General features: G+C 39.7%; 1 protein-coding gene and 1 non-coding gene across 4 annotated transcripts; both read right to left on the bottom strand.

Moving 5' to 3' along the window:
* Positions 1 to 16,094: 16,094 nt before the first annotated feature.
* Trnat-ugu lies at positions 16,095 to 16,169 on the bottom strand. The gene has a single exon. It is a non-coding gene; the product is annotated as a tRNA-Thr (tRNA).
* Positions 16,170 to 30,746: 14,577 nt separating this feature from the next.
* LOC124723227 (biogenesis of lysosome-related organelles complex 1 subunit 3) lies at positions 30,747 to 86,452 on the bottom strand. Of its 3 annotated transcripts, none has more exons than XM_047248418.1 (5): positions 86,283 to 86,452; positions 86,113 to 86,209; positions 69,447 to 69,581; positions 33,842 to 34,103; positions 30,747 to 31,121 (listed from the first exon to the last, which is right to left on the bottom strand). In XM_047248418.1, the coding sequence occupies exons 1-4, from the start codon at positions 86,355 to 86,357 to the stop codon at positions 33,859 to 33,861; spliced, it is 552 nt and encodes a 183-aa protein (XP_047104374.1). In that variant the 5' UTR covers positions 86,358 to 86,452; the 3' UTR covers positions 30,747 to 31,121; positions 33,842 to 33,858. The 3 variants fall into 3 exon arrangements, 2 of the variants coding, with proteins under 2 accessions (XP_047104374.1, XP_047104373.1); XR_007006549.1 differs by lacking the exon at positions 30,747 to 31,121 and adding an exon at positions 33,134 to 33,757 and having other exon boundaries at positions 33,802 to 34,103; XM_047248417.1 differs by lacking the exon at positions 30,747 to 31,121 and adding an exon at positions 33,134 to 33,485.
* Between the last annotated feature and the right edge of the window lie 46,941 nt (positions 86,453 to 133,393).

Raw genomic sequence — 133,393 nt, 5'->3', positions numbered from 1 at the left:
ATGGCATAGCCAGGGAAGGGAAGATTTGAGGCTTATATCCCTCTGCATTAAACAAGGGCTTTCCTTCCATAGAGACAGCTGGGGCCATATGGGCACCAGGGGGAGATAACTCCATCCGCTTCATTTGCGGCTCATCTGCCGTGGTGCCACCCACTCTTTAACAGGGGCTTTCACCGTGGGGGCCACCCAGTCTCAGCAATAGCTAACTGGCCAGTAATCTGTTGCTCAGAATCCCTATGCCCCAGTCAAAATGGGCACATACTCTTTGGCATATATTGGGAGATTTCAGCTCAGGCACCAGTTGTGTGATACCTGCACGGTCAGGGAGCTACCATCGTGCAGGTACTTGACAACACTCCCACAACAGGATGGCTACCATGCTGGGTTTTGAGTATGTTACCATATTAAAGAAAAGAGTGAAAAGATGGAAAGGCACAAAGGTGTAGGGTACACTGCATCGCACCACCTTCCATGTACAAACAACGCTTCTGGAGACTTTTGAAAATTGGTGGCAGGTCAAACCCAACAATGGGGATCATATGTTTATTTAATGAAAAGTTCTGGAAAATGCTGGAAGTGGAAACTTGAGTCCTAAATCGTAAAGCAGGTCCAAGCAGGGTCTGCACTAAGAAAACCATGTGATGGAGGGGCACAGGGGGAAACGGATAGTGGAAATATATAAGCTTGCAGCATGGAAAGTACCAGCTCGTAAGAGGGGTGATCGTGCCATGATAAAAAGCTTCAGACCAATCTCAACAATTCCATTCTTTGATAAGTCATTGAGACTGAATGAAAGACCAAATCTTAAATTTGAAATAAATGAACTCTTCTGAGACGCACAACATGGTTTTGCAAAGGTAAATCTACAATAGCAGCACCACTAGGTTCGGTTACTGTGATAAAGTCCAGTTTTGAAGAAAAATAATCTTTAGTACTGACACTTTGTGACCTTCATGAGGCATTTGAATGTATTCCTCACAAGATACTGCTAAATAACCTCAGTCAATATGGAGTTGGAGGCACTGTTCTCTCAACCCTCAAATTTTATCTGGGAAACAGAAGACAGATCATCTCAGTCCAAAGAGTACTATCTTATGAACGGAAGTTGGAATATGGCGTGCCACAGAGTTCAGTAATGGGCCCCTCCTGTTCCTAGACTTTACAACTGACTCAGCTCTCATCAACAGGTCTTGCAGTTTGCAGATGACACAACTTTGTACTCAAAAGTCACCAACGCCAGAAAGGGTCAAGAAGAAGCAGATGCTTTGTTTTATGTGAAAAAAAAATGATTTGTTACGAACAAAATGAAAATCAATGAACCACAAACACAAAAACTGATATGTAGCCTCAGTGACAAAGGCTAGTAAAGATCATAACATTGAACACAAGACAGGAGCACTGCAGGCCATTACTCACAAAATTGGGAATAATGACTGTTTAGAGTTATTATGAATTTTTGTACTTCCTTCATGTTAAAGAAATTTAAATTCCTTCAGCAAGAAGCATGAGATACATGACCACAACACCTGCAACAGAGCATAAGCATACCAGCCTGTTGACTGTCCAAAACAAGAGATAGCTTTCTGAACATTGCCATGAGAATGTATGGATCACTAGCCATGGAAATATAGGTCCTGCGAGTGGAGAGATTCATGAACAAAATTTCAGGAGACTTAAAACTGTGTCTGCAATAGTCCCATCCAGGAATGTTTTGACTGTGAAGAAAGTGAATGGATTTATTGAACTTTCTCCAAAAATAGTAAATGTCAAACCTAAAATGTTAATAGCAGAATAAATGTATCTGTAGTAAAATGCTTAATTATTAAAGAAATTTTTGTAACATTTTAATACATCAGTCTGTAATTTTTGACACTGTCTATCCAGCCACTGCTGATGAACAACATGTAATTGGTAATAAATAGTAATAATAATGGTAATTTTCACCTTCCAACCTAACCTACATCTCAGACTACAAACAAAATTTCAGGTGCAAGATGTTCACTATCAGACTCACTCAAAGCAGGCCATATTCTTAACTGAATAACTGGTAAACAATTAACTACTGTTTATTCTCAGTTTGCCTAAAGAGTTATATTTCATAGAAAGTAAGTAAATTACTATTAGCTAAAAGCACATATTGTGTTTGAACTTAAATTAGCATATTGATTTGTCTTCTGAATACACAATCACAAATCAAGTTCATTAAAACCATGCTCTGTGTGAGTTAGAGTATTTTGTCATAACAGACTTGGTAGTTAAGCACTTTTGAGAATTTCAGAACAAATCGCCCAGGTTTCTTTTTTGTTTTTTTTTTTTGTTTTTTTTCCCCCCAATAGAAACAAAGACATGCTGTAGCATGACATGAAATCCTTCAATTTTTCGTGTTCAGTTTTCATGCACAACAGTAAAAACATGACACAAATTCCATTACTTTCTTGTCAACTTCTGTTCATTCAAATTCTTTACCAAACTCTGACGCAGACCAATGATAAATGTTTCATTGAGCAATGCATTTTCTTGTCAACAATTGGATATCACTCAATTACAGTGTAGGGATTTATTTGAATTTAACAAGATAGGGGGATAACATTATTTTAGTAAATCATAATTAACAAAAATCAAAAAACACTTAGTCAATTTTTATTCACCTAAAACAACGACAACAACAACAACAACATGGAATGCTGCATGCACACACACAGAAATATTGCCATAGTATACAAAAAAACTCCTTTATTTGCATTAACAATATTAGGAAAAGAATAGATTGCTACTTACCATGAAGATGACATGTTGAACTGCACACAGGCACAATGAAAAGACTGTCACACAGTTAGCTTTCGGCAAAAGCCTTCTTCAGGAAAGAAAACACATACAAGCAAGCACACTTCACTCACACATGACCGCTGCTAGAGATAGCGGCCAGGTGTGCACGAGGTATGCTTGCTTGTATGAATCTGTGTGTGTTTTCTTTTCTGAAGAAGGCTTTGACCTAAAGCTAAATGTGTAAGTCTTATTGCTGTGCCTGTCTGCAATTCAAAGTGTCATCTTTACAGGGAGTAGCACTAGACCCTTTTCCTAATATTGTGGATATTCCAACATGGGGTTTCCTTTATTTGGATTAACATTTCATAAGCCCTCATGAAATCCTCCTCCCCATTGTGGAAAAAAACCTAGCTTGAATTTTAGCCTTGGCATTCACGTTTAGTGTATTTTATTGTGAGAAACACAAATCTCCATTCAAATCATGAACAATCTTCTTCAGACATTTCAGACTTTTGGCCTTCATTTGCTGTCCACACTGTTCTTTTGCTGAGTGCAACTATAGTTTTGCAGTGAGATATTGCATCCTGTTCAAACATGTCCGCAGATTTTCCTCAATCACATATTCATGATCTACACTAGAGGGCAAGAAATGTTGCTAACTCTTCTAGACAGAACCAGACATGGATTTGACACATGCACGTATATGTTTACAAATATTAAAATTTAAAATGTTATCTAAACAACTGCATTTATATGAATGCACAATATATTTCAGATATTACACTTAAGTCAACATTTTCTTTCACATGTCAGTTTGAGATTTTGGTATACATCTGAACTAATGGAAGAAAGCACTTCCCACAATCCTTCACCCCTGCAAAAATCATGTAATTTGTTAGCTTGCAGCTATTATTGTGGCTTGCTTTCATTTATGATGCCCTAGAGCATTCTTCATGTTTTGAGAGTTTCACAAAACCCTCAAAAACTTTGTCTATCACTAAACACAACAACACATTTAATGAACTGTCCAGCCTTCTGCATTTTTTCTTATAGGTAATTGTATTTAAGTACCTTCTGTAGCAACTCCAAGTTATTGTTTGTATGATTGCCTAATTGGCGCCTAAACCAATATACCTACTTTTTGGCAGTATGTCCTATGAATTTACTTTCCAAATTCAACAGTGTCCGGATCATGTATGAGGGTCATTCAATAATTAGAGACAAATTGGTCTGGAGAAAAATCGTTTATTTTTACAAAACAATACTTTCTCTACTTTTCAGTATAATCCCATTGAACATTTATGCACTTGGTCCAACAGGCTACAAGCTTTTTTATTCTGGCTGCAACTAACTCTTTATCTTGATGTTTGAACCAATTTCCCACAAACTTTTTCACATTCTCATTGTCCTGGAACCTCTTCCCATGTAATGCCCCCTTCAGGACACCAAACAAATGGAAATCACTAGGTGATAAATCAGGACTGTAAGGGGGATGATGCAGTTCTTCCCAGCCCATTTTATCAATGGTTTCATGGGTTAGTTGAGCAATATGAGGATGTTTGTTGTCTTGCTGGAGAATCACGTCTCCTCTGAGAATCATGTCGTCTCTCTCTCATGGCTGGCTTCACCTTGTTTAAAAGCAAATCCAAGTAGTACTGGTTGTTCATTGTATGCTGCTCTTCAAGGTAATCACAAAAACTGGACATTCAGCATCCCAAAACACCAACAACATGACATTTCCTGCTGATTCTTCGGTTTTGAATTTTTTCTTGACAGGTGAGTTGGTGTGCTTCCACTCCATGCTTTGTCTTTTTGATTCTGGTTCATAATAGTGAACCCAAGTTTCATCACAAGTTAAATTTTGTTGAGGAAGTGCTCACTTTCTCTTTCATAATGTTCCTTTAACTCTGTGCACACTCTCAACCTTGTTTCCTCGTGTAGCCATGTTAACTCCTTTGGGACCCATCTTGCACATGTTTTGCAGTACTTCAGCTTATTACAGATAATGTTATTATATTACCAGTACTAACTTGAACCTTATCAACTATCATTTCTACAGTCACATGGTGGTCAGCATGAATAATGCCATCAGTTCAACTTTCAAACGAGGGAGTTGAAACTGCAACTGGTCGGCGAGAACAGTGTTCGTCAGTCACTGAGTCGCAACTATTTTTGAGCTACTCTACCCACTTGTAAAAATTTGCATGATTCATACAAACTTCACCATAAACTTTAGACATTGTACAGTATACAGTCACAGGTTTCTCACCTTCAGCACGTAAAAAACGAATAACATAATGTTGTTCAACTAATGTGGATGTTTCAAACTGACTCGCCATCTTGAAATCTATTTTTGAGGTTATAAACAAAACAATGTTGAAACATTAGCTGATCAGGGCTCATCCCAGTGATGCCAACTTAAACCCATGAAAGAACCAAACTTGCCCTACAAACAGTGTTTTCCTCAGACCAATTTGTCTCTTTAATTATTGAATGACCCTCATAATAAGTCTTCCATCAGTTTCTCTAGAATACTACTAAAAACATTGTTATCCAGTTCAGTCTGAAACTGATTCAGTGAACTGAACACTGCTGATTTCTTCTCACTACCCCCAGCAATTCTCCTTAAATTCTGAGACCAGTTCTGCCGTATATGCCAAGAACTCAGCAGCTGGTTTGGCACAGGTGCCATTACTGCTGACCATGCTTCATAAAAATCTGGAAGTATCATCAGAGACAAAAACTTTGGTGTTTACACATTGGATATAAAAAGATGGTATGCAGATATCTCCCCTATTCAAAAATCAAAATGCAATGGGCATTCCAGCACCATAGATGTCAACAACCATAACACACACTTCAAAAAAAGTTTTTCATTACTCCGGTTCCCAGAACTCCTGAAGATAGACATTGACAGTGGATATAGTATCACAGACACAGTCCCTTTGACTGTTCAGAGATGTCACTAAACCTGCCCAAAGATGTAAACAACCATGCATGAGCAGCACCTATTAGACGGAGGGGGTCCGACAGCCAATCAGTTCCAGTCATTCCACCAGGAAGGAGGTACACAGCTCGTGTTGTCTGTAGTTCAACCATGCCTAGATGGTCAATACCAAGGTTTGATTGCATCCACATTGTTACTTTGTGCCAGGAAGGGCTCTCAACAAGGGAAGTGTCCAGGCATAACGGAGTGAACCAAAGCAATGTTGTTCGTACATGGAGGAGATACAGAGAGACAGGAACTGTTGATGACATGCCTCGCTCAGGCCACCCAAGGGCTACTACTGCAGTGGATCACCGCTACCTATGGATTATGGCTCAGAGGAACCCTGACAGCAGTGCCACCATGTTGAATAATGCTTTTCGTGCAGACACATTATGTTGTGTTATGACTCAAACTGTGTCCAATAGGCTGCATGATGCACAAATTCACTCCCAATGTCCACTGCAAGGTCCATCTTTGCAACCATGGCATCATGCAGCATGGTACAGATGGGCCCAACAAGATGCCGAATGGACTGCTCAGGATTGGCATCATTTTCTCTTCATTGATGAGTGTCGCATATGCCTTCAACCAGACAATTGTCAGATATGTGTGGAGGCAACCCGGTCAGGCTGTACGCCTTGGACACACTGTCCAGCACGTGCAGCAAGGTGGAGGTTCCCTGATAATTTGGGGTGGCATTATGTGTGGCCGACGTACGCCGATGATGGTCATGAAAGGCACTGTCGGCAGCATATCGGACAATTCATGCTCCCATCATGCACATCTTGTGAATGACTTCCTTTAGGATAACAACATCGCTCGACTAGAGTGGTCAGCATGTTCTCCAGACATGAACCCTATCGAACATGCCTGGGATGGATTGAAAAGGGCTGTTTATGGACGACGTGACCCACCAACCACTCTGAGGGATCTACGCCGAATCACCATTGAGGAGTGGGACAATCTGGACCAACAGTGCCTTGCTGAACTTGTGCATAGTGTGCCATGGCGAATACAGGCATGCATCAACGCAAGAGGATGTGGTACTGGGTATTAGAGGTACTGGTGTGTACAGCAATCTGGACCACAACTTCTAAAGGTCTCACTGTATTGTGGTACAACGTGCAATGTGTGGTTTTCATGAGCAATAAAAAAGGCGGAAATGACGTTTATGCTGATCACTATTCCAATTTTCTGTACAGGTTCCAGAACTCTTGGAACCGAGGTGATGCAAAACTTCTTTTGATGTGTGTAATAGAAAGCTGAAAATCGTATGCAGTCAAGGCATTAGTGCCATCCATACATATTCTATCTTCTCCATACTTTAGAAGTTGTTCTGCCTGAAAGTCTGTCATTATAACAACAATGGAGTTTTCATCCTTAAAAATTAGAATCCACTTTTTTTCTGTTTAAAATACAGTACTCCATTCCTTCAATCAACTATTTCACACTCACTGCTTGATTTTCATGTTTATTCATTGTATAACTAATATCAGAATCCCTATTTACGTTATGCAAATCTTTTTCCTCAAGAACATGAATTCTCTCCACACTTGCAGTGACTGGGGCACTTCATACATCTTGCAGAACTTCTGCAACAGCCATCCTAACAGAAGCAGAAGAAGAAGAAGAAGAAGAAGAAGAAAATGATGCTACTTGTCTATTTAGATAAATAAAATTCATAATTTCATTTACAAAAAGAGTTGCATTTTTCATTTTACCTACCAACTTTGTTCTCTCATTCCTATGCAGACACATTCTTCCAATATCTTGAGTGTCCCCCACATATTTTGGAAACAATTTTAGGAAGCATTTGTTGTCTGTTACAGTCACTTGCATGTTAGGTGGACACTATGATGCAACAGCCTCCCCCAAGATCAGTATGAACTGTCCAAAACCACCTTATTTTATATGCATCCATGTGTTTATCATACAATTCAGTGCTGCCTAGGGCCTTTTATGCGTATTTTTATAGGTATGTTCAGTTCAGTTTTCCCAAAAACCTATTCTTCTTTGTAAGTACATATAGAATATTCTGGAATGACGTACATTCTCGTGATTGTTAATAGATTGTTGCCATTAACAAAAATACGTACATATGCCAAATTAAATATCAGATCGTGAAATTGAAGTAATAAATGTTTAGCAACAAACATTAAGAAGCTATGCAGATGTTAGCATAAATAACTAACACCTCTAATTACCATAATTGCAATTTGTAAATTCGCTAACACGAAAACCTCATTACGATTCAAATTAAAATAACAATCATCATCCAGTGATGTAATTTCATTCATTATTCATTTTTATGTAATTCACTGTAATTAATGATGCTTGTAAATTATGCAGATATTTACCTCTTGTTGGTTACACCACCCAAATTTACGAAACTCCAGTATTTAAGAAAACATGCGTATTTAATTTATGTAATCTGTTGAAGCACGAGGTGTATACTTCGAACAAAATGTTAGCAATAAAATCCATACAGTCACTAATTACGAAATTAAAGTAAAATCAAAATCATTGTTGAAATCAGATTGTGAATTTATTTTCACACATAAAACCAAGATGATGATAAAAATATTATGTTTTTTGTCATTATATTTTTAACCTGTACAAATGTAACAACAATTAGTTTAGATGAAATTTTTTTTAATTGTAAGTTACATTTTGCAATAAAGTAACAATGGTAGCGATTGTTAAAATGGTACTGAAAGCAATGCAGCAATGGTGTGTGGGAGTCAGTCAAGTTCTGTTTAATTCACGAGTCAGTGCAGTTCAGTTTGATTTTGTCAGTTGTTTTGCACTTACGTCAGTTCTGTCAATTAGCTGATGTCAATAAATAATTTGTCAAGCTTGAAATTTTCGTGGTGTTCTCATTATTCGCAGCATCCATACCATCAATGAACCACAGGCCAACGGAAGTTAAGTAGTAATGTTTTAAAAGATTGTTACAACAGGTACTGCCTATTTTGTTTGTGCTCATACTTTTGAGACACATGGCACCTGTTCCTTTAGCATTGAAACTCTTTGAGGTCTGAAAAAATATTATGACAGTATTTGTAAGTCATGTACGTAGGACCAACGAATTCACTAAAATGTGACTAACACAATAAATGTAAAATACAAACCTGCAATACTATCAAATTCTCTCTCTTGGCACTCAAAAGTAACATCATGGCTTTATTCGAGATTTGTTCTCAGTGCGTTGTAGGAGATGGTTTTGTGGGTATCTAATGGAACATTTCCATCCATTTTAGTCTGGCTTCATACGATGCACCAGAATTCGATGCCATTTTAATACACTACTGGCCATTAAAATTGCTACACCAAGAAGACATGCAGATGATAAACGGGCATTCATTGGACAAATATATTATACTAGAACTGACATGTGATTACATTTTCACGCAGTTTGGGTGCATAGATCCTGAGAAATCAGTACCCAGAACAACCACCTCTGGCCGTAATAACGGCCTTGATACGCCTGCGCATTGAGTCAAACAGAGCTTGGAAGGCGTGTACAGCTACAGCTGCCCATGCATCTTCAACACGATACCACAGTTCATCAAGAGTAGTGACTGGCGTATTGTGACGAGCCAGTTGCTCGGCCACCATTGACAAGACGTTTTCAATTGGTGAGAGGTCTGGAGAATGTGCTGGCCAGGGCAGCAGTCGAACATTTTCTGTATCCAGAAAGGCCTGTACAGGACCTGCAACATGCGGTCATGCATTATCCTGTTGAAATGTAGGGTTTTGCAGGGATCAAATGAAGGGTAGAGCCACGGGTCGTAACACATCTGAAATGTAATGTCCACTGTTCAAAGTGCCATCAATGCGAACATGAGGTGACCGAGACGTGTAACCAATGGCACCCCATACCATCACGTAGGGTGATACGCCAGTATGGCGATGATGAATACACGCTTCCAATGTGTGTTCACCACGATGTCGCCAAACACGGATGCGACCATCATGATGCTGTAAACAGAACCTGGATTCATCCGAAAAAAATGACGTTTTGCCATTTGAGCACCCAGGTTCGTCATTGAGTACACCATTGCAGGCACTCCTGTCTGTGATGCAGTGTCAAGGGTAACCGCAGCCATGGTCTCCGAGCTGATAGTCCATGCTGTTGCAAATGTCGTCGAACTGTTCGTGCAGATGGTTTTTGTCTTGCAAACGTCCCCATCTGTTGACTTAGGGATCGAGACGTGGCTGCATGATCCGTTACAGCCATGCAGATAAGATGCCTGTCATCTCGACTGCTAGTGATACGAGGCCATTGGGATCAAGCACGGCGTTCTGTATTACTCTCCTGAACCCACCGATTCCATATTCTGCTAACAGTCATTGGATCTCGACCAATGCAAGCAGCAATGCTGCGATACGATAAACCGCAATCGCGATAGGCTACAATCCGGAAGTCGGAAACATGATGGTACGCATTTCTCCTCCTTACACGAGGCATCACAACAACGTTTCAACAGGTAACGCCGGTCAACTGCTGTTTGCTTATGAGAAATCGGTTGGAAACTTTCCACATGTCAGCACATTGTAGGTGTCACCACCGGCGCCAACCTTGTGTGAATGCTCTGAAAAGCTAATCATTTGCATATCACAGCATCTTCTGCCTGTCTGTTAAATTTTGCGTCTGTAGCACGTCATCTTCGTGGTGTAGCAATTTTAGTGGCCAGTAGTGTAAGCTGCATCTCGTAAATGCCATTCCCCACTGTGGACAGGGTCTTTTCCTTTATTCAACCTCACGTTCGTTAACTTTCCTCATATGAGTGTAGAGGTTCTTTCACATTTTAAACTCTGAACTCCATCCTCGCACTTACAGAGCATTTTGTGTGAATCACTCATGTTCACTGAAACAAACTGTGGATATGGGATACCAACGGCATGACAGCAAAGTAGTGACACAGCATAGAGATATGATTTCCACATTATTTATTGGTAAGCACAATATACATAATTCATGTAATCATTATGAGTGTACATAGTGTACTGACCCTAACTGACCTGTGGAGCAGCAATCCTCCATTTACCATGTCAGAGATGTTACACAGCCACAGAGCAACCCTTTCCCCATAGTGCAGAGTGTCTGAGGTGGGATGTCATTTGTCTGAAGTGATGTAGGCAGCTGTGTGGCAGTTGATGTTATGGAAGACATGTCATAGTCAGCAAGGCACACCAGGGGATGCAGGCACACCCAAACCATGACGTTGGTGGTGCATCTAATGGGTTGCTGCTGGTGGCGTTAGCAGATAAGGTCATGGCCTCAGTGGCATCTTTAATTGTTGCTGGTTCAGTACCAGTGTTTCAAGAGGGAGGCATGTCGATGGCATTGCCTTGCATTGTTGCATCCACAGGAAGTGTTGTGCGGACTGCGTAAGTGTAAGCTGGGACAGTGATAGAGAGTGTAGCATATGCTGAGAAATGAGAGGTGACTCCTGCCATGTCAGTTTCTGGTAGAACAGGAGTGGTGTGCATGAAACTGTGTGTGACAGTGCTCGCACCCAACTGCCTGTCTGTGTAGGTAGCAGTAATCACCAGGTTGGTATTGCATAACGTGACAGATATGTCATCAGCAGAAAATTGTGAAGATTCACATGCACTTGGAAACTCACTAATTGGTGCATATTAGGAACTGGGGCAGGGAGAGTCTGTTGTAAAAGGTCTACTAAAGTCCACACCGATTTAAGCTTGTTCACTGTCACTGTTGTTTGTTTCCCAACAATTTCTACATCAAAAATGTTTGTATTGTATTTTATTCACACACGGTATGGTAGAGTAAATGGCGATTGTAGGGTGGGTTTCACTGCTTCTGTATGTAGCATCACATGAGAAACATGTTGCCAGATCTTTATGAATAAAAATTCGTTGTATCATGTGATGGGGGGGAGGGGGTGGTACATGGGTGTTTTGTATATGTGTGCGCATGCACGACTATGTCTAGTGAGCCCTGGTCTGTGGGGACTGTCTCATGTACTACAAATTCAGTGGGTAGAGTGACGGGTTTGCTGTATAGTATTTTGGCACGTGACATATCAAGGCCATTTTTATTTGCCCAGGAGAACCCATGGAAGGGCCTCACCCAGGATTCTGAGTGGCACATGAGAGCAGCTTTCATCGTCCGATGCCACCATTCCACGAGGCCATTGGATTGGGGGTGGCAGGCGGTTGTGTTGAATTGGTGGCATCCACATAGGTGGCATAAGTCATTGAGCAGTTGGGATATGAACTGCTGACCCTGGTCTGATGTTAACGAAGCCAGACAGATGACTCTGGCAATCCAACAATTGCTACTGTCTCTGCTGGTATGTTGGAAATATGTGTGGCCTCCAACCACTGTGTCACGCAATCTATCATTGGCAGACTGTAACAGTAACTATGCAATTTGGAAAGTGGCCCTATGATGTCATGGTGGACACACTGGCACCACCCTTTTGGAATCAGTGATTTACCGGAGGTGGGGGGGGGGGGGGGGGGGGGCTGTGCGTGGCAGTCAGTTTTTGCCTGCTGGTGCAATCCTTTTTAATGTTGGGCCTGACAAACTATTCTATGACAAGGCATATGGTAGGGCCCACACCCAGATGTGGAAGGTTGTGCAGAAGGTCAAAAGTTGACACACGCGTGCTCACACATATATGCTACAGCTCTAGGATGACTGGCCGGACATGACTGTTCAAAACATCATACCAAACTTGTTTGGTCATTCCGAGTAGCATGCATTTTTGCAACTGGAGTCTGGTGTCTTGTTTGTTAAACAAGCTGTGGAGATAGGCATCTTTTGTTTGTGCATCTGTGATTCTGTTGAAGTCCAGCTGGGTGGAGTTAGCTGAGATACGGGAAAGATAGTCCACCACAATATTATCGGCACCTTTAACATATCACACATCATTAGTGATCTGTGCTATGAAATCTAGGTGGCGGAATCACCCACGAGTAGAATCTACTGACAGGTTGCAGAATGTATCTGCCAATGGGCAATGGTCTGTATATATGGTAAGGTCCCCCTCAACATAATCTTGAAAGTGACAAACTGCTTCATATATGGCTAGTAGTTTGTGATCAAAAGTGGACCATTTTTTCTGCATGTCTGTAAGTTTGCACGACAAAAATGTGAGCGGCCGAGTGATTCCACTGATCTCTTGCTGTAAAGCAGTCCCAATTGTGTGATCACTAGCATCAAATGCAATAATTAGATGTGTATCAGGCAATGGGTGGGTCAGGGTCATGACGTGTAACAGGTGTTCTTTTATTTTGTTGAAGGCCATCTGCATTTGCAGTGTCCAATTGAGGCATAATTTGTCAGAATATCCTCGCTGCACAATGATTGGGTGAGTGGTAGCAAAGTCTCAGTGCCATGTGGCGTGTAGAAATTTATGACCCTCAAAAACCTATGCAGCTGTTGGTAGTTGTTGAGAAGGGGCAGAGGCATATCTGGTCAGTTTTCTCAGGAGTAGGACGTGTCTCAGAAGCATTGTGGTATCCAATAAAGGTCACATGGGGTTGCCGAAGTTGGCACTTGTCACCACTTATTATGACCTCATGAGAGGCCAGTTTATCAAGGACAATACGCAGGTTGTCATCGCGGTCTCACTCATCTTGCGAAAAGATTACATCATCTAGACAGGAGTGACAAAAAGGCAAATTGAACAGTACACTATCAATAAATCTTTGCCCTGTCTGCACCACATTTTTTACTGTGTGTGACATGCAGGGGAACTCAAGGGAAAGAATGGTGTGATTAACACAGTTTTTGGTAAATCTTCATCTGCCATCAGAATTCGCAGGTATGCTGTTTTGCAATCAACAATGCTGAAAATTTTTGCCTCAGCCAAGATGTGGGAAAAATCATGCAAGTTCAGAATGGGGTAGCTGTCAATGATTGTAGGGGTGTTGAGGTAGCGGTAGTTGCTGCATAGGTGCCAAGTACCATTCTTTTTAGGAACCAGTTTAATTGGGGAGGCTCAAGCACTGTCCAATGAACTTACTATGCCAGCTCATAGAAGTTCCTCCAACACAGCTTTAGCTGGTTTAAGTTTGTGGGAAGCTAGACGGTGGGGGTAGTGACAGACAGGAGTACCTGGCGTGGTTGTAATATGGTGGACTGTACCTTCCCACACCATACAGTTTGTATTTGGTCTAATGGGAGGGTATGGAGTGAGTCCAGAAGGTGGGGCACGGAGTGATTCACTGTCACTGTTAATATCACAAGGTATTGTCCCAGGAGAGCACTTGAATGGTGATTGTTATGCTTCACTAACCTGAGAAGTTGGTCATACTAGCAGCACCATCGTAGGGATCGATTTTGAGATGACAAAGGTCACTGACATGATGTTGAGCTGCATGTAGTGATGTGGTGGCATCCTCGATTCATCTCAGTAGTTGTTTGTTGGTGAGGCATAGGACCTCATTGTCATGATGTAATGTTTCGTATTCAGCTGCCTGTAAGGGTAGCTGGTTGAAAAGTGCATCACTCTGTAGCTTAAGGTCGAGTGGTGAGTCAAGTGGCAGCAGCGTGCCGGCAGGTAGTGTATCACTGACCACACCATGGATCCACTGCTGGCTGACCTGTCGTAATAGCAGGGTGTGTTTTAAACCCAGTAGTAGTTGATAGTACCAGAGGAAGTCATGGGCAAAATAGTCAGAGACTGTCTGCCCATTAAAACCCTGTGTCAGTGCTGTTTTGTTGTGGTGTATAGAGGCATCTTGTTAATGGAAAATGGCCTGGTGTACATACGTCATGTTGGTGTTCTAGATTTGGGTATTCACAGTGTTGTCTGTAGTACTGTGCGTGCTGCCCAAATGTGGCGTGAAACCAACAGTAGTGTTGTTGTGTGTTGCGCTTGGAAGCAGGCGATGCACTTGGTCAGCACAGCCTCTGTTTAAACACAGACGCAGGGCAGTGGCCAGCTGTGGGGTTGACAGTCTCGACTGTTGCGGTAGGTGACTGCTGTCTGCCAGAACCATGAAAGGCACTCAAGGTGGTAGAGGCGGAGGGCACGGCCCAGTTCAGGTCAGTCCGGCTGTCATTGAGCATTCCAGGCCAGCATGGAACGTTGGGGCAGCTCGGCTGGGATCATGCAAAAATGGTTTTTGTGCAGGTTTACAGGGCATCAGCTACAGCATAGTGCTGTTCGTTGTTGATTAGAATACAATGCTGTGATGGTGACTGCATTCTGTCAGCAAGCCGAAGTTTAAACCCCAGAGGTGCCACCTCATGTGCTAGCATCATTGTCTGGATGTTCTCTGGCACTTTTAGGAGCTAACACGTCCACAGTGTGTGATTAGGCAAGAGCATTGGATCAATTAGAACTCTCAGTTGGCACCAGAGCAAAGATGGTACGTTCATGACGAGATGTAGTTGCTACTCAGGCGTGCATGTTAGTCATTGTAACAGTAGCGTCTTGGCAGTTTTGTACTTGCGAGAAGCCAGAAAATCCAAAAGCAAGTTACTAATAAGGTCTGCACTGTCGGGGGTGGTTAAGAAGAGTGGCGAACTTCTCATAATCCCCAATGATGCCACTGGCTGATAAGAAACACTCACTGAGGGCAAACCGCATTGCAGGAGAATCTGTGTGGAATGACGCTCGTTTCGAATAGTGATGGATGGTATGATGGCCGTCAGTGGTTTGATTGAAAGGTATATGTGGCATGACATGGGAGATGCAGGAATATCAGTGTGTGAGACAGGCAGGAAATACAACTCTATGTAGGGCAGTATATGATGAGGTGGGTCATGACATGGTGCAGGAGGCACCAGCATCATGCGGAATTGTACACAGAACTTGGGTGGCTGTTAAAAGAGCAGCCACACATGTGAGTGGAGCTCTGGGGATAACACGATAGGTACAACTTTCCCTGTGTCAGATGTCTGAGACAGCAGAAAATGTATTTGAGGGCGCACATGAGGGCCTGGCACCATAAAGAAGAAGGCATCGTCCATTTATTATCCAGTGTCACAGTCCATGCCTCATGGAGTTCATGTGGACATGCAGTCATTCGCAACACGGCTTATGCAGGTGCGACGTCACTGGAATGTGCGGGGGGGAGGGGTGGGAACAGTACCTCACATTGTCAAGCAAGGTCATGAAAAATACGTTCTCGGAGTCCACAGTTGGTTTTGGTGCTGGATGCAAATGCAAAGCATGGTGCTGGACTGGAAGTGAGTCTTATATGGATGTGGTGTCTGTTCTTTCGGACATGTCCAAAAGAACAGACACCATTGATGACCTACAGCCGTCTAGAACGAAATTAGAATTATATATTAATGACTTCAGCAGCCGACAGGCGTTGATAGATATCAACGGGGACAGGTGAAAATGTGTGCCCTGACCAGGACTCGAACCCAGGATCTCCTGCTTACATGGCAGACGCTCTATCCATCTGAGCCACCAAGGGCACAGAGGATAGCGCGACTGCAGGGACTATCTCGCGCACGCCTCCCGCAAGACCCACATTCTCACCTTTTATGTCCACACACTAGATTCGTAGTGTCCCTACCCAACACACTCATTACTCATGGAAGACAATCTTACCAAGTCCTGTAAGAATTCGGGTAATGTGTGTGCATCCACACAGAAGAAGATAATGGCCGGTATTGCCAGGTGAGAATGTGGGTCTCGTGGGAGGCGTGTGCAAAATAGTCCCTGCAGTTGCGCTATCCTCTGTGCCCTCGGTGGCTCAGGCTCAGATGGACAGAGCATCTGCCATGTAAGCAGGAGATCCCGGGTTCGAGTCCTGGTCGGGGCACACATTTTCACCTGTCCCCGTTGATATATTTCAAAGCCCATCAGCAGCTGAAGGTATTAATATATAATTCTAATTTCGTGGAAGTGAGTCGGTTGTGATGATAGGTGTGGTTGGGATATATGAGTGACACCATAGTGTGTCTCATGGAACTTGCATTTAGTCGTAACAGTCACAACTGGTTTGGAAAATTGGAATGCACAGGTACTGAAAGCTGATGTCAAACCTGATCCTGTGGTCTGTTGGCAGATGGATGATAAAAAAGAACAATGGAGGGATATGGAGCAGGCCATTTTTGTTCAAATGTAATGGCGCTGTGTGAGGCTTCCATATGCTTCAGGTCATTAATGTGAGCACTATAATGTTCATAATCACTAGCACTGGAACAAGCAATGTTTTGTCCTGTGCAAAAGTTGAAAGCATTTAGATTAACGTTTGTTATGGAGGAGGTTGGCCATTGTTTATTGTGATACTCTGCAGCACTTTTGTCTGATGCAACAGGGATAGATTTGCTTGGTGTCAAATTTGGAATGTTTATTACGAAGGCACTCAGCAAATTTGACATGCATCGTGGCACAGTTCACTGCTTGGCATCAGTGGAAATGCGAGGTTGGTCTGAAGAAGTGGCAAACAATGAAGGCATTGTCACTATGTTTTTTGACACTTAAGTATCGTCCAAGCATTGACAGTTTTTTAGCGAGTTTACTTACAGAATGATCATGGAATTCATGGGCAACTGTTGAGAAATGTCGTCGACATTGCCAAAGAAACAGTAAAGTTGTAATGTTTGTAAGAGCAGCATTCTCAGTGGCATAGCTGATGCAGCAAATTTTTTACTGAACAGCAAAGTCATGGCATGACATGGAAATTCAGAATCACCACTGTGGGAAATGGTGTAGCAGACTAGCAAAACAGCACAGAGATACTAATTCCACAGTACTTATTGGTTGTTGTTGTTGTGGTCTTCAGTCCTGAGACTGGTTTGATGCAGCTCTCCATGCTACTCTATCCTGTGCAAGCTTTTTCATCTCCCAGTACCTACTGCAACCTACATCCTTCTGAATCTGCTTAGTGTATTCATCTCTTGGTCTCCCTCTACGATTTTTACCCTCCATGCTGCCCTCCAATACTAAATTGGTGATCCCTTGATGCCTCAGAACATGTCCTACCAACCGATCCCTTCTTCTGGTCAAGTTGTGCCACAAACTTCTCTTCTCCCCAATCCTATTCAATACTTCCCCATTAGTTATGTGATCTACCCATCTAATCTTCAGCATTCTTCTGTAGCACCACATTTCGAAAGCTTCTATTCTCTTCTTGTCCAAACTATTTATCATCCATGTTTCACTTCCATACATGGCTACACTCCATACGAATACTTTCAGAAATGACTTCCTGACACTTAAATCAATACTGGATGTTAACAAATTTCTCTTCTTCAGAAACGCTTTCCTTGCCATTGCCAGCCTACATTTTATATCCTCTCTACTTCGACCATCATCAGTTATTTTGCTCCCCAAATAGCAAAACTCCTTTACTACTTTAAGTGCCTCATTTCCTAATCTAATTCCCTCAGCATCACCCGACTTAATTAGACTACATTCCATTATCCTTGTTTTGCTTTTGTTGATGTTCATCTTATATCCTCCTTTCAAGACACTGTCCATTCCATTCAACTGCTCTTCCAAGTCCTTTGCTGTCTCTGACAGAATTACAATGTCATCGGCGAACCTCAAAGTTTTTATTTCTTCTCCATGAATTTTAATGCCTACTCCGAATTTTTCTTTTGTTTCCTTTACTGCTTGCTCAATATACAGATTGAACAACATCGGGGAGAGGCTACAACCCTGTCTTACTCCCTTCCCAACCACTGCTTCCCTTTCATGTCCCTCGACTCTTATAACTGCCATCTGGTTTCTGTACAAATTGTAAATAGCCTTTCGCTCCCTGTATTTTACCCCTGCCACCTTCAGAATTTGAAAGAGAGTATTCCAGTTAACGTTGTCAAAAGCTTTCTCGAAGTCTACAAATGCTAGAAACGTAGGTTTGCCTTTCCTTAATCTTTCTTCTAAGATAAGTCGTAAGGTCAGTATTGCCTCACTTGTTCCAACATTTCTACGGAATCCAAACTGATCTTCCCCAAGGTTGGCTTCTACTAGTTTTTCCAATAGTCTGTAAAGAATTCGTGTTAGTATTTTGCAGCTGTGACTTATTAAACTGATAGTTCGGTAATTTTCACATCTCTCAACACCTGCTTTCTTTGGGATTGGAATTATTATATTCTTCTTGAAGTCTGAGAGTATTTCGCCTGTCTCATACATCTTGCTCACCAGATGGTAGAGTTTTGTCGGGACTGGCTCTCCCAAGGCTGTCAGTAGTTCCAATGGAATGTTGTCTACTCCGGGGGCCTTGTTTCGACTCAGGTCTTTCAGTGTTCTGTCAAACTCTTCACGCAGTATCATATCTCCCATTTCATCTTCATCTAAATCCTCTTCCATTTCCATAATATTGTCCTCAAGTACATCGCCCTTGTATAGACCCTCTATATACTCCTTCCACCTTTCTGCTTTCCCTTCTTTGCTTAGAACTGGGTTGCTATCTGAGCTCTTAATATTCATACAAGTGGTTCTCTTCTCTCCAAAGGTCTCTCTAATTTTCCTGTAGGCAGTATCTATCTTACCCCTAGTGAGATAGGCCACTACATCCTTACATTTGTCCTCTAGCCATCCCTGCTTAGACATTTTGCACTTCCTGTCGATCTCATTTTTGAGACGTTTGTATTCCTTTTTGCCTGCTTCATTTACTGCATTTTTATATTTTCTCCTTTCATCAATTAAATTCAATATTTCTTCTGTTACCCAAGGATTTCTACTAGCCCTTGTCTTTTTACCTACTTGATCCTCTGCTGCCTTCGCTACTTCATCCCTCAAAGCTACCCATTCTTCTTCTACTGTATTTCTTTCCCCCATTCCTGTCAATTGTTCCCTTATGCTCTCCCTGAAACTCTGTACAACCTCTGGTTGTTTCAGTTTATCCAGGTCCCATCTCCTTAAATTCCCACCTTTTTGCAGTTTCTTCAGTTTTAATCTACAGGTCATAACCAATAGATTGTGGTCAGAGTCCACATCTGCCCCTGGAAATGTCTTACAATTTAAAACCTGGTTCCTAAATCTCTGTCTTACCATTATATAATCTATCTGATACCTTTTAGTATCTCCAGGGTTCTTCCATGTATACAACCTTCATTCATGATTCTTAAACCAAGTGTTAGTTATGATTATGTTATGCTCTGTGCCAAATTCTACCAGGCAGCTTCCTCTTTCATTTCTTAGCCCCAATCCGTATTCACCTACTATGTTTCCTTCTCTCCCTTTTCCTACACTCGAATTCCAGTCACCCATGACTATTAAATTTTCATCTCCCTTCACAATCTGAATAATTTCTTTTATTTCATCATACATTTCTTCAATTTCTTCGTCATCAGCAGAGCCAGTTGGCATATAAACTTTTACTACTGTAGTAGGTGTGGGCTTCGTATCTGTCTTGGCCACAATAATGCGTTCACTATGCTGATTGTAGTAGCTTACCCGCATTCCTATTTTCCTATTCATTATTAAACCAACTCCTGCATAACCCCTATTTGATTTTGCGTTTATAACCCTGTAGTCACCTGACCAGAAATCTTGTTCCTCCTGCCACCGAACTTCACTAATTCCCACTATATCTAACTTCAACCTATCCATTTCCCTTTTTAAATTTTCTAACCTACCTGCCCGATTAAGGGATCTGACATTCCACGCTCCGATCCGTAGAACGCCAGTTTTCTTTCTCCTGATAATGACATCCTCTTGAGTAGTCCCCGCCCAGAGATCCGAATGGGGGACTATTTTACCTCCGGAATATTTTACCCAAGAGGACGCCATCATCATTTAATCATACAGTAAAGCTGCATGCCCTCGGGAAAAATTAACGGCTGTAGTTTCCCCTTGCTTTCAGCCGTTCGCAGTACCAGCACAGCAAGGCCGTTTTGGTTATTGTTACAAGGCCAGATCAGTCAATCATCCAGACTGTTGCCCTTGCAACTACTGAAAAGGCTGCTGCCCCTCTTCAGGAACCACACGTTTGTCTGGCCTCTCAACAGATACCCCTCCGTTGTGGTTGCACCTACGGTACGGCTATCTGTATCGCCGAGGCACGCAAGCCTCCCCACCAACGGCAAGGTCCATGGTTCATGGGGGGGGGGGGGGTAAGCAATATAAATCACTCGTGTAATCGTTACAAGTGTACAGAGCATACTGACCCTCACTGCCTCGCGGAGCAGTGATCCTCCATTTACTAAGTCAGAGACATTTCGCTGCCATAAGAAATACCAACAAAATAACAAAAAACAGCAACATGAGGTTACAAAAACAGCAACAACCAAAGAATCTGCTTTGACCCATGACATAATTGCACTGTTCCGTGATGTGTCAAGGCCCACAGCATTGTGTTGTGTGATGTCATTGATTCACAGTGGGTTCATTTTGGAGTGAAAGTGAAATAATGTTGTAGAATGAATGGTGTATGAAGTGGTGGTGTGCACTAGTGGTTTAATTATGTGGTAACGATTTGTTTTGGAGGTATGTTATTGTGTCATTTAGTGTGCAACAGTCACCATGAATTGTGGTTTATTCATCTCATAATGTACATAATATAAATCATTTGATTGAGATACAGGGAACACGTCAAAATTGCGGTAAAATTTCACCATGAACACAGAACACCTGATGTTAACAAACAGCATCACAATAATAATATAATTTCATCATATGTATATACAACTAAATTTAACATTTAATTACCCCTTGCTCAAAATATCATTTCATCCTCTAGGAATTATTCTATTGAATAGTAGCATTTCTCCCACAATATCTGCCGTAGCCTCATTTTTAAAATTTCTGGTTTTGTATTAAATATGTTTTTGCCCATTAGCTGGCCCGTATAGCATGGAGTCCATGCGTATAATTTCAACTGGTGTGGGGGTAGCATAAATTATTTTTATTTCTCATGTTATATGTGTGGTTAAAATGATTCTCCTCAAATAATTTTTGTTTGCTGTGTAGGAAGATTATAATGTCATAAATGTATATGGATGCAACAGTTAGGATTTGTAGTTTCTGAAATAATAGGTGAGAAGACATGTTTGCTTTGCAGTACACGTGTATATGACAAATTTTCTTTTGCAGTTTCAGTATTAAAGATACAATACTTGAGCTTCCCCAGAAGATTACACCATATCTAATAACAGACTCAAAATAATTCTTATAAGCAACTTTTCATGTACCCAAGTCAGTATTTTCACTGCAAATGGAAAACTGCATAATTTATTTTACAGGAAGTCAATATGTGTATTCCAGTTTAAGTTCTTGTACACAATTAGTCCCAGGAATTTTACTGTGTCAGCTTCTTTCATAAGTTGACTGTTATGTTGTATTTTAAGTTCCACACATTTTAAATGTTTGGTTTCGAAATGAACCATACAGAATTTTGCAATGTTTATCTTCAATCCATTTAAATGGAACCAGTTTTCTAAAATATCCAGTGTGCTTATGATGGAACTAAAGAGAAGTATCATTTGCAAACAAAACCGATGGGAAATTTATATTTGTGGGTAAGTCATTTACATGGAACAGCAAAAGGATTGGCCCCAGAATCGATCCTTGAGGCACACCTTTTGATACTATACTCCATTTAGAATAATAATCCACTGCATCTGAAGTGATAGTCACCCTTTGTTTTCTGTTGTGTAAGTATGAAGCGAGCCAATTTAGAGCACTGTACTTAATCCCGTACTTGTTTAGTTTGTAGATAAGCAAGTCATGGTTCACGGAGTCAAGTGCTTTTATGAGATCATGGACTTGCAACTTTACTCCTCTGATCCAATGATTTGCATATCTTTTCAGTAAAGTTATTCACTGTATCCGAAGTGTTTTTTCCTGGTTCAAACCCAAATTGGTTACTTTTAATAATATCTTTTTTACAATGAAATTATTGATCTGGTTTGCAGCTACTTTCTCTAACAATTTTGACATGACTGTAAGAACAGAAATAGACTGATAGTTTTCCATACCTTCCCTTGACCCTTTCTTGAACAGAGGTCTGGCTTCAGCATACTTCAAAACATCGGGAAAGCATCCCTGTTCAAACGATTGGTTGACTATTTTAGTTAGGGGAGTTGCTATTATGTCACACTGTTTTAGTAACTTTAGTGGGTATCCCATCCCACACGGCAGAGTTTTTATTTTTTAATGATAATATAACATCTTGCACAACCTTTATTGTGATTTTTTGAAATCCATAAGATACTCAGCTTCTTGGTGGAGTCCAAAGGGATGTACTTTACTCTGATACTCTGCTACATCAATATCTGACTTTGCCACATTTATGGAGAATTCATTTAAAGACACTGATATTTGAGTGGGGTTTTCAAGAAAGCTACTATCTACTTTAACCCTAGATATTTCATTGCTACTAACTTCAACACCTAACTCTGATTTCACAACAGACCACACTACTTTTGTTTTACTTTTACATTGTACAATGAACTTTTTGTTTGGCTGTCTTCACGACTTCTTAAAAATAGCTTTATAATGACACACATACCCAGCAAAACATCTGTTTTTATTATATTTCAGCTCATTGTGAAGCTTCCTCTTCCTGGAACTAGAAATTTTTATACCCTGAGTTATCCATTTAAGTTTATTAGTCGTTTTGTTACATGTGGTTGTAAGTGGAAAAGTTTCATTAAATATTTCAACACAGGCTACTTAAAAAATTATTTAAGTTACTATTACACAAAGTACAGCTATTGTAAGTCTATTCAGCCTCACTTAACTTATTTCTAAATGTAACTGAATTTGTTTCATTGAAGTTCCTTTTACCCTGCTTCCAGGATAGTGATCAGCAGAATCCTAAATAGGAGGTCGGTGGAGGCAGTTATATCAATCGAATCAATTGCAGAATTAATGAGTGTTGTGACAGACTAGGTGCAATATTTATAAACTCAAATAAGTTTTTGGGCAAGGTATGTCTAGCCAAGAATGGACTGCATCTAAACAGACTAGGATCGATGACCTTCAGCAAAATGTTTATGGATGTTTGTAAAATCATTAAAACTAAGGGAAACTAATATTTACTGGAGGGGATGTAAAATAAAAATACCTGTTAGCTGAAAAGAAACTGCTAAAGAGTGTCTAAAAAAATGTATGCTAAATACCATTAAAACAAGCAAAAGTTCTTATTTGATGCACTGAAATATAAACGGCTCAAGTTCTAAATCTTCCAGCAGCCTAAGCTACAAACTCAACGAGTTACAAATTCTTCTCTCAGAATGTAAAAACATAAAAATTATTTGTTTAAATGAACACTGTCTTAGCTCTAATACAATAAATATTTTATATAAAAAATGAAAACTCCAATGTTGCAACCAGCTATTGCAGGGAGAAAAAATCTCATGGAGGTTGCTGCATACTCTTGGACTCTTCTATAAGCTATGAAGTGAAAACAGATTTTAATTCTTTAAATAACAATTATGTCGTGTGACGAGGGCCTCCCGACGGGTAGACCGCTCGCCTGGTGCAAGTCTTTTGATCTGACGCCACTTCAGCGACTTGCACGCCTATGGGGATGAAATGATGATTATGATTAGGACAACACAACACCCAGTCCCTGAGTGGAGAAAATCTCTGACCCAGCCAGGAATCAAACCTGGGCCATTAGGATTGACAGTCTGTCAGAAATTCCAGTGCTTTGTAGATAAACTAAAGAAAGAAAAGAAGAAAAAAGTTGTAATAGCAGGAGATTTTAATAAACACTGCAAATGACAAAGAATCAACAACATTTATTGATTCAATTAAAAAGCCTGGGTTTAAACTAAATTTTTCGGAGTTCACCAGAGAAAGTATTCACTCAGCAACATACATCGACAACACTGTAAGAAATTACTACTTTGATAATGTAGATAAATTCTGTCTACACTTAGAACTTTCTGATCACTCAGCCTTATTTGTCTCACTGCCAAAATATGATAAACATAATATAAGAAAAACATATCAAAAGAAGTTTCAGTAAAACAAATATTGAAATATTCTATGAGAAACTAATATTCTATGGGAAACTAATCCACCTAAAGGCAGCATGTCACACCAGGGGCACATGTCCATGTTCACAAAGGACATGGTCAGTAATACAGGTGTGTCCAGTGGAGAGAGACTGAAGAAACTGTGGTGGAGCTCACAGGCACTTAGCACCTTCCAGCAAGCTACTCGCTTACCTCCTGTACTAGCTGACAGATTCATCAAACTGCTGTGGTAATAACTTGGTTTCTGTACACTCCTGATATTCTTTGTAATTATGCTAGTGATAAACTCTCGTTATGAACTCATTCTAAGTGAGAAGTGAACTGCTTAACCTACAATTACGTTGCTGATCAAAGGACTGTACTTCTGTGTTTTTGTACAGTTCACTGCTTCAAAAAAGTGTGGCCTTGTGCCAACAAATGAATCAGAGCATAAAGCATTATTATTCATGTCCATTACAAAGTATTTCAAAATTCATAAACTTTCATCCAACAGCACAAAACGGGAATATATTTCAAAATGATGTCAAGTAAGATGAGAATGATACACGACTCGAAAGTGCTCTGAAAGGTTTAGAAAACATTGCAGAAGTAAAAAGGGAGATGAAGGAAGATACAGAACTCGTAAGTGCCATAAGAATCTGTCTTATAGAATTGATAACTGCTCAACACGACATGAAAAATGAAAATGAGAAGGTTAGAGGAAGACAAACAGATAACATAAGGAAAGGGCTTCTCTACAGGACAATTGACGACATCCATTCCTCCATGCACTAACAGGAGACAGGCAATGCTTATTAACAGAACAAATAGTGACACCCTGATACACAGAAACAAACTAGCGACAGCTGGCATCAACATACATCTCCTGCTTATGTGGCTGTGCCAATGCAGGCAATGCCCATACAACACAAAACCACGATCGTTGAAAAAGATGGCATAAGAGACATAAAAAGGGTCATGCTATTTATAAAGGATTTTATATCAAAGAAGTTAAATGTAATAATAGAAGAGAAAGTAAAAGTGTAAACCAAAATATGGTGGCAACACATTTAACAACTCAAAATGAAAACAGACACACAACAAAAACGAGGACAATAATCACTGAACAGCAGAGAGCACGTCAGCAAACAACAGCACAAACACACAAAGTAGCAAAAGAAATACCAATCAAGTAAAATCTATCATTGAGACCAGAGCAGATGAAAACAATGATCTTGAATCTGCAGAAAGAAGGGACTGTATCTAGACAGCCTAAAGAGGAACAACACTTCAGAAAAGGTTAGAAGCTACCTACAGAGAAAAGGAATTGAAGATGATATAAAATGTGAAGAACCACACATGCAAGCAGTCAAAAGGGCATTCAAAATGGGGTTTCCATTCAGATTTCTCAAGGATATAGAACAATTAGAATCTTGGCCACAAGGAGTAAGAATAAGGGGATTTCATTTTCTGACAACACACAACAGTGAAGGAGCAGAACTGCAATACACACACAAATATTCTCTCACGAAACATCAAAAGGTTAAGAAAAGTGATGTTATTTATACCGACAGTCAGTAGCAAACTATGACATCATCGTCCTCACAGAAACTTTTTACCAGAAGATTTTACTATAAAAGGATACTACGGACTTCACTCTTTTGCACCCCAAATCGCAGGCAGACCAGCAGAAGCTTCCTCCCGCTTCCTCAAACCATGCCTAAAATCAATAAATGGAAATGTCGTGTAGCTAGGGCCTCCCGTCGGGTAGACCGTTCGCCTGGTGCAGGTCTTTTGATTTGACGCCACTTCGGCGACCTGCGCGTCGATGGGGATGAAATGATGATGATTAGGACAACACAACACCCAGTCCCTGAGCGGAGAAAATTTCCAACCCAGCCGGGAATCGAACCCGGGCCCTTAGGATTGACAGTCTGTCACGCTGACCACTCAGCTACCGGGGCGGACAAATCAATAAATGAAGCAATATGAGATGAAAACACTATTATTGTTAAAATAAATCATGTTGCACTAATAGGCATGTATCACAATCACAGATGATGGTAGAAGATGAAATTTTAAGAGTAACAAATGTATTAACACAAAGATTGACCAAAGAGTAGTTTTTGCAGGTGATCTCAACCCAAGAACAGACCAACCAAACACTAAAACAGTTACGATCTTGAAAACGCTACGAGGAGGAAGACAAAGCCTCATCAACAAACTTGACCCAAAAACCTAAATAGCACCACATAGAAGAGGTGGTTAGATGACGCGCAGAATACACTCAAAGAGACCCATTTGCACTGCTCAAAAAATCAATACCACCAGAAATAAAAGGAATTTCAATGGACACATGGGAAAACTATTCTCAAGTCATCTTAAACCTCCAACACAAGGAAGCAGCCTATGAATACAGTACAACGGAAACAACAGAAAGTCAAACCCCAATAACAAGACAAGAAATACGCCAAGTGAAAAAGAAAAAAGCCTTCACGACCAGTGTGTGTGTGTGTGTGTGTGTGTGTGTGTGTGTAGAACACACCAAGGAATCCTATCACATGATGGAAGACTACTGGTCAGAACTATTCAACAACTGCTTGAGCACAGAAAAAAAACACCAGAACAATGGAGAACATCAACAATCCAAATTCTTTTCAAAGGTAAAGGAGAAACCTGCAACCCAGACTCTTACAGTGGCATAGGCCTCGAAAATACATTTTACAAAATTTTCATGGAAATATTAATCAGCAGGTTTACTGCTGAAGTAGATGCCCAAATGCCACAAAACCATTTTGGTTTCAGAAAGAAAGGATGCCATCTACATGCAGTGAACTGCTTAAAGGAGCAAGGGCAAGACTCACTAAGGTACCAAAGGAAAAAATATTTTTTAGTCTTTATGGACTATAGCAAAGCCTTTGACAGTTAACAGAGAAAGACTTATCTGAAAACTAAGCCTGTTAACTGGTGACACAAACCAAATAACAAAAGTACTTCCAGACATCCTAATAATATACAACTACATCCAAATGTCTGACAATATCACCATACTCAAGAATCTAGCACAAACACATTGATCAGTCTGACACTGTTCAACATCAGGACAGCAGACATCATAAAGATTATCACAGACAGCCCAGCAACACTCACGCTTTCTGTGGACAACATGGTAATAGGTTCACAAAATGATGAAGAGCCACAAAAGGCGCTAAACAGACCCACATCTGTGGGAAATGACCTACAAATAAACTACACCAAATGCAAACAGATGATTTTTCACAATAGGTAGTAAACTCATACCAAAAGACATGCTGGCCCTTCAAAACAAAACAGTCACTCTGCAAACAACACTGACATCATTCAACATCCATGTGAAAGAAAGAGCCACAGCAGCAACAAAAGCAATTTACAACATCCAACTGCCTCAAAAACTCTCAATAAAAATGGCAATGAAACTTTAAAATGGCCAAAGCAACTTACAGGATCCACATAATCCTTGACAAACTAAGTCATTGACATAGTAATACTAGAGAAAGTCAAAGCCTACTATATGAAATTAATTGTGACAATCAGGAAGACAGCAACTTCAGGACTTGTTTACATCTTAATGAAAGAAGACACCAGAATGCAGATGCTGCTCCTCACCATCAAGGACTATGGGAGCCGACACCAAATACTCATATAAAAACACAACTCTTTCTGGAACCACATCTATTCAATTGACACCATAATGACAACAGAGGAAACGATAAGCAACACATTGATTCCATCACAAATTCTGCCGCAACAAGAGACTCCACCAGCCAAACGAAGCATGTGTGAACTGTGCAATGAACAATTTGAAAGATATCGTGCAAAAAACTACAGAAAAACAACAGTGCAAATAATAAAACTAAGACTAAAGTAATGTAACTCAGCTTTGTATTTGCACACTGAGCACATTTTCATTAATAAAAATTTCAAAATTTTATCTGGAGTAACTGTCACATTGTGAACTTAACTTTAAACGCACATTAAATTACAACATTATTATTTGTTGCAGACATCTGCGTGGCTAAGCCCTATAAGAGTTTCTGCATACATAGTAAATTCTTAATAACTGTACTGATCAAGCCACACTTCATCTCAACGAAAACTCTGGTCAACTGGTACTACTATTTTTTTTTTTTACACAGCACAGTATCAATGATATTTTCTTTAAGGAAAATAAATATCATGCCAACTCTTTCATTACAACACTGTTCTAAATTCCATTTGTGACAACTGCACTAAAAGACTGTTCAAAAATAAAAATTCAGAAGCACCTGTGGATTTCTGCGTTCACTTTCATGCCTGATTATTTTGAAGCAAAGGTGAAACACTACATAAGAGATTAGATGGAGGAGCAACGAAACACAGCCACTGAATTTCTAACTTTACTTTGATCAAGAAATAAAATTAGTTCTTGTGAAAGCCATGTTTGTTACAGAATGTGCCAGTAATTTGATTACTATGATCACTTTCAGAGTGTTCAAAATATGCTACTTTGAACTAACTATATTTCAAGCTAGAACATCTTTAAGATGACTTCACTACTGTGGGAAAGTACGTTTTGCTGACTAAACAAGCAAAATAAATGAAAAAAATACAAATACTTCAGGCAAAGATCAAAGAAATAATCCAAGTAAGTTTTTAACAACCCTAGGTTCCTGATTCAATCACAAGACAATAAGCATGGACTATCATTGACACCATGGTAAAGTGTCTTGTATACACCAGGAATGGCAGGTATCAACAGCCTCAATATCTTGTAGGGATTCAAATTTCTTCACAATTTAGTGGAAAAACAAACTTCTATGACACCAGGAAATGTTGACATTGTAAAATATTTACACGCAACAAAACTATAATGTGACAATTTGCAGTTGTGGCAATCAAGCCGATTTTGTTTTTGTATTCAAATGTACACAGAAAAGACAGTAACCAGCTATTTTTCCACTATAGTGGATTGTTGATAGGTGGGTAATTACGACCACATTCTCATCCGCACAATTGTTCAGTAGTGTTCAGCAGAGAAACTATTTGCCTCTAATTGTTATTTTTCTTTAATTATTTAGGTTTGTCAAGTTAGACAAATATCATGTCGTGTGCATTGTCTAGTAAATACAATGTAAATAATATATCCATTTTTCATGTCAATCTAAAACTAAAAAGAAAACCATCCTTTCCTGTCCATACTTGTTCCTTGCTTGAATATTTTATGCTGTTTGTACAGAATATTCCAGTCCTACATTCATGTTATCTTTCAACTAATGCACATCAGTTTACATTTTTTCCTCTTGCAACCCATTCATGAAGTCCTGCTATAGTGGCACAAATTGTCTGAAAATCTACACATTTTATTTTCTAAAAGTAATAGCTCACCATTCAAAGTAGTGCGTTTCAACAAGGTTGCCAACATCACTGAAGGTGTGTTTATTGTGAAGTTCCACAGGCCTTTCCTGTGGTTCAAGAGATTTAATGTTTTTCACTTTACAGATACCTGTATTCACCCCACTGCCATTGTTTAGCATTTTCAACCTACAATTTCTGTTTCATTAGATAAAGTAATTGCTTCTAAGTTTACAATACTGCTTCTGCTGTAGTATGCCTACTGGATGAATTGTCAACTTTATATTACTGTTTATGAAATTGTCTCTTTATTCTCCTTGTCTCTAGTATGTGGCAGGGTATTTCTATGAATTTACGTGTCCAGCACATATGTCACTAGCGATTTTTTATGGCTCATGAGCGATGGCCACTAAATTTTAAAACAGAGCTAAAATGTTAGATTTGTTTATATGGTTTTGCAATACAACTGTTGTTAATTTCATGTTTATTATTCTACCTCCTAATTCTCATCATAACAACAATTCATTGTATCCAAATCTTACAAAGCAAAAAGTGACCAGCCAAGATTAACCTCCTAAAGTAACTATTACTGACACAAAACTTAACCTACATTTTTCTAGGTAATTTTATGCTTTTTTGAAAATATATTGCTTTGGCAATTCATTCCTGTGTTTATCTTTAAACTCTAAGGAGATACTGTAGGTGAAGTGGATGAAAGGTATCATCCCGAGGTAACTCGGGCTCATCAAAAATCTCTGCAAATAATTGTTACTACACATTTATTAGAAACATGAAAATTTTTGATTTTAATATACAGATAGATGGTAGGTAAGATATACATATGAGAACCACACTCTAGAATGGTATCAGAAATTGTTTTGTGTACAGTACATTCTGAAGCATGGTGTAACACACAAGAGGACCTGGCACTGAGGGCAGTAGTCTCTTGTTTCCCCTCCAGATGCACCTCCTACACGTATCCTGCTTCTTGGAGCGAACTCTTGCCTTGCTTTCTGGGTACTGGATACAATGCCATTCTCTGATTAGCTTGAGCCACTCCTCCCATTGTGTCGCCGTAGTCAAGCACAAGCTTTGGTTTCATTATTTCCTTTGAATTCTTCTCAGTCTCCACCATACCTGTAATGTGGATAGCTGAAAGAAGAACCACATCTTTCTTGTTCTCCTGTTTCAATGCTAGAACTTTTCCTTGCCTTTCAGCTGCAGTTACCCCCTTTTGTAATTTTTTATTTCAGAGAGATCGTGGCATCTCTTTTTGGGTCATTTTTACTGTTCTGTGACTATCAGTGAATTTAAAAATTAGAAAATCCACTAACTGTGGGGATGTGTAAAAGTTATCTGTCATCAGACAGTAGCCTTGCTTTAGGAGTGGTTTTAAAAGTGTCAAAACAACTTGTGATGACACAGGAAAATCTGTGAAGTCTGCATCCAACTCCGTCCCTCTTCCTGTGTAAGTAATCAGGACCACACATATCCACTAACTGATTCACAGAGCACGTACTGTACCCAACCCAGTTCACCCTTGTACAAAAGCAAATTTTTAGCAATCATAATTTCAGGAATATATGAAGTTCTCAATTTATTTTCAAGGTGCTGGTAAACTGACCAAATTTTGTTCAGCTTAGGATTTGGACAATTTGAGGCATTATACACTTTTTCATCATGAAAATGAAGATACTTTTTGATTCAGCAAAACCTCTTCCAACACATTATGTCATTGAAAAATGGAATTGATATGCTAGCCCACTGCAACCAGTACATCTGCAATTCAGGGTTCTGAACACTTTGTAAAAGGGTCAGAGCAAGGAAAATTTAAAGTTCTTCACATGATGGTAGCAAAACATTGGAGCTGCTGGTTGAAACACGTTGGCTGATATATTTAACTGTTTCCACCTGTATCATTTTCATCAAATCCCTATAAAATAAGTGTTCAAATATTCAATTTCGTCATCGGAAAAGGAATCGTACCGCGAGGATTTTCAGCAAACGGAAATCTTGTAAAGCGCAATCAGTATTTGTATCAACAACATGCCACACTCTCAGCTGAGACCAATCTATATCTGTGTGTTCCTCACGTTCTTCCTCACTTGATTAATGTTCAAAGAGCCATCACCAAATTCTGAAACAAGAATGTCTTCCTATTGCTCTTCCTCATTGGAATAATCACTATTCACTTTAGAAGACTGCAGGCAGATGTAACACTGCAAAAACTGCTCCAAAATACTACAAAACAACATGGTAATGTTTCAACAACTTCATGAGGGGGGGAAAAAGTTAAACTACGAAAAAATGCTAACTAGTGACAGCGAAAGGAACTACAAAAGTTATAATCTGGATGCTGGTGCAGAGACATGCAAAATTTGAAGGCCCGAGTTATCTCAGGATTATATTACTCAGCAAAACAGTTTAACCTTAGTCATCACAGGATAATCAGTTAGGAGGTATTTAAACCATTATTCATAGTCTGCTTGATACTTTCCACTTCCTCCATCTGCTTATCCCACAGCTCACTTTAAAATTTAGGTAACATCATTATAATGTATAACAAATTTGACTGCAGAGAAGCAAGCACCTCTCACTTGTTCTGCTATTAGCTCTCTACTGATAATATTTTTAACCATCACATTCCATCCACTTGTAATTTCCCCTTATGTGTGCCTTTCAGAAATATTTCTCCTTTAGCAATATGATACCTAATGTACATACTGTCCCCACTCTTGGTAACATACACATTTTGAATACAAGCAGTCTTCTTTGTAATAATGTGTTAAATGATATACATGCCTTTCCTGTATGTCTCTATGGAAATATGGGTCTTTCTGAGAAAGCCATTGAATAATTTCAATGAAAACTAAATTGTTTCATTTTTCATAAAGCACAGTTCCCACCTTTATTTTTATATCCCTCTGCAGAATAAAAATACTCAATTTCTTGCCATTGCATTTAAGAACATCCACTGTATTTTGTTTGTTAAGAGATGGTTAAAAGATACATGGTCCCCAAATTGTGGAAGTAATTATCCAATATCTGTAAATTCATTTCTCTATTTACGAGGGTTAAACGAAAAGTAATGCCTCCACCTTCGTTAATTGGGTTTGGATGGGAATATTTTAATAAATCAAATGCATAAATAATCTTTAGAATGTGATCTTTAATTACCAATATTCACTTTTCTACATAATCACCTTCAATTGTCCTTGGGTGGCTGAATGGATTTGTTCCACATCACATAACAAATTTGATGGTGGGTACCATATACTAAGTAAACTTTTAGAATTAGAATCTTTTAGGCCCAATGTAAGAATAGTACTAAGTCCAACTCTTTTCAGCAGTCTAGTCCAGACGAGAAAATTGTCATCACCTTCATCATGTCAAGATATTAGCTCCCACCAAAAAGAAATAACATTTGCGTCACACCTGATACCAGGATCTTTGATTGGCAATGCATAACCGAACACCTGTTTTAGGAAAACTCTTGGTAAACTGTAAGTGCAAAATATGTATTATGATTACAGAGTCAGTGTTTTACATATCTGTTAGATCTTTGCAACAGTGAAACCATGTTTATTAATTACAACACGTAGGTGCTATTTCATAAGAACATAAAGAAAAATATATCTTTATCAAGCAGCTGACATGCACTTGTTAGTTAATACAGCTTATTCTTCTAAAATTAATTCTCCCCCCCCCCCCCCCCCACACACACACACACACACACACACACACACACACACACACACACACACACACACAGAGAGAGAGAGAGCGAGAGAGAGAGAGAGAGAGAGAGAGAGAGAGAGAGAGAGAGAGAGAGAGAGAGAGAGAGAGTGTTTTCACACCTGTTATTTCATCATAGTTATTCCTGTTCACACTGCTGCACGTAAATTTGAGGTATAAAGGCAGAAGTGCTTACTGCTGCTATTTTAGTATGCAGCTGAGTGAGATGTGACTGTAATACGTGAAGAGATGTAGCTGCTTCTTGAAGTTGTACCTGCGATCTGAGAAGTTGTTGGTTTGTCAAGTTCAGATCTCTGCCTGCACTTGTGAGAGTGCTGTATGCAAACTCTGATATATTCTTATAGAGTGAAATGTTACGTTCACCTGAAACAGTAAATTTTCAAGCATTGTGCTGTAAATTTTATTACACTCAATTCTACAAAATTAATTTTTTTACTATCAGTCAATACTTGTCCCTTCAGAATTCATCTTTCTGTAATTATGTTATCACTGGCTGCATTTCCTTTAACCCAACATCAAATGTCAACTGAAATATTCTACATTTACAAAACTGTTTTTTGTAATAACTAATATTGTCCACAACCTTGTGAGCCTACAGCCACAGTTATAAAATTTATCAATATAACAATGCAATGACTAACATGAAATTATAGAATATTTTCCCTAAATGCCATTTCACATCTGAACAGAGTTTCTTTATGAATGCAGATGGTACAATTTAAATGTTGTTACATGAACAACAGCCTAACAGGTAATAATGACAAGGGTAACGAAATACACAGTATGGTACTTGGAAGCTGCTCACAATTCACACACAATTTTAAAAATGTTGAAGGATAACCAATATATTTTAAGAGATAAAAACTTTTGTCCATGGGTGAAGCATTTCACAATTAAGAGTTTCCATCTAGACATTTTAAAATTCAGAACAAAGATCAAAAAATATATAAAAATAAGAAACCAGGTTGAGTTCAGGCGACATTTTACTTTTTTCATAGTATGTTGATAGGCAAGGCCTACATTTGCGACTTGACATCTTTATGGGCAGCACTAAAGTGTTGCACGGAAAACACTAAATGGCATGATTCTGTTGCAAAGTGAGCCAATTGAAGCACGTGGGTCTCTTCAGATATTGGGAGAGCTAAGGCTGTGGTGATGCATTTGGTATCTCTCACGCCATGAAAAGTATTCCAGCAACTGATAGTAGATACAATTAAATCTACATTGTCATACGTATTGACACCATGTTACACTTGGGCAAGCTCTTCAGTATGGTAGACAACTCCAGCTGTTGAGCCTTTTTACTTACAAGCGCACTTAACAACCGCAAATAGGAACTCAATAAAATGAGAGTATCTCCATTATATCAAAACCAGATCAGTGATGTTACTTTTTCTACTCGCATTAGAGAACAGGACAGGAAATTCAGGAAAGATAGTCTGCTTGTAAACTGAAAAGCGAGCAGCAATCACGGTAGGGGGAAGTTACCTTTCCTATAAGAATCCTGCAGCTGCTGCCGCCGCCGCTGTACAGGATCACTTAAGAACCAACTTATGTAGATGTTGTCCATGTGTGTTTCTTGCATTAGTATTATTAGTAACTCTTGTCTGTATTCCATGTACTGTTAGCGCACTTTTGTAGAAAATAACTCACCGGACACGTATGTGCACTATGTTGCCAGTGATTCGTAAGGCGCATGGCAGAAGGCTTGGTATAACTTTGTGAAACACCTGGTAGTTGCTTCTTGTGGTTTAGTGGGATAGATATGAATGGGGAGTCGCCTGCTTGCTGTTTTGTTTGCAGGCCTATCCAGGATGGAACTGCACAAAAACAATCTGGCAACCTTCACTCACATTTCTACCCTCCACTCTGTTGCAACCCCAGAACACAATTTATCTCTTAATCTGTGTCCTACTGCACTTAGATGTGGCACACACTGAATATTTGTTTTAACCTATTTTATTTAAAAATAAACAATTTTATACCATCAATAATATTTGTAATAATCTGTTTTTTGCATCCACTGTAATGCAGGAACTGGATTTTTGGTATGTTTTTCATGGCACTCCCTCCTACCACTGCAAAATAAAAAATTAAAAAAAAAAGTAGTTATATGAATTTTTTCTGCTAATTTCCCTCATTGACTGGACTATGTTACCTGCTCTGTTTATAATTATTTAAAATATAACAATGCAATCACAAATCACATGCACTTATATTGTGTATTGCAGACTGTCTAGTAATGATCATTGGATACAGATGTGGCTCTCTGCAGTCCATACATAAATTCCAGGAATGTTCCCACCAACATTTACAAAAGCTGGCATTAATTTTGGGTATTTGTTTACATTTTTCTACCTTAAGGCCTCAAGTGAATGCCTTTTGCAAATGCCAGAAATTATAATACTAAAAGAATTGGAACTAACAACAGTGTCACATAATGAACTTATCATATTACATCTGTTTTATAAATATACACTATGTGATCAAAAGTATCCGGACACCCCCAAAAACATATATTTTTCATATTAGGTGCATTGTGCTGCCACCTACTGCCAGCTACTCCACATCAGCAACCTCAGTAGTCATTAGACATGGTGAGAGCAGAATGGGGCACTCTGCGGAACTCATGGTCTATAAACGTGGTCAGGTGATCGAGTGTCAGTTGTGTCTTATGTCTGTATGCGAGAGTTCCACACACCTAAACATCCCTATGTCCACTGTTTCCGATGTGATAGTGAAGAGGAAACGTGTAGGGACATGTACAGCTCAAAAGCGTACAGGCTGACCTCCTTTGAAGACTAACAGAGACTGCCGACAGTTGAAGAGGGTCGTATTGTGTAATAGGCAGACATCTATCCACACCCTCACACGGGAATTCCAAACTGCATCAGGATCCACTGCAAGTACTATGAAAGTTAGACAGGAGGTGAGAAAGCTTGGATTTCATGGTTGAGTGGCTGCTCATAAGCCACACATCATGCCAGTAAATGCCAAACAATGCCTCACTTAGTGTAAGCAGCGTAAACATTGGATGATTAAATATTGGAAAAACCATGTGTGGAGTGATGAATCACCGTACACAACGTGGTGATCCAATGGCAGGGTGTGGGTATGGCGAATGCCCAGTGAACATTATCTGCCAGCGTGTGTAGTGCCAACAGTAAAATTCGGAGGTGGTGGTGCTATGGTGTGGTGGTGTTTTTCAGGGAGGGGGCTTGCATCTCTTGTTGTTTTGCATGACACAATCACAGCAAAGGCCTACACTAATGTTTTAAGCACCTTGTTTTCCACTGTCGAATAGCAATTCGGGGATGGCGACTGGATCTTTCAACACAATCGAGCACCTATTCATAATGCAAGGCCTGTGGTGGAGTGGTTACACGACACTAACATCCCTGTAATGGACTGGCCTGCACAGAGTCCTGGTCTGAATCCTATAGAACACCCTTGGGATGCTTTGGAATGCCGACTTCATGCCAGGTCTCACCAACTGACATTGATACCTCTCCACAGTGCATCACTCCATGAAGAATGGGCTGCCATTCCCCAAGAAACCATCCAGCACCTGACTGAATATATGCTTGCAAGAGCGGAAGCTGTAATCAAGGTTAAGGGTGGACCAACACCATATTGAATTCCAGCATTACCGATGGAGGGTGCAACAAACATTTAAGTCATTTTCAGCTAAGTGTCTGGATACTTTTGATCAAATAGTGTACAAAACAGTTCACACGTAATGCTTCATTCTCAGTCACAATTGAAGCAATATCGTAGTATTTCAGAACTGCCACTTAAAATTCTTTGAGCAAATATAAACAACGTCCTACCACAATTTTTTTTAATTTTGTGTTGAAATCATTTCCCTTACATGTTCTGTGCGTTTGATAGCCAAATCAATAGCCTATTTGATAACCAAATCAAACCACTGATTTACAAGTTTCAAGATATTATTTTAGTTCTTTGTGGAACACAATCATATACTGTCCTTGGGTTCTGATCATGTGCAGCATTGCATAAATTTCCTCCAACTTGTTGACCCACAAAAATTAAATACAAACAGGAAGAAAGAACATTTTTTGAAGTAATTCTGTTTATGTCACAAATAAAGGACAATTAAATAAAAACAAGACAGACTATACAATCAACATGTGGCTGACATCGGTAACTGAGGTAGCTGCATGTGCCTCTCTCTCTCTCTCTCTCTCTCTCTCTCTCTCTCTCTCTCTCTCTCTCTCTCTCTCTCTCTGTGTGTGTGTGTGTGTGTGTGTGTGTGTGTGTGTGTGTGTGTTTTAGGCACGCTCGACATGAGGTGGAAGTGTCGTGTGTGCATCCTACCTAAGTATGGAGGCCAGGCCGGAAAGAGGAACAGCAAGGTGTAGTACCGTTTCTGACTCCGAAATGAGTGTCAGGAACCGAAATTCATGCCCAAATGTCTGCTGTGTATGACAAACACAGTATGTCACATGCACATGTGTTTGCAAGGAATAAATAATTTCGAGAAGGTTGGGTGTCGTTTAAAGATACCAGACAACCAGGACACACTCATTGTGTCATTACCCCTTCTGTAACTGCTGTAGTTGATGCTGCCATCAGTAACGACAGACAGAGGACAGTGGAAGACATTCAGTTCATTTTGGGCATCAGTCACAGTACTGTTCATGTCATCATGACAGTGTGTCTCAAGTTTCCAAAAATCTGTGCATAGTGGGTTCCCCTCATCCTCATGGAGCATAATTTGAACAAAATGTCGACACCACTGCAGCACCTGGAACACTATCATGATGAAGAGTATTATTTCCTGTCCTGTATAGTCACAGGAGATGAAACACTGTCATCATTTTGAGCTGGAGAGCAAGCGTCAGAGCCAAAAGTGAAAGTACAAGATTCGGCTCCACTGAAAAATCTGAAGCCAGGCAAGCCAGCTCCGCGAAAGTCACAATTACCTTTTTCTTTGACTGCAGAGGCCCACTGCTCATTGACTTTCTGGAACACAGTGCCACAATTAACCCTCTGACAGTGGACAATTTTTAACTTTTCCATACAAAATAACAGGGCATTTTTATTCTATCAGCAGAATAGTTGCAAGGACAAAATTAGAGAAAGTTAACAAGGAAACCAAAAACTTATTTTAGAGCTGACTTTTAATCGACACTTAAAGAAAATAATGCGAGAAATGTGATATCTCACTGAACATTATAAAAGCAGAAGAAACACACACAAATTTTCTGAGTGTTGTATATCTCAAAGCAAGGTTTCATACACAAGCCTAGGAATATGGTTATGAAATTGCTAGCAAGAGAAGATACATGTGAAAGTATGAGAGAGAGACTGGAAAACATAAAATGTGACTCCCATAATTTCAAGTGGAGAAAATAGTGTCCTCTGATGTTCCAGAGCAATAGGAAAGGATTTAATGGCAAAATCGCACCCAACAATGTTCAAAAGCAACAGAAAAGTACTAAAAGTGAAAAATTGTACAACTTCTGATATGCAAGCAGAACAGAAATTAAGTCCAACATGATAATCACAGGCCCCACAAAATTAATGGTAAAAAGCTAAAAGCAATTGTCCATGTTGCCTGTAATTGGAGCGTTAACATACAGTGGTATGTGGATGCTTTGCAGAAACTGAAGCACGCCCCCTAGTCCAAATGCCCAAGAATGTTTATGGATGGCATCATTTGGCGCACAATAATGCCTACATCCATGCTGCCTCGGTTGTTTTGACTATGGTGCAGAAGCTTCACTGGAAAACCCTCCATACAATCCCAATCTCTACCCATGCAGTGTCCGTATTTTTCCAGCCCTCAAGAAAGACATTTGTGGCTGCCGATTTGCTTCAAATGAAGCGAGACCTGCCCGGGTACAACCACGGTTCTGGAGGGAACTGCAAACAGTTATGGTGATTACTTTTGAAATACTACACAGTTTACTTACTTTTTTCTATATGTCTTATTTTCATTTGAGTGCTCCTTATATAAGGTCTTACTGCCCTTTTCTTCAACAGAAATATTCTGTTGAAGTATATGTCCAAAAGTAAATAAAATGGATTGTGAGTTGGTAATATGTGGTGACTTCAATATTGATTCCCTCACAAATAGTGAAAATAGGTAGACCATTTTGAACCTTGCAACATCCTATAATTTAAAGGCTGAAGTAAAAGCTGTTACCCGAACAACAGAAACTTGCCAAACGGCTCTAGATCAGTTTCTAGTGAAGAAGAGTTTACACAGTGCCTCACTAAAAATTTTCAATGCAGGTTTTAGTGACCGTCTTGCTCAAATATTAAGCATAAAAGTACAAGGCAGTATTATTAACAACATGTCTTTCAGAACCACATGTAGAAGTTATAATCAGGATAATGTAAACTAGTTCAACAACTTGTTACAGAAAGCAAAATGGTCAGAACTGTACAAAATGAATGATATAAATGAAAAATTGAACGCTTTCATTGATACATTAGCCCGTTACTTTGAAATTGCATTCCCACTGAAAACATTAACTATACGGGGCAACTGTAGAACAAACAGCTGGATCACAAGGGGAATAAGGGTTTCAAACCAGAAGAAAAAACTACTTCATGAAATATGTAACTCAAACAATTCCTCATCTGAAGTATGCACATACTATAAAAAATACTCCAAAATATTAAGAAAAATAATAAAAGCAGCAAAAATAATGCATAACAATGAATTCATTTATAATTCAGCTAATAAACCAAAGGCTATATTGGGTGTTACAAAAAAAGAATCTGGAGAATACAAACAATTTTGCAAAAATATAACACTATCACATAAAAATAAAGAAGTAGCAAAGCCCTTAAAAGTAGACAACACATTTAACAACTTTTTCACGGATGTTGCTGATAATATGTTACAATCAAACTTCAAGAGCACCCAGGAAAATGAATATAAAATAAGTGCATGTAGAGGATCAATGTATGTCAGTTCTGTTTCAGAAGATGCAGTAGCTAAAGCAATAAAAGGACTAAAAAATTCCAAGTCTACGGGCAGTGACAGTATACCTGCAACAATATTAAAGAAGAGCGCATCAAACCTAATTGAAATACTCGCACACTTATGTGAATGCTCACTTCAGGAAGGCACTTTCCCCAATGTATTGAAAACATCAAAGTTATTCCTGTATATAAAAAAGATGATAAAGACAATGTAAATAACTACAGACCCATCACAATTTCCTCCTGCATCTCTAAAATACTAGAAAAAGTTATGTATGACAATCTAATGAAATTTATAAATAAAAACAGCATCCTATGTAATGAACAACATGGATTCAGAAATAAGATGTCAACTGCTATTTACGAGTGCATCAATTCCATCCACAACCAGGGACAAAAAGCAAGAATTAATAGTAGTATTTGTTTACTTGTCAAAAGCTTTTGACACAGTGGATCATAAAATTCTGCTATCAATACTTGAAAGATACGGTATTCGAGGTCTGTCCAACAAATGGATCAGTTTCTTCCTGACTAATCTAAAGCAGACAGTGTGCATCAAATCACACAAATATTTAACTAAAAACTGTATCTGAACACTTATCATTCTGTAGTGAGAAAACAGTAATGAATGCATATCATGCCTACTTTCATCCTCATCTTAGATATGGGGTCACCTTCTGGCGAAACTAAAACAGCTAATAGCACTTTTAAACTACAAAAAAAGAGTCATTAGAATCTTGTTTGGATGCAAGCCTAAAGACACTTGTAAACCTCTGTTTAAGAAATCTGGTATTCCTCCATTACCATGTTTATACATTATGGAAAGCCTTTTGTTCTGTAAATTAAATGTAATAAGTAAGAACTGCAGACTGGAAAAAAACTGTGATACACATGATGACTTTACCAGACAAAACAGAAACTTACTTATAACTCAAATCAGCACAGCACTGTGCCAAAAAGGTACGTTTCACATGGGAGTTAAGCTTTATAACAAACTTCCTGAAAACATAAAAGCTATTACAGAGGTCAATATCTTTGGAGCATCTCTAAAGTCATATTTACAGCATCACTACTTTTACTCCATTGAAGAATATTTAAACTTACAAAGTGTGTCATATAAAATCTTATGTATAAAGTGTATTATTGTAACCTTAAATACATATGCATAGAAATGACTTTCAGTTGTATATTTATAACTTGACTTGTCCAATGTCTTATGCATAAGCTGCTTTGTAGACAACAGGACCAATAAATACTATAACTCAATCCCTTAGTCAGGGTATAAACAGCCCAATAATATATAATGTATGCCTATAGACATGTTTTGATAGCTCGCTAAAGAGATGTAAGACAACTAATTTTTCCACAAACAAAATTAATATGGTTTATCCACTGAACATTTCCATCCACATAATGCCAAGAAATTAAAATGTACCAGTTTTGGTTGCTAATGTAGTACAAGCACAACTAACAATGGTTTTTTTTTTATATGGTTTTAGGGCGCAAAACTGCTATGGTCATTAGCGCTTGGTCTGTGACAGGAAAAGGTAAAAAAAACGAAACTGGAAGCCAGCAGCAATGGGAGCGAAACTCAAAAAATTGGGGAAACTAAAAACAGAAGGAAAGCTAAAAAAACCACTATAGAAGGGGGGTTGTTTGTCCCCAAAAAGAGCTTCAAATGACTGACGTCATCTCACTGGCACTAATAAACTCGAGAACGCAATCGGCTGAGCACGCGTCATCTGCTAAAATGGAAGATATATCAGGCGACAGCTGTAAACGGGCGCGTAACGGAGTAAAATAGGGGCACTCAAGTAAAAGGTGTGTCACAATCCACAGCTGAGCAGTGGGGACAGAGTGGGGAGGATCGCCACTTAAAAGACGTCGATGGCTAAAAAGGCAGTGCCCTATCTGGAGTCTAGCTCGGGAGGAAGAGGTCCAAGCACAGGTAGGAGCTTTCACGTCCCGCAATTTATTATTGGGAAGTGTCGACCAATGTGCGTGCCATAAAAGAGCAACATGCCGACATAAAACACTCCGCCAATCAGCAAAGGGAATCATGCGAATAGCTGGCTGAAGAAGCGAGATTGCAGCCTTGGCCGCTATATCGGCCGCCTCATTTCCACAGATACCAACATGTCCTGGGATCCAGAGAAACGCCACAGAGACGTCCCCCAAGTGGAGCAAGTGGAGGCAGACCTGAATCCGGTGGACCAAAGGGTGGACAGGGTAGAGAGCTTGGAGACTGAGGAGAGAGCTGAGCGAATCTGAGCAGATAACACACTGTATCCGCTGATGGCGACGGATGTATTGGACAGCTTGGAGAACAGCATAAAGCTCCGCAGTAAAAACCGAACACTGGTCGGGAAGCCAAAATTGATTTGGGGTGTCGCCAACAATATAGGCACTCCCAACTGCAAACGATGTTTTTGAGCCATCAGTGTAAATAAATGTGGCATCCTTCCTTCATTTGTGCGCATAAAGCAGCAAATGCCCGATGATAAACAAGAGAAGGGGTACCATCCTTGGGAAACTGACAAAGGTCACTGAGCAGGCAGGTCCGGGGCCGGAGCCAAGGCGGTGCTGTACCCCAAGTTGTCAAGAAAGTTTTAGGAAAGTGGAAGGAAAGAGAATGGAGCAGTTGACAGAAGCGGACTCCCGGTGGTAGCAGGGAGGAAGGGTGGCCTGCATACCCTAAATCCAAGGTGGTGTCGAAAAAAATGTCATGGGCCGGATTAGCAGACACGGAAGACAAATGGCTAGCATAACGACTCAGAAGGACAGCTCGCCGATTGGACAGCGGAGGTTCAGCAGTCTCAGCATAAAAGCTTTCCACAGGGCTGGTGTAAAAAGCTCCAGACACTAAACGTACTCCACAGTGGTGGACAGAGACGACACGCCGAAGAACAGACGGCCGAGCAGAGGAGTAAACTATGCTTCCGTAGTCCAATTTCGAGCACACTAAGGCGCGATAGAGGCGGAGAAGGACCACTCGGTCCGCTCCCCAGAAGGTGCCACTCAGGACACGGAGAGTGCTGAGGGATCGCAGACAGCGAGCCGAAAGATAGGGAACGTGGGAGGACCAGCACAGTTTTCTGTCAAACATAAGACCAAAGAATTTAGCGACGTCCGCGAACAGAAGGTTGACAGAGCCTAGATGTAAGGAAGGCGGAAGAAACTCCGTACGATGCCAAAAATGAACACAAGCGGTCTTACTGGGAGAAAAGCAGAAGCCAGTTTCGATGCTCCAAGAGTGGAGGTGATCGAGACATCCTTGAAGACGTCGTGCAAGAAGGCTGGTCCGTTGAGAGCCGTAATAGATCGCAAAATCGTCCACAAAGAGGGAGCCCGAGACATCAGGAAGGAGACAATCCATAATTGGATTGATGGCAATGGCAAACAGTACAACACTCAGCACGGAGTAGTGTTCACCCGCACTTTAAAAGTGCGCTCAGTCATAAATTCATGAAGAAAAACGGGCAGCCGACCTCAAAAGCCCCAAGAGAACAGTGTGCAGAGGATGCCTGCCCTCCAACAAGTACCGTATGCTCTCTCCAGATCAAAAAATATTGCTACTGTTTGGCGTTTCCTGAGAAAATTGTTCATGATATAAGTGGAGAGAGCAACAAGATGGTCAACTGCAGAATGATGCTTTCGGAAACCGCATTGGGCAGGTGTTGTTAGACTTCGGGACTCCAGCCACCAGGCTAAACGGCAATTCACCACACGCTCCAAAACCTTACATACACTAGTCGTGAGAGAAATGGGGCGATAGCTAGAGGGGAGATGTTTGTCCTTTCCAGGTTTTGGAACAGGAACTATAATAGCTTTCCGCCATCATCTGGGAAAAGTACTGTCGGTCCAAATTCGATTATAAAGGTGAAGGAGATAACACAGACTATCGTATGATAAATGCAGCAACATTTGGATGTGGATACCATCTGGTCCTGGGGCGGAAGAGCGAGAAGAAGAGAGTGTGTGTTGGAGTTCCCGCATGGAGAAAACAGTATTATAGCTTTCGCGATTTTGAGAGGAGAAAGCAAGAGGTTGCACTTCCGCTGCACGTTTCTTCGGGAGAAACGCTGGCAGGTAATTTGAAGAGCTCGAAATCTCAGCAAAGTGTTGACCCAATGAGTTAGAAATTGCGACGGGGTCCACTAATTTATCATGCGCGACAGTGAGCCCAGAGACCGGGGAGAAACTAGGTGCGCCAGTTAACCGTCGAATCAGACTCCAAACTTCCGAGGGAGTGAAGGTGTTAAATGAGCTAGTAAAGATGTCCCAGCTGGCCTTCTTGCTATCGCGGATGACGCGATAGCATCGCGTACGGAACTGCTTATAGTGGAAACAGTTGGCCAAAGTAGGATGGTGGCAGAAAACACGAAGAGCACGTCGCCGCTCACGTATTGCGTCTCGGCATGCCTCGGTTCCACCAAGGAACTGGGGGGCGCCGGAGCAAGTCGGAGGTGCGAGGTATTGAATGTTCCACAGCTGTAAGAATAACTTCTGTAATATGAGTGACCTCATCGTCGACGCTAGGAAAGTGACAGTCATCGAATGTCGCTAGAGACGAAAAGAGTGTCCAATCGGCTTGGGCAAACTTCCAACGTCTCGGGCGCATATATGGCAGTTGTGGCTGCAATCTAAGGACGCATGGAAAGTGGTCACTGGAGTGTGTATCAGCAAAAGCGAACCATTCGAAGCGCCGAGCTAGCGGAACAGTACCGACTGCAAGGTCCAAATGAGAGAAACAAGGACGCGGAGATCCCCAAAGCGGGTGGTGGGCATTGAAGTCCCCAACCAGCAAATAGGGAGACGGAAGCGGACCAAAAAGATGAAGGAGATCAGCTCTTGCCATTGGTGTGGACGATGGAATGTATACAGTGCAAAGAGAAAAGGTGTATCCAGAAAGGGAAAGACGGACTGAGACAGCTTGGAAGGAGCTGTTTAAGGGGATTGGGTAATAATGGACAGCATCATGGAGAAGAATCATGAGTCCTCCATGTGCTGGAGTGCCTTCAACAGAGGGGAGATCAAATCGGACTGGGGGAAAACAAAGCGATTGTGGGGACACAGCTTTGTTTCCTGAAGACAGAAGATGACCGGCGAGTAGAATCATAAGAAGATCGACAATTCATCCCGATTGGCTCGAATGCCACAGATATTTCAATGGATAATGGACATAGGGTGGACAGAAAAGGGAAGAATGTGACCAGGGTTGCCCTCAACTCAGCAACTGCTCAGACCTTGCGAGCGACAGCGTGGAACGGCATTCAGCCGAAGGCAGAAGATCCTCATCCATAGGTTGTCTGGGAGCAGCTCCTGCCACCAGCGATCGGCCGGTTGATCGGCCACCAGCAGTGCGCCTCGGCGACCAGAAAGATGGCCGAGGGCGGTTACCACCAGGTGGTGCTGTAGAGGAGACACGCCGTGGCGGAGGAGAGGAACTGGGTTTCTTATTAGCCTTCTTGGAAACTGGACGTTGAGATGAAGGAGGAAGCGATGGTTGTAAAGTTGGGGTACGTAAAAAATCTTATCGCGTAGGCTCTTTTTTGGAACTCCGGGTGTCTGATTTTGGGGCTCGAGATTTAGCAGAACCCGATGAAGGGTGAGCCATAGAGTGAGCAGGTGAGTGGGGACGTTGAACGGGCGATCTTTGCGCTGACTGATCTGACGACCGTGGCACTAAAGGTGAGATCATAGTAGAAACCAAACACATCCTTACACGTGAAGAACAACAAAATAATTATGAAATAAACATAGGACTAACAAGAGAACTAGTAAAAGAAGAAATAAAAGGCATAATAAAACAAACACAGCAGACACACAATAAGAACAACCAAACAGAAGCTGCTACTATGAAAAGGTTAAAACAAAAGTTAACAGACAATAACGTATTAATAACAAGAGCAGACAAGGGAAATGTAACAGTACTCATGGATAAAGAGCAATACATGACAAAAACCAAGGAATACATTAACAACAACGCCGTACAAAAACTGAAGTCAGATCCAACTACACGATTCCAGGCAAATGTGAAACGAACACTGAAAAACATTGAACACACACTCACAGACAAACAGAAATACTATTTAACACAGAAAAACGCACAAGCACCAACACCCCGCAGTCAACCAAAAGTACATAAAGACGGAATGCCAATGAGAGCTGTTATCAACTTCAAGAAAGCCCCAACATACCACATAGCCAAACACCTCCAAAAAGTTAGTTACAAAACACTATAAAGTAGAAAACAACAGAACAGTGATAAACACAGGAAACCTAATAGAAAACATACAGAACATACAGGTATCACACACAGCATCACTGATTTCATTCGATATAGAAAATATGTATACCTTCATCCCAATCACAGAAACAATAGAAATCATAGAACAAAATCTCTCATCCCACAGCAACCTCACCACAGATGCAATAAAAGAAATAACAGATATGCTCAGACTGACAACTGAACAAAACTACTTTCAGTTTGAGAAAGAATATTATCCACAAACTGATGGACTGCCCATGGGATCCCCAATATCAGGAACACTAGCAAACATTTTCATCAGTCACCTAGAAAATCAGATATTTGATAAGATAACCACAAATGAAAGTTTCAAAATCATATATTGGTACAGATACGTGGATGACATTATTTGTCTGATAGATGAGCCAAGTGAAAAAATAGATGAACTCCATTCAGAAATAAACAAAGCTCATCAGAACATAAAATTCACACTTGAAAAAGAAAAAGAAAATCAAATAAATTTTCTTGACATTACAATTAAAAAAGAAAATGGTAAACATACATTTAACATCTTTAGAAAACCAACAGCCACAGACACAATAATACATTCCACATCCAACCACCCCCACAGCCAGAAACTTGCAGCACTTAGACACATGTTACATAGATTAAACAGAATCCCACTCAGCAAGAGAAACTATGAACAAGAACTGAGTACAATCATACAAATAGCTAGGAACAATGGGTATGACACACATGTGGTACACAAGCTAAATCAAAAAATAAAAACACAAATAAAAAACAAACACAACAGTTCCACAATACAAAAGAACTCACAAGCTGAAAACTTACAAACACACTCAACAAACACACACAATGACAACACCACACAGAAAAGAACCAGATGGTACACCATGACCTACACACATAAACTAACACACAGAGTTGAAAACATCCTAAAGAGAAAGGGCTTCAAAATAGCATATAAGCCTGGGCAAACCCTTCAATCACACCTAAGCCAGCCAGCTACCAAGAGAGACAAATTCCAACAATCAGGAATATATAAACTTGAATGTCAAATTTGTGATGCAGTATACATAGGCATGACATGCAGGAATTTTCAAACAAGATACAAAGAACATATCAGATGTTGGAAGTATGAAACAAACCATTCCACATTTGCAGAGCATTTAAAACACTACAACCATCATCCTACAAACATTGAACAAGAAATGAAAATAATGAGAATAAGCAACCATGACAAACATCTTATACAAATGCAAGAAAACTTCCACATCCAGAAAGCCATAGCAGAAAACAAACATGTGATAAATGAACAAACACACATCAGCACAGGCACCCTACTACACTTAGTAAAGGAAATGATAACATAAAACAAAAAATAATAAAAAAAAAAAGAAAACTCTTCCCCACATCATCTGGACACACGGACACACACACACACACACACACACACACACGCACACACACACACAGCACAAAAAAATATATATCACACCAAAAAACACACACACACACACACACACACACACACACACACACACACACACACACACACAAATGCATACACGAACAGACCACAGATACTTCAAGAGTTACACTCATAAGTTTGGCAATAACGTTCGATCTTTGGCAAAAACATTTGACAGTCGGCAACAGAAACCATAACATTGCTTCAAAACAAGCGTTCGGTGCATAGTGTTGTGGAATGGGGAAAAAAACCGCAAATTGGCGTTCGTAAGAAGAAGAACAACACCAAAAATGCAACAGGAGCGTAATATGTAGGAAATTGTCCACGCAACCTGTAAGTACAGTTCAAAACATTACTACTTAATAGGAAATACCAACCACCAGAACTGTTTATAACCTATAGGCACAATGACAAAAATGTAAATAAAATAGCTAACATATGTACATATTCCAGGCCACTGATGATGCCTTGCAGAAAATAAAGGCGAAACGCGTATGGCACTAAAATTGTGTTTTAGTCAGTTGCTGTCAGACGGTCCATAAGTAAAAATTATTAATATACCGTAATATTACACGCAACTGAGGAAGACAGGACTATAAAAGTTGAAGATGTTAGATCACAAGTCTGCGTGGCTGCCTCCTTTGTTGGCTGAGGAGAGGCAAGGACAGTGCTGTATTTACCTGCGTGAGGCACAGTGGGCTTTCGACTTGCGAATAACTTTCGAGCAGCAAAGGATGACACCTTTTCCTTCACTCTACTTTCCTGAATGAGCCAGTTGGCTTTAAAAATGGGGCAATCTCGAGAGGAAGCCGCGTGGGCACCCATACAGTTGATGCAACGAGGGGATGGAGGTGGACAAGCACCCTCATGGGCATCCCTGCCACACGTAACGCATTTGGCCGGATTGGAACAGGACTGGCCGGTATGATTGAACCGTTGACACCGATAGCAACGCATAGGGTTTGGGATGTAAGGGCGAACGGAAATTATCTCATAGCCTGCTTTTATGTTTGATGGAAGTTGAACTCTGTCAAATGTCAAGAAGACAGTACGGCTTGGAACAATGTTCTTGTCAACCCTTTTCATGACTCGATGAACAGCCGTTACACCCTGGTCAGACAGGCAGTTTAGAATTTCATCATCGGACAATCCGTCGAGGGAGCGTGTATAAACGACCCCACGTGATGAATTTAAAGTGCGGTCCGCTTCCACCCGGACAGGGAAGGTGTGTAGCAGTGAAGCACACAGCATTTTTTGTGTCTGGAGGGCACTGACTGTTTCTAACAAGATGCTATTTCGTAAATGGGAACAAGACTTTACAGGACCTGCAATTGCATCGACATCTTTCTGAATAATGAAAGGGTTGACTGTGGAGAAGTCTTTACCTTCGTGCGACCGAGAAACAGCAAGGAACTGTGGCAACGATGAAAGAACTGTCCGTGGCTGAGACTCATTGAACTTACGCTTGGGAGCAGACACAGTAGATGATGAGGAAACCATTGCGGAAGTATCCCCCGTGACTACCGGCGTCTCCGATGGCGCACTCCTTCCTTGTGGGGGCCCTCTCTGAGGGCACTCCCGCCTTAGGTGATTGTTCAACACCTCAGGTCACACCTCCCGAGAAACGGACGGAGGGACCAATCGGCACTTTCGGAAGGTATCAGCTCGGGTAATCACCCCTCCCTGGGCCTGGCCATTACCAGGGGGTACATACGTGTCCTACCTGTCTAACCGGGGTGGGGAATTACGCGTTACCCCGTCACCAGCTACACATGGGAATGCGTGGGTCGGCCTTCAGACATGCACAGGGAGGAAAAAAGAGAAAGGGAGGAACAAAGAAAAGGAAAGGAAAGGAAAGGAAAGGAAAGGAAAGGAAAGGAAAGGAAAGGAAAGGAAAGGAAAGGAAAGGAAAGGAAAGAAGAGAGGTCTCAAACGCCGCAGCGGAGAAAAGGGTAAAGAGAAGAGGTAAGGAAAAAAGAAGGACAAAGGAAAGACAAAGACTTGCCAGCAGAGAAAGCATAGAAGAGAGACCGATTTACAGTTTCGAGCGTCCGTCTCCGGACGTAGGCACTAAACATACTCCCAGAGGGGGGGAAAGGGAAGGGAAGAGGCGGAGGTGAGGGGGAGAGGAAGATGGGGGATGGGGAAGGATGCTCAAAAGGATGGTATGCAGCCCAGAAAGGAAGGAGGGCCACACTAGCTTGGGGTCCCGTGCTCGCTACGCACGTATCCACAAAAGAGTTGTGGACCCCCTGGGGGGCTAGATCTGGCTGGCGTAACTGTCAACAACATATTTAGTGACATTCTCACTGATGTTCTGACCAGTGACATATTTTATTATTTCAGTTACATCCTTAGTCTCAAAACATAGCAGCTCCTCACACACACTACCACAGAATAAGACTGAGGTGGAGTTGTGCCATGTCATTAACATCTATCTGGAAGAGAGGAAGACCAAGGATTTAGCCAGGAGGTAACCCCAGATGTTACTATATTAACTGATGAATTGAAAATTTATGATCTTATCTATTGTGTACATTATCTTTGTACTTTGGCTATAATTCATTAGGTATGTGCTAAAAGATATATATATTAACCCCCCAATGTCACGGGATTTTGTGTTTCCTAGAAGTAATCTATGGTTTATCAAGTCTGAAGCTTTTGTTAGAACTAAACATATACTGCATTATGTATCTCTTAGATCACCATAAAACATATTTCATGGAAGAACTGTGTAATTTATATAGTCATTCTAAGCTCTTTTCTAAAAATCATGCAGTTACTATAGAAGTAGTTTGTATCTCATGAAGAAGCCACTATGCTAAGACTGGATAATACTTTGAAATGTTTTACTAAATGTGGGGAATAATTGATATTGGTGAATAATTTGGGACTTTTTCCTTACTTCCCTTTTTATGTAACACTTTTAGGGCAGCTGGATACATGTTCTCTCCCATCCAGCAATTAAAAAGGAAGTAATATCCCTTTTAAGCACATCTTAGTAATTACAATGGACACATGATCCCATTCAAATGACTATTTATTCAGTAATAAGTGTACTACTTGGCACATATCCCACCCACTCAACTCTACAATTTTTCATAACATTTTTTTACTGCATTACTGGTCTACTGTTTAATTTATTAGTTTTCACCGACTTAGTGGTTTCATAATTGTCAATTATTTCACTAGATATTTTTCTTGTATTGCTAAAAGCCCTAATGCTATGCTGATCACATGTTTCCTAAGAACTGTAATTTCTATTTCAAAGGTTTTTAAAACTTGAGTGTATTTAATAAAGAAGGTTCAGATTATGTATACTTTACCTACAAAAGGGCAAAGTTTCAGCCTAACATTACTTTTACTTCTACTAGATTTAAAACTTTCTACATTTCTCTGCACATAGCAGCAATCTTCATTTGTCAACACAGTCATCCACAACTCTTTCTTGTCCTGCCCTTTCACCTGCTGAACATAATCCCATTCATTATCTGCTAGAGTATTTTTAAAGGTGTTGATGTCCCTAGCAAAAGTTATATGTAACCTGTGCAGAAACCATATTGTAGTTATAAGGATCTGAGAATGTGAAAGGGAATCTAACTGAGAATGGACTGAGACAGGGTTGTAGCCTAGCCTTGACGTTATACAATCTGTCCACTGAACAAGCTGCAAAGAAAAATCTGGAAAAGGATTTAAAGTTCAGGGAGGCAGAATAAAGACTGAGGCTTGCCACTTACATTGTAATTCTGTCAGAAAAAGCAAAGACTTGGAAGAGCAGTTGACTGGAATAGACAGTGTCTCAAAAGGAGGATGTAAGATGAACATCAACAAAAGCTAAACAATGGTAATGGGATGTAGTTGATTTAACTCAGGCAATGCTAAAGGAATCAGACTAGGAAACTATACACTAAAAATAGTAGATGAGTTTTGTTACTTGCACAGCAGAATGACTGACTTTAGTCAAAGTAGAGAGGATATAAAATGCAGACTACCAAGTGTTTTTGGAAGAGAAGAATCTGTTAACATGTAATACAAATTTAAGGGTTGGGAAGTCTTTTCTGAAGGTAGTAGTGTGGCATGTAGCCTTGTACAGAAATGAAATGTAGATGCAAACAGTTCATACAAGAGGAGAATAGAAGCATTTGGAATGTGGTGCTAAATTTTATTTAATTTAATTTATTGTATGGCATACATTGCTATTCTTACACACTTTATATACAATTTAATTATAAATTGACATCCAAACATTGAATAGAATCGATAGCCTCCTCTGTTGCAGCTTGGAAGCCGTTGAAGGTTCCCTTATAAGCCTGAACTGGGCATTCTTCCACAGTGTGCTGGATTGTTTGCGTTTTTAGCACTGCAGTTGCAATTGCAATTAGGAGTTGGAATCTTTCCCCATTTGTAGAGGGTGTCAGTACTACTTCTGTGACCAATGTACAGGGTGTTTCAAAAATGACCGGTATATTTGAAACGGCAATAAAAACTAAATGAGCAGCGATAGAAATACACCGTTTGTTGCATTATGCTTGGGACAACAGTACATTTTCAGGCAGACAAACTTTCGAAATTACAGTAGTTACAATTTTCAACAACAGATGGCGCTGCGGTCTGGGAAACTCTATAGTACGATATTTTCCACATATCCACCATGCGTAGCAATAATATGGCGTAGTCTCTGAATGAAATTACCCGAAACCTTTGACAACGTGTCTGGCGGAATGGCTTCACATGCAGATGAGATGTACTGCTTCAGCTGTTCAATTGTTTCTGGATTCTGGCGGTACACCTGGTCTTTCAAGTGTCCCCACAGAAAGAAGTCACAGGGGTTCATGTCTGGCGAATAGGGAGGCCAATCCACGCCGCCTCCTGTATGTTTCGGATAGCCCAAAGCAATCACACGATCATCGAAATATTCATTCAGGAAATTAAAGACGTCGGCCGTGCGATGTGGCCGGGCACCATGTTGCATAAACCACGAGGTGTTCGCAGTGTCGTCTAAGGCAGTTTGTACCGCCACAAATTCATGAAGAATGTCCAGATAGCGTGATGCAGTAATCGTTTCGGATCTGAAACATGGGCCAACGATTCCTTTGGAAGAAATGGCGGCCCAGACCAGTACTTTTTGAGGATGCAGGGACGATGGGACTGCAACATGGGACTTTTCGGTTCCCCATATGCGCCAGTTCTGTTTATTGACGAAGCCGTCCAGGTAAAAATAAGCTTCGTCAGTAAACCAAATGCTGCCCACATGCATATCGCCGTCATCAATCCTGTGCACTATATCGTTAAGCGAATGTCTCTCGTGCAGCAATGGTAGCGGCACTGAGGGGTTGCCACATTTGAATTTTGCATGGATAGAGGTGTAAACTCTGGCGCATGAGACGATACGTGGACGTTGGCGTCATTTGGACCGCAGCTGCAACACGGCGAACGGAAACCCGAGGCCGCTGTTGGATCACCTGCTGCACTAGCTGCGCGTTGCCCTCTGTGGTTGCCGTACGCGGTCGCCCTACCTTTCCAGCACATTCATCCATCACGTTCCCAGTCCGTTGAAATTTTTCAAACAGATCCTTTATTGTATCGCTTTTCGGTCCTTTGGTTACATTAAACCTCCGTTGAAAACTTCGTCTTGTTGCAACAACACTGTGTTCTAGGCGGTGGAATTCCAACACCAGAAAAATCCTCTGTTCTAAGGAATAAACCATGTTGTCTACAGCACACTTGCACGTTGTGAACAGCACACGCTTACAGCAGAAAGACGACGTACAGAATGGCGCACCCACAGACTGCGTTGTCTTCTATATCTTTCACATCACTTGCAGCGCCATCTGTTGTTAAAAATTGTACTACTGTAATTTCGAAAGTTTGTCCGCCTGAAAATGTACTGTTGTCCCAAGCATATTGCAACAAACGGTGTATTTCTATCGCTGCTCGTTTAGTTTTTATTGCCGTTTCAAATATACCGGTCATTTTTGAAACACCCTGTATATGCGGTTTAAAGCTGTCCAAAACTTGCATGACTGATTAAAGCTGGGCAGTCTCTCATTTATCATAAAGCTTTGTCATTTTGGTGGGTGTTGTTTCCAGAGATTGTGGATGTCAAAGCTGGAGGTTGTCTCTTTTGCAGGGAGTAGTGGCTGTCTTCTGCACTCCAGGTCAGCTATATCATTATGTATGGGCAGCTGAGGGTTATTAATTACCTTGTTGTGTTGTCTGATGACAGCATTTTTTCGCCATATCACTCTTGGCGGTATATGGCTCAGGGTTGGCAGCCACACAGTAGGGGCAGATTTCATTGTGCCGCTGATGAGATGCATGGTGGTGTTTAATAGCACATCAATCCTGTTTGTGTACGGGCTATTAATCCATATTGAAGCACAGTACTTTGCCACTGAATAGGCAAGCCCAATTGCCAATGTGCAGAGCCTGTTTACTGTGGAGACCCAAGCTGTGCCACACAGGTTATGGATGATGTTTCCTGTCCTCATTTTGCCAGCAGCCTTACTCAGGTGCTCCTTGTAAGAGAGCATTCTGTCCAGTGCAAATCCTAGATATTTTGGGTGAGGTGGTAGTTATTGTTAAGGTGTTTCCCTTCAAAGGTAACATGGAGCTCTCTTCTTGCTGAGTCACTGTAAAGGTGGGAGCATGATACTTCAAGTCTGGTTTGGGTCCGGCTGCAGTCTCCATTTGCAAAAAAAAATGGTTCAAATGGCTCTGAGCACTGTGGGACTGAACTGCTGTGGTCATCAGTGCCCTAGAACTTAGAACTACTTAAACCTAACTAACCTAAGGACATCACACACATCCGTGCCCGAGGCAGGATTCGAACCTGCGACCGTAGCGGTGACGCGGTTCCCGACTGTAGCGCCTAGAACCGCACGGCCACTCCTGCCAGCTCTCCATTTGCAAAAGTAGCCACTTAGTAACTTCAGATCGGAGCAGAGGATGTCTTCAGTGGCCTCAATTGATCTGTCTTGTGCAGCTAGGGCACAGTCACCCAAACTTCCTAGATTGTGTGTTTGGAATGTCTGAAATGTGAAGACTGAAGATCAGCGGGGCAAATTTGTGGTAGCTCGTTGTTGAGTACCTTGGTGGAGATATTTTTTTTCTTCAGTATAAACTTGAAAAGCTCTCCCAGCAAGCAGGTTATCTACCAGTCTGGCAGTATTGCAACATGAAATTATTTGAATTAGTTTGTACAACAGCTCTTGTCTCCAGACAGTGTCACAGGCTGTGCTCAGATCTGTGAATACAGTTGATATTTTTTGCATCAGGAAAAGCACTTGGTCAGTGCAGCTTCTCCTAGGTCGGAATCCTGCTTGTTCATCTCAGACTGATTCCAGTATTTTTGGGCTCAAGACTATTATATAGGGGTCTCTCGAGCAGCTTACATATGACACTTAGCCGTGTGGTCTATAGCTCCCTGGCTGGTTGTTTGGTTTTCCTGGCCTAAGCAGCACGATGATCTTTAAGTCTGTAATTTTCTGTGATATGTTCCTTGTTGTCATTACGTTTGTATAAAACACTGCAAGCCATTTTTTGGCATACCTCCACAGTGAAGAAGGAATCCTGGGTGTATTCCATCCAGTCCAGGTGCCATTCCTGCCTTGACGGTCTTCAGTGCGTCTCTGATTTCAGGAGTGGTAAATTTGGAAGAATATTGATCCACAGATGTGCTGTTGGTCTTAAGGGCACTCTTAGGGAAACTAAGTTCACGGCCCATTGTACTTTTATTGTCTTTGACCCTTGGAACTCTGGATGTAGCCTGTATGTGAGCTACAATCCTATTTGCAGAAATGTCTGCAGAGCTATGACGTAATTTGTTAGCTCCACCTAGTTTTTGGAGGAGGGACTAGGCCTTCTACTAGATGTTTTGAAATCAGCGACTATGGTTTCAACCCATTTCTCTCGACAAGCATCGTCTAGACCGTGTAGCAGGTCATCTGCAATCTTAGGCTCTCCACTCTCCAGAAATCTTTGATACTTGCTTACACACTTTTTATCCCAGCCTGATATATAATGTTTGCAAAACCCCCTTGGGACAGTGGCTTGGTTTGTTTGGCTGCCTCAAAGTGACTGTTCTTTAGCACCACACAGGGACATGTGTAGCTTAGGTATGCTACAGACATGGTGCTAAAGAAGAAAACTAAAGGCTATATGGCTCAATCAGATAATGTACTCAATCAAACTGGGGGAAAAAGATATGTATGGCACAATTTGACTAAAAGAGCGCATCGTGAGGCATCAAGAAATCATCAGTTTGGTAATGGAAGGGAATGTGTGTATGTATGGGGAGGGGGTACAAAATGTAAGAGGACACCAAGGCATGAGTACAGTAAGCAGGTTCAAATGTATGTAGGTTGCAACAGTTAGACAGAAATGAAGAGACTTACACAGAACAGACAACTGTAGAGAGCTGCATCAAACAAGTCTGAAGATAAAAACAATATTTGTTATCCAGTGTTTTTACTGAGCAATTTTTTCCATTTCTGACAGCTGCATTTACTTACTCTTGCTCTTACTAACTGACAAAATTTGTTGCAACAATGAACATTAAATTACTGTAATTAACATTACATTCTGTTGCAGTTTGTAACAGTTACTCTGATGTCAGAGTTTACCACATTCATAAAATTATATTACTTTCATGTATCAAAGAGTTTCATGTAGCCTCAATCATTAACATTTGCATCTACATGGGGTCAAATGTAAAAACCGACAATCGTCTTTCACTGTAAGTAAAGTAATTAAGCCCTCAGGCAATAATTCTATCACTACTCTATATGAATATAATACGAGGGTTGGAACTTAAATAGTGGCAACTATTTATTCACAACCGATACAAAAGTTATATGTCCTTCAAAGTAGTCACCAGCATTGTTTAGAACCTGTTGCCAGTGATGTGGAAGGCGTAGTATACCATTAGCAGAGCCTGTTCTGTTGATGGTGCGAATGGAGTGGACTACTGTCTGTTGAATCTCTGGAACAGTTCTGAAGCAAATGCCATGAAGTGGTTCCTCCACCTTCGGAATCAAATCAAAGTCATGAGGACTTAAGTGCGGGGAGTGTGGTGGGGAGTATGGTGGATGGTACAGTATTTCCCAGTCCCATCGACTGAACAGAGCGGCCACAGCTTGCACTGTATGCGCCCGCGAACTGTCGTGCAAAATGATGGGTGGGTTGTGCAGAAAGTGTTGCTGCTTCTTTTGCAAAGCTGGTCACAAGTAATGCTCCAAAAAAACACAGTAATACTGTGCATTAACAGTCTGTCATGGAGGATAACACTATCACAGTTGTACACAAGAATCACCATAACTTTCACCATTCTGGGGCTCTGATGCACTTTTGACTTTCGCAGCGACCCATAATGACACCATTTGTTGGATTTGCATTTCTGTTTTGGTTCGTACGATGTGGCCCATATCTCATCCAGTGTTACGATACGGCATAAGAAAGCCTCTCCTTCGCGACCATAGCGCTCCAAGTCCTTCCGAGCAGCGTTGCAATGCATCCAATTCCGCATTTCCGTCAAGTCATGCAGAACCCATAGTCATGCAATTTTTCACATGCCCAGGTGTTCCTTCAGGATGCAAATCACAGTCATATGCGCTAATCTAGTTTTGTGGACAAGCTCACAAATCGTATGGCATCTAGCACTGTCCACTATGCGGCAACAGCATGCACTACTACTTCAGAGAAGATAGGACGACCGGCCCAATGCATGTCTGCCACAGTTTGCTGACCTTCATTGAAGACTTTTACCCAACATGCCACTGTTCTGTACGGCAATGCCGGTTCCCGGCATGCCTCTTTAAGACCCAGACGACATTGTGGTGCTGTACGACCTCTGGCACATTCAATCTTGATCCAACTCCGTTGTTCCTGTTACGAAAACATAGTGACACTATTACGTCATACCACTTGATCACAAGTGACTGTTTCCCTCGATTGTGCGCATGCCGGTGACGTGGAATGGGTGAGTCCTTTTGCTCGGAGGTAAGGTAGGTATGTCAGCAACGTGTGCTATCAGCGACAATAGTAGATGCCATTGCATAGTGTCTCCACAGCAGTGTTGCCACTATTTCAGTTCCAACCAATGTATATGGACAAGGATATGAAGAAAGTCAGTCATGTCTCTTTCTAAGGAATCATCCTGGCATTTCCCGTGAGCAATGTAAGGAAACTACAGAAAAAACTACGTTGGCTCTATGGGGACTTGAAGCAAAATTACTCTGAAATGGGAGTCCAGTGTATTAAGGACTGTAATCTTATTTGGTAAAAACAAAATCTTAATAAACATCAAATGGAGTATGAAAATTAATCAAGAAAAAATGAAATTATCACTAATAGTCACAATCCTCAAATGAACTGTTAATACCCAAGTGAAATTCTAATCAAGCTTTACTGTTTGGTGAAAAGTCCATAAGGTCTGGTAAAAGAAATCTTAAGAATAATTCTCAAAACAACAACAGTCATCTCAGACAACAATGGAATGATTCTGGATTAACCCCCTGTGACTTTTCACAAAAGTTTCAGTTTTGAATAATCTGGTGTAAGAAGAATGTCGTGCAATGTTTCAAAAAGTGCTTAGAAATGTTGATGTATGGAAAAGTACACAATAATTTGTATAATTTGATTCTGATTTTAATAATTCTTCAAAATCGACTGCTTGTTTAAATAAGTTTACATGGGCTATATGCTGCTGACAATATATACCAACAACATGTCGATCACATGAATTGCAGTCACATGTACCACAACATTACTGGCTTTGCCACTACTGTCCAGAATTTCATATATCTCATAGAAGCACTTTGAAAATTGCCAAAACCCATGCAAATATAAAAGTGTGTGTATCAATTACAATCTTATTGCTGATAGCCCATTGGTTTTTTGCTATGACGATTTGTACCTGTTTAAAGTTCACTATTATCAATAAGATTCACAGTACCGTAAGTATGCAATGCTTTGGCAGAAGGTCAGAAAGATTTCATGAAGGTAAGTTTGAAACATAAAGATAGTTTTTATTTAGTTTTGTTAACAAGCAAACACCACTGTTTCACAATAGATTCCTGCTTCAGGTATGCTTCGAGATGGTATTAAACTCACGACATCAAATGCAAACCATATTGCTGACAAGGAACCTGCACTTCCACTCTCCTATACAACTATTCTGTCATGCATTTGGCATAGGTTCAAGGACTTCAGAATTTTATGTATGCTTCCTCAAGCGTGACTCCTAGCTCACTGGCAATAGCTTGCCAACTATTTTTTCAGATCTTGATTTTTCTATTCTACATTAATTTTTATGTCCCCAAAACTGGTCCATTTCTCCATTGTCATACACAACAAACAGCTACAACACATTCGGGTACATGTATGTTTATAAACTTCCGAACAAAAGCAAAATAACATGTGACTGAAGTGCTTTGGGAGAGAAGTAGGAAACAAAGGTGAGAGCAAGAGGGAAGTATTTACAGACAAGGACAGAGATATTGTTCTGCAACATGTAATAGTCTCCACCCTTTGTGGACAACACCAGCAACACTGCACAGCCATACTGTAAAGCTGTGGTCTATTGCAGCCACATGGCAGCGATGTTGATGGAAATTTTATTGCCCTCAAATATTGTCGTAAAATATGGGGCATCTAAATGCACTTTTATAACAGGACTGATTGCATGGTCATCAATTTTTCCAGCCAAAGCATACTCCACTCGATGATGCAGGAGGAACAGTGGAAAATCAATACAACAGTTCACAAATGGAACACTGACACTGAATGTGCATGAGGAGGAAGCAGAGGCTTAGCTAATTATTAGTATCAATGTACATAAATTATTTATTACGTTTTTTCCTAGAGGATTAGATTGAGGGCCCCGGCAGGAATTTGTTGCAAGCAATGATAAATCGGTCATTAGTGGTGGTACTTTCTGGTAGTTGAACACAATCTGTGGTGCCTAAACAGGTTTTACTGCTATGACAAAGTGAAGCATCCATGAGCCAGCTGTCCAGGACAAATATACAGGGAGAATAGTTACATTCAATAAATTCACTACACAATAGCTGTTTTGCTAGCCTGAAAATTTCCATACTGCTGCCCCAAAAATTCTTTTTGTTAATAATACAAAATTGATTTCAGGTTTATTCCACAGCGCATACACATTATGCATCCAGCAAACACTGGATAGGAAACTAATCTGCACCACCAATATACTCATGCAATGCAATTACTTTAAGGGAAGGTTGCATTAACCACTATGATCAAATTTCAATTGCCTTATATAAATATCTATAAAAATCTCTTAGGCAAAAGTATTAAGAAGAGCAACATACAGTTTAATAAGCACGTATCCAGCATCAAAAGGCCCGCGATGAAAACAGAATGAATAAGATAGAAACAGTAACCCAACTTCAATCACTTTGCCAAATACGGCATTTGAAAAATGAAAGAAACTGCACCCAACCATCAGTCTTTCCTTCTCATTCCATCCCGTAAGTCTCTCCTGAGCAGGGTTCTGGGTGACATTTACAAACTCTACCTCTTTTCCTAAACCTCACCAGTCCTTTGCTTTCACCCCTCTTCCTTCCCCCTTCACCTCTTCCGTCAGAAGGAGCCACTGGCTTGGAAGTGTGCATACTTTAATACCTTTTGTATGTGTGTTCTCCTGCTGCTGCTTGGTGAGTAGATATTTTATCCATCCAATTACATTATGTAATACCAGAAATGTGAGACACATCAAAATCAGATGGCGTGTCCCACAAGACAAAAATAATCTCTTATAACACATCATACAATAATGCTTCCTGATACAGTTGACACCACACTAGTACTAACACAGTATCAACTGAGCAACACTCTGTAACACATTTAACAATTACATAAATGGTTGTGAAAGTCAGCTAAGCTACTGCAAACTGTGTGTACTTCCATGACAGTAGTCAATTATTTTTATTTTATTTACATGTCAAGTTCTGTAGGACCAAATTGAGGAGCAAATCTCCAACGTCATGGAATGTGTCAGTACATGAAATTACAACATCAGAGTAATAACAGGTAAAAAAAAAAATGTTTATGAACCCAAAAAAAGTCAGTCCATAAGTTTAAATAAACACAATCAACAATACAACAAGAATCAGCTTAATTTTTCGAGGAACTCTTCGACAGAATAGGAGTGACCCATGAGAAAACTCTTCAGTTTTGATTTGAAAGTGCATGAATTACTGCTAAGATTTTTGAATTCTAGTGGTAGCTTATTGAAAATGGATGCAGCAGTATACTGCACACCTTTCTGCACAAGGGGTAAGTAAGTCCGATCCAAATGCAGGTTTGATTTCTGCTGAGTATTAACTGAATGAAAGCTGCACATTCTTGGGAATAAGCCAATATTACCCAGACTCGTGAACAGGGGTCGACAAGAGGTTCGTGAACTCGCACCACTTATTGCCCGAACTGCATGTTTCTGAGCCAAAAATATCCTTTTAGAATGAGAAGAGTTACCCCAAAATATAATACCAAATGACATAAGCGAATGAAAATAAGCAAAGTAGACTAATTTTCATGTTGAATGAACACTCACTTCAGATACCGTTCTAATAGTAAAAATGGCAGCATTAGGTCTATGTACAAGATCTTGAACATGGGCTTTCCACGACAGTTTACTACCCATCTGAAACACGTAGAAATTTGAACTGTTCAGTTTCACTAATCATATGCCTATTCTGCGAAATTAAAATGCCGGGTTTTGTTGAATTGTGCACCAGAAACTGTAAAAACTGAGTCTTACTGTGATTTAGCATTAGTTTATTTTCTACAAGCCATGAACTAAGGTCGTGAACTGCACTATTTGAAACCAAGTCCTTTACTACAAAGCTAGTGTCATCAGCAAACAGAAATTTACCCGTAAATACTAGAGGGTATATCATTTGTATAAATAAGGAACAGGAGTGGCCCCAACACTGATCCCTGGAGCACACCCCACTCACACCCCACATCACAGCCATTCTCAACACTGTGAATAATGACCTTTTGCTGTCTGTAACAGGTGAACCTCCTGTGAGCTACACCCCATATTCTATAATGGTCCAACTTCTGGAGCGATATTTTGTGATCAACACAAACAAACACCTTAGTTACATCAAAAAATATGTTAGCACTCTAAACGTTTTGTTTAAATCATCCAGTACCTCAAAGAAAAAAGAGAATATAGCATTTTCAGTTGTTAAACAACTTCCAAAGCCGAACTTGTGGGGCGGCCGGTGGAAAAAAATTTCTAATTATTGCTGTTCTCAACACATACTCTCTAACTACAATGTTGGCAACCAGAAACTGATAAGCAAAAACGTGATGCCTGTAATTAAAGTTCACTGTGTCCAATCTGATGGAGAAATAAAGTTATTGATCATTGAAGTTCATTACGCTGAGGATTTAGGATGACGTCGGGGATTCATAGAAAATGCAGTTTACTATAACAATTTTCACTATATTCTGAAAACGATGAAGCATAAAGTTTCAGACAAATGTTTGCCCAAGCAATGCTACTATCAGCTATTGTACTATCAGAGCTGTTCAGAGTCTATTGCACGGATCCTATTATCCCTAGATAACAAACTGTACAATACTTGTTATCGATGTAAATGTTCAAAGTGAATGCTCACCAAAATTTGATGTTAATACTCATCAAATGCCACACTAGTAATGGTAGAAGGTATGTCCTGCGGCACCACGTGAAAATATGACATATGCAATGGAGAATAAATCACTGAAGTCGTTCCGCAGTTAACACTTTACCACAATTCGAACTCATTGTTATGTGCATACCAGGTTACATAATACAGTATCCAAGGCTGTTCCTTGCAACAGCACAGACGCGACGCGGCTTCTGACACTGAGTGCGTGCTGATATGAATCTAGAAGAGAACTGGGGCCTGACTCTAGCTTCCAGCGCTCTTATTTATGTAGGTGCAGTGTGGACCGCCGAAGGTGCAGCCAACAACATTTGCCTTCCTGACTAGCCGCTGGGGCTAGCAGAACACCACTTCAAGTTACTAAATAATTAATTGCTTCATTCGCTGAAGGCCAATGAAGCTCTCAATTTAATTATGCAATCAGCACACAGGTAAGTATCTATAATAAAATTTTGATGTGGCTAGGTTACATACTTTTCGCGAGAGAATTATTTTAGTTGTACTGCAAGTAATAGCTGAGCTCTGAACTTGCCCTTTGGAGAGATGCTACAGCTATAGTTTTATAGCTAGCTTTTGGAAACTTAATATAGTGTATCTCCATTCTACCTAAACCTAAACATCCTAGCTTTAATAATGAGAAAGTTTCATCCTAGCTTTATCAAATCACTTACTTAATCTGTCTTGCTTCCATACTCTTAGGACACAAAAACAGAAAATCATGAATTTCAACCAAAATATTACTTTGTGAGATCCAGCATGCTGTTTCCATTAAATTACAATGAAAAAGGAATCTAAATATAAATTTTGAAGTTTCTAGCTTCTTCCTGTTGCGCCAATGATTTTTATGTAAAACGTCCAAATTTCAAAAACTGTTCAAGTTACTAAACTGAAACTTATCACATTATTATCTTAGCATCACTCCTGACATGCTATTAACTTTTCAGATCATTTACTTTACTTTTAAGATATTGCACAACATTTGTGATGGCATAGCTAGTTACCGCGAATTAGGCTGGCACACAATGGAAAGCATATGAATTCTATATGGCATGAGTAGGCTGCTTCCCTACAAACTGTACATTTGATAGCAAATCATGTGATATAAAATGATCAATTATCCTTACATACACAGCCTTTCCAGTAACTTAAGCAAACACTGATGGCATAGAAATAGGTCTAAAATTATCTACATGATCCCTTTCTCCCTTTTTATAAAGCAGCTTTACTACTGACTAATTGTTCAGGAAACTGACGATTCCTATAAAGGAAAAATTATGAATATGGCTAAATACAAGGCTAACATGTGCAGCACAGTACTTTAATATTCTGCTAGGCACCCCATCATATCCAGGAGTGTCCTTACTCTCCAGTGATTTAATTATTGACTCAATCTCTCCCTTCTCTGATTCGCAGAGGAGTATTTCAGACATCAATCTTGGGAAAGGCATTTACCAAGAGAATTATACGATTCCCTGTTGAAACTAAATTTTTATTTAATTCGCCAGCAATTCTCAGAAAATGACTGTTAAATACTGTACACACATCTGATTTAACAGTAACAGAACTATTTTTACTATGAACTGACTTTAGATCATCAACCTTGTGCTGCTGACCATAAACTTCCTTCACAACTGACCATATAGTTTTAATTTTATCCTGTGATTTAGCTATTCTATTTGCACACCACATACTCTTTGCCTTCGTAATAATATTTTTAAGCACCTCACAGTACTGTTTGTAATGGGCTACTGTAGCTTGATTGTGACTACTTCTAACATTTTGATATAATTCCCACTTTGTTCTGCATGATATCCTTATCCCACCAGTAGGCCGCCCAGGCTGCCTTTTACTGCTAGTACCCTGTTTAGAACGTTCTAATGGAAAACAACTCTCTAAGAGCATGAGGAATGTTGCGTTAAGAAAAGCATTATATTTATCATCTATGTTATTGGCACTATAAACATCCTGCCACTCTTGTTGTTTGACAAGGTTTAAAAAACTCTCTATTGCTGTTGGATAAACTTTCCTATGTATTTTGTAATTATATTTGACATTTGTTCGAGTACAAAAGCCTTTTCGTATTAAAATTTGCGCATCATGGTCTGAAAAGCCATTCACCCTTTTACTAACAGAATGCCCATCTAGTAATGGAGAATGAATAAAAATATTGTCTATGGCTGTGCTACTGTTCCCCTGCACCCTAGTTGGGGGGGAGGAAAAAAAAAAAAATAATCTGCGTCAGATCATATGAATTTAGGAGATCTACCAACATCCTTTTTTCTTCCACCATCATATACAAAATTTATATTGAAGTCACCACATATAACTAATTTCTGCTACTTCCTATAAAGTGAATCAAGAAACCTCTCTAGCTTGAGCAGAAATGCTCTGAAGTCAGAGTTAGGGGACCTATAAACAACAATAATTAGAAGTTTAGTTTCACAAAATTCAACTGCACCTGCACATCATCCAGATATCTGTTCAGTGCAGTGCCATTATATGTCTATGGGCTCAAACGGAATACTGTGTGTTTTTTTTTTCCCCCTTAGAAAAACAGCCAGCTAATCTGTATTCTGATAAAGGAAGCCTCTGAATTGTCAAATTATTCAGGTGGTGCTCCAATATACCTATAATTTCAGAGTAAACACCTGTAAGCAGTTCACTAACTTTATCTCTAATATCTCTTATATTTTGATGAATTATGCCAATTACTTCTCTATTTGGAAACATGATGTCCTTTGAAGGTTAGCCCTTAGCTAGGGGGACTTCCTTTAAGCAACTACCTATGGACTTCAATCTAAAAACGGTACAGCTCTGAACACCAACTACTACATGAATTTTTCCATGAGTGACCCCACCACCACTACCACCTACAAGCTTTGCCACCCTCCCCTTCTGATACCTATTGAGGTGCAGGCCGTGCCTAGTGAAACCCAATCTACTGATAGACTCAACTGGCACCAACTGCCAATAACAATGCATGTCTCGAGCTGCTACCAAACCCAGAATATTTAGCATGTATTTTTAAATTGCTATCGAGATGACAGCTACAGCAAAAGTTAAGCATGTGCCTTTCCAAAAGAACGTGAATATTGCTGTAAAACAGAAAATGTGTGAAAACTAAGGATGAAACTAGCAAACTGAATGGATGCACAAGAAGTTTAAGGTTTATAAACGGTACATTAAAAACCGGTATTACCGTATTAAAGCACGAAAAAAGTAAACTGAACATGCTAAAATTTGTGTATGATAGTGAGACACTTATAGAAAAGTGGACATCACCGATTGTGGAAGTCCAGTATGCAGTTCCTATGAACGATGTAAAAAGGAAAAAGATAATGTGACTAAGGTAGAAGACAATATACTGACACACATAAATAAGAAATTAAGCACGAATGGAAAAATGCAAATTTGCTGACCCAAAGTTATGTTCAAGTGTTTATTGAAACAAATCAAACAATCTTTGCCAGAAGATTATGGGTATGAAACTCACTGAAACGTTGCGACAAGGCGACGCCACAACTCTGCTGATAACCTGAGAAGAATTCATCAGTGAAATACGCTGAGAAAGACTGCAATCGCATAAATCAAAACGACTTAAAAACTGAACTCCAATAATAGCAAACTGTTTATGCTTTCAGACAGTCATGATCGTGGACTTGCAAATAAACTAAAAGAAAAAACTAATAAATGTTTGTGTGGTACAAGAAAGCTGGGGGAACAAGTCAGTGGCATTAAAAAGATGACGCATCTGCAGAGGTAAAAATACCTACCATGACCTTGAGACAGTCATGTATTTATACAGAAAGACAAAGTGCCAATAATCAGTTTGCTAAAATCTGCACACATTTTAAAAACTTGACATGCTGCTGTGAGTAATACAGGATGCAATATTCCACACACAACACAGACTACGCCTGAACAGCTTGGGAGAATAATATCTGAATTACATAAAAACCAGGGTAGGGGGACACCCCCCCCCCCACACACACACACACACACACACACACACACACACACACACACACACACACACTAATGTAACTCCAAAACTAAAATGATAACTGCAACACCATCACCAGACACAACCGGAACAACAAAAGTACCTCAAAAAGAAATAGAAGTGAGAACCACCATCAGTGTCGGCAAAAAAGGCAAGGAGTCAACAGAAACAACAATGGATAGTGAGATGAATGACAAGACAATTATAGCTCCTCATCATTCAAATGATTTTTTAGTTGAAGACAAGAAAAACAAAACTACTTCAAGGTAAGCAGTGCTCCGTATAAAGGAAGGTATTACATATGAAGCTAGAAGTGACATTAGTTCATTAAGTGAGGAAAAGACATGTAGAGAGATCAACTATAGAGATGAGCAACCCCTGTGTTTCAAAGATTAACTATACTATTTATTTATAATTCTCTTACAGATGAAAGATTAGAGGGTGGTTTGATTAGTCCAGTAAAAAAGAACAAAACTTCTTTTTTCATAAACAACTCACATTATTGCTCAACAGTCTCCTTTGATGGTTATACACACTTGCACAAGTGACGCTCCAGCTTTTGCATCCAATTGGAAAAATACTTTCTGTCAAACTCTGCAAAATACTCTTTATATATACTAAGACGGTATCTGTTCTTTCGGACATGTCCGAAAGAACAGATACCATCTTAATATATACATAGTTAAGGCTCACCGGCCACTTGACTATCTTCTTCTTCTGTGCAAATGCACAAACAGTGCCCGAACTCTTACAGGAATCGGCAACGTGCCGCGAGTAATGAGTATAATGGGTGGGGGCACTACGGATGTAGTGCGGGACAATACGTTGAGCATGTGGGTTTCGTGGGAGGCGTGCCAGAGATAAATCCCTGCAGTCGCACTATCCTCTGTGTCCTCGGTGGCTCAGATGGATAAAGTGTCTGCCCTGTAAGCAAGAGATTCCGGGTTTGAGTCCCGGTCAGGGCACACATTTTCATCTGTCCCCGTTGACGTATGTCAATGCCTGTAAGCAGCTAAATTACTCTTTGACTGCAACTCACTTCCTCATTCAATGAAAATCAACCAATGGAAAATCCAGGATGAAGTGTAACAATATTCTGAGAATGAAAGTTGCTACTCACCACACAGCGGAGATGCTGAGTCACAAAAAGACTGTCACGAATAAAGCTTTTGGCCATAAAGGCCTTCGTCACCCGCCCGGTTAGGCGTGCGGTCTACTGCACTGCTTTCCGGGCAGGAAGGTGTGCCAGGCCCCGGCACGAATCCGCCCGGCGGATTAGTGTTGAGGTCCAGTGTGCCGGCTAGTCTGTGGATGGTTTTTAAGGTGGTTTTCCATCTGCCTCGGAGAATGTGGGCTGGTTCCCCTTATTCCGCCTCAGTTACACTATGTCGGCGATTGCTGTGCAAACACTTTCTCCACATACACCGTAATTACTCTACCATGCAAACATTGGGGTTACACTCGTCTGGTGTGAGACGTTCCCAGGGGGGCGTCCACTGTGGGCCGAACTGCACAATAACCCTAGGTTTCGTGTGGGATGGCGGTAGGGTGAGTGGACTGCTGTGGCCTGTTGTGGGGTTGTGAACCACTGAGGGCTACGGCAGGGACGAAGCCTCTTTGTCTTTTCTAGGCTCACAGTTCAATACGGCCATACAAGGCCTTCAGGCAACTGAAACCCCACTTAATGGCCAAAAGCTTTATTTGTGACAGCCTTTTTGTGGTGCCTATCTGCAACTCAGCATCTCCACTATATGGTGAGTAGCAACTTTCCTTTTCATAATCTCGTTACATTCAAAGAAAACTGCTTCCCCGCATTACAAAGTTTCTAGTAAGGGAACAGGAAGTAGTCAGTTGAGTTTAAATCTGGTGAATAGGGTGGATGAGGAACCAATGCAAAACCCAACTGATGCACTTATGCCATTATCGTCACTGATGTGTGTGATGATGCATTATCTTGGTGAAACAACACTTTTTCATGCCAACCTCAGTTTCAGATAATACAGCATAATAGCATCTGGTTATGTTTCTGCCTTTTTAATAATAATCTACGAGGATTATTCCCAGGGAATCCATCCTGGATTTTCCACTGTTTGTACTTTGAATAACAAGTTTATAATGACAATATTCCCCTCAATGTAAATGTGTGTCAAGATAGGTTCAATGAATTCACTCCTTTACACAAAGCAGACTTACCAAAGCAACACAAAACCAATAATTTTACACACACACACACACACACACACACACACACACACACACACTTATGCACATAGAATAAATAATGCATGAAGTAATACTATGATAAACTCACGCAATTTTTTATGCAGCAATGAGCTGTATTTGCTTTCCGATTTCTTTCCCTTATAGCCTTTTTTCACATTTGTTGTCAGCGAAGTTTCTGAAGAAACACTTGCAGCACTACTGATGCTGCTCACACTACCAGGTTCTGAAATATGAGAAATGTACACTAGTGTTGAGACTTTTTTTAAACACAATTTACTAAAAATAATGGGGGGGGGGGGGGAGGGAGGGAGGGGGGGGGGGGGGTAAGGGCACGGGCAGTGGGAATAGGTTCAAGTATAGGAAAGACTAGTGCCAGTTGCTGAATGTTGTTAAGAATTAAAGACATAAATGTCATCTACCTCTATTTCTAAAAACATTTGTTCTCTGCAATAACTTAACTAAAAGTATTCTCTGCATAGCTTGGAGGGAATTTAAGGAAACAGAATGTTGCAAGTTCAGTCTGTTGCACAAGCTAAATCACGAATGCCTACACAATTTCACTGTGTTAACAACTGAATAATTTTGCACGTAAATTTTAAAATAAGTAAGAAACTGGAACAAAATAAATTCTCCTTCCTAATCTCACAAGTGTGGGCAATAATACATATACAGTTATTGAGTAACTTAGATTTATCAACAAAATGACAGGAGCAACACTGATTCATATGCCAAGAAACCAGAAATAGATACGATCCAAATAAGTGTACAAAGTAGTAGTTTATTCCAACTTTTTTAATTCACTGAAGGCAGTTTCTTGGATTAATTAGGAATGAGCCAATTATTTTCAGATTATTAAATAGCCACTCAACAAGTGATTAGATAAACAGTGTGGGAGGCAGACAAGTGAGAATAGTTTGATACTGTCCAACATTAAATGAGAGCTTACCAGCCTGAACTCAAGGTGGTGCTGCTATCAATATGACATGTGTAAGTACAAATTTCTTTCACATCCATAATATCACAACAAAAATTAAAACAGACACTTTAAATTTCTATTTATCTGTTTTGTTAACTGGAGCACTCAAATGGCTTGCTCTGCAAATTCTGTGGCTTTATGTATACTCCAAAACCATTGATTACTTGAAACTCTGAAGTATCCTCCCTCCCCAACTACAAGTACAGGTAAACTAAAAATGAGATATAAATACCTGAAAATCATGACTTTTAGCTAGAAGGCTGGAAAAATAGCAGATATACCTCTGAGAAGAACTGGAACAAAACCTTTAATTTACACACTATACAACAGCAACAATATTCCACCAGAACACACTAAATTGAGGATGGCAAGAAATCATTGCTATTATTCACGGGAGGAAGAATCAGGCAAGGATTGGGAGATGTCTTCAAAAGCTCGTACCTCGTATATGTTCAGTGTAATTTTGAAAGCTTTCTCAATAAAAGCTAGATAAGACAGGTTCACCTGCCCACTGCAATGTCAAGTTATCAATGGTATGCGGTAAACAATTTATGAAATTAATTACTAATAATGTGAGTAACCAACAGCACATACACAGCTTTGGGAAGGATCTCTATCACAAATTCAGCATTACTAAAGACGACATTACTTATAACTGAATGTAATGTAGAGTGCATAAATGAGAGAAATTCTCTAAATGACTTGATTGTATTAACAGTCACAAGTGAATTTTCTATGCATCAATTAAAATAATTCTGGTGAGCATTTCTGAGATTCCCATGTTAGGAGAATTGCTGTCATCCACTCAAGTCTTCCTCAGACTCATGCTCACTGTATTGGCTTTTCAGCTGGGGAATTTGTAGGGATGGCACGCAAAGTGACCAGGCCAACAGTTTTACTGCTTTGTACTTAACAGGGTTGTCAACTGTAAGATACCGACTGGCAACAAATGATTCCAGGATATAGCTGATGGTAAACAAATGGTTTCCATAATAAGCAAAATGCACAAGAAACACAGGCTGCTGCTGCTGCTGCTTCTCCCTTAAGCATCACACCTTCATGACTACCTCCACTGAAAAGCAACTTCCTACTCCACTTATCAGTGCTGCATTTTATCAAGTGTAAGATCAGTAATACGTATGCCAAATTTGCCGATAACTCAATACCCGTCTTTTTTAAGTTTGGGGGAAGACCACTGAGTGACCACTGACCACTGGGAACAGGGCTGGATCTAGGGAGTGGGGAGGGGGAATGGGGCACTTGCCCCAGGCAGCAAATTTTAGGCACAGTTTCATTTTTTGGTTAAGTATAAAATATTTGTTTCTGCTAAATTTTAATAAAAATAATTATTACAGAACTAAAAAAAAAGTGCAATCAAAAAGTAATACCAGTCCATAACACTGAAGTTTCTCCAAGTTGACAGGGAAATTGCCTCAGACATGACACGAGTGCTGCCTATTTCCTGCCACATCACATGACATTCCATTGTTTGCTAATTGCTACTGGTGTTTTATTGATCTCCATTGTTTTGACAATTTTTATGTATTTAAATTTGTTTAATAACTTCCATAATCACAGATACTTGAAAACGAAGTAGTGGAGTGACATGTAGAAAAAGATGGAAGAAAGTAAGTGAGGCATTTTCCCAAACACGACAATTGGATTCATCTTTCACGAAGTCCGCTGCCAGTAATGAGAACCAGCTATCATGTAAGATTATATTCCATAATCGCAGCTCGTAATGGACACCTCAAAGCTGACAACTAGTACTGAACACTCCTCTTGAGCCGTCCACTGTAGTATAAATACCAACTCAAACTTGCACAGACTTTGTAACAGATGTTTTGTCACCAGTAAAAGCCTCTGCTATCCATGCAGCACTTTTACTACTATCCTGTGCAATGACTTTAATCTTTTAAGATTTCTGTGCTTAATCCTTTCAAGACATTATCTTACCTGGAGGGAAGGAAGGAATGAATGAACAACCCACAAGCACGAGAGGCGCCGATCATAATATCTTACTTGATAGCCAAACTCTTGAGACATTCTAACCACCTCAAGAGATGTGAGTCGTAGTAGTACTACTACTACTACTACTACTACTATACACCCTTAAGCATGTTTGCAAATTGTAACTTACAGCTGACATTAGAAATGTTTAATTTCCAAAGTACAGCACACTGACTGTTTAAAATGATATTTTCCATTCGTGTGCTGTGACATTCGAAACATTAACTTCGACCCTACATTTACACTGAGTAGCAGGCTTTGTGACTCAGTCTATTACTTTATTGTGCAAGAAGTCAAACCATCTTATCATTCCCATTTTACTCTGCAACCATGGAATAACTTCTATATCTTCTTGACAGTCATGGTGCATGACATAAAACTGCCTTGCAATAATACAATGAAGCTCCAAAGAAACTGGTAAAGGCATGCGTATTCAAATATGGAGATATTTCAACTGGCAGAATATGGTACTGCAATCAGCAGTGCCTATATAAGACTACAAGTCTCTGGCACAGTTGTTAGATTGGATACTGCTGCTACAATGGCAGGTTATCAAGATTTAAGTGTCTCAGAACATGGTGTTATAGTCGGCGCATGAGCAATGGGACACAGCATCTCCAAGACAGCGATGAAGAGAGGATTTTCCTGTACAACCATTTCACGAGCATACCACGAATATGCGAATGCAGTCTTTCTCAGCATATTCTGCTGATAAATTCTTCTAGGGTCATCAGCCGAGTGGTGGCGTCGTCTTGTCACAACGTTTCAATGAGTTTCGTCCCCATCATCTTCTGGCGAAGTGTCAGAAGATGATGGGTACAAAACTCATTGAAACGTTGCGACACGATGACGCCACCACTTGGCTGATAACCCGAGAAGAATTCATCATACCACGAATATCAGGAATCTGGTAAAACATCACACCTCCAACATCACCAGGAGAAGATCCTGCAAGAACAGAACCAACAACGAATGAAGAAAATCATTCAACATGACGGAAGTGCAACTCTTCCGCAAATTGCCGTAGATTTCAATACTGTGCCATCAAAAAGCGCCAGTGTGCGAACCATTCAATGAAACATCATCGATGTGGGCATTTGGAGCTGAAGGCCCACTCACGTACCCTTGATGAGTCGTTTCAAATTGAATCCAAGGACCCTGCACGTCAGCAGGGGACAGTTCAAGTTGGCGGAGGCTCTGTAATGGTATCGGGTGTATGCAGTTGGAGTGATATGGGACTCCTGATACATCTAGATATCACTATGACAGGTGATATCCTGTTTTTATCACCTGCATCGATTCATGTTAATTTTGCATTCCGACAGACTTGGGCAATTTCTGTACGACAATGCAACACCCCACACATCTAGAATTGCTACAGAGTGACTCCAGAAACATTCTTCTGAGTTGAAACACTTCCACTGGCCACCAAACTCCCCACACACAAACATTACTGAGCATATCTGGGATGCCTTGCAATGCGCTGTTCAGAAGAGATTTCCACCCCTTCGTACTCTTACAGATTTATGGACAGCCCTGCAGGATCCATGGTGTCAGTTCCCTCCAACACTACTTCAGACATTTGTCTAGTCCACGCCACATCATTTTGTGGTACTTCTGCACGCTCGCCGGGGCCCTACATGATATTAGGCAGACACTGAATGAGATTAAATACTATCCGAATCACGAGCAGGCTAAAAATTCATGTAACATTTCTGACGACAAAGAGTGGAAAACATAAGGAAAAAAATGATTCAGAACAGTCAAAAATAAGCAAGTACAAGTAACAAATATTGATACCTTTTTTTGGGGAGTGTAACAGTGCAACGTTCATGCTTATTGAAGTCAAAGAAAGTGATCTCAAAAATTTCAGCATTGGCTTGAGGATTCCCTACTGGAAAATTTTATGTTATCAATGATACATTATAACAGTCAACAGTTTGCAACAAAAGTTTCTCTAGGAAACATGACATTACTGACTGGCTAAAATGGAAGAATATTTGGATTCTAGACAACATGGGTAAATTGGTGGGATTTGTGAATATGGAAATGGAGTTCTAAGGCTGCCACTACATCTACATCTATACTCTGCAAACCACTGAAGTTTTTGGCAGAGGGTATGTCACATTGTACCATTTATTATGTTTTCTTCCTGTTCCATTCAGTATGGAGTGCAGGAAGAATGATTGATTGAATGCCTCTGTGGATGCTGTAATTATTCTAATCTCGTCCTCATGATCCCTATATGAGTGATATGTAGGATATTGTGGTATATTCCTATGAGTCATCATTTCAAGCTGGTTCTTGAAACTTCATTAGCAGACCTTTCTTGGGATAGTTTACGTCTCTCTTCAAGTCAGGCAGTTCAGTTTCTTCAGCATCTCTGTGACACTATCCACGGATCAAATGAACCTCTGACCATTCTTGCTGCCCTTCTCTGTATAGGTTCATGACGATTGGTTTGTCGGGTGCTCAACTGCACGGTTATCAGCGCCCGTACAAATTCCCAACCTTTCCTCAGTCCAATCTTGCCACTTTCATGAATGATAATGAAATGATGAGGACAACACAAACACCAAATCATCTCGAGGCAAGTGAAAATCCCTGACCCCACGAGCTACGGACAGGCATAGGTTCAATATTCTCTGTTTGTCCTATTTGGTATGGGTCGCACAAATCTTCAGCAATATTCCAGATTGAGTCACAAGTGATTTTTAATCAATTTTCTTTGTAGACAGTGTGTACTTCTAGCAATAAGCACAAGTGTACCATCTGCTTTACCCACGACTGAGTCTATGTGATCATTCCATATCATACCCCTACAAAGTGTTACACCCAGATATTTACACGAGTTGGTCAATTCCAACAGTGAGTCACAGATATTAAAGCCATAACACACCAGTTTTTTTTTTTTTTTTTTTTTTTTTTTTTTTTTTTTTTTTTGTGAAGTGCACAGTTTTATATTCTGGATATTTAAATGATTTGCCAATCTTCACACCACTTTGACATCTTATCAAGATCTGACAATATTTATGCAGCTTGTTTCAGACAGTAATTCGTTGTAGATAACTGCATCATACACAAAAAGTCTGAGGTTACTATTAATATTGTCTGCAAGATCATTAATATACAACATGAACAGAAACAGTTACAACACACTTCCTAAGCGCACACTCAAAGTAACTTCTACTGACTCCCCATCTAGGATAACATACTGCAGGCTTCCTACCAAAAAGTCCTCAATCCAGTCACAAATATAACTTGACACCTCATTTAGCATTGGAGGGCAGCGTGGATGGTAAAAATCGTAGAGGGAGACCAAGAGATGAATACACTAAGCAGATTCAGAAGGATGTAGGTTGCAGTAATACTGGGAGATGAAGAAGCTTGCACAGGATAGAGTAGCATGGAGAGCTGCATGAAACCAGTCTCAGGACTGAAGACCACCACAACAACAACAACCCCATATGAACATACTTTTGACAATACGCATAAGTGTGGCACTGAGTGAAATGCTTTTGCGAAATCAAGAAATACTGCAACCACCTGACTGCCTTGATTCAAACCTTTCAGTATGTTATGCGAGAAAAATATGAGCTGAGTTTCAAATGATTGATGTTTTCAGAATTCACCCTGGTCGGCATGGAGGAGGTCATTCTGTTCAAGATACCTCATTATGTTTCAACTCAGAGTATGTTGTAAGGCTCTACAACAAATTGTTGTCAAGGACATTGCTTGGTAGTTTTGTATATCAGTTCTACCTTTATTGTAGAATTGTGCTTTCTTTCAAGAACTGGGCATGGTTTTTTGTTTACGGAATGTATGACAGATTACAGTTAGCCCCTCTTCTAAGTCAGCCACAAATCCAGTACAGAACCTGAAGGGTTTCCATTGGACCCTGAGGCTTTGTTCAACTTTAACAATTTCAGCTGTTTCTCAACGCCACTGACACTAACACTTATTTCACTTATCTTTGTAGTGGTACGAGGATTAAATTGGGACAATTTTCCCAAGTTTTCCCTTGTGAAGGAACATTTGAAAACAAAGTTAGGGATTTCAGCTTTTGCTCTGCTACCCTCAATTCCAGTTCCTGTCTCATTCACTATGGACTGGACACTAAACCTGGTGCCACTAACAGCCTTTACATATGACCAGGATTTCTTTGGCTGTTGTGAAAGATCATTTGACAATATTCTGCTACAGTAGTCACTGAAGGCTTCAAGCATTGCTCTCTTGAGAGCGAAACTAGTTTCATTACCATCTCTCTGTGTGTGGTCCTACACCAGTATGCAGTAGTTTTTATTTCTTTAGATTTGTTTACAGTGACTGTATACCACGGAGGCTCGACTGGGTACGTATCTATCCAATGTACAGTAAATCATTCTTTTAAACTTGAGATATAGTTCCTCTACATGCTCTTGCCCTGTGCTGAAAGTCTGACATCCCTCACTGTAGCCACAACCGCATCACGGTCACTATTACCAGTTTTGATGCAGATGTCCTCAAAGAGCTCAGGACTATTTGTCGCCATTAGATCCAAAGTATTTCCATCATGAGTGGGTTCCGAACTATCTGTTCTAGGTAGCTTTTAGAGAAGGATTTAGTAATGTTTCACAGGATGTCTTATCACACCCACATCAACAGTGAAAGTGTTTCTTGAACTGGTGATGCAACAGCAGCAGTAGTAGTACTGAACTGTGGCACTTTAACAGAGATATTGGGCACATCATATAGCAGATGACAAAAAAAAATTCATATATAGAGGCATTATATAAGAAGAGGTCTAGTTTGGGAAGGCTAGGACATGTAATTGGACATGACTTTATAGTAGGAACCATTCTGGATATTGCATTCAGTAATTTAAATAGAACATGGAAAACCTGAATCAGGATAACTCAGTGTGGATTAGAGCCCCCATACTTGTTACCAACAGTACAGTCTTATTCAGTTCATGAATATTATAACGAGGGGAGGATGTTTTGTACTATACCAGGAAGCAGTGAAAGTGGCAACTGACGGAATAGGTCAGATCCTCCCATCCCTCATCTTCCCTCCACTTTTAAGTGCCAATGAGATGCTTTTGGCCCAGTTTGGCTTGGTCCATGAGTAAGCTCGCACTGCTGCCACAGTGACATTTTCACCACGGGTGCTGAACAGGTAGCATGTTTAAGAAGCAACAGCTAATAAATGAATACCTATCGTCAACGCAGTTTATGTGACAATGCTGCACTTCATTTATGCTTCTGCTGGTATGGCTTTGCAAATTTGTTGCTACCCACTATCCAGCATTTACTCGTGTGTGCTGCATGGAAGTGTGTGTCTGCAAAGAGATCAGTGATTTTCATCAGATAGTACCACTATTTTTGTTTGAGAGATACGATAACAGTTTCAAGACACACAGAGCCAATAAAGAGTGATGTACACAAGGTATGCAAATTTCTTCTGACCTTAAATACAATGCCAGCAGAAACAAAATCTTACTGGTACCACAGGCTGCAACAACAAGGACATGGGGTGTTTTACTATGAACTTTGTGAAGTACAGGCAATGGAAACCTGTGGTGAAGAAATGAAGTCTCAATCTTCACGATAAGATAAGTGGAAGAACAACTCACCAATCTGTAAGACTTTGCGAAGTTTATTCCAATTTTTGTGCTGCGAAGTTTATTCCAATTTTTGTGCTGTAGAGAGTATCCTACAATGCAAAAGGTAGCATGTTTCACACAACAAGATTGCTTTCACAAGGTGCTTCCATTTGAGTGGAAGAATTCCAAAATCTATCAGATTTAGGTACACAAAATGCAACAATGGACAATACATTCTGATAGAGAGATCCAATATTGTAGTAAAGAAGAAAATCTATCTTGAGACCTAGTTCAATCAAAATTGCACCACAAAGTATCAAAAGGCAATAGCAGGTTTTATGTACCGAATGGCAAACAAAACAGACATTGTCATGCAGGATCATCTGACTATGGCTTTATCAAAAGAGCAAAACTAATATTTGCACCCTGCAAATCCAGCAAGAATATTTCATTAAGACACGAATACCAATTTACGTGAACAATGTTTTTTATTTATTTTATCACATTATTATGTGGTTTAGGAGAAGACAGGCCATCACAATTAATGCCATTCATCATTAATGAAAAATGGAGGCAATTCCTTACTTAAGTGTAAACGAGGAAGAAATTGCAAAGTGGCCAGAAGAGAAACATATTTCAATTTCGGACCATTACACAAAAGTGAAGATATTACAGGAAGTCGGGCACCTCAAGCACCTTTATAATCAATATGAACTTGACAGCTTAGCAACAGAAATTACCCACGAAGTTTAAATGCTGCCCCCTTACCACTGCCAATACAAGCCAATAGGAAATGTGTGAAACCCAGCAAAAGTAAGTCGCATTCACAAACTGCTCATTCAGAATGAAAGATGTGAGGAAATTACTTGAAGCAATTGATGTTACAGCAGAAGACTGGATTAAGTGTACATGCGACACTGAAAACCTGCACGAAAATGAATTTCTGAAGCAAGGAATCCGAGAAAAATGCATTGAAAGCATCGACATTGCTTCAAATTACTCCTCGGAGAGTGAGTCTTCAGAACTGAACAATTAACATACTGACTGCTAAGAGGCCTCTGGCAGTGCAGCAGAGCTGCTTATTGTGGCTGTGCCAGCCACACGGCACGCAACTTGGGTAACAGCAATAAATGTTATATCATTTGTTCTACACCCTCCTGAAAGCTGTAAACACTATTCTCTCTAGAATGACATTTTCACTCTGCAGTGGAGTGTGTGCTGATATGAAATTTCCTGGCAGATTAAAACTGTGTGCCCGACCGAGACTCGAACTCGGGACCTTTACCTTTCGCGGGCAAGTGCTCTACCATCTGAGCTACCGAAGCACGACTCACGCCCGGTCCTCACAGCTTTACTTCTGCCAGTAGAGCACTTGCCCGCAAAAGGCGAAGGTCCCGAGTTCGAGTCTCGGTCGAGCACACAGTTTTAATCTGCCAGGAAGTTTCACTATTCTCTCTTTCACCCCTATATCCTCCTCCTCCTCTGCCCCCCCCCCCCAAAAAAAGTATCAATACAAGGCAGAACAGCTACCAGGCTTATACTGCCTATACTGGTGTGCTTGTCAGAGTTAGCTTTGGAGAGTAGAGTTGGGTCGATTTGGGGGGGAGGAGACCAAACTGAGAGGTCATCAGTCTCATCGGATAGGGAAGGACAGGGAAGGAAGTCGGCCGCACCCTTTGAAAGGAAACGTCCCAGCATTTGCCTGAGGTGATTTAGGGAAAACATGGAAAACCTAAATCAGGATGGCCGGGCGCAGGATTGAACCGTCATCCTCCTGAATGAGAGTCCAGTGTGCTAACCACTGCACCATCTCATTCGGTCGGAGGGTAGAGTGTTTTCTGCTTTTTACCACAGTTAAAACTAATGTGTAAAGTGTAGGAACACAAACATTCACTTAATCTAAAACAAAACAGCTTTAAAATTTAATCTATTAGCAGTAATAACATATTTGGCTTTAATATACCTTCTAAAACATAAGACAATACATTAATATAGAGAGGCTGATGCTTCACTACAATATTTTCATGACATATGGCTTCATAGCAATAATAAATTGTTTAAATGAAGTCAGTCTGCTTCTTACCCTAAATTCAATACTAGTGTGCTACCTGCAGATTTCAGATATTATCATTCTCCAGTGAACACAATGTAACATACTGAGCACACATGTGGCAGACAGCATTGCCTGATGACAGTTTGTTGGGATTGGCTGAACACAGACACAAACTGGGCAAAGACTTCTGATCTGTCGCGGCTGAGGTGTGTGGCGAGATCACAAGTGAGAAAACTGTGCAGAAAGGTGGAGTGGGGTGCCTTCTACACCTGCCCCTCCAGCCACCACTTTCACTGTTCCCCAGCATACTTCATTTTTCACCTTCAAATATGTTATTACCATTTACATATCAATTTCTATCACTTACACTGCAGCAGTCACCAAAACATGGAACTCGTTGTCGGTATCAGTTTCACTTTTTTCTTTTTAACAGCAACTGCATAACTGCCAGCTGCAAGAACATCTAGCATACTGCATGTCAGCCAGCAATAACATTGCCTTGTCCAGAAACATTTTATTTTAAACATTGTTTTGGGTTATGAAGTAAGGATATAAAATTTGGAATGTTGAATCAGGATATACAACTAGATGAGGGAACACTGGTGCCGGTAAGTGTTCTTCAAATTCCTCCAGAGGGATAATCCAATGTAACTGTTCTAGTGATAGGTTTATGATAGTGTGGTCAAATAATATCAGGCTTTTAAAGGTATTTTGGAATGATTTGCATATTTTGGCAGTTAGCTGTCAGTCACAACAGCAAGAGATTATCAGCTACAGGTACCATCTTAACGATTCATAAAGTATGTGATACTTCCGTACATAATTACATTGTCCCCCCCCCCCCCCAACATTGATGAACATTATCTGCAAGGTCATTTACACATACTGATTGAACAGTCCTACTGCTCTTCCTCAAGGTACACGTCTTACTACCTTCATAGCAGCAAAAATATAGCTAGGTGTGTATATCTTAACACAATATAACAGGAAAACAAGTTATTGCAGGAGAGGCATAAGCTAGTTTTGTTCACTGGAGGTTTTTTTTCCAAGGGGGGGGGGGGTGTCTCACTACAGAATGTGACCCACACTTCAGTGTTGCTCACACAGCTACAATGCTTTAGAAGTCATATGTGAGAAATTGGAATTTGCACAAGCGCATTTCACAGGTGTTTAAGGGAAGGCAGGAAGATTAATGTTATAGTATTGTCAATGATTCCACTACAGATGGAACACAAGACTGTAGTGACTACATGGAGATTAGACTTCTCTGAAATGACATTCTAATGTTATCACAATGGCAAGAAGATAAACAACAAACACCAATGGAGGAAGATTACAAGAAAAGAATTACTTTTACAGCTAGACCTGAGAATAAGATATTACACATGGTTCTAAAACTACATAATCCATCCTCCTGTCACACCTAATAAAGCACACAAAAAAACAATATGGAACTGGAAATAGTGCACTTCTTTCAACATTATGGTCTACAGAGTTGTAACGCAATTTGGTAATAAACTGAGTATGTAGTAAATGACAAAGTAGCTGTACACAGAAAAAGCATGGAGAAAAAAAATTGTAAAAAGTGACTTAAGAATCAAAGAAATGTTAAGATAAGTTCTTGGCACAATGTAGAGTTTTTAAAGCTGGCAGTGATTACAGCAAAGTTTTCTTTCTTCTTTACTTAGGTATTCTGTAATATGTAATACTCTAAGTAACATTGTTCACATTATTTTTGTAAACATTTTTTCTTCTTGGTAGTTTTATTTGCTCTAATAAAATCCACCACTCCTGACATTTTCTTCCTGTTATCTATATCTATACTTATTTTCGGTACCTGATTCAACTAACTATGATTTTTCATGGCTTTCCCTAACCGCTGAAGCAAAGGCAGGTGATTTCTTTGAAGAGACTATTTCCACAGACAAGTAAGTTTTTCTTTCAAAAATATACAGATGTGAATGAGTAATTTTTACCCACTCACTTTTACACAAAACAAATTCTTCTACAAACTAGCAGGAGTTGCCATGAAGAAACTTTTTTAGTTTGTTGACGAAATTTACTTTGCTGTCTGTCAAACATTTTATGTTTGAAACCACTTTATGTGCTAAAGACAACCTTAATGTGAAGTGATGAATGTAAATTTTCCTTCTGGTATGGTAATTACGTATATCATTGTTCTTGTGAACTGTAGAGGGTTATTTACAAACAACTTCATGAAGGAATAGCTGTACTGCAAAAAGTAGTCAGAATGACCAACTCCTGAACAAATGTCTACAAGATGAACGTGGGTTAGCACCATATATTATTTCTATAGCACATTTTTGAGCAACAAAGACGTTCGTTCTTAAAGGTGAGTTATCCCAGAACATTATTCCCTATGACATTCATGAATCAAAATATGCGAAATATGCTAACTTACTGATTTCTCTCTCCCCAAGGTTTGCGATGATTCTAAGTCCAAATGTGGTTGAACTACGTTGTTTTAGGGATGTTCTTTTCCCAGTTTAATTTCTCACCATTTTGGAAACAGGATTACAGAAGTGTGATTCCACCCACCTGCTTTCATCCATGACACCATTAACGTGGCGGAAATGGCTATTCTTAGGGTCTCCAATATGGCGCCTATGGTGTCCCTACATACACACGTCAATGAACACAAAATTATGTATAAATAAGACAATAACATTTCCCTTCTTAAATAAAATCAAATTAATGGGACAACCACGTGAAATGGGGGGTTTTAGGGTGGGGATAAGCTAAATATAACAGTAAAAAACACACCATATCCCAAAACAAAAAATGAGGGGAAAAAAATTACAAAATCTGCAGGAATCAGACACTTCCCTCGACCTACATAGGTCAACCACAGCTGATGATACCAAAACACCAATACCCACAACAAAAACTATGAAAATTGGAAACAGTTATTTCCCTTGGCCTATATAGGTCAACCATAACTATTGATACCAAAAGCCAGAAGGGGTCGGCGCCCACTGACACATGCACCCGACACGATGGGACTCGGGGTCAATCCCATGTTCTCATGGGAATTAGTAACCTTCACAATCTCACATCCGCCCCCATCTCCGATCGCAACATAGCCCTGTTATATTTCATCGTCATGTCCATATCTAACAACAGAAGCCACACAATAAATTAAATGTCGTACCGCACCACAAACAGCAGTTTTACCGCACCACAAACAGCAAACTAATAACATGCACAAAAAAAAAAATTATAAAACACACACACACACACACACACACACACACACACACACACTGAACTACAAACAGTGCCAACAACTTCACACATCCAACAACAAGGTTCAAATGAACCTAATACAACACATTACATTCAGCACACACTCAAACACCACCAGAGGACAGCATCGAACACAAGACTACATCTACAAACACAACCAACTCGATGAAATTTTAAACATTTTTATTGGCTGACGTCCAGCAGCAATGTGTTAACTTACTTACTGGATGTATGAATAGCCACCCCAGTTGTATAAAATTACTGTCAATTTCATCATGATTTCGACAGCACTAAGCCGGTCTTCATCAAAATAAAAATTATATAGGATTACATGTAATCACACCATGGGTGAAAAACATCTGAGCAAAAATGCTCTTGTCAAACAGAAATTGTCACAATAAAAAAAAATTAAACTGTAAAAATGTAACATGCTTGTCAACTGAAATAAAATGTTCCAACAAAATACAATGGCAGCTGCAAGGTCGCTTAGGGCCAAGAACTGCATCAAACCTCTGCTACCGAGACACTCAACTCAAACTCTTCCATAATTACGTCACATACCAAAACACCCTTACTTCACGGGTCAAAGCAGATGGGTGGAATCTGACACTTGCATTGACCCATGGAAACTTAAGAACTTCTCCACCCTGTTTATTAATTCCTCACCACGTGTTCCACTGATCATGAGTCGTATCCCTAATACACGGAACTGAATATGTCGTGTCTTCGCAATGATATTTTTAAGAATGTTGCTTACCATTTCTTTTGTTTCTGTATGTATGTTCGGATCCATTACTAAACTAGAGTCATCTGCAAAAAGAACAGAGTCTGCTTGTGAGTTATAAGACTGTTTACATATGAAGGGCTTATTTCAATAGTGGTACAAGTCCATTTTTGTTCATTCTGAGATACAAAATCCTAAAGTTAAACGAGCACTGAAAAATCTGTGCTCATTTAACTTTAGAACCTGTATCTCAGAATGAACAAAAATCGACTTGTACCACTATTGAAATAAGCCCTTCATATGTAAGGAACAATGGTGAACCTACTGTGGAAACCCCATACATGATTTCTCCCCATAGAAATATCAAAAGAGTATGCTGGATGAATAGAACTTTCTACAGTCTTTTGGATGTATATGACATCACCCATTTGTTGACTATAACATCAGTCCAACAATACTTCAATTTATCTAGGAGATTACTGTGATTCATACAGTCAAACACCTTGGATAGGTCGCAGAAAATACCAAGCGGGACTATTTTATTATGTAATTAGCTTAAAACTCTGAGTGAACATGTAAATGGCATTCTCAGTAGGGAAACTCTTCTGAAACACAAACTGATGTGCTGAGGATGTTATTGTTGCTAAGATGAGATACTAGCCTAGAATACATGACCACCTCTAAGATTTGGAAAATTGTCCAGCAGGGAAACAAGTTTGTAGTTATTAACATACCCTACCATCACCTTTCTTAAAGTGTAATTACACAATGCCATATTTCAGTCTGGCAAAATGCCTTGAGTTAGTGATAAGACTATGTTTATTACATGGGGAAAAATTTTTAGTACTCTACTGGAAAAACCATCAAAACCAGATGAGAGGTTATTTTCAAGAGAATGTATAATGTTCTTAATTTCAGAAGGAGAAGTTAGTGATACATTCATAAGACAGTTTTGTGAGTCACTTTTCCCATGTACTGCTCTTGATTTTTCTCTTTAATTGTTTGCACTTGTGCTTTCTACCATATTTAAGAAAACATTATTAAATCTATTCGCTGACAGCCCTGCCATTCAGTTCAATGGTGACATTACCCTGTGTGTGGGTTCCCTATATTATACATAACCTTATGCCTGTTTTTGGAATAACTGATTATTGAATTATGTGCATGTTTCTTGTTGTTTTCCAAAAATCTTTTTTAGTAATTCTAAATACTTTTAGTAGTGTGCAACTACTGCAGGAACTCTTAACTGTCCTTGCCAAAATATTCATCCCCCTTTTCCTTTCACCTAATACTTAAATCCCTCTAGTAAGCCTTTTTTTTTTAACATGACTGTTTAGTGTCCTTTCTGATTAGCTTTTGAAGAAAGCTATTTTCAAATGATAAAATGAATTTAACATGGAATAAATTTTATGTTAACAATTGGTTCAATATTTATTTCATCACCGTGTATCTCTTTTCAGCTATTCTTGGCCTGGAGTCAATTATTCTGACACCCACTGATGAGTGTCCATATTGTAAGGCATTATATTATTTATCCTCAAAGAAATTTTGAGATGGAATTATAGCCGTTCTCCATACAAAAACAATAGCCAGACGACTATCACGCTTATGATATTATTTTGCACTTTAAATAATTTCCTTGCTCGAACTAAACAATGTTGGAAAGTTATGTGAATTTACACCAACCTTTCCACTTATAAAATAGGTATATGCTCTTCAGTACACAAAGCACATAACATGAATTGGGGCTTGTGTACTACTAAATTAACACATAGGGAAGCCCAATTTCCTTTTTATCTCCTCCCTATGTAGTTTTAGGTAGTGTAGAATATAAAGTAACTACGTTTAACACAAGTGGTAGGCATTATTTCTGTGCAAAAACACTTGCCATTGAAATTTGTTCTCTATAACTTAAATTGTCCATTATAAAAACAAATTTATTTAGAAAATAATTTTACCACATTTTTTCAGTATTTATTAATGGACTACTGGTACACTACATCTATTCCAGTCGTAAATATTACACAGAAATACAAATGCCGACGACAAACTTTACAGAAGATACATGCATGGTATTGAAAGTACTGCACATTAAACGAGCTGCATAACATCGCGAATGAGTTTACCAAAAAAATGTTACCCTCGCGTTCCTCGTCCGACTCGGGCGCTTCTCCTGCGACAATTATGCCTTGCAAGTTGCTAGCACTCGAAGTTCCAGCCTGTTGGTATGGAGCATCCTGAAAAACAATGTATCTACAACAGTTGCAATACATTTACCACATACAAACAATTCACGAACATTAGCACTACCGAAACAGCGAATTCCTCGCCACCACTGTCAGATTCCGGAGCTTCACCGGATACAATGTATGGCTTTTTCTCCATACTCCATCAACTTGCAACACACTTGTACTTACTACGGGACACGGGTGGCAAAAAATAACATAGCTGATACAATTAACCGGTTATTGAGAAATAACGGTTACCGCTCATCTGATGCTGCAGTTACTTCAATAACTGCCAACAGTGCCTCGCGTCATCTGTTGACCGAATATCGTACGACGTACTACGCTTTCGCCTCAACTCATCGGAGATCTGCCGACGGAGAGACCATTTGAAAGGCGTTCTATATGTCATGAGGATAACTGAGGCGTCATCTGTTGATACAAACTGTGTACTATTTCGTGCGCCTTCGTTACTTTTAGCACAAACTATTAAATAAAGTTATTATCAGAGTGGTTGCTGATAGGAACTGCAGTACAGACATTAATTAACAAGTACGGTCGTTCCCTTCAGCCACCGCCTTATATGTCCATTTAGCTTGGACGGGTAGTGCAGAGAGAGTTACTATAAGGAATTCGAGCGACTGTGAAAATAACTATCAAAGATCGGTATTTTCCTCCGGTAGTTATCGTTATTAGCTCATAGTTCTCGTTCTCTTGCAGTTGGTAACGGAATAACCCTGTATTCCTGACTCGCTGATGTTTCCAGAGAGTATAGTGCAGTTGGTAACGGAATAACTCTGTATTCCTGACTCGCTGATGTTTCCAGAGAGTATAGTTACTAGAGCGAACAAATGTTTTCGTACTGCTTCGGAAATGCACATGGCCATCGCGAACGACAAATAACATATTTTCTTAGACTTTCCCGGCGATTTGATGACAGCTCGTGGAAATCGGGTTTTCTGCCGGATATCAGCGTCTTCCAAACACCTGATGAAGACGTCAAGTAATGACGTCGAAATATCGTGTTTGGAAGACGCTGATATCCCGCAGAAAACCCGATTTCCACGAGATGTCGACAAATAACATGTCAGAAAGTATAACATAAAACATTTGAATACAATAATTATTATCCTCATCATTTGCCAGGAAATTGTCAAAATATGTGAATGTATAACAGTAACTGCTAATATTTACAGAATTGATACACTGTCAGAATAAAACACAGATACGCACTTTTAATAAATGTATCATACACAGAATACCTGATATTGACTGTTGTGATCAAGTGCTGTCAAAACTGAAATATAGCATAATTTTTACTTAAGCTGCGCCTCTCCTGGACTCTCCATCTCCGGACAATCCAAGCCAAGGCACGCTCCCGACTCCGTATCCTCAAGCTCCTTTCCGGCCGTACGTGGGGTCTGGACCCCTCCACCATCCTCCACACCTATAAATTCCTCATCCGCCCCATCCTTTGTTACGCCCATCCGGCCTGAATCTCCGCAAACCCCTACCTTTTATAAATCCCTGCAAATCCTTGAATGCCGCTCTCCGCCTCGCCTATCGCATCCGTCTCCCATGGTGTTTAGAAAGGATAGATTGTATGCAACCGGTGGTGGAGTGTTCGTCGCTGTTAGTAGTAGTTTATCCTGTAGTGAAGTAGAAGTGGATAGTTCCTATGAATTATTATGGGTGGATGTTATACTCAACAACCTAGCTAGGTTAATAATTGGCTCCTTTTACCGACCTCCCGACTCAGCAGCATTAGTGGCAGAACAACTGAGAGAAAATCTGGAATACATTTCACATAAATTTTCTCAGCATGTTATAGTCTTAGGTGGAGATTTCAATTTACCAGATATAGAGAGGGACACTCAGATGTTTAGGACAGGTGGTAGGGACAGAGCATCGAGTGACATTATACTGAGTGCACTATCCGAAAATTACCTCGAGCAATTAAACAGAGAACCGACTCATGGAGATAACATCTTGGACCTACTGATAACAAACAGACCCGAACTTTTCGACTCTGTATGTGCAGAACAGGGAATCAGTGATCATAAGGCCGTTGCAGCATCCCTGAATATGGAAGTTAATAGGAATATAAAAAAAGGGAGGAATGTTTATCTGTTTAGCAAGAGTAATAGAAGGGAGATTTCAGACTACATAACAGATCAAAACGGAACTTTCTGTTCCGACACTGACAATGTTGAGTGTTTATGGAAAAAGTTCAAGGCAATCGTAAAATGCGTTTTAGACAGGTACGTGCCGAGTAAAACTGTGAGGGACGGGAAAAACCCACCGTGGTACAACAACAAAGTTAGGAAACTACTGCGAAAGCAAAGAGAGCTTCACTCCAAGTTTAAACGCAGCCAAAACCCCTCAGACAAACAGAAGCTAAACGATGTCAAAGTTAGCGTAAGGAGGGCTATGCGTGAAGCGTTCAGTGAATTCGAAAGTAAGATTCTATGTACCGACTTGACAGAAAATCCTAGGAAGTTCTGGTCTTACGTTAAATCAGTAAGTGGCTCGAAACAGCATATCCAGACACTCCGGGATGATGATGGCATTGAAACAGAGGATGACACACGTAAAGTTGAAATACTAAACACCTTTTTCCAAAGCTGTTTCACAGAGGAAGACCACACTGCAGTTCCTTCTCTAAATCCTCGCACAAACGAAAAAATGGCTGACATCGAAATAAGTGTCCAAGGAATAGAAAAGCAACTGGAATCACTCAACAGAGGAAAGTCCACTGGACCTGACGGGATACCAATTCGATTCTACACAGAGTACGCGAAAAAACTTGCCCCCCTTCTAACAGCTGTGTACCGCAAGTCTCTAGAGGAACGGAAGGTTCCAAATGATTGGAAAAGAGCACAGGTAGTCCCAGTCTTCAAGAAGGGTCGTCGAGCAGATGCGCAAAACTATAGACCTATATCTCTGACGTCGATCTGTTGTAGAATTTTAGAACATGTTTTTTGCTCGAGTATCATGTCGTTTTTGGAAACCCAGATTCTACTATGTAGGAATCAACATGGATTCCAGAAACAGCGATCGTGTGAGACCCAACTCGCTTTATTTGTTCATGAGACCCAGAAAATATTAGATACAGGCTCCCAGGTAGATGCTATTTTTATTGACTTCCGGAAGGCGTTCGATACAGTTCCGCACTGTCGCCTGATAAACAAAGTAAGAGCCTACGGAATATCAGACCAGCTGTGTGGCTGGATTGAAGAGTTTTTAGCAAACAGAACACAGCATGTTGTTATCAATGGAGAGACGTCTACAGACGTTAAAGTAACCTGTGGCATGCCACAGGGGAGTGTTATGGGACCATTGGTATTCACAATATATATAAATGACCTAGTAGATAGTGTCGGAAGTTCCATGCGGCTTTTCGCGGATGATGCTGTAGTATACAGAGAAGTTGCAGCATTAGAAAATTGTAGCGAAATGCAGGAAGATCTGCAGTGGATAGGCACTTGGTGCAGGGAGTGGCAATTGACCCTTAACATAGACAAATGTAATGTATTGCGAATACATAGAAAGAAGGATCCTTTATTGTATGATTATATGATAGCGGAACAAACACTAGTAGCAGTTACTTCCGTAAAATATCTTGGAGTGTGCGTGCGGAACGATTTGAAGTGGAATGATCATATAAAATTAATTGTTGGTAAGGCGGGTACCAGGTTGAGATTCATTGGGAGAGTCCTTAGAAAATGTAGTCCATCAACAAAGGAGGTGGCTTACAAAACACTCGTTCGACCTATACTAGAGTATTGCTCATCAGTGTGGGATCCGTACCAGATCGGGTTGACGGAGGAGATAGAGAAGATCCAAAGAAGAGCGGCGCGTTTCGTCACAGGGTGATTTGGTAACCGTGATAGCGTTATGGAGATGTTTAACAAACTCAAGTGGCAGACTCTGCAAGAGAGGCGCTCTGCATCGTGGTGTAGCTTGCTCGCCAGGTTTCGAGAGGGTGCGTTTCTGGATGAGGTATTGAATATGTTGCTTCCCCCTACTTATGCCTCCCAAGGAGATCACAAATGTAAAATCAGAGATATTAGAGCGCGCACGGAGGCTTTCAGACAGTCGTTCTTCCCGCGAACCATACGCGACTGGAACAGGAAAGCGAGGTAATGACTGTGGCACGTAAAGTGCCCTCCGCCACACACCGTTGGGTGGCTTGCGGAGTATAAATGTAGATGTAGATGTAGATGAACCATAAGGTATTCCATTGGATGACAACCATACAATAATGTCTGCCTTTTGGAATTCGTAGTTAAAGGTTTGTTCACTTGCACTGAGTGCATTCTAGCATTATCCATGACAATAACTGGACATTCAGAGATATATGGCAACAATTGTTCTTTAAACAACCATTTTAAGACACTGTATGCCATTTCAGAATGGTAGTTTTCAGAATTCTTAGCTTTTGACACCTTAAAAATCAGTTTACTCTGCGGAATAAAGTCAGTATCTGCTGATCCTACATGAAGCGCTATACTTCCATTACCCACAACAACGGGAACTTTTAATCCACTTTACCCATCGCTCATTTTCCAGCGCATAGCCCTTGCATGGTTTTGATCGACGAAACTTTCGTCTACAAAATACACTCAACATGTGACAACTTCTCAAAAACACAGTCCTTGCAGCTACAACAACACTTCGTTCTATTAGTAATTTCCTCCTGTCATTCGTTTCTAATATCTGAACCCCCATGTCTATCACTATCCCCAACATGGTGCAATTACTTTTATTAAAAATTTTCTGCTGTCGAATATTCGCCTATGCTCCACAAAATGTTTTTTGTAAAATCGTCTAGTTCACACACTTCTTTTTTGCAGTTGTGTTGCTTACGTGGTGACTTGAAATCGACTGAGCTGCAGACTTGCATAGACGTCTTAGCTTCACTGGATATCCTATAAAATGTTCTCAAACCAGAACTATAAAATTGCGCTGCACTAACTGTTTTTCGTTGGCTTCTTGTGTGCTATTGGCAGTTGTCAACAGTATATAGAGGTGATGTGGTGTTCACCTTATTTGAATGGATATAAATATAATCTCACAGTATTGTCGCTGTTTATTCAAATATCCCTTCAGCCGAATGTTTTACCGAGTTTCAGTGTTGGTAATTTAAAACATTTTCGCATCTTAAAATTTAACTGCCATTTTCAACACATACCCGACCAGTACAAGCATAAATGGAGTTTAATTAGTGTTGGTTAGCCACAAAATTGCCAAAATACAGCAAAAACTGATTAAATAACCCATACCTGCCTCTACCTTCAAAATATTTCTTCCAATCCTACACTTTCATGCACTTATTGGGTGTGTATAATTATACCAACAGTAAAGCAAAAACTAATATGTTTACAGCTGTGTATCAATTTCTACCTTTTTCAGTTCACATCACACAGTTCATTGCTATTAATCTCATATAATGTAAGCATACAGTGCTAATGTCGTCAGTGGGAATGCTGGTACATGAAAGTATAATGTATGAGAAAAACTTAACAGGACAGTACATGCCCACTGGCAATAATACACCAGTAGTAGTACAAGATGACAGTTTCCAGTACTGTTTATGAATTTACACATGCTGGTAACTCTCATTCTGTCTAAGAAAATATTTCAAAATTGCCTGTACTGGTATATTCTAAAACATGTTCTTTATTGACTGCCGATGGGAGGGGTAAATCAGATTTTAAAGATGAAACAGTCCAGCATTATCAAAATGGGCATGGAATCCAGAAACTCAATATCTTTCACAACTCCACAATCAATATTTTTTTGTAATTGTAAAAGACTCATAAAGATCTCGAACAGAGAAACATCATGTGCCTGCATTATAGTCTGCAGCAGGCAAAAAGAAATATACTTTTAGCTCTAAATTATAACACTGGTCAAATAAAATTAAGGAAACAGTAGAAGGGATGTATTCAAATAATAAACTGCTAAGGGTTACATTTGTTTTTATTTCAGTACTGTACATCAGAAACAGTGTACACTACATAACAGTGGAAAGTTTCCTCTCATTTCCAAAGTTCCTGTTCCTGCAACTGCCATTCTTTAGCTTAGCGTAATTTGAGATACGAATATTGGCAAAGCGTGGTAGCATTAATGTTGAGAACACAAAAAGATGACGTATGGCAATATAAACAGCATCATTTCGTAGAGCCTCTTCAACCTTTGTAAGTTCACAACTCATGCTCAGATAGAACACTTTCTGATTATTTTGCTGCAGAAATATATGTGGAAAATGTGGACTAATCAATATTTGGAGTATCAGACTCCATCACATTTGATCATATACCACCTCTATTAATATAATTGAAATAGCTGCCAGTAGTAGTACTGGTAGCAATGTATAAGGAACAGCAACTAATATCAACATATCTGAGGACCTTATGTACTACATAACCACTTACATAAATAATAGCAGACATATCAACATCAAAATTTGTTGTAAAATATTCAGTTACAATTGGACCAAAAAGCCTTTCTCTATGTACACAAGTTCAGTAGGTTCCCTTGCATTTACAAATTCTAGAGAGGTGACATCAAACTTCACTTTGCAATACTTTGCAGAATGAATTCCAAACTCCTTTCCACTGAAACATTATAATTCCCAGCTGACAGCTGTCAACATAAAATGAAGCAGTTTTCCATTCTATCAGTTTCAAATGTATGAGGTGGGACATATGGTATCTTCAGTTCAATTAAGATTAATTAGAATAATTATTCATTCCACGGAACCACAAAAGAGGGGATCCCCCTGGGTGTGGAATATGTCAGATAAACACATTACAAAAATGTAATTAGAAAAACTTGAGTTTAATTAATTTTAATGATCATCAGTTAATAAACAGTAAAATTATGTACATGAATTAAAATTAAATTTATAATATTTACAGGTTTAATACTTTCATTAGCTAGTTACTTGACTATTACAACCCGGTATTGTGAAAAATTAAAGTAAATTATTCATTTAAATGATCCTCAGTTCAGAACATTCAAATTATGTACAAGATTTAAAATTAAACTTCCACTATTTACAGACTTAAGACTTACATCTGCTTTCCATACATCCATCATTCACACAGTAGGTAGTTACTTGGCTGTCAAAACCAAGTATTGTCACTAAACGAAGTATTGTCACTAATTATACTATAATAAATATTTATTAAAATGGCCTACTGCACTTGTTGAGAAATTCATGGATGGAATAGAAGGAGTTAGCCACCAAAAATTCTTTTAAATTAAGTATAAATTGTGCCTTGTCTGAAACTAAAATGTTAGTGGTTGCTGGTAACTTACTGAAAATATGTGTTGCTGAATATTGGACTCCTTTCTGGGAAAGAGTAAATGATTTTAAATCTTTATGTATGTTGTTCTTATTCCTAGTATTGATACAGTGTACTAAGCAGTAAGTTGGAAAAAGAGATATATTCTTTACATTAAATGTCATTAAGGAATAAATATACTGAAAAGCTGTGGGTAGTATGCCCAATTCTTTGAATAGGTTTCGACATGATGTTCTTGGATGTACACTACGCTTTACTCTTATTATGCGCTTCTGTAGGCTAAAAATTCTTTCTCGGTTTGTGGAGTTACCTCAGAATATAAAACCATATAACATAATGGAGTGAAAATAAGCAAAATATGCCAGTTTTTTTATATTTATATCCCCTATGCCTGACAGCATTCGCATTGCAAACACAGACTTGTTTAGTTGCTTTAGCAGATCATTAGTATGTCGCTCACAACTGAATTTATTATCAAGTTGTAATCTCAAGAATTTTACACTCTCAACTTCTCCTTTTTCCATGTCATCATATTTTATACATACACTAGAAGGAAATCTCTTGGAAGTTCTGAACTGCATATAGTGGATCTTTTCAAAGTTTAATGACAGTGTAGTGGCTAAGATTTGATTAGCTGCCCTTTCTAAATTTATATTTGATTTAGTATTTATTGCAATGTTTGTGTCGTGTGTAAATAAGACAAACTTGGCATCTGGTGATGTAACAGGTGACAGGTCATTAATGTAAACAAGAAAAAGTAGTAGACCTATTATGGAACCTTGGGGAACACCACATGTCATTTCTTCCCAATCAGATGATGTCTGATTGCCTACTGCTAAAGTGTTATGTAATGACACCCTTTGTTTTCTATTAGTAAGATATGACTGAAACCACTTTGCAGCACTACCAGTGATGCCATAATATTTTAATTTACTTAAAAGAACGCTGTGATTCACACAGTCAAAAGTCTTTGACAGGTCACAGAATATGCCAGTTTCTCTAATTTGTTGTCTAATAAATTAAGGATATTTTCACTATAAATTTAAATAGCCTTCTCAATATCAGCACCCTTAAGAAACCCAAACTGAGACTTTGACAATGTGTTATCTTAACTAAGGTGCTTAAGTAGACACTTGAACATTACCTTTTCAAAGATTTTTGAAAAAGCTGGCAAAAGTGAGATCGGTCAGTAATTTGACGCCATTTCTTTGTCCCCTTTCTTGTGGAGAGGTATAACTTCGGCATATTTAAGCCAGCCCGGGAATGTTCCTGTGATAAGTGATTGATTACACAAGTAACTTAAGATATGACTAAACTCACATGATCACTCTTTTATTAACTTTGTTGATATGTTATCATAACCACTAGAAACTTTGATTTAAAGGACATTATGATGGATTCTATTTCTTTGGCTGAAGTAAGTGTCAATTCCATTTTACTGAGATTGCTTGTGTGCACTGGTCTCAGATATTCCATTGCATTATTTAATGAACCTGACAACCCTATTCTATCAGTAACAGAGAAAAATACTTGTTTAAATGGTTTTCAACACAACATGCATTTGCTACCAGGGTTTCATTTATTTTTAGAGCTATTTGTTCCTCCTCATTTCTGGTCCTACCTGTCTCTGACTTAACTATATCTGATATTGTTTTTATTTTATTGCTGGATGTATTTATCTTCTTCTCATAATGCAGGTGTTTAGATTTCTGGATAACCTTCTTCAATATTTTGCAGTAATTTTTGTAATGAGCTATAATGCTAGTATCAAAGGTGTCCCTGCATATCAGATAGAGTTTCCTTTTTGTCTTACATGATATCTTTTTCACTTGTGTGATCCATGGTTTCGTATTAGACTTATGCTTAATTTGAGTTACCTTCAGGGGAAAACAATTTTCATATAAGGTTCTAACTTTATTAATGAATTTTTCATGTTTTCCATTTGTGTCTTGGATGCTGTAAAGATCCATCCAGATTAGATTAGATTAGATTAATACTAGTTCCATGGATCATGAATACAATATTTCATAATGATGTGGAACGAGTCGAATTTTCTAATACATGACATAATTAGGTTAATTTAACAACATACTTAAGTTAATATAACAACTTTATTTTTTGTGTTTTTTGTTTTTCTTTTTTATTTTAATTTTTTTTTATTTTTTAAATATTTTTTCCTTAATTTATATCTAAAAATTCCTCTATGGAGTAGAAGGAGTTGTCATTCAGAAATTCTTTTAATTTCTTCTTAAATACTTGTTGGTTATCTGTCAGACTTTTGATACTATTTGGTAAGTGACCAAAGACTTTAGTGCCAGTATAATTCACCCCTTTCTGTGCCAAAGTTAGATTTAATCTTGAATAGTGAAGATCATCCTTTCTCCTAGTATTGTAGTTATGCACACTGCTATTACTTTTGAATTGGGTTTGGTTGTTAATAACAAATTTCATAAGAGAGTATATATACTGAGAAGCTACTGTGAATATCCCTAGATCCTTAAATAAATGTCTGCAGGATGATCTTGGGTGGACTCCAGCTATTATTCTGATTACACGCTTTTGTGCAATAAATACTTTATTCCTCAGTGATGAATTCCCCCAAAATATGATGCCATATGAAAGCAATGAGTGAAAATAGGCGTAGTAAGCTAATTTACTAAGATGTTTATCACCAAAATTTGCAATGACCCTTATTGCATAAGTAGCTGAACTCAAACGTTTCAGCAGATCATCAATGTGTTTCTTCCAATTTAATCTTTCATCAATGGACACGCCTAAAAATTTCGAATATTCTACCTTAGCTATATGCTTCTGATTAAGGTCTATATTTATTAATGGCGTCATACCATTCCCTGTACGGAACTGTATGTACTGTGTCTTATCAAAATTCAGTGAGAGTCCGTTTACAAGGAACCACTTAGTAATTTTCTGAAAGACAGTATTGGCAATTTCATCAGTTAATTCTTGTTTGTCATGTGTGATTACTATACTTGTATCATCAGCAAAGAGAACTAACTTTGCCTCTTCATGAATATAGAATGGCAAGTCATTAATATATAATAAGAACAACAAAGGACCCAAGACTGACCCTTGTGGAACCCCATGCTTGATAGTTCCCCAGTTTGAGGAATATGCTGATCTTTGCATGTTACGAGAACTACTTATTTCAACTTTCTGCACTCTTCCAGTTAGGTACGAATTAAACCATTTGTGCACTGTCCCACTCATGCCACAATACTTGAGCTTGTCTAGCAGAATTTCATGATTTACGCAATCAAAAGCCTTTGAGAGATCACAAATAATCCCAATGGGTTGTGTTCGGTTATTCAGATCATTCAAAATTTGACTAGTGAAAGCATATATGGCATTTTCTGTTGAAAAACCTTTCTGGAAACCAAACTGACATTTTGTTAGTACTTCATTTTTACAGATATGTGAAGCTACTCTTGAATACATTACTTTCTCAAAAGTTTTGGATAAAGCTGTTAGAAGGGAGATTGGACGGTAATTGTTGACATCAGATCTATCCCCCTTTTTATGCAAAGGTATAACAATAGCATATTTCAGTCTATCAGGGAAAATGCCCTGTTCCAGAGAGCTATTACACAGGTGGCTGAGAATCTCACTTATCTGTTGAGAACAAGCTTTTAGTATTTTGCTGGAAATGCGATCAATTCCATGTGAGTTTTTGCTTTTAAGCAAGTTTATTATTTTCCTAATTTCAGAGGGAGAAGTGGGTGAGATTTCAATTGTATCAAATTGCATAGGTATGGCCTCTTCCATTAACAGCCTAGCATCTTCTAATGAACACCTGGATCCTACTATATCCACAGCATTTAGAAAATGATTATTAAAAATATTTTCAACTTCTGACTTTTTGTTCGTAAAGTTTTCATTCAATTTGATGGTAATACTGTCTTCCTCTGCTCTTGGTTGACCTGTTTCTCTTTCAATAATATTCCAAATTGTTTTAATTTTATTATCAGAGTTGCTGATTGCAGACATGATACACATACTCCTGGATTTTTTAATAACTTTTCTTAATATAACACAGTAGTTTTTATAATTTTTGATAGTTTCTGGGTCACTACTCTTTCTTGCTGTCAGATACATTTCCCTTTTCCGGTTACAAGATTTTTTATACCCTTAGTAATCCATGGTTTGTTACAAGGTTTCTTACGAGTATATTTAACTATTTTCTTGGGGAAGCAGTTTTCAAATGCATTTACAAAAATGTCATGAAATAAATTATATTTTAAATTGGCATCAGGTTCACGGTACACCTCATCCCAGTCTAACTGCTGTAGGCTTTCCCTGAAATTTGCAATTGTTAATTCGTTGACTGAACGTACTACTTTGGAGGACTGTTTAGAATTGCTGAATGGACCTATGTCATATATTGTAACTAGCTGTGCACCATGATCAGAAAGACCATTCTCAACAGGCTGAGCATTTATCTGGTTAAACTTATCTTGGTCTATAAAGAAGTTATCTATCAGTGAGCTGCTATCCTTTACCACCCGAGTAGGAAAATCAATAACGGGTGTCAAATTGAAAGAACCGAGTAATACTTCAAGGTCATTTTTCCTATTACCCTCTTTCAGAGAATCTACATTGAAGTCCCCACAAATAATAATTTGCTTCCCCCTGTCTGACAGATAGCACAACAAGGAGTCCAAATTTTTCAGAAATAGATGAAAATTTCCTGATGGGGACCTATATACAGTTACCATTATAAATGTGCCTTTATTTAATTTAAGCTCACAGGCACATGCTTATATATGTTTCTCTACACAAAACTTTTTTGTTTCTATACTTTTTGCACAACGATAACTTTTGACATATATGGCAACTCCTCCTTTCTCCATATTTTCTCTCATTACATGTGCAGAGAGCTTATATCCACTTACATTTACCTTATCCATATCAGTAACAATGTGATGCTCAGACAGGCATAGTATATCTATTTCATTCTCAGCTTCTAAATCTTCTAAACAAACCAGAAGCTCGTCTACTTTATTCTTTAAACTCCCAATATTTTGATGAAATATACTTACATTATTTTTAATTATACTTTTATGAGAACCTTTCCTTATTCTAACATTTGCAGTACTCTCCTGTCTGAGTTTCTCATTGTGCTTAGGCCTAGTTCCTATACCAGTGGTCACATGGTGTTCAGAGAGGCAGATTATGTCAACTGGGTTGGGTGACTTTAATTCATCAATGCAATTACCTAGGACTGAAATACAACTTGGTGGAGATAAAATTTCTGGTGATTGGTGAAAATTTATAATTGATAGCTGTGATTGGTGACCAAATGTGCTAGAATTGTGCTGTTTAATTTCTTTCCTAAAATGAAGATTTGTTTCAATCCTGACCTCTCGTAGAACTTGACATCTTTCTGTCTTACCTATCCTAAAAAAGGTGCTGCTCCAACACCTGTAACCACTGGTATTTTACCATTCATGGCAGTGCCTCCCCCCCTTAAATTTCCTGCTATTACCCCAGCCAGTTTCCCCTTCCTTTTCCTGTTGAGATGTAGGCCGTGCCTGGTATAGTCCCACCTACTGAGATAATCAACAGGAACCACACCAATATGGGCCCCCGCACCCGACCCAAGCAGCTGTTCCAACTCCAAATTAACTCTCCCAACAGAAGAGTTCAAATGAGGCCGGTCATGGCGTCTCAGGACAGATACAAATTCAACATTGGTGTGTCTCGATGCCGACGCAATCTTTACCAGGTCACACTCTATACTGTACCCAGGATCTCTGTCGATGCTGTTGCCTGGCCTTCCCACAATAATCACGGTGTCTTCCCTGGTAAATCCTTTACAGGGTGAACCTAAATATTCTGTCACCTGATCCAGACTAGCACTTGGTTTGAAAAAAATTGTGACCTGGTATTCTGGTCCTAATTCCTCCTGCAGAAGTTGGCCTACACCTCTGGCATGAGAACTGCCAAACAACAAAACTTTCTTCCGATGACTTTCCTACATTCTTTTTCAATTTCCTATTGAAAGTTTGTTGTGTCCTGTCTACACCTACCTCTGCTTGAGGCTCATCAGTTTCTAACTGAAGCAACAGGTCAAACTTATTTTTGACATTCACCACAAAACTGTCAGACTTAGTTCTAGGCCTGTTCCTTCTGTTACCTGTTGCCACTTCCCACCTCTCTTTGCCCTTCTCCCTCCTTAACCTGTTCAGATCTTCCCTAGCCTGATCTAGCTCAGCCTGAAGGGCAGCAATTTTCCCCTCCTGTTCCACTATCTTCCTATCTCTGCTGCAAATCCTACATAACCACTGATGAGCCTGATCCACTTTCCCAACACCCACGCCACTGCAGTCCCCCCAGTGAAAAAAACTACTACATCCATGACACCAAACCCTGGAACTAACAATTCTACGGCAAGTCAGGCACTTCTCACTCATGGAAAAATAATACTTTAGCTAGAATAAATCAATTAAATTACCGAAAATCAAAAAAGACGTTACAAGAATTAAGCCTATTCACAAATGTATATAAGCAAGTTTCTGATTTAATATTCCGCTGTTTTTCTGAGATCTGTATTAAAACAATGAAGGTATACGCTATTTATTATATATTTCACTCGATGGAATGAAAAAAAGGACAATTAAACGAGATACTTTAACTTTGATTCTCCAAAAACGTTACGAGAATTAGGCCTATAAACAAATGTATATAGGCAAGTTTCTGATATAAAGTTACGCTGTTTTTCTGAAATCTGTATTACAACAATGAAGTTATACGCTATTTACGGTAGTTTACTTATTTGTTACCGAGAAACTAGTTATTACCGTGAAACAAGAAACAAACACGTTTACAAAATTTAAGCCTATGCGCGACTTCGCGAAGTTACGATCTTTTCGTGTTTTCTGAAAAAATACGCAAATAAAAGTCAAACCTTTAATGGCAAGACTAAACGATACACTAATGCACGTATTTAATTTGTTGTCAGCCTTAAACTAAATTATATTCCTGTCTAAATCACTTAACTTTCTGGAAATGGTTTCTGGCGTCACTTACTCGGCGGCAATCTCCTAAATTTCTCAGTTTTTTACTGTTTTATTGGCCTTCTGTGCTCAGTTTTGATAGATATTTTACACAGACAATTTTCAAAATTTAATGTTAGGTGTTGCATGTCACAGTCAGTTAGCCCATTTACTACTGGTCTTGTAATGTTGCTTAGTTGCCTAGAATTGCCTATAAAGATATTATCAATGGCAGTCTTAGAACATTTGTAGACCCTAGTTGTGAAATTCACAGTAGAAATTAAATTGAATGACAATGTAACTGATTTCAGTAACTGTTCACTGACTGTTTTTCAGGTTACCTATATTGAAATCACCAGCATCCACTAATTCTTTGTTTTTTAATTTTAGATGAGATAATAAATCTTCAAGACCGTTTATAAACAGGTTGAAATTTCCTAAAGGTGCTCTGTATATGGCTACTATTATAAAGGATCTATTACGAAATTCTATCTCTGTTGCACATGCTTCTAAGTGCTGCTCGAAGCAAAATTTATTAATGCCAATATTCTTCACTTTAAAACAGTTTTTAACAAATGTCGCAACTCCTCCTTTTTCCATATTTTATTTACAGAAGTAAGAGGCTAACTTACATTCTGTAAAGTTTAACATATCTATACCAGTGGTCACATGATGTTCAGAGAGGCAGAACATATCAACTGGGTTCAATGACTCTAATTCATCAATGCACATAAGTAGTTCATTAATTTTACTTCTAAGCCCTCGAATATTTTGATGCACTAAAGATAGTCGGCATTTCACATTTACCGAGATGAAATCAGGTGGAAATAAAATTTCTGCTGATTGCTGTAAATTTTTAACCAACAGCTGTGTTCACTGATACAATGTGCCAGGATTATGCTGTTTGATTTCTTTCTCAATCTGAAGGTTTGTTCCAATCTTTACTTCTCTCAGAACTTGACTTCATTCTGTTCTACCTATCCTAAAAAAGGTACTTCTCCAACACCTATGACCACTGGTATATTACCACTCATGGCAGTGCCTCCCCCCTTACATTTCCTGCTATTAGCCCAGCCAGTTTACCCATCCCTTTCCTGTTCAGGTGTAGGCCATGTGCAGTATAATCCCACCTACTGACAGAATCAACAGGAACCAAACCAATATGTGACCCCGCACCTGACCCAAGTAGGCATTCCAACTCCAAATTAACTCTCCCGACAGAAGAGTTTAAATGACGTCGGTCATGGCGTCTCAGAACAGACACAAACTCAACACTGGTATGTCTCGTTGCTGATGCAATCTTTGTCAGGTCACACTCTATATTGTTCCCAGGATCTCTGTTAATACTATTGCCTGGCCCACCCACAATAACCACAGTGTCTTCCTTGGTAAAGTCTTTACAGAGTGAACCTAAATCCTCTGTCACCTGACCCAGACCAGCACTAGCTTTAAAAAAAATTGTGACCTGGTATTCTGATCCTAACTAGTCCTGCAAACGTTGGCCTACACCTCTGACATATGAACTACCTAACAACAAAACTTTCTTTCTCTTTGTTGACTTCCCAACATTCTTATTCAATTTTCTACTGGAAGTTTGTTGTGCCCTCTCTACACCTACCTCTGTCTGAGGCTCATCAGTTTCTAACTGAAGCAACAGGTCAAACTTATTCTTTACCACAAAAACTATTTGACAATGCTCTAGGTCTGTTCCTCCTGTTACCTGTTGCCACTTCCCATCTCTCTTTACCCTTCTTCCTCCTTAACCTGTTCAGATCTTCCCTAGCCTGCTCTAACTGTGCCTGAAGGGCAGCAATTTTCCTATCTCTACTGCACATCCTACAGAACCACTGATGAGTCTGATCCACTTCCCCATTTCCCATGCAGCTACAGTCACCCCAATGGAAAAAACTACTGCAGCCATCACACCAAACCCCAGAGCTAACAGTTCTATGGCACGTCAGGCACTTTTCACTCATGGTAAAAATCTTACTTTAGCGAGAATAAGTTAAATTAAATTACTGAAAAACAAGAAAACACGTTTACGAACGATTAGATCTTGTCTCAGTCATATGTAAACAAACTTACTTTAGTGACAATAAGTTAGATTACAGAAAAAAAAGAAAAACACGTTTACAAAAATTAGGCCTAGTCGCAACTGTATGTAAACATAGCTACTACCGTATGTGCAAAGTTTCCAGATACCGGAACTTAAAATTTACGCTGTGTTTCGCAAAATAAGAGTTAAACAACAAAGGGATACGCTTTTCTTAACTTGCTGAAACGGAACAGAACAATTAAATGAGGTTCTATAAGTTTTACTGTGCTAAAATGTATGCAAGAATACGATCATAACTCTACTTTATGTTCCTTTCGCATTTTCTGGAATAATATGCAAAGAGAACTGAAACCTTTAATAGCAAGCTTCCAAAACACACTAATACACGTATTAAACTTGTTTCCTGAACTAAACTGAGTTTTATTACAGTCTAAATCACATATCTGTACGGTAGCACAGAACTCACGCGTCTCGTCTGCTGCGGGGCTACCAACCAGACTGTGTACAATTATTTCTTTGATTCTTGTAGTTGTACAATGCATTGTAAAAATGTGCCATTTGTCGAGAAACCTATTGAGCCATTATCTGCAACACTCATTTTGTTCCACACTTCTAACCACTTTAGGAAACTGTTGATGAATTTGAAATATTCATGATCTGCACATAAAAATGGCAGTTCCAATAAATTTCTCCTTAATGTTCCTTCCACTGGACTGTGAATGTTAACATTTTCCACCATCTGTGAATGATTTCAAGGAACATCAGTCTACCTGAGTCACTGTTACTTAATTTCAGAGCAGAGGAAAACCTGTCAATTAAACTAACTTTCTGCCTCTTTGTGTTACTGGCATACACGGTCTTATGATCGAGTTTTGGTGCAGGTTGAACTAACTAATTTCCTTTACTTTTGTACAGGTCTCTAATAACAGAAAACTTTGGATGTAGATACACATTTTCTACTGGATTATCAAAATCATCTATAGTATATATTTTGTCAACGTCTTTCACATTCAACCAGTTGTTTCTAATACACTTAACTATATGCACAAAATCAAAATTGTATGGCCTGAAAGATGTATTAAAGTTAACTAATTGTTCATTGTTCATCATAGCAAACATATTTCTGTTCAAGAGATTTTTATCAAAAATGGCTATGAGTACTTTGAAGCTACAGCTTGAAATGATTGCCAGTATTTTTGAAGCAAGCTCCAGTAACTCTGAATATGCGAGATTTTTTACTGGAAATAAACTGACAATTTCGTTCAAATGATCAAATGCATATGAAATCAAGAAATCCGGCTCATTTCTTGCATTATAAGCGGACTGATTTTCAGCAAACCCCTTATAGTACCACCACAAAGTGAAGGCTTTGCATGAACAACAACTTCATCTATCTGGGCAACAATATGCTTCTCTCTGTCACTTAGCCTATTGCAAGCTGACTCCAAATAACTCCAGCTTTCACTTGCAACATAAAGAGACAAACAGAGCTTTCTTAACATATTTGCTTGTATTTGGCTCTGTAGTTTCAGAGCAGGAAGTACCCGTAATAGCTATGATGCACTAAGAGTTTGATTTTTGATATAAACCTGAACTTTTAAATCTTCTTGTATAACCAGGCCCAACGAAAGGTGGTGGGGGAAGGAGGCAGGGGGGCATTATTGCAGGAGGTCAAGTCTCATGTGGGGGGCTAAGTTTTTCAAGGGTTCAAATTTCCAAGGCTGCTCAGTGAGCAAATATCAGACTGATACTATAAAATAAATTTTGTATCACATAATAAAAGAACATTACCCAAGCACCAGCACAAACAATCTAGCCCTTGCTTTCCACTTCAGATCTTCTCTTGTGTGATTCTAACATACCAACTGTTTAAAATTCTACTTCATGTTTAATCTTGAATGCACAATATTTTCTTTACCCGTGGTGCCTATACACTCCTTGTGATGGAGTCGCAAATGCGGTTTCTTTATATTTTGTTGCAGATCCCATCAAAACACTTCCTCAACAAATGCAGACGACATCAACTGTGAAATGTCGTTATAATTCGGTAAGGGTGCCAACTACATTCAAAGATATAGTTCCTCTGATTCCATCTCAAGGTGATTTATGCAAAATGTACAGAAAATATTTTTCATTCACGAGTAACCTAAAAATAAAATATATCTATTTCTATATATTTTCCTGGAAGAATTGTAAAAGTGAAGAAATGAAAAGACATGCTACTGCTTGGGAGTAAACAGGAAATATTCTTCTTCTGTTCATCTGCAGAACAGCCAATTAACATGGGAAATCTTATGTTACTTGAAATGATATAAATTTCTTGGTCAAAGAGGCTTGGCCCTCAGAAGTTCATCGCAGAAAATTGGAGATCCAAATACTGGGAATTTGCTTGGAATATTAGAGCACTTGAGTCACTATGGTCCAGTTCTTGCAAAAAACATTTGCAAGGTCAGAGACAGACAAGAAGCTGGAAAGTGTTTACAAGTGCAAGTGCATTATCTGACAAGTGATACTCAGTTGAATTTATTTGTAGTTGTGCCCATCATGTCAGATGTCAGAAGTGGCATCTTTAAAAAGAGAGAAAATGAGAGGTATTATTCAGTTACAGTGTTGTTGATGCAAGGCCTAATACATATCACGTTATATTTACTTCAATAAGGAAATTGATAAATATAACATAAATGAATGGTAATTGGAATCTGTGTATCGTAATAAGAAAACGGAAGTTGCTATACCACACCTAATACGATCAGTACTCGCTAAACACTCAATCCCTATCAGTGAATGCTATGGACGAAGTTACTGTAATGGAAGTAATATGAAAGGAGCTCAGACACATTATCTTCAGTGGACTCCTCTTGCAAAATTTTTGTAGCTCGTCATAGCACTGAAGGGAGTCCATGAGGTGGAGAGTTGTCTTGAAACAGAATCTTTTTCAAAGAGATTTGACAGCTTTCCAACCTGTTCAGTTGCAGTCCACAACGATGGGAAATTCTGAAAGTGTGCTGGAATTTCCTTATATTCCACATCTGTTGGAGAGCTGCACTTGATTGTGCAAGACCAATTGCTACCCAGTTGGATAGGATTGTCATTGTTGAAACTCTCAGTAAGTTAAATTTGTCATCTAAAACACATTCTGTAGTAGGAGTTTTGGATAAAGTGAGATCATTCAAGTGTATATCCATAGCGTCAATTTGCTCGAGTCGGTACCAACTGACGGCATAAGAAAATTACTACAAGCTCGAAATACTACCACTGATGTTGATGTAAGACACTTTGAGAGCTTATTAATTGACTTAAAATATCTTCACAAAACTTGGAACACCATTGTCCCTGAATATAAAGTTGTTCCTAGGGAAATGAAATCTATCCTGATTTTCTGGATATGCACACCAAAAAAGGAGACCATTTCAAAATAAAAGCAGGAGTGAAGTGATAAATATGAATTCAGAAGATTTATTCAAGTTAAACGATTTTTATGTCATTATCAACGATCTAGTGTCTAATTTGGAAACGCAATCTGAAACATAAAAGATTTTAGTTGAAACATTTGTGTTTTTATGGAGACACTCAAAGAAGACTGCCGATTAGGTCACTGAGGCGTGCAAGTTAGTCATCAATGAATACCATAGTGATGTCACAACAGATTTAGAAGAAAAAATTAAATATCTGGAAACAATTCATACTTCAAACTTTCAATTCACTACTGTAGACTCGATTATCCAGACCTCAGTTATGGGGATCTGCAATTATCCAGATTGTCAACAATGAACAAAACCACTCAAAGATAAACATAATGACACACAACGAAGGAATTATTCGAATGAGACGGCGTTATTTTTGTCTTAGAGTGTATCTCTGTAGTGTAACCTGCCCATAAATGGACATCTCACGCTGTCACTATCCGCCTGCGCCCAGAGCGATCTCTGCCCCGAGATTTCATTACTGAGTTACTATTTCCCAATCACTAAGCCACTATGCCCTGCTGAATTTCTATAAAGGAGTGTTATTACATATAGATGCTTAGGAATTGGCTGATAGGAGGACTTTGAACAAGGCATGAAACAGAATACTAAAACTGGAGCATGAAAATTGAAAAACCGATACCTATGCCGGCCAGTGTGGCCGTGCAGTTCTAGGCGCCTCAGTCTGGAACCGCTTGACCGCTACGGTCGCAGGTTCGAATCTTGCCTCGGGCTTGGATGTGTGTGATATCCTTAGGTTAGTTAGGTTTAAGTAGTTCTACGTTCTAGGGGACTGATGACCACAGATGTTAAGTCCCATAGTGCTGAGAGACATTTGAATTTTTTTAACCGATACTTATGATTCATAATCAAAACGTCTTCGGTCCCGCGTTCGATCCCCACCACTGCCTAAATTTTGATAAATAATCTGCATTGGCGGCCGAAGACTTCCGGCATAAGAAGTCAGCCTCATTCTGCCAACGGCCTTATCAAAGAGGGCGGAGGAGCGGATAGAGGTTCAGGGCACTCTCTTGTTCTAGGGGTGGGAAATTACCCCTAAAGGCGGAAGAATCAGCAATGATCAACGATATGAGGATGCAGAAGGCAATGGAAACCACTGCATTAAAGACACGTAACGTGTATCCACAGGACATGTGGCCTGTATTTGAAGAAGTGTCATGATGATCTCTCCATTGGCAAAAGATTCCGGAATAGTCCCCCATTCGGATCTCTGGGAGGGGACTGCTAAGGGGGAGGTTACCATGAGAAAAAGATTGAATATTCAACGAAAGGATAACGTTCTACGAGTCGGGGCGTGGAATGTCAGAAGCTTGAACGTGGTAAGGAAACTAGAAAATCTGAAAAGGGAAATGCAAAGGCTCAATCTAGATATAGTAGGAGTCAGTGAAGTGAAGTGGAAGGAAGACAAGGATTTCTGGTCAGATGAGTATCGGGTAATATCAACAGCAGCAGAAAATGATATAACAGGTGTAGGATTCGTTATGAATAGGAACGTAGGGCAGAGGGTGTGTTACTGTGAACAGTTCAGTGACCGGGTTGTTCTAATCAGAATCACCAGCAGACCAACACCGACAACGATAGTTCAGGTATACATGCCGACGTCACAAGCTGAAGATGAACAGATTGAGAAAGTGTATGAGGATATTGAAAGGGTAATCCAGTATGTAAAGGGGAACGAAAATCTAATAGTCACTGGAATGCAGTTGTAGGGGAAGGAGTAGAAGAAAAGGTTACAGGGGAATATGGGCTTGGGACAAGGAATGAAAGAGGAGAAAGACTAATTGAGTTCTGTAACAAGTTTCAGCTAGTTATAGCGAATACCCTGTTCAAGAATCACAAGAGGTGGAGGTATACTTGGAAAAGGCCGGGAGATACAGGAAGATTTCAATTAGATGACATCATGGTCAGACAGAGATTCCGAAATCAGATATTGGATTGTAAGGCATACCCAGGAGCAGATATAGACTCAGATCACAATATAGTAGTGATGAAGAGTAGGCTGAAGTTCAAGACATTAATCAGGAAGAATCAACACGCAAAGAAGTGGGATACGGAAGTACTAAGGAATGACGAGATACGTTTGAAGTTCTCTAACGCTATAGATACAGCAATAAGGAATAGCGCAGTAGGCAGTACAGTTGAAGAGGAATGGACATCTCTAAAAAGGGCCATCACAGAAGTTGGGAAGGGAAACATAGGTACAAAGAAGGTAGCTGCGAAGAAACCATGGGTAACAGAAGAAATACTTCAGTTGATTGATGAAAGGAGGAAGTACAAACATGTTCCGGGAAAATCAGGAATACAGAAATACAAGTCGCTGAGGAATGAAATGAATAGGAAGTGCAGGGAAGCTAAGACGAAATGGCTGCAGGAAAAATGTGAAGACATCGAAAAAGATTTGATTGTTGGAAGGACAGACTCAGCATACAGGAAAGTCAAAACAACCTTTGGTGACATTAAAAACAACGGTGGTAACATTAAGAGTGCAACAGGAATTCCACTGTTAAATGCAGAGGAGAGAGCAGATAGGTGGAAAGAATACATTGAAAGCCTCTATGAGGGTGAAGATTTGTCTGATGTGATAGAAGAAGAAACAGGAGTCGATTTAGAAGAGATAGGGGATCCAGTATTAGAATCGGAATTTAAAAGAGCTTTGGAGGACTTAACGGTCAAATAAGGCAGAAGGGATAGATAACATTCCATCAGAATTTCTAAAATCATAGGGGGAAGTGGCAACAAGACGACTATTCACGTTGGTGTGTAGAATATATGAGTCTGGCGATATACCATCTGACTTTCGGAAAAGCGTCATCCACACAATTCCGAAGACGGCAAGAGCTGACAATTGCGAGAATTACCGCACAATCAGCTTAACAGCTCATGCATCGAAGCTGCTTACAAGAATAATATACAGAAGAATGGAAAAGAAAATTGAGAATGCGCTAGGTGATGATCAGTTTGGCTTTAGGAAAAGTAAAGGGACGAGAGAGGCAATTCTGACGTTACGGCTAATAATGGAAGCAAGGCTAAAGAAAAATCAAGACACTTTCATAGGATTTGTCGACCTGGAAAAAGCGTTCGACAATATAAAATGGTGCAAGCTGTTTGATATTCTGAAAAAAGTAGGGGTAAGCTATAGGGAGAGACTGGTCATATACAATATGTACAACAACCAAGAGGAAATAATAAGAGTGGACGATCAAGAACGAAGTGCTCGTATTAAGAAGGGCATAAGACAAGGCTGTAGCCTTTCGCCCCTACTCTTCAATCTGTACATCGAGGAAGCAATGATGGAAATAAAAGAAAGGTTCAGGAGTGGAATTAAAATACAAGGTGAAAGGATATCAGTGATATGATTCGCTGATGACATTGCTATCCTGAGTGAAAGTGAAGAAGAATTAATTGATCTGCTGAACGGAATGAACAGTCTAATGAGTACACAGTATGGTTTGAGAGTAAATCGGAGAAAGACGAAGGTAATGAGAAGTAGTAGAAATGAGAACGGCGAGAAACTTAACATCAGGATTGATGGTCACGAAGTCAATGAAGTTAAGGAATTCTGCTATCTAGGCAGTAAAATAACCAATGACGGACGGAGCAAAGAGGACATCAAAAGCAGACTCGCTATGGCAAAAAAGGCATTTCTGGCCAAGAAAAGTATACTAATATCAAATACCGACCTTAATTTGAGGAAGAAATTTCTGAGGATGTACGTCTGGAGTACAGCATTGTATGGTAGTGAAACATGGACTGTGGGAAAACCGGAGCAGAAGAGAATCGAAGCATTTGAGATGTGGTGCTACAGACGAATGTTGAAAATTAGGTGGACTGATAAGGTAAGGAATGAGGAGGTTCTACGCAGAATCGGAGAGGAAAGGAATATGTGGAAAACACTGATAAGGAGAAGGGACAGGATGATAGGACATCTGCTAAGACATGAGGGAATGACTTCCATGGTACTAAAGGGAGCTGTAGAGGGCAAAAACTGTAGAGGAAGACAGAGATTGGAATACGTCAAGCAAATAATTGAGGACGTAGGTTGCAAGTGCTACTCTGAGATGAAGAGGTTAGCACAGGAAAGGAATTCGTGGCGGGCCGCATCAAACCATTCAGTAGACTGATGACCAAAAAAAAAAAAGATTCTGGTTTGGAGGATATAAATGTGGAATGTAATGCCGACTACATGAAAGAGTTGTTCACTTGCGACAGTAATGATCAATATTTTCAGAACATACCGGATGACAAAATTGTTGAAAACATATCGTGGGCGAATGAAGAGCAGGAAATATAAGAGGATAAGACAGAAGGAAACGTAGATGCAGGAAATGATGCAGGACAGTTTTATGTGGAAGCACTTCGAGCTCTTGAAACATCTTTCAAATGGCTCGAGAAACAAACAGCTTGCAATATTATAAGTTTACTACAGTTAAAACTGGTTCGTAGTGTAACAGTAATGAAGAGAAAAAATATTTCGTAGTAATCTGTAGCAACTGCGTTATGTGACTTTTGTTAGGTATTTTATGATTAAGTTTACAGTATTTTAGCCATTTTATGAAATGGTATTGTAACACCAGAGCTCCATAGCTCTACTGACATAAATTTTTCTGTTTTGTCTGTTCTACCTTCTATCATTAAGATATTGTAAATATTGTTTGATTGCATTAATAGCACAAGAGTGCACATTTTGCACATGCTACGAAGCTCTGTTACCGAGGGGAACCAAACACCTTTTACATATGAAATAACTAAGAACCCTATAACAGCTATCAAACATATTAAATAACATATAACATTTGCAAATATTGACATTTCTACAAAAAAATATTCACCCAAATTCCAAATATATACAGTAAGTTTTGTCTCCCTCCAAATGAGACAAAGAATTTAAATGATAGATACACCACATTGCATAGAATTAAACCATGACATCAAAGTTTTTTACTTGTGGAAGAAAAAGTGGACTTTTAAAAGAAAATATTGAACAACATTTTTAAAAAATCATAACTAGCTAATTATGTCTCTGTACATTATGATTCTGGTTCAGTAATCAGAAAAGGAGTGATACTAAACATCCCAAAAATTTCAGATCTCTATCTGTCACAGGGTCTGAGATAATGGGTCATCAATACTGCAAATTTAACACTGTGGGTATAGGACGTACGTACTCCCCTTAGTACTGCCATTTCTATTGTTGTTGGCATTGATGCTGTTTCTGACACTTCAAATGTTGGTTCTCCCACTACTGCTGTGCTTTCTTGTGAAATTGAAGTCTCGTTTTTCTTGTTTACATCTAAAAAAATATATGGATGATGAGGAACTGTAGTTCTCCTGTCATTCATGCTGTTTTTGACATTTCAAATGTTGGGTCTCCCGCTACTGCTGTGTTTTCTTTTGAAATTGAAGTCTTCTCGTTTTTCTTGTTTACATCTAAAAAATATTTGGATGATGAGGTAATGCAGTTCTCTTGTCATTCAAACCACTGTCCACTGTTCTTTCTGTTAACACTTCGTCTTTTTTTTTTTACATGCTTTGCTGGTGCTGATGATGGTTCAAATGCTTTTACCTCAAGTGCTTTCGTTATGGGGTCTGGCGACGGCGATGCAATTATCATTTTGGTTTTGAATTTATTTTGATGGTTTTTTATTTCCTTGGTTATCAGGTTTGCAAGATATTCTTTCCCCAAGCCATTCAGGTGAAATCCGTGTTGTGTGTGAAATCTACGTCTAATACTGCTTATATCAACACATTTCACGTTTTTAAAATGTCTGGAAATTTCTGCAAACCGATTGTAGGCTCTTTTTATTTCTCTATTAACACATGACCATCTTACAAGATCATAGCGATGCGGAATATTGACCATTACTAGATTTGTATGAGTGAGGTTTCTCAGACACTGATTAAGATCGCACATAGCACTCGCTGTTTCATTTTTGTAGAAGTCGTTTGCGGCTCACAGAAGTACAAGAAAGTCTTTGTCATGCAAATTCTTCACCTCTGCGGATGCAGTCCTCGTTTTTTAACTTTTGCCAGGTGGGGCTCCCGGTTTCACTGTACCACACGAATATGTTTTAGTTGTTTATTTTAGCTTATTCGCAAGTCCACGACCATAGTTGTCTGAAAGCACAAACAGTTAGCTGTTATTGGAGTTCACAATGTGGGAATCGTTTTGTGTTGTTTTACTAAATACTTCGGCACAATTTTTGGTCGGCACATTTACATTGACCTCATTCACATTTGGTTGCGTCCATAAATTTTCATCTCCTACGTTATTCACAGTGCCTTTTTGCTTTTCTCATCGTTCATGCGAACTATAAGTTGCATTTCAACTATCGACGGTTGAAAGTATTTGAAACGTATTTTCGCGCACAAAGCTTGCGTTGCGTTCACAGGTTTCCCGATTTTCCACTTTGGTCTTGCTGATATGGCACTTCACATTTGACCACTTTTCCGTAACTGACTAACTATCTAGTGCAAGTTTTAGCTTGTTCAGCTCACTACTTTCTTGTTGTATTTTCGAAATATCCGTTTTCAAACTACCGGTTATGAACTGTAGGCTCGTTATAATTGACGGAGTTCACTCAGTTTCGTAATTTCGTCCGTACAATTTTCACATGATTTCTTTTTTATGACAAAATTTACATTTTCTTGGAAGTACACTTGCTTAACTTTTACTCTAACCACCATCTTTATTCTCTACAGTGAAATACCAGTTTCATACTTCTGCACCTGGTACACACACCCACACTTGTTCCTGTACTTGCATTAGGTTGGTGCAACTTGATTCTTATGTGCAAGGCAGTCTTAGCGCAACTGTACACCTTCCACACTCGTCAATAGGCAGCCAGCTAGTGGTGGGCCAAACGGTTATTCTGGAGTAACCATTATCATGGTTCCAGTTATTCTCACTACCGAATACTCCGACGGGGTTACAGTTAAATAACGACATAGCTGGAATACATCATTTAGTTATCAGTATAACTGCGAGTAGTGCGAAATGGTACGAATGTCGTATGAATCGTGTCACAACCTTAGCAAATTAACTCCGGGTACATTTCTGTTGATGTTAGAACAATTATTAGTGTTTCATATTATATTTGTGTATGTTTTCGGTCGCTATTAGAAGTATTATCCGCGCAGCTGCAACAGAAAGTACGCAGAACTTCACCACAGCACTGTTTAAGTAAAATGTTAACAACGTGCGTTTGTAAGTACGAAGTAGTATGTAAACTGAAAACTGTAGGTTAAATACGAAGCTTAATTTCTTGTGCTGCTCACTTGATAGAATAAGTGTACAGCCTTGTAATACAACAAAAAAATATACGTAATGTGACAGATTCGTTTACTCCTGTCCTGTACAAGATAGGCCAATTGGCGAAAGTGTGAGTATGCTAATCCAAGTTTTATGTGAGCCTTGGAAAACTGCTTGATTTCTCCAGCTACAGCATGTGTATAACATATGAAGACATGCAGATCGAAAAGGTTGACGGTGTTACATTTCTGGGAATACAACTCGATACTAAAATCAGTTGGGAAGGGCATACCACAGAATTGATGAAGCGCCTAAACAAGTCTGTATTTGCAATGAGAATGATGTCACATGTAGGAGACATAAATATAAAAAAGCTTACATACCTTCAATCTTTATTTCATAAGGGATCATATGCTGGGGTAACTCATCAAACGGAGCAAAAGTTTGTAGCATGTAAAAGCGTATACTAAAAATCGTTTATGGTATAAATTCAAGAACATCATGTAGGGACCTGTTCGAGGAACATTGTATTCTAACCACTGCTTCCTAGTATATTTATTCCTCGATGAAATTTGTTGCAAGTATTTCCAACCAATAGCTCAATGCATAATATCAATACTAGAAATAGGAAGAGCAATCTACATAAAGACCTAAAATCACTTACCTTGGTCCAAAAAGGGGTTCAATATTCAGGAACAAACATTTTCAATAAACTGCCAGCAAGTCAGCAACCATTAGAAACTTGGTTTCAGATAAAGTACAGTTTACAGAGTGCTTGAAAGACTTTCCAATACAGAGGTGTTCAATTCCACCTGTCTGCTTGGACCCATGACGTCCTCAATATGGCGGAAATGGCTATTTTAAGTGTGTCTATGACGTCAATACGTACACACAGCAACAAACACGAAGATATTGTATTGTATTGTGTTTTTATTGATCCAGGCAATCATAGTATTGTACAGCTGTACATATGATACTGGATAGGTCAAGGGAGCTATTTACAAGTAATTTTTACAAATTGATTTTTACATTATTTTGTAGCAAGGAAATAATCTATCTTAAACACAAACGTTAATACAAATCATAGAAATGTAAGGTTGTACATACGACATTGGATAGGTCAAGGGAACATATTTGCAGGTAATATTTAATAAATTGTTTTACATTATTTTGCAATGAGGAAGTTAGCTATCTTTAACAAAACAGTAAATACAAATGTTGTATGGTAAAATACAAACAGCCAATACAAATGTAATAGTATGGTAGTCCAGTGTATTTCATAGACATGCACAGTATATAATTTTCAGACCTAATTGAACATTTATCATATTTTTTACATTTTAGCCCCTTTCAAAACAATGATCAACTGCATAAAAGCAATGGTCCAAGAGATATTTTTTTAACTTACGTGTGAAGGCTCTTGGGTTCTTTGTTGCTTTAATTTCATTGGGTAAATTATTATACATTTGTATCCCAACATTTAAAACACTTTTTTGGTAACAGGTAGTTCTGGACTGAATCATATGTAGGTCAGATTGCTGCCTTGTTGTATAGTTATGAATATCTCCATTGAATTTTAGTGTGCAGTCATTCTTTAACAGGTATGACTTGACAAATGAGACGATATTATAAATGTAAGCAGAGGGCAGTGTCATAATACCATTTGTTTTGAAATGTTGTCTGCATGATTCGTTATGTCTTAGATTACATATTATGTGTATTGCCTTTTTTTGCATTTTGAAAATATATCTACCTCCAGGTGAGTTCCCCCAAAATATGATTCCATACTGTAATGTAGAATGGAAAAAAACAAAGACGATAAAATCCCCCTCCAAAAATACAATCAAACTAACGGAACAACCATGGGAAGTGGGGGGTTTTTAGGGTGAGGACAACCTAAATATAACAGTAAAAAAAAAAAATCACACACCACGATCCCAAAACTAAAAGACAAAGAAAAAGAAAAAAATTACACCAACAAAACCAGAAGGAATCAGACGCTTCCCTTGAACTATATAGGTCAACCATAAGTCACAATATCGAAACACCAATACCTACAACTAAAACTACGAAAATTGGAATCGGACATTTCCCTTGACCTATATAGGTCAACCACAGATGACAATACCAAAACCCCAACACCTACAACTACAAAAATGGGAATCGGTCATTTTCAGTGACCTATATAGGTCCACCACAACTATTGGTGCCAAAAAGCCAACACCTACAATTGCAAAAAATAAAACCAAAACCACAACCTCAAAAATCCACAAATCAAACATCCCTAAATAAATTAAAACACATTCAATACTCCATAAATACGCAAAACATGACAACTAGAAAAAAAGTTACTTACCACCAGCAAATTCTGGTGCTGCAAGCTAGATCGGCCAGCCCAACCCCCCCCCTCCCCCCCACCGCCTGCTCCCCCACCCTCTGCCCCCCCCCACACATATTAAACATCTTACCACACAACAAATAACAAACCAATAACACCGATCGAAAACGCCAAACACATAAAGAAAAAAACTTGATAATTCACTGAACAAACTTCCAAATCTTACTTTTGGAATTACAATCACTGCCGCCAATGACTTCACACATCCAACACCAAGGCTCAGATAAACCCAGTACAACACACACACACACACACACAAAGACAACCAACTCATAAACACTGTGCACCACACCACCTTTACGTCAAAGCAGACGGGTGGAATCGGACGCTTCCATTGACCACTCCACCTACTCTGTAGATGAATACCTTAACAGAGACTGTTAAACCAGCTTAAGTAAAAATTATGCTATATTTCAGTTTTGACACAACAGTCAATATCAGGTATTCTGTGTATGATAAATTTATTAAAAGTGCATAAGTGTGTTTTATTTTGACAGTGTATCAATTCTGTAAATATTAGCAGTTACTTTTATATATTCACATATTTTGACTATCTCCTGACAAATGATGAGTATAATAATTATTGTATTCAAATGTTTTATGTTATACTTTCTGACATGTTATTTGTCATTCGCGATGGTATTTCCGAAGCAGTACGAAAAGATTTGTTCACTCCAGTAACTATACCCTCTGGAAACATCAGCGGGTCAGGAACACAGACACACAGTTATTCCGTTACCAGTCTGGCAGTATCAGATGAGCGGTTATCACAGTAACCGTTACTTCTCAGTAAGCAGTTATTTTTATCAGTTCCGTTATTTTTTGCCACCCTTCAGCCAGCAGTGGTGTGTCACCTGTCATCAGCTAACCCATATTGGGTGGTTTGACGTGAAGTCCACAATACCGTTGGTACAGGTTCCTTTGCGAAAGATACCAAATGTGTGCATGTCATTTTCAGTCACTGATAGATCTAGAAAAGTAACAGATCCATTTGTTTCAATATCAAATGTAAATTTAGTCATTTTATGCAAGTTACAGTCATCAACACTATAATGTTGACGACATCATCGTTACCGTTTATTAACAGTGGCATATTGTCAACGTATCTAAAGTAGTACACAATTTTGTCTGCCCATGATGCATTTGCAGAAAAGAACATGTTCTCCAAATAACTGATAAATATATAGGCGAGCATTCCAGGTATTGAGCTTCCCATGTATAGATCGTCTTTTTGGGAATAAGTATCTCCATTACAGTTAAAGTAGTTAAATTTCCAACTTATGGTAAGTAGCCCAACGAATTCGTCCATTTCTGTCGTAGATAGCTTGGTTTTTTTCGTTAAATTACGCTCATTTACCTGCACAGTTTTCCCGGCGGTGTCAGGGATTTTCTCTGCCTCGTGATGACTGGGTTTTGTGTGATGTCCTTAGGTTAGTTAGGTTTAAGTAGTTCTACGTTCTAGGGGACTGATGACCATAGATGTTAAGTCCCATAATGCTCAGAGCCAACCTGCACAGTTTAGTCAATAGGTATGTTTGTGTATAAAGTTGATGATATCCGGAGAAACAAATTTCATTTCGCCAGTTATTGTTGTATTTCTAATTTTATTGACAAGCTCGAAACTATTTTAATAGAAAATTGGTTGTGGAATTTATAATGGGTTTTAAGAAACCGCAGGCATCTTCCAGCCAACTTTATTTATTTATTTTTGTTTATTGAATTTTTTTGCATGGAGACACCAACTGGTGTCTTTCGCAAACGTCATAGTATTTTTTTACAAGTTTAGTACAGTCATATATACATATGTGATTACATATACATGATACAAATGTACCATTGTACCTAATAAGGCACAATATTGGGTGTTACATCGTACCTATTACAAATATTCAGATTTTACACAACTATATATAATTTATTTTAGTTTAATATTAATATTCGCTTAAAGAATATAAACACTTGTCAATCAAGAAATATTCCAGTTTCACTTTGAATAAGTTCCCTTTGTAGCACCTTATAGAGCTCGGTAATCTGTTGTACCATATTTGACCACTAATGCATGGACTATGATCTGTTGTTTTTAATTTTGTTCTTTGACTGTAGTAGCAGTCTTTATTTATTGTATTATAGGCATGCATATCAGAGCACTTTGTTGCTTTGTTTTGATGTGTCACAAAAAATATAATTAATTTGTAAAGATACAGTGAGTAGACTGTGGGGTATTTATGATGAACAAAGATTTCCCTGCATTAATCTTTATACCCTAATCCATGGATAATTCTGATTGCTCTTTTCTGTAGGGTTAATATTCTGTTCATATGTATGTCGGCAGTACAACCCCATATCTATATCCCGTAATTAATCTGTGCAAAAATGGTTCCATAAAAAATTGTTTTTAATGTCTGATGTGGGACTACTTTTGATGACAGGCTGATTAGATGTAATGAACTGCTGATTTTATTGCATAAAAATTTGATATGGTTTACCCATCTTAGATTTTCATCTAGGTGAATACCTAGAAATCTGCAGCCTTGTGTGTCCACTACTTCAATTCCAGCTATGTTACTGATAGAGGTTTGGTGTGCGTTTGTAAGTTTAAATGGCAATAACTGAGATTTACTGATATTAACTTTCAAACCTTGATCTTGGAAATAAGTAGTTATTTGACGTAGTCCCTCAGTTGCTACCAACGTTAACTCATCATTTTCTTTACTGAGAAATAACAGTGAGGTATTGTCTGCATAGGTTACCAATTGGGAGTTGAAAGGTTGCTCTATATCATTTATGTACATTAGGAAAAGGAAAGGGCACAAAATTGAGCCCTGTGGTCCACCTTGTGTGACTGTCTCATATTTGGACTGGAAATTAATGATCTGATTATTGATTTTGTAAGTCAGCTTTGTACACTGCTTGCGGTTAAATAAATACGTAGCCAGCAATTGCATGGATGCAGCATTTACATTGTATGACTCAAGTTTACTTAAAAGTAACTCATGGTTTACCGAGTCAAAGGCTTTAGTAAAGTCTAGAAATTTGCCAGCTGTTTGCATTCCTTGTTCAAGGGCACCATACCTTTTGTGAAGAAATTCCGTAATTGCTGTGATAGTACTATTATCTTTTCGGAATCCATGTTGTGTCTCTGTTAGGAACTTATTTTTCAAGAAATAGTCACTAAGTTGTGTCAGCAGCACAAGTTAAAATACTTTGCTCAAGACAGGTGTTAATGATGTGGGCCTGAAATTTGAAACCTCTTCCTTGGATCCTTTTTTATGCACTGGTCTAACTGTGCTCCATTTCAATACATTTGGAAATGTATGTTCTCTGATACTGCAGTTTACCAGGTTGGTGATTATTTTAACTAATTCCTTATTACATTTTTTAATCACGATACTACTCAAACCATCCCATCCAGATGAGAACTTATTCTTTAGGTTATTTATTATCCTGCCTATTTCTTTTTCACTTACTTGTTTGAATTCAAAAGGTGGCTCTTCAAAGGGGCAGAGCTTTACCTCACTACTCACTTGTGTTATTAACTGGACTAGCAGCTGTAGATATACAGTATTTATTGAAAACATTGCAGACTTTATTAGGATCTTTAATTGTGTTTCCTTCATGTCTTATATTTACAATTTCAGTTTCTGGCTTCGGTGTGGCTTTGCGAAATTGATTTACAATTCTCCATGAGGTCTTGGCTATATTGTCTGATTGAGCTATTTCGCTGCTGTATATCTGTTTTCTTAGATTTGAAAGCTCTTTCTTAAAGATTTTCTTGGCTTTGTTGTAGTTGGCCTTAAAAACCTGTAGGTTTGTTGATTTGTGTAACACATCCAGGTTCCGGATGTTTTGCCTGAGTTTTATCATATTTGCTGGAAGTATCAGTCTGTTGGGTTTTGCACTTTGGTTATGGGTGAACACACTTTGTATTTTCTTAACAGGGCAGCATCTGTCAAAGTGTCTTAGCATAGTATCACAGAATTTGGCCCATTTGTTTTCAGATCCTTCAGTCTGGTAAACCAGATCCCAGTCCTCTATAGCTAATTTATTTCTTAGGGCAAGGATGTTACCCTCTTTTAGGATTCTTTTATTTTCGATAACTTTTGTCATTTTTGGGATGCTTGTGTTTACATACTCTACAAGCTGGCATTTGTTTACATAGTACAACGTAATCAATTCTGCTAGATGTGGACTTTGTTACCCTGGTATCACTATTTACTACATTTATGAGATTATGTGGGTTAAGAGTATCTATTAATGTCATATTACACAAACTGGAAGATTTTGCCTCAATATTCAGATCACCAAGTATAGTTAGGTCACTGGGTCCACAACGTCCCACTACTCTACTAAATATGTCTCTGAAGCTAACTACATCAGCCTTTGGTGGATGATAAATCCCAATAACTTTATGTTTTCTCATAACCTCTCTACACTATTTGGTGTGGACTTCAATGCCTGTCACTTCAATCAAGCCTTCTTTGTTGTACTGGTGTAGATAGTTTATTTTCTTGTACTTGAGAATCTGACTAATGTAAAGGACCGCTCCTGCCTTCCACCACCAGGCGTATTGAATAACCATCTTTGTATACCTTTATTTGTACCCTAAGTGTGGGTGCCAGGGGAGTAATAATTTTTCGCCCCTGTGTCTCCCTTCGTGATACTACCTCACTGTAGGTTTTTAACTGATGAAGCAATTTCTTCTGAACTTCGGATGGTACATCCTTATCAATTTTCTTAACATCCCAAATTCTTAAAGGAGAAGAGGGTAGTTGGAAGTATTAATTTTAAACTTTCTGAAGGGAACGCGATAGTAACTAGGGTGGACAAAGGGGGAACTATTGAGATTGTTGCAAAAGATGTCTATATTGCTAAAACTCTAAAATTCCTTGAAGATAATAATATTAATATTAAAGCTACAGCAAGTGGTGCCACCAATAAAAAATGTCAGTTTTTTTAAGTGACAGTTTCTCTTTATTCCAACACATTTAATAAAACAGTTTAATATTGAAAGTTGTTTTGAGCTTTATGTCAACAAGTTAGGTAATGGGCTGATATGGGAGCAGAATCCAAAAGTATTTTCTTTTTGTGTTCTAGTGATATTTCCTAACAACCATGTTGTAGTATGGCAAAAAACAAAACATGGGCATCTATGGGTGGCACGATTAGACAGCTGAAGTTCAACATCCAGGTAGTATAGAGATCACTGGTCTACAGACATGACTACAAATTAGGTAATTAGTTGCACTTTCTTTGGTAAATAAAAATAAGCTTATATTTCGGTTATAAACATATTAGTCTAGTCATAACCATAGTTTGATTTTGACTTAAGCAGTATTAGACCTATAAGTTATTTTATATTCCATTTACACCCAACTTTAAGTTGTAATACATTACATTAAATGCATTAACATTTGTTTAAATAAATTGTTTCCATTTAAATTCACTTTTAATGTAAAATATTTTTTACAATACTTATAAATTTTTCGATCCAAATAATAAAGTAAACTTTATAGGAGTTACAAAAAATTAATTGGAAGAAGAATCTTTATTCTATATTATACTTATCAATACCTTTGCTTGTTATTCATAACAGACGGTTCTAATTTTGTGTTTATGTCTTCTCTACCAACAGTATAAGAGTGATTAGATTCTGGCATAAAATGATTGTTCATTGATCTACAAAAGTATTTAACACTATACTCATTCTCACTAAGCTTAAAATCAATCATAGATGCAAATTATTTTATCTTCAACTTCCCAGCCAGTTTAACAATGACAAAGTTGTTGACTTTAAATTGGGATTCCTGGGAACACACATTATCCTGAGGACAATTCTCATATGTCAGAATAACTGCCAGTGTAGCGTAGTTTCTTTCTTGGTTGGGGATCTGATACACTTGGTGAAGGGAGATCAATTTTATAAAATATAAATTTGGCAAGTTTTTTAAAGTAATTACAGTAAATAGTCATAAATTTCTTTTATTAGTCATGTATTCCTATGCATATTATGCAATTTTTAACATTACAAAATCGTGAGAGTAATAAATATATAAAAATGATACTTTTTGTTGTTTTCACTTTAATTTGTTCAATAGTATCATGTAGACTGTGAATATTAGCAGCATGTTCTGCACAGCTGAGTCATCTTGCCCAGATAGTTGAATTTTTCTCCGTATTCCAGGTTATTTAATGTATCCTCAAAGTACTTTTGAGCACAGGCAACTTTCCAGGAAGCATCTTTTCAAGGTGAGTTATATCATCATCTACAGTTTTGTAAAGAATAACTCTTGGACAAGATTTTTCAAGTTCTATTAAGGCAATGCCTAGATTTGGAAAATCAGTTCTGCAAGCAACCAAATTGTTGGCAGTTCTTTTTCAACAATATTGAACACCATCTGGGTTTCCTTTACCATGGCCTTGTCATAATAATGCCAACACAAACTTTCAATACTTAACTGTCTTACTAAACATTTTGCAATAAAATGAAACACATTTTTGGTTTGGTGCTGAGTGCCTGCACTGTCACTTAAAAAATTGATATTGTTATTGCTGGAACTAGTTGCTGCACTTTTGAAATTAATGCTTTAAGATGAGCACATTTTGAAAGTGAAACATACCATAGATTACTAGAGAGAGTGCAGAATGATTGTCACTGTTTTGTATTTTCAGGTTTAGACGAGTAATAGAGAACACAGATGTGTAATGCAATCTGGTTTCTTGAAATTCCTAAGTGAACTGATTGTATGGCACATTTAATGAATTATTGCCATTAGGCCTATTTAGTTATACAGGGTGATTCAAAAAGAATACCACAACTTTAAAAATGTGTATTTAATGAAAGAAACATAATATAACCTTCTGTTATACATCATTACAAAGAGTATTTAAAAAGGTTTTTTTTCACTGAAAAACAAGTTCAGAGATGTTCAATATGGCCCCCTCCAGACACACGAGCAATATCAACCCGATACCCCAACTCGTTCCACACTCTCTGTAGCATATCAGGCGTAACAGTTTGGATAGCTGCTGTTATTTCTCGTTTCAAATCATCAGTGGTGGCTGGGAGAGGTGGTCGAAACACCATATCCTTAACATACCTCCATAAGAAAAAATCGCAGGGGGTAAGATCAGGGCTTCTTGGAGGCCAGCGATGAAGTACTCTGTCACGGGCTGCCTGGCGGCCTATCCATCGCCTCGGGTAGTTGACGTTCAGGTAGTTACGGACAGATAAGTGCCAATGTGGTGGCGCTCCATCCTGCTGAAATATGAATTGTTGTGCTTCTTGTTCGAGCTGAGGGAACAGCCAATTCTCTAACATCTCCAGATACTGTAGTCCAGTTACGGTAGCACCTTCGAAGAAAAAGGGACCAAAAACTTTATTGGCTGAAATGGCAAACAAATGTACAACTAAATGAAACTTTATAGCTCCCTTAATTCGCCGACAGATAGTGCTTAGCTCTGCCTTTTGTCGTTGCAGAGTTTTAAATTCCTAAAGTTGTGGTATTCTTTTTGAATCACCCTGTAGTTTATACTAATGTATTAAACTCATAAATTATGAATTGTGAAATAAAAAACGTGCAAAATTTTATGGCCAGACTTAAATGTTTCACATCTATAGACATGAATGTCACATCTGTGGTCACACCATGTCCATGAATGTGACATCTGTGGATATGACAGATTTTATAAAATGCTGAATTTAAATAGCTACATTCAATTCATAAATAATCTATTATGTAATTAATTTAAACTAATCAACACACATCTTTCATGCAATCATAATCACAGGTTGTTTTACTTCTAAATGTAAAGTAGTAATGGGCATAGATGTAGCACAGTGAAGATAACCATGCCCAAAAATTTACCTTAACTGCAGCCTTTCCTGTTACAAGTATGTCAGCAACTACATACATAATATCCTTGACAAAATGGCTACTTGCTAGTCTTCATCAATATTATGAAAATACTAATACTGCCCTCTGTTGTGATTTATAACAATTAACATCTGTGTCTATGGACATGGCATAAAATTTAAGACATAAGTTTAGAATATTGTAAAATGTAGCCCCTTTTACAATTTCTTTTAAGTTAATGTTATGTCAATGTCTGATATGTGTATTTTTAGAAAATAATGTGTTAATACTGGTAACATATAAGAAATTTGTTTTAAACTCATTACAACAGTTCAAAGTGGAGCTGAGGACAATCCATAGATGTGACATATCACTTTCTGTGGTCATTAAATAAAGTTAAAACACAAATTTTTTGCCATTATAGTACCTTACAACATATATTTTAATAACTTTTATATAGATTTAATGGCCTGTAAAGATTTGTATACAACATTGTGCTGGGACAAGAAAGATCCCCCCCTGCGGGTTCGGGGGTTAGAATAGGCCCGCGGTATTCCTGCCTGTCGTAAGAGGCAACTAAAAGGAGTCTCAAACGTTTCGGCCTTATGTGATGGTCCCCTGTCGGGTTTGACCTCCATATCTCAAAATTTTTCCGAAGAGCAAGCCGATTGGGGAAGGGTGCCTTACTTGGTGCATTGTGTCCGTGTTGTGTTGAGCACTTTCGCCATCTTATTCGTCGTTGCATTGCAGTCTTGCCCGCTCTCCATCGCTTGGGCATGGATGCGCTCCTGCGTGCACTTTCTGCCAAGCACTGTGCAGGGCCATTTTCTGTACTGACGACGCCCATGGACCACATGTTACCTAACATCCAGCACGCTAGCCAGTCCATTGTGGTGGGGCCGCCATGTACCCTCTTGGTTGTAGCCCCCTGACAACACAGGGATCGCTCTACTGATGCCTGCGCCGTTCACTCCCCACGTATGCCAAGGAGTAGATGCCCATCTCCCTGGGGCATCGGGACTCCCGGCAATGGCCATCCTGCCAGGTGGCTATTGCTGTGGCTGGGTGGCGCCCGTGGGGAGGGCCCTTGGTCGCAGTAGGTGGCATCAGGGCGGATGACCTGCAATGAAGCGTGGTACATCATCTATCGCTGGTGGGCCTCCACCAGCAGTCTCTAAGCGATCGAGGTCTAACCTCAACGGGAAGAAATTTGATCAGAGATCGTTTCCCTCCCTAGCTACTCCATGGGAGGAACGTCTTGCTAAAGAAGGCAGTGGAGAATATTCACCCCGGTACCTCGTGTGTACGCGGGTTGATGGAGAATCGTTCATGTCGGCCAAGCCCCAGTTTTTGTGGAGCATTTAGAGGACAAGTTCGGGGAGGTGGAGGGCTTGTCCAAGATGCGCTCTGGTTCTGTGCTCATCAAAACGGCATCCTCTGCCCAGTCACGGAGGTTGCTCCATTGTGACAAGTTGGGGGATGTTTCCGTTAGCATCACGCCACATAAGAGTCTCAACATGGTCCAGGGTATTATATTCAACAGGGATCTTCTTCTGCAGTCCGACGATGAATTACGCGCCAACCTCGAACGACGAGGTGTTCACTTCGTCCGGCGCGTCCATCGGGGTCCGAGGGATAATCAGGTAGCCACCAGTGCCTTCATCTTGGCCTTTGAGGGTGATGTCTTACCCGAAAAGGTTAAGGTGATGGCTTACCGTTGTGATGTGAAACCATATATCCCTCCTCCGATGCGGTGTTTTAAATGCTGGAAGTTCGGGCACATGGCATCTTGCTGTACTTCCAGCATCACGTGTCGGGATTGTGAACGTCCTTCGCATCCTGATACTCCATGTGCTCCGCCTCCCATCTGTGTTAACTGTGGAGAACACCATTCCCCCTGCTCACCGGACTGTCGGATCTTCCAGAAGGAAAGGAAGATAATGGAATATAAGACCCTGGACCGCCTGACCTACACCGAGGCAAGGCGGAAATATGAGCGGCTACATCCAGTGCCCATGACGTCTACCTATGCCGCTGCTGCAACACCAGTTCGCTCTCAGCTCTGCCAGAATTCGCCGGCCCCCTTGGTTGCGGGGGGCACTTCACTCCCTGTTGCTCCTGCTCCATCTACTTCAGGAGCAACACCACCCCAACCACCGGGGACATCTGTTCCCCCTTCACAGCCGGAGAAGCGTGAGCCTTCTTCGGCTCCTCTCGCCCGGAAGGGGTCCCTTGGGGCCCTCCCATCCCAGGCTTTGCTCAGTGCCAAAGCGGACACCCGCAAGTTTGTCAAACAACCACCGGTCGCTGGTCGTAGAGCGTCACGGTCGTCTTCAGTCCCTGAAACTGACCCAGTGAGGCCCTCCCAGCCAGACCCACCTAAGGCACAACGCGCAAAGCAAACGAAGAAAAAGGCTCCCAAGCATCCTGAAATTGCGGTGGCACCTGTCCCACTGCAACCTTCTCCCTCTGCGTCCGAAGATGAGGTGGAGATTCTGGCGTCCGCTGAGGACCTGGATCTCGCCAGTCCCTCGGACGCAATAGCTGGCTGTTGTCCAGGTGGTGACTCAGTAGCAGCAGGGGCCCCGGAGGCGTAATCTGCCTCCCCAGTCCCTTCACGCCTTTCCCAGCTCTGGCCAATACCATCCTCCAGTGGAACTGCAGCGGTTTCTTCCACCATCTAGCTGAGCTTCGGCAACTTATCAGCCTTCATCCTTTCCTTTGCATTGCTCTGCAGGAAACTTGGTTTCCAGCAACACGAACCCCCGCCCTCCGTGGCTATCGGGGTTATTTTAAGAACCGGGCAGCTTATGGAAGGGTGTCTGGTGGCGTCTGCATAGATGTCCTTAACTCTCTTCACAGCGAGTTTGTACCTCTACAAACGGCTTTAGAGGCTGTCGCTGTTCGGGTGTGGACGCCACAGGCTATTACCATCTGCAGTATTTACCTTCCACCAGATGGTGCTGTCGCGCAGCATGTCCTGGCTGCTCTGATAGCCCAACTGCCGCCACCTTTCTTGTTGCTGGGCGATTTCAATGCCCACAACCCTCTATGGGGTGGGACTGTCTCCGATGACCGCGGTCGTGCCGTGGAGCATTTGTTGGCTCAGCTCGACCTTAGCCTCTTGAACACCGGTGCTCCCACGCATTTCAGTGTGGCCCATGGCTCGTTCTTGGCCATCGATCTCTCTCTTTGTAGCCCCGGACTTGTCCCATCCCTCCACTGGAGGGTGCACCCTGACCTGTGCGGTAGTGACCATTTTCCCATCTATTTGTCACTGCCCCAGTGTCATTCTTCTGGGCGCCTGCCCCGCTGGGCTCTCCATAGGGCTGACTGGGCGGCTTTTACTTCCGCTGCAACCATTGAGTCTCCCCCGCAGGGTGACATTGACGAGGTGGTCCGCGTGTTAACCACGTCAATTATTTCGGCGGCCGAGGCTGCCATCCCCCGCTCTTCTGGCCTCCCTCGGAGGAAGGCTGTACCCTGGTGGTCGCCGGAGATTGCTGAGGCTATTCGCGACCGTCGGCAGGCTCTCCACTGTCATAGGCGGCACCCGTCACTCGAGGCCCTCATCGCCTTTAAGAGGCTCCGTGCCTTGGCCCGTCGTCTTATTGCACGGCGTAAGCAGGAGTGCTGGGAGAGGTATGTCTCATCCTTGGGTTCCCATGTCCCCCCCTCGCTCGTGTGGTCCCAGATCCGGCGGATTTATGGATACCAGACCCCTATGGGTGTCCCTGGGCTCTTCTTGGACGGCGCTGTCTGCATGGACGCTGCTGCCATTGCTGAACGGCTTCTTGCGCACTTTGCTCAGAGCTCTGCGACTGCATCTTATCCCCCCGCCTTTCGCTCTCTAAAGGAGCGAGCCGAGCGGTCTCATTCCACACGCGTCGTTCTGAAAAATACAATGCTCCTTTCAGCGAGAGGGAATTCCTCGCTGCCCTCGCCGATTGCCCTGATACAGCACCAGGACCAGACTGCATCCACGCGCAGATGCTGAGGCATCTGTCCAGGGACTGCCAGAGACACATTCTCGCCATATTTAATCGCATTTGGAGCGGAGGCGTGTTACCGTCGCAATGGCGAGAGGGTCTTACTGTCCCCATCTTGAAGCCCGGTGCGGACCCACTGGCGGTGGACAGCTATCGTCCCATTACCCTCACCAACGTTTTGAGCAAATTGCTCGAACGTATGGTGGGGCGGCGTTTGTGTTGGGTCCTTGAGTCGCGCGGTCTCCTCGCTCCATCCCAGGGTGGCTTCCGCCGGGGCCAGTCTGCAGCGGACAATTTGGTGCGGCTGGAATCTGCTGTCCGTACGGCCTTTGCCCGACGTCAGCATCTCGTTGCTGTATTTTTCGATCTGCGGAAGGCGTATGACACCACGTGGAGGCATCACATCCTCGCCACGTTGCATGAGTGGGGTCTTCGTGGTCGGCTCCCGGCTTTTCTTCAAAGCTTTTTATTGCGCCGCTCTTTCCGGGTGCAAGTCGGTGCCACCTCTAGTTCATCTTATTTACAGGAAAATGGGGTCCCGCAGGGCTCGGTGTTGAGCGTCTCCTTATTTCTAGTGGCCATCAATGGTCTGGCTGCAGCAGTGGGGTCGTCGGTGTCTCCTTCTTTGTATGCATCTCATTTAGCTCCACGACTACGGGAGTCGCCGAACGCAGGCTGCAAGTCGCCGTTCGCAAGGCAGCATCATGGGCTCTGACTCATGGTTTTCAGTTCTCCGCTGCCAAGACTCATGTTATGCACTTCTGCAGGCGTCGGACGGTCCACCCTCATCCTGAACTTTACCTCGACGGCCACCTGCTTGAAGTGATGGACACTTGCCGCTTCTTGGGATTCGTGTTTGATGCCCGGCTCACATGGGTTCCTCATGTTACTCAGCTGAAGCAAAAATGCTGGCGGCACCTCAACGCCCTCCGCTGCCTTAGCCACACGTCTTAAGGTGCAGATCGCTGCACGCTGCTGCGATTGTACAGAGCCCTTGTGCAGTCCCGGCTTGATTATGGGAGCCTGGCCTATGGGTCTGCATCACCCTCAGTGTTGAAGTTGTTGGCCCCCATCCACCACTGTGGGGTTCGGCTTGCAACTGGCGCTTTTCGTACCAGCCCCGTGGATAGTCTACTGGTGGAGGCCGGGGTTCCCCCACTGCGGATTCACCGCCATCGACTGCTCGCCGACTATGCTGTCCATGTGCATTGCTCGCCAGGCCATCCCAATCGTCGCCTGCTTTTCCCTGCCATGGTCCTCCATCTGCCTGAACGGCGACCTAGGTCTGGGCTTTCCATAGCTGTCCGTGTCCAGTCCCTGCTGTCGGAACTGGGGTCATTCCCTCTTCTGCCTCCCTTCCGGGTGCGTGCACCTACGCCTCCCTGGTGTTTGTCCCGGCCGTCTGTCCGTCTGGACTTGGCACAGGGCCCCAAGGACTCGGTTCCGCCTGTGGCCCTCCGTCGCCGTTTTCTTGTGCTCCTCGCCTCCTTTTCGGACTGTGAGCCTGTCTACACTGATGGTTCCCTGGTTGATGGTCGCACTGCCTACGCTTTTGCTCACACTGCCCATGTTGAGCAGCGCTCCTTGCCGGCTGGCTGCAGTGTTTTTACTGCTGAGCTGGTGGCCATACTGCGCGCTCTTGAGCATATGCGTTTCTGCTCAGGTAGGTCCATCGTCATCTGCAGTGACTCCCTGAGCAGCCTTCAGGCCATCGACCGCTGCTATCCCTCTTCTCCTCTGGTGTCCTCTATTCAGGAGTCTGTTTCTGCCATTGCCCGTTCTGGTCGTTCGGTGGTCTTGGTTTGGACGCCAGGTCATGTTGGCATCCCGGGGAACGAACGTGTTGACAGGCTGGCCAAAGGGGCGATCGACGCCACAGCTTTGGAGATCGGCCTCACGGCTCGCGATCAGCAGCTGGTGTTGCGCCGTAAGGTGCTTGGGATGTGGTCTGCTGAGTGGCGAGGCATGACAGCGCCTAATAAACTGCGGGCTGTCAAGGAGACGACCGATGTGTGGCGCTCCTCCCTGCGGTCTTCTCGCAGGGACTCTGTTATCCTGTGTCGGCTCCGCATCGGCCATACATACCTGACGCATGGCCATCTTTTGCGTCAGGAGGATCCCCCCCTGTGTCGGTGTGGGTCCCGGCTGACGGTCGCCCACATTTTATTGGAGTGTCCCCGACTGCGCACCCTGCGGCGGTCTTTTAATTTCCCGGGCACCTTGCCTTTGATTTTATGCGATGATGCCTCCATGGCTGACAATGTTTTACATTTTATCCGTGCTAGTCCTTTTTATGGATCCATTTAGGGGGTCCTGCACCTTTCCGTTTCTGTGTCTTTTGTCCTCGCGTCTCTCCATATTTGTTGCTGTTTTGGTGTGTCGTCGGATGGTTGACTCTTTCCCTTTTTTTGTTCTTGTGGTCAGTCAACCAGTCTCCGGCCATCTTCTTTTCTTCTATTTCTTTCTGTCTGGTGTTCGTCTGTACTCTTCTTTTCTGTAGTGTTCGTTGCCTAATTTGTGTTCTTTAGCACCTGGGGGGGGGGGGGGGGGGAAGTCTCCTTCCCCTTGGGGTTTTATCTGCTCTGCGACTTTGTCTCGCCTGTTTTTGGAATGGAGGACTGATGACCTTAGCTGTTTAGTCCCCCTTAAACATCCCAACAACCACCACCAAGAAAGATCCCTTTTTGTTATGTTATTGTTATGTTATTTATTGAGCATCCATTTTATCATATACAATGATATAGGAGTTGTCATGATACATTATATGAGTTTGTAATTATACAGAAAATTAATAACATAGGCCTACAGTGGTAAAACATATATAAATATATATCTTGTGCAGCGTATACTAGAGAATAACAAAACAAACAATAATTAATTATTTATAGTGCATACTATTTTCATACAGTTGTTTTTCATATATGACTTATCATTATCATTGACCACTGTAGTAGACAATAACAGAACAAACAATAATTAATTAATTATAGTGTGTACAGGCAGACTATTTTCATACATTTGTTCAAATATGAATTATCATTATCACTGACCACTATGAATAACAGAACAAGCAATAATTAATTAATTATAGTGTGTACAGGCAGACTGTTTTCATACATTTGTTCAAATATGAACTATCATTATCATTGGCAACTATGTTCTGAAAATCCATGTACTCTGTAACACTGTAAAAACATTCTCTTAATAACATTTTTTTAAGCTCATTCTTAAAAATGTAAAACTTTTCTATCTTTTTGATGCTTAAGGGAAGAGCACTAAAAAGGATTTTGGGGTGATATATTGCACTTTGTGATATTGGGCTGTTTTGTGTGTTTCTCTGTGGAAATCATTGTTTTGTCTTGTTGGGTAGTCATGGCACTCACTATTTAAAGAAGAAAATTGGGGGTGAGATTTGAAAAAGCAGGTAGTTTCGTAAATATATAAAGATGGAAGTGACATTATTTGAAATTCTCTGAAAATTTCCATGCAGGGCTCTGTTGGTGCAGCCCCTTTCATTATTCTTAATGCTAGTTTTTGAATAATGAATGACCGGTTTGCCAGACTTGAATTACCCCAAAATAAGACACCATACTGCAACATACTATGCATAAGAGCATAATAAGCACGTATTACTGTTTTTTCACTGCAGCAGTTTTTCAGCATTCTGAGCATGTAGCGACATTTACTTAGCTTTTTATTGAGCATTTCGATATGTTTGTCCCACTTTAGATGCTCATCTAGCCAGATACCTAAAATTTTTGTGTTTGAAGTTTGTAAAATCTTCTGTTCACCAAGTTTTAAAACTAAATTGGGTTTTACTTTATTCGATACGTGGCTGAAATTCATCCATACTGTTTTTTTTTTTCTCATTTACAAATAAACAGTTATCTCTAAACCATTTTCCTGCTTGTTCTTTTGTTATTTGTACTTTGTGTTGCAAGTCAGTCTCATTTTGAGCTCTAATAAAAAGACTTGTATTGTCTGCATACAATACAGAATTAGCTAGTGTTAAACAGTTTGGTAGGTCATTTATGAAAATCAAGAACAAGAGGGGTCCCAGCACTCCATTACTAACTTTCTTATATTCTGAAAAGTAAGAGGTTCCTTCATGAACTATTTCTACTTTCTGGTATCTGTCTGACAGATATGATTTAAACCAGCTGTGAACAGTACCGTGTACACCATAGCTATATAGTTTCTCAAGCAATAATTCATGATCAGTCACATCAAATGCCTTTGATAAATCTAAAAACACCCCACAGGTTACTTCATTATGATCTACAGTGATCAGGAGAAGTATTAGGAAATTATATACAGCTGTTTCAGTTGACCTATTTTTTTCTGAAGCCATTTTGCTCACTGATTAATATTCTACTTGTGTTCAGGAGAGCAGAGAGTCTTTCATGCATTATTCTTTCAATAACTTTTGAGAAGCAGGATATCAAGGATATGGGTCTGAAGTTTTTTACATCATGAGGATCACCATTTTTATATAATGGTTTTATTATTGACAGCTTTAGTTCTTTAGGGAAAGTGCCAGTGCTGAAAGAGGCATTAATTATGTCTACAAGAGGATGAGCAATATTTATGCTGTGTTTAAGTACTTTATCTGGTATGCCATCAGTGCCACAAAACAATTTATTTTTTTAGTTTGTTGATTGCATTCTGTACTTCTTCTACACTTACAGGGTATAGGAACATAGTTTTAGGATTTGTGGAGATGTTATGTTTAATCTTTGTTTGTCTTTGGGTTTTTATGAGGCTTTGTACAATACTTGCAAAATGAAGGTTGAATATATTGGCAATACATAAAAGAATCACTTATAGTTTTGTCCTCTCTTTTAATAACAAAGCTGCTGTCTCTTACCTTACTACTGCCTACAGTTGTATTTATCACATTCCAAACTGATTTCATTTTCTTGTTACCCTTGCTTCTACTGATGTATGAGTCATTATCTAACTTTTTTGATGGATTAATGACTTTCCTGTACAATTTTCTGTAACAGCTGACACACTGTTTCAGAGCTGGATTTAGCCTGGCTGATTTACTTGGCTATCTAAGTCACTCTCCAGATTTCCGTGTCCCTTGTGTTACCCAAGTATTAGGCTTGCTTTTTATTTTAATTTTCTTAAGAGGGAAAGCAATTTCATAGTTATGTTTATAACAAGTTAAAAATGACTCAAATTTCATATCCACAGTGTCGAGTTTGTCTAAATCCCAGTCTGAGTTTTTTAATAAATAATTAAAAACCCTAATATTGTCCTCATTGATACATCTTCTGTAGATATATTTCTCACGTATTCTAGAATTTCTGCCCAGTACATTATTTATATAGAGTTTTATTGCTTTGTGGTCCGAGAACCCTGTGTCAGTTACTTCAATAACATGATCTAGCTTTTGCAAGTCAAAAACTATTTGATCTATTATCATTTCAGTGTGTTTTCCGTATCTAGTGCATTCATGGACAGATGGCGCTAAATTTCATGAATATAACAAATTGTTTAGTTTTGATACGTTTTGACAGTTCATTTTAAAGTTGACATTGAAATCACCAAGTACAATAATGCTCTCTTTAAAATGTCTTAATTCACTAAAAAGTCTTTAAACACTGTCTAAAAACATCATAAAGTTCCCTGATGGGGAACGATATATGCACACAATAATTATTTTGGGTTCTATAAGTTTGCACATACTGTATTTGAACTCTTTTTCAATGTGTTTTATCTTACTGAGTTTAATTTATTTACATTCAATTCCTTGTTACACATAATACATGTTCCTCCCCTTTAAAATTGTCTCTACAAGAGCTACTGATCATTTTGAATCCTGTTATTCT

This window comes from Schistocerca piceifrons, chromosome X, assembly GCF_021461385.2.
Source record: "Schistocerca piceifrons isolate TAMUIC-IGC-003096 chromosome X, iqSchPice1.1, whole genome shotgun sequence".
Lineage (NCBI taxonomy): Eukaryota > Metazoa > Arthropoda > Insecta > Orthoptera > Acrididae > Schistocerca > Schistocerca piceifrons.
Note: the sequence above shows the minus strand (reverse complement) of the source record. Positions and strands in the feature narration are given on the sequence as shown.

Coding starts and splice junctions, on each gene's coding strand:
- LOC124723227 (XM_047248418.1), bottom strand. CDS start 86,357: ATGGAGAAAAAGCCATACATTGTATCCGGTGAAGCTCCGGAATCTGAC. Junction 69,582..86,112: donor GTCGGACGAGGAACGCGAGG/GTAACATTTTTT, acceptor CTCATATTTCAG/AACCTGGTAGTGTGAGCAGC. Junction 34,104..69,446: donor ATTGCTGCATAAAAAATTGC/GTGAGTTTATCA, acceptor TTACTGTTTCAG/GTGAACGTAACATTTCACTC.